General features: G+C 35.9%; 7 protein-coding genes, 1 long non-coding RNA gene and 1 pseudogene across 12 annotated transcripts; 4 read left to right on the top strand and 5 right to left on the bottom strand.

Annotated features, from left to right (window-relative positions):
* The first annotated feature begins 34,770 nt into the window (after positions 1-34,770).
* Positions 34,771-43,819, top strand: LOC132643630 (homeobox-DDT domain protein RLT1). 4 transcript variants are annotated; one of them, XR_009583685.1, is made up of 9 exons: positions 34,771-35,141; positions 37,208-37,315; positions 37,445-38,092; positions 40,742-40,812; positions 42,236-42,691; positions 42,771-42,866; positions 42,954-43,051; positions 43,134-43,297; positions 43,497-43,819. XR_009583685.1 is itself a non-coding variant. In XM_060360105.1 (8 exons), the coding sequence occupies exons 1-8, from the start codon at positions 35,132-35,134 to the stop codon at positions 43,518-43,520; spliced, it is 1,506 nt and encodes a 501-aa protein (XP_060216088.1). In that variant the 5' UTR covers positions 34,772-35,131; the 3' UTR covers positions 43,521-43,819. The 4 variants fall into 4 exon arrangements, 2 of the variants coding, with proteins under 2 accessions (XP_060216088.1, XP_060216087.1); XR_009583686.1 differs by having other exon boundaries at positions 34,773-35,141; positions 40,760-40,812; XM_060360105.1 differs by lacking the exon at positions 43,134-43,297 and having other exon boundaries at positions 34,772-35,141; positions 43,502-43,819.
* Positions 43,820-43,839: 20 nt separating this feature from the next.
* Positions 43,840-43,953, bottom strand: LOC132600910 (U6 spliceosomal RNA; annotated as a pseudogene).
* A 773-nt stretch (positions 43,954-44,726) lies between these two features.
* LOC132643951 (secreted RxLR effector protein 161-like) lies at positions 44,727-45,405 on the bottom strand. The gene is made up of 2 exons (XM_060360486.1): positions 45,213-45,405; positions 44,727-45,019 (listed from the first exon to the last, which is right to left on the bottom strand). The coding sequence occupies exons 1-2, from the start codon at positions 45,403-45,405 to the stop codon at positions 44,727-44,729; spliced, it is 486 nt and encodes a 161-aa protein (XP_060216469.1).
* A 3,174-nt stretch (positions 45,406-48,579) lies between these two features.
* Positions 48,580-49,639, bottom strand: LOC132643950 (uncharacterized). The gene is made up of 2 exons (XM_060360485.1): positions 49,364-49,639; positions 48,580-48,936 (listed from the first exon to the last, which is right to left on the bottom strand). Exons 1-2 carry the CDS (start codon positions 49,637-49,639, stop codon positions 48,580-48,582), a joined length of 633 nt encoding a protein of 210 aa, XP_060216468.1.
* A 10,420-nt stretch (positions 49,640-60,059) lies between these two features.
* On the top strand, positions 60,060-74,562 carry LOC132643629 (PH, RCC1 and FYVE domains-containing protein 1-like). 2 transcript variants are annotated; one of them, XM_060360103.1, is made up of 10 exons: positions 60,060-60,311; positions 60,948-61,009; positions 62,584-62,670; positions 63,931-64,020; positions 64,808-64,888; positions 65,035-65,226; positions 65,364-67,496; positions 71,524-71,670; positions 72,775-73,160; positions 74,033-74,562. In XM_060360103.1, the coding sequence occupies exons 2-10, from the start codon at positions 60,956-60,958 to the stop codon at positions 74,163-74,165; spliced, it is 3,303 nt and encodes a 1,100-aa protein (XP_060216086.1). In that variant the 5' UTR covers positions 60,060-60,311; positions 60,948-60,955; the 3' UTR covers positions 74,166-74,562. The 2 variants fall into 2 exon arrangements, with proteins under 2 accessions (XP_060216086.1, XP_060216085.1); XM_060360102.1 differs by having other exon boundaries at positions 60,061-60,311; positions 60,720-61,009.
* A 1,368-nt stretch (positions 74,563-75,930) lies between these two features.
* Positions 75,931-79,439, bottom strand: LOC132643628 (uncharacterized). Its single transcript, XM_060360101.1, has 3 exons — positions 79,248-79,439; positions 77,672-77,709; positions 75,931-76,186 (listed from the first exon to the last, which is right to left on the bottom strand). The coding sequence occupies exons 1-3, from the start codon at positions 79,318-79,320 to the stop codon at positions 76,073-76,075; spliced, it is 225 nt and encodes a 74-aa protein (XP_060216084.1). The 5' UTR covers positions 79,321-79,439; the 3' UTR covers positions 75,931-76,072.
* Positions 79,440-88,757: 9,318 nt separating this feature from the next.
* LOC132643948 (uncharacterized) lies at positions 88,758-91,266 on the top strand. The gene is made up of 4 exons (XM_060360484.1): positions 88,758-89,543; positions 89,613-90,041; positions 90,123-90,259; positions 90,357-91,266. The coding sequence occupies exons 1-4, from the start codon at positions 88,758-88,760 to the stop codon at positions 91,264-91,266; spliced, it is 2,262 nt and encodes a 753-aa protein (XP_060216467.1).
* A 19,015-nt stretch (positions 91,267-110,281) lies between these two features.
* Positions 110,282-125,499, top strand: LOC132643627 (DDT domain-containing protein PTM). The gene is made up of 9 exons (XM_060360099.1): positions 110,282-111,869; positions 111,970-112,581; positions 115,820-116,867; positions 119,953-120,235; positions 120,348-120,472; positions 120,787-121,247; positions 122,258-122,286; positions 123,337-123,966; positions 124,586-125,499. Exons 1-9 carry the CDS (start codon positions 110,536-110,538, stop codon positions 125,077-125,079), a joined length of 5,016 nt encoding a protein of 1,671 aa, XP_060216082.1. The 5' UTR covers positions 110,282-110,535; the 3' UTR covers positions 125,080-125,499.
* A 10,278-nt stretch (positions 125,500-135,777) lies between these two features.
* On the bottom strand, positions 135,778-138,374 carry LOC132599646 (uncharacterized). Its single transcript, XR_009566914.1, has 3 exons — positions 138,192-138,374; positions 137,311-137,382; positions 135,778-136,327 (listed from the first exon to the last, which is right to left on the bottom strand). It is a non-coding gene; the product is annotated as an uncharacterized LOC132599646 (long non-coding RNA).
* Between the last annotated feature and the right edge of the window lie 5,805 nt (positions 138,375-144,179).

The following is a 144,179-nucleotide window of genomic DNA, read 5'->3' as shown; positions in this document are numbered from 1 at the left end:
GTAGAGCATACATTTGGATTTAAAGACAATCTATGAGAATCGCATCGTATTCGTAGCATGAACTTCGTAAAAATATCGCATGATAGACTTTATAATCTCTAGACTTAGGCTCATCATTACCATTATCGTTTCTATAACATATCTCTTACCTTTATCTCATATGAAGTCCTCTATGAACATAGACTCGTAACTTTTCGGAACATTGGTCGTGGGACATGCATTAGAGCTTATAGACAATCTATAACAATGTCGGGGTGACATAAGGTCGAGAACCCCCTATTCCATTATGGAGCATTCATAAGCATTCTGCCTCACCTTGAAGGAATTAGCATATATAAGGTGAGTGTATTTAATGATAAACATCAATGGATCATAATATAGATCATTAGTCTTGTAGAACCATAATATTATAGGCCTTAGAATCTTTAGACTTAGACTCATCATCATCATTATCGCATTCGTAAAATACCTCTTATTTTATCCCATATGGCTATTCATGAACATAGGCTCTTAGTTTTCCGGACGGTAGGACAGTCATGGAGAGGTAAGAAAATAATATTATAGGAATCATATAGGGATCATTAGCTTCGTAGGTATATCATATCATGGGCTTTATGACTTCTAGACTTAGATTCATCATCTGTATTGTCATGTTCGTAACGTATCTCTTTTCTTTATCTTGTATGAAGTCCGTTATACTCGTAGACTCGTCATTCCCGTTATGTAGGAAAATCATGGAAAGATAGGAAAATTCATGTCATATGAGTCATGCCTTAGAAAAAAAGGACCAGCCCTACATACCTCTTTCATTTAACAATTCCATCGCTTGATTGTTCTCCTTCAATGCTCACGTTTCTACCTTCAAGAGAATTCGCATTCACATTAGCTAATCGATTACATGAACGTGCTTACTAAAGCTAGAGAAAATTGGGCAGCATTTCCTTTGTTTATACAACTTTTCCCATATTGTATATCAACTCCCAAACATTTATAATAACGTTCACAATATCGTAACCAACAATCTTCATTCATCTACATTACCCTCGTTTCACAATTCCACCTCAATTCATCCATAATCATGGTCATAGTATACTAGTACGTTTTCTTGCATAAAATACCTATCCCGTGTCCTCAATATCATTTATAACATACTTATAATCACAACGTATCAAAATTCATAACTCATTCCAAACTACTACGCAAAATCTCATTATTCTCATGTTTATGACCCATTTCCTATATCCTTTTACAATCCAAGTGTTTCAACTTTCAAATACCTTAAACAACATGTAAATACCATAAAACTTACCTTATATGGTGTAGGAATAAACCTTGAGTGCAAACACTTCACTTGAGCAAAACCCTAGTTTCACCTTCACTTGGATTCCTTGTCTTGGATGAACTTTAATGAGTTTCTTACATTTGATTCACTTGGTTTGATGTAATTGATCACAAATACCCCTTGAATTCTTGTTGGAGAAGTGTAGAGAGATGTTTTATAGAGATGGGGTGTGAAGGGAAAATGAAATAAAATGAAACTTGAACCCTTATTAAATACACAAATCTATCCCGACTCATTTATACGGACACACATACGGTCCGTACAATTTATACAGTCCGTATGTGTGACCGTATAATGGTTCCAGTGGAATCTCTTCTCTAGACAGGTTATACGTCCATACCTACGGTCCGTATCTTTTTTACGGTCCGTATAATGGACCGTACAATCCACAGTTTTCCGAAAATCATTTTCGTCGACTCGTTTGATCTGCAATCCTTATGGAACCTTCTTGACACTTGTTTATCACTTCATTAACAATCTAGGGGACGTTATAACTTTTCTCCAAAGCATCATTAAGTCATCGTTAATTCGTTATTCGTAAATCCTTTCCGAGACATCTCGTATGTCTTGCCTCCTCTTGGCAACTTTCTTCTCTTACTTCGAATGTCTTTGAAATCTCATTTAGAATTATCGAATGTTATTTCTTACTCATCAAAACGTCGCATACGTCGTACCCTTCGTTAGTCTATTCACTGTGTATGAACAGAAAATTTTTCGAGGTGTAACAATAACCTTCAAGTTTCAACAACTGATAGATAGAACTATCAATTTTGAAAGTAGCATTTTCAGTCCTAGGAGGGACCACAGCAGAAGCATAATCAGCTTCATTGATGAATTCCGCAAATATATTCTCATCTTCATCCTCTTCTGGTGCAGGTGGGTTCACTTGAAGTACACCTTGGTTTCCTTGATTTCGATTCTGTCTTCCTGCCATGTTCAGCTGGTTCACCACAACAGCAAACAAGATGTGATGCAATAGAAAAAGTTTTAAAGAAGAGTACGCAACAATCAGTAATTTCAAAACCGTATTCCCTGGCAACGGCGCCAAAATTTGATACGCTCAAATTACACCTATGAGTGGCATAAAGCGATCGTTGTCAAATATAATAACCCAAACAAGGTTGGGGTCGAATCCCACAGGGAATATGGAGATAAAAGGGTACTAATTGTATGTGATACTAGTCTTTAAAGGCTTTAATCCTATTCCGAATAGTTTGAAATATTTGTTGTGTAATGTAATTGAATACTTTGACTTGAATTGTACTTAATGCGAGAGAGAGACTAAGGTTGTGTTCACCACTTTGATTAGATATTATGCTTCAGGTTTCAATGTGATATACTTCTAATGGTTGTTCTAAGAGTATGCACTTGATCTCTTAAGGACTTCCTAATGTTTCCCAACAGTTAGGCCGTACTTCCTCTTTATAATTTTTCCAAATGTAAAAGAGTTGAACTCGAAGAGCGACCAATAATGTCAATTAGACTTGTTCTTATGCCTAAGTTAGTCTATTAAACGAGGGTTAACGCCCCGAGTCATTGTTATTCAATCTTACCAATACTAACTCTCTTTCCCAAGAAAAGTTAGTATAATGGCTTAGGCTAATGCTTGCAATCATTACCCAATGCTAACGCACAAAGATAGAATAAATACCAACAACCATTATGCATGTATCAATAGTATAAACCCATTCACATAATACCCATCATGGGGTCCACAACCTTAGAATTAAAATTAGCTACTCATCATTTTAAATGGGTTGCTAACTTGCACTACTTCACATATTTTTTTGACTAATAAGTCAAACCTCCAATTTTCTTAGTTAAGAGAACTAAAGTGTAATAGAAATTTCTATCCATTCTTAACTTATCAATACATACAATGTCATTTTCGTGTATAATACAATTTAAATGAGACATAATTTCAGGAATGTGAACACTCATATGGTACATTATCACACGACTATTTCTACGTTGTCTCCTTATAGACTGACCATAAATAGCCATGAAAAGAAAAATAAACACAACAAGAAATTATAAACACAACAAGAAATTGTTGGCACAATTTCTTCTCAAGGATGAAAACGCATTTAATATCGGACAGTAGTTGATGATTCATAAGAAAACTTAATTTTGCCATAATAAAAATAAAAAAAATCAATTAGATAAAGAAATCTATGATCACATATTTATAATTTTCAATCACATAAAGAGAAACTAATGAACCCAAAGAATATTTGGGAAGAGGATAACCTAAGATTTCATCATCACAATAAAGAGAGGAAGGCTAATAAATCTCAAAGGATAATCCACAACTATGATTTTCAAATATTGCAGTTCTTTCGCATATAGCTAGTACTGTTTCATATATTTCAGCTCTTTCGCGCATGCTTCCAGCGGTACATGTTGTGTTTGAAAGGCCGTAATGTTTATCGCGGGACTATTTGTGGTTGTCCAGCATACCGAACGATCCTTCTTAGTCTTTCAAGGTGTTAGAGCCAATTTGGCCTAGCGGTTAAAAATTGCTTATTTTGAGTTGAGAAGTTTTTTTTATGCTTTTAAAAAGTACTTTTGATGAGAAACAGTTTGTGTTTAGCTAATTCGTTTGAAAAGTGCTTTTAACTGCTTTTAATAAGCAAATTGTGTTTGGCCAATCTTCTTAAAAAAGTGCTTTTGAGTGTCAAATTATGAAAAAGGATAAGTATCAATAAACATTTACTATCAAGATTATTTTATAGAGAGAAATTATTTTAAATATCTATTATGAAAGACTTTAATTAAGTTTTTACTTTTAACTAATTAAAATTTAAAAGTACATATTAAATTTTTTAATTAATATAATACATAAATAAATTTTCAAAATATTAAATATTGATATAATATCAACATGATGATTTTAATCTACTAAAAAGCTACAACCAAAATAAAATTCAAAATCATTCCACAAATTAAAATTCAACTTAAAAATAAGTAGAATTCTTCATACATCACGAAGATTCTTAGTGATTTAATCCCTAATGGATTAATTAGAGATATACATGGTAAATATATATTTATTATAGGGATATTTTTGTCTGGAAGAAAATTAATTTCTGCTTCTCCCCAACCGTAGACAAATTGCTTATGCTTCTACTTAAAAGCAGTTTTACTAATTGTCCAAACATCTCAAGTATCCAAGAAAAAGTTTTTTTCTCTAAAAAAAAAAAGCGCTTTTGGTTCAAAGCCGCTAAGCCAAACAGGCTCTTATCCTTTGTTGAAAGATGTAGCTCTGATACCAATTATTAGTTTGTTGTGACCTATGCACTTAAAAACTAATGTTCTTTCAATAGCTACGTAAGAAGGTAAAGTGCGAAATAGTAAATCAACACAAGTATCTTCACGTGGGTTTAGTGGTATGAGTATTAACTTTCATTGTATGAATAGTAAATCAACACAAGTACTTTAAAAAATTAGCATTGAGACCTCCTGAACTTAGAAAAATGAACTTGTATGAGTATTAAATTTTATTTTGATTTTGATTTATAATTCTATTTTTATAGGATCCTCTCAATTTCACTTAGGTCTTTTATAAGTGTTGTTGCATGGTTAATTATTTTTTGCCACCATTTTCAAGATAGCACGATGTTGAAAATTAAGATTAAAAAAAAAAAACAGTGACAAATTGTAATATTTAATTCAAGGTATTATAAATATTATGATTGGGAGATAAAAATAGTCTTAGTCCATTTTTTTTTAAATTGATTGATGTCATTGAGAACTCATCTTGAATTAGAAAGAGTTTGATTTTGATCTGTCACTTGTAAATTTTAATCTTGATCGTAATAGTAATATTGTTTTGATTGTTTAGTTGCCTGATTTTGAATGCTTACATTTTCTTCTACGTAACCACTTCAACTGTTGTCATGAATTATATCTTGGATGTAACAAAAATAATTAAGTTGAATTCCGACTCTTTGAATTTTGATTTGTATCGTTTCTCAGAACTTAAATTGGAATGCTTCAATATGTGAAGAAATATGTGAAGTTTGTGTTTTTCATAACTCGTCTTTTGCAAATTCTGATATTCATTGACCTTATAGGTGATCCTTATTTATAGTTGTGTAGAAAACTTATAAAAAAAAATATATGTTTCATTTGATTGGTTCACTTGAATCACCACGTTATTGACAAAATAACATTTGATTTACTTAAATATATCGCTCGTATACTTAATAGATTTTGACTATGTTTTTTTTCTTTTCTTTTGAATCATCAGCTCGTAGGAATTTATTAAAAGTTAGCCTTTAAGTAATTTAACTATGTGATTTTCTTAAATGTTTACATAGAATAATTAATCAATTTAAATTATCACACAGTATCAGTTTCATTTGACGACATTATCACAATTAAAACTTATGTGATCGACACCCAACACTCTATCCGATCCGAACAAAATAATTCAAATAAGAATCCCTACTTATATGTCTAAATCATGAATGTGGAACCCTTTAAATAATTCAATCATTTCAATATTGAAAATCAAGCATGAACACAACTTTTAAATCAATGACTTTTCATTTTAAACAATAGCTATAAAATCAAAAGAACTATTGTCTATGTAATCACTATGACAAGAATGAAAATGGTCAATCACAGCCTCCTATGACTCAAAAGAAATGAAAATAGTCAATCGTAGCTTCACAAGAAGTAAGTGGACAAAAGTATCCGACTGGAAGAGGCGAGGACTGTCCAAACAGCGTGTGGTCAACATAAATTTCGAGAATCAGAAGTTGAATGGCCAAAAGACCTAAGCTCTCATGCCTACTATGTATCATACAACTATTTTCCAAGAAGTGAACAAGATTTAAAGAAAATATGGGATTTGCAAACATTGATATGAGAAGTGAAGCATTTATATCGATTCATAATTTAAATATTTGGGGAACAAGTTTGTGGCTAGGATAGGGATATAACTAGTCACTGTGTTTAATTACTTGGTGTAAATTCAGTGCCTTCGTAATACAATAATTCCATAGAAATATAGGATTAATTCATTCTGAATAGGCGAGTAGTAATTCGGGAGATTACTAAGAGTAATTATAATCTGATTAATTAGCAACCATAGGTAATTCGGATTAAGGAAAAATAATTCGAGAGCACAACAGGATTGGTGAATGGTCTACAACCTTGAACATTCATCTCAACTGAATTTGAATTTATAACAACCATTTTCCTTGCTACAATCTCAGTCCATCATTTTATTTATTCCAAACGTAGATAATAACAAAATTTCAATTTGGTGAACTTGATTAGATAACAAGTTCTAGTTTAATTTAGAGAATAGTTAATCACAAGTCTGTGTGGGTTTGATACTTTGAGTCATCACTTTATTACTCGACGACCACACTACTTGTGTGTGCGTTTGGGAGAAACACCTAACTTTAGACCTGTGGGCTGAAAGCTTTCAAACTTCAACCCTTCTCCATTAAAGTTAGATTGTCAAAGCCTAACTTCATATCCGAAAGTTTGAAGTTCACACTTTACACTTAACGTTTGAAGTTAGACTTTGACAATTCCAACTTAAGACACGAAGAACTAAAATTGTTCAAGTCTGCAAATTTCAATCAATCATACAAACTTGAATTGTCGCTACTTTGCGTGTGCATTGAGCAACACATAACTTTAGACCTGTGGGCTGAAAGCTTTCAAACTTCAACCCTTCTAGATTAAAGTTAGATTGCCCAATCCTAACTTCACATCCGAAAGTTGAAGTTCACACTTCAGACTTAAGGTTTGAAGTTAGACTTTAACAATTCCAACTTAAGACACGAAGGACTAAAATTGTTCAAAACTGCAAATTTCAGTTTCAATCTTACTAACTTGAATTTGGTTAAAAAACGACAAAACATCAAATAATTCGTATTTTTTGACTTTTCTTTAAACAACAGTCCCCCAAACACCTATTTGTACACTTGCCCCTAGAAAAATAAGTTAAGTCAATGTAGTTAAAAATATTGATCAAGTTGAGCTTTGACAAAAGAAAATAGTCAAAAAAATTAGGACAAATGGATCCTGAACACATTACTCACTATGTTTCAATTTGTTTGTCTTAGTTTGACTGGACAGAGAGTTTAAGAAATTAAAAAAAAAAAAAAAAGACTTTTGAATTTTGTGGCTTTAAATTAAAGATATGTGTAATGTACCAAACTGCCCTTTAATCATGTGGTCTTGAAGATGCAATGTTGGTTGAAATTAAAGAATTATTAGATCAAGAAAGATATAAAAAATTTAAAACAAGTTAAAAATAAAATTAAACAAACAAATTAAAATATAAAGAATAAAATTAGTCTCCAAAAATAACATTTTCAAGACTACTAATTGCCTTTATTATCTTGCTATTTTCTGTCTATTTTCTTACAATTCTGCATAGGACATCTTTCTTTTTGTTACACCTTGGAAAATTTTCCGTTAACGTACAGTGAATAGGCTAGTGAAGGGCACGACGTATACGATGTTGTGATAAGAAAGAAATAGCATTTGATGATCCTAATCGAGATTCAAAGACATTTGACGCAAGGGAAGAAAGTTGTCAAGGGAAGCCAAGGATATGTTGCGTGTCGGGTAAGAATTATGAGTGAAGAGTTAATGATGGCGTAATGATGTCTTGGAAAAGAGTGATAGTGTCCCTTATATTGGTATTGAGGTGCTAAACAAGTTTCAAGAAGTTTCCATAAGGATTTGAGAACAAACGAGTCGATGAGAACGAGTTTCGGAGAGCTGGGCATTATACGGCCAAACATATTGGCCGTATAAATCATACGGACCGTATGTCCAGCCGTATGTCTTGCCCAGAATGAGGGTCTTCACTGGACTAGATCTACGGCCAGACATACGGTCAGTATAAATTATACGGACCGTATGTTGGTCCGTAGAATCTGGTCGGGACAGATTTTAAGTTGATATAAGGACCTCTCTCTCTCATTAATTCATTTCATTTCCACTCTCCACACTTCAAGAACCCTCTATAATTCTCTCCACTCTCCATCCACAAGAAAAAAGGAGAAATCTATGATCAACCTTATCAAACCCACAAAATCAAGTGTATGAAACCTATTAAAGTTCATCTAAGCCAAGAAATCCCAAGGGAAGTGAGCTAGGGTTTTGGTGCAAGAAGAGAATTTCCACTCAAGGATTAATCTTCCATTATCTAAGGTGAGTTTTATGATCATTCCATATTGTTTAAGGTGTTGAAAAGTTAAAACACTTGGATTGTAGAAGGATATAGGAAATGGGTCATGAATGTGTGAATAGTGTCATTGTTGAGTAGTAGTTTGGGGTGAATTATGAATATTGGTATGTTGTGATTGTAAGTATGTTGTGAACGACATTTAGAACATGGAATAATTATTATATGCGAGAAAATGCAATAATGAACTATGACCATGATTATGGAGAAATTAGAGTGAAATTACGAAATGTGGGTAATGTAGATGAATGATGATTGTTGCTTGTGATATTGTGAATATTGTTATCGATGTTTGGAAGTTGACATGGAATATGGGGAAAGTCATATAAACAAAGGAAATGCTTCCCAATTTTCTATAGCTTTAGTAAGCACGTTTAAGTAATCGATTAGCTAATGTTAATGTGAATTCTCTTGAAGGTAAAAACGTGGGCATTGAAGGAGAACAAGCAAGCGATAGATTAGTTAAACGAAAAAGGTATGTGAGGCTAGTCCTTTATTTCTAAGGCATGAATCCTATGGCATGATTTTTCCTTCTTCTCCATGAATCCTCTACATCCCGGAAAGCTAAGAGTCTATGTTCATGAATAGCACATGAGATAAGAGATACATTACGAGCCCAATAATGATGATGATGAGCTTAAGTCTAAAGATTCTAAAGTTCATGATATGATGTTCCTATAAAGTTAATGATGTTGTTTATTGTATACACTCACCTTATATACTACTTCCTTCAAGGTGAGGCAGAATGCTTATAAATGCTCCATAATGGAATCGGGGGTTCACGACCTTATGTCACCTCGATAAAGTATAGCTATCTTTGAGTTTCTATGCATGCATTATGATGAGTACATGTTGACGATATTACACCGCGCCTATATGGCTGGGCAGACACCGCTAAGGCGGGTAGCGTATACACCATGTCTAGATGGCATGGGCAGACACCACTAGTGGGCGGCATAAGATGGTACCCCGGACGCGGAAGGCCTGGACGCGGGCTAATGATTATCACACCGTACCTATATGGTCGGGCAGCGTGTACATTTATGCATACATGATATGATGATGATTATGAAGTAAGCCAGCATGCATTATTTCTTTTATAATTGACAGTCAGATACAGTTGCTCCTTATTTGATGCTTCTTTTATCTCATTGACGTACTATTATTACTTATGCCTCTCATACTCAGTATAATGTTCGTACTGACGTCCGTTTTCTTTGGACGTTGTGTTCATGCCCACAGGTAGACAGGGAGGTGATCTTGATCCAGACTCGTAGGAGCCATTAGCTGACTTGAGAGCACTCCATTATTCCTGAGGTGCCTTGATTATTCTTTTGTGTATATAAGTATATTTTGGGCACAACGGGGTCCTGTCCCGTCCCTATGTCTAGCATTCTAGTAGAGGCTCGTAGATACGCAGGTGTGGGCAGTATGGTCTCACGATGTTACTACTGTATATATATTATCATTTTGATAGCCGAAAGACTTATGTTTATAAAAGTATTTATGTTCTCAAATGAAAAATGATTTGAGTATGATTTGAGTATGATGAGTAATAGAATGAGTGGTGCTCGGTGGTTAGCCCCAGGTATCCGTCATGGCCCCTAGTTGGGTCGTGACAAAAGTGGTATCAGAGCAGTTCAGTCCTAGGAAGTATCTACGAGCCGTGTCTAGTAGAGTCTTGTTTATGGTGTGTTGCGCGCCACATCAATAAAAAAGATGCTACAGGGCATTTAGGGAAAATGACCATCTTTCATCTTAAGAGATCGTGCGATAGAGTTGTATTATAAGATTTTTTCCTCCCTAATAGTGTGCTATAATTTCAGAAATGCCGCCTGTCATACCCCATTTTAACCGCGTTAAATTAGAAGTACGACATATTGGAGATTCCTGCTTTTGTTTATTTTAAGGAGTCGCCACCTAATTAATTTAACGGTGAATTAGGACACCCAAAGTTTATTAAAGTTATGTTTAAAGTTAGCTCTGTTTAAGGTCTGCGATACTTAAGATTCTAGGTAAGGGTTCAATTAGTCTAAAGGGAAGGTATTAGGCATCCTTTAAGACCCATTAACAATGGTTAACCGACCGGACTTAAAATTTAATTAGGCTAAGTGTAAATGTGACGTTAAATGTTTAAGAAAATATCTTATAAGTATTCCTAAAGTTATTTAACGTAAAACTTGTAGAAAATAATAGTTGCATAAAGAGTTTAGTTCTAAAAGAAACAGGATGTGTAATGTTTATATGTTTTGGAGAAAATGACTAACAAATTTAAAAGAGTTATTTAATAAAGTTTTATAGAAAGACTATTAGTTCAACGTATATTGTGCGAAGGTTGTTTTAAACAAATATGTATTTCAAGTGTTGGATAGGAACTGAAGTGAAAAAGTTACCCGTTGAAACTAATTTTGCTTTTTATTTCTTGATATAAGCTAACGTTAGTGTAAAATTTGTAACATTTTAAACTTCTAAAATAGTAAGCATAAATTATGATTCCCTTAGCCAAAAGATGTAGTCATGCTATTTTGAAAATCAATTACTCAAATAAATGTTATAGATACTATAAATAGTTTTAAAAATAGAAGTGAATGTAATTTGTGGAATTAACTACCCATTACTAAACTAAAACCCTTAATGTTACTAAAGTTTATCTCAATTAACAAGCATAAATGTTAGTCATACAATACATGTTAAATGCGCACAGAAATAAAAATAGAGGGATAGATATAATGTAAATGGGCTTGGCCCATTTGGATTGCTGAGATCCGTTTGCAGTTGGGCTTTGGCCTAGTAACAGTTTTTATGTGTTGCTGTTGTTGTCACACCTATTGGGCTTCGGCCCAGATTTTTTATTTCCTTGTTTGGCTGCGAATTGGTTGCTACTAGAGAGGAAGATTTATTGGGCTTTGGCCCAACATCGAATGCGGAGGAGGATGACGAGTCGCTTGGACTCGTATGCGAGATGTCATGCATAAAATAAAAGAGAAGGATTAATGTATATCCCAATAAATAAAATAGGACATATGTAATGCAAATTCAAGACGGGCCAATGGCATTCAACTATATGATTAGTATATTAATGTCTTCTAAATAAACAACAAGAAAAGAAGCAACTATGATAGATGTAGCATAAAGCAGGCACATAGAATTCTGAACACTTGTGGTGAAAATGAAAAGGGATGGTATTCGGTCTAAAACAGAAGCTAACTGAACTGAGGATAGGTAAAACAAAGATAAAATGGGCAGTAGACTGCCATCACATTTTTTTAGACACAAAGAAGGCAAACCATGATTGCAGGAACTCAAACCCGATTTAAACTGAATCTGCCAAGCCTTAAAACTCGTACCGAATTTAAACAGATCATGCGACCCATGACATTCTAGTTGAAATGCCGAAAGGAATAGGTGGTATCAGTGAACGATGGGTTAAATCCCGAACGACGAGAATCGACAAAAAAAAAAGAATGTTTAATGTCTGTTTTCATGATTCATCAGCATATCAGAAGTAAAACATGTTCATACGAGCATCTGCATGATCTTATCTAAACAGAAACATTTCGTTACAAACCAACAGCAACAGAAAACAGTAAAGACATGAAGGTTTGGGATTTTAAATAACAAACGAAAGAACTTGGATAATCAAGGATTTAAACTAATGTTCAGTTTATATTCGATGGACCTAAAGCAGCATATTTTATTTTTGTTTGCAAACAGAATCATTAAACCGATTTTAAAATTGGCAGATTCATAGAAAGAACAAGCATTTGAGGGAGACAGATTTGCACAGGGAAAATCCCATTTCAAAACAAAAGAATACCATACACATGCTCAACACTTATACATTAGTATAGTTTCGAGAGTGATCAAAGTAAACTGGAATACAGAAGAGTATTATGTCAAAGTTCAGATGTATTCTTATATATCAAGTATAGATAACATAAACACCTTAAGAGGAAAAGGAATGAGGAGGACCATGGTGCCAATAACTATTTCTCAATCGACACTTAAACTACATTGACGTTTTCAGTATTCCGACTTGTATCAATCATTTAACGAGCTGCTCAAAACTGGGCCCATGTTATACCAACAGCTATATCGAATTAGTGTACAAACGACAGTTTTGTTTTCCTGATTAGCTATTTCAATACCCTAATCTATTCTAATTCAAACAACCCAGCAAATAAGCATTGAGATTGAGGGTGGTCAAAAGGTCTGGAAAATAAAAGGGAAACAATAACTACTAAAACATATACTTCTAAACAGCTGCACCACACAGAACCCCCACTAACTGAGAACCAAACTTAATCCAGAGAAAATCTGAACCAGTCACTGGAGACAAGCATTGTCATAATCGCGACCAAAAAACTAAATTAAACACAGAGATGGCAGTTCATATTAGGCTATACGACAACTAGGCTAAACGAACTGACTATGATACTACGACAACAGGACATACATATTACACCAAACATTGATAACTAAACTATACTAAACCGATAATTAAACTAGGCAGAAGGTAAATATTACTCTAGAACATGACAACCAAATTCGACAGGCAACAGAAAAGCAGATGTAGCAAAACCAAAAAAAAAATAGAGGAATGTAAAATCGCAAAGATGGAAGAGAATGGAGGATTGCTAACCTAAAGCTAACTCATAATTTAACCAAAATATGCAAACGAGTTTTAAGTCTATATATGACTAATCCTCCAAACGCATATAAAGCTAAATGACCACAACATCAAATAAGACAAGATTAACTTAAAACCAGATTAATATATCGACCTATAGATGTTGTTAACCACCTAACCGAGATCAAACTGATCAAACAGGAACATGCACAATGCTATTCAACTATTGAACAGAAATTAAACCGAATTAAGACACGAACATATAAACATTATTCATTACTAAACCAAAATTAGACTAACTAAAACATGAACATGCTCGATACTACAAGTCATAAACTGGGATTCAACCAAAGCGAAACAAACACGCGAACATATTCGAAACTTCAGAATTGAAAGAAAAAGAACGTACTGACCTTTTGTAGGTGCAGTGAAGTGGGTGTCGACGGTCACGAATCTACTCGAACTCGAAGAACCCGATTAAAGTGACAAAGTTTCCAACCAACAAATAGAGTAATCGTTGGCTGTTCTTTTTAGAGTCAGGCTATATTTGATGATTAAACTTGTGTTTTGTAGAGAATTTTTGGTTCCAGATCCTTTTCTTTTTTTATTATTGGTTTCTTGCTAAATCAAGTCCTCTTTTTTCTAAACAATGTCCAGTCCCCCCTTTCAATTGAGTAATTCTTCATTATTTATAGAGTTGAGAGTGAAGAGGAGCGTATGAGAGAGAGGGAGCGGGGAACAGGCGTGGTGGAAGTGTCAGGGAAAGATGGCAGAGGCGTGGGTGTGGGGAGAACGTGAGGAGAGAGACGAAGGCGTGGGGGGACAAGGAGATGTGGAAGTGCAGAGGGAGAACGTGGGCGTGGGAGAATGGAGATGACGATGAAGGAAGGAGAAAGGGAGGCGGGTGAGATGGAGGAGAAATTAGGGGAAAGGGAGAGGGAAAAGAGAGAGAGGACAGAGGGGGCGGAGAAAGAAAAGAAAAGAAAGAGAAAGAGGAAGGGGTTAGGTTTAGGGGGAAATTGGACCGGATCGGGTAAAAATTGTTGGGCTGGACCGGGTAGATTTAGGTAATGGGCTGGTAGGGAAATAATGTGGGCTGATTATTTGAGTAGGAGAATAACATTGTATTTGTATTTTAAGCCATTAATTTGGCTGAAGATTGTTAGTCCTTCCTCCTCTATTTAATTATTTTTGAGCTTCTAATTTAATAACTGGTAAAATATATATTATGTAAAGACAATAAATAATTAGTATGTAGAAAAATAAATATTTTACAAAGTGTTGTCTTGTAATTAATTTAACGAGTCCAAACCCTAAAAAAATGAAATAATGACGAATCATTTCAAATTTGTGGTAAAGTAATACTTGTAATGTTGAAATTAAAAGTAGTGATATTAATAGTAGTAGCAATAAAATATTATGAAAAAATAAAGAATTTAGATTATTAGTAAATTCAGAAACCCGAGTAAATTAAATAAAAGAGGGACAAAATTGGGTGTCAACACCGCCAAAGGGAAAAGCTACAGCTGCCCAGAAGGGCAAGACTACGATGAAAATACGGGTGGAAAGAGAGCCGCCGATGAATGTAGAAGAGGGTGAATCGCATAATGAGGCCCCATCTAATACTTCCTCCACCCCGCCCAATGTAGAAGAACAAGGAGGAGCTTCAGCTCCAGTTCCTCCACCGGTCGCTTCGGGTCAACAAGTGACCGAAGCCATTCATCTATTGACACAGTTAGTTGCCGCCCAGGCACAGCAGCAGAATGTGAGTTCAAGTGATTAGGCAGCTAGTACCAGAGCCCGTGATTTTATGAGTTTGAATCCTCCAGAGATTTTCGGGTCAAAGCCGGATGAAGACCCGCAAAGTTTTATTGATGAGATGCTGAGAACATTGAGGATTATTCATGCCTCCGAAACTGAATCTGTGGAGTTGTCATCTTATAGACTCTGAGATGTGGCGGTATTGTGGTACAATAATTGGCTAGCATCAAGAAAAGAAAATGCGCCTCCTCCCGTGTGGTAAGAATTTGTAGATGCTTTCATCCGCAACTATTTGCCACCCGAGGTCCGCCGAGCTAGAGCGGATAGGTTCTTAAATCTAAAGCAAGGAAATATGAGTGCCCGGGAATATAGCCTTCAATTTAATTCATTGGCTAGATATGTCCCGACTATGGTGGCCGATATGGGAGATAGGGCACATAGGTTTGTGAGTGGCTTGGGGCCACATTTGTTCAAGGATTGTTTGACGGCTTCGTTGCAAGATGGGATGGATATTTCCTGAATACAAGCCCATGCCCAGAATTTAGAAGGACAAAAACCTCCGCAGAGGGGTGATCGTGATATCGATAGAAGGCAAAGCAAAAAGGCCAGATTTATGGGGGCAGGAAGTGATTATAGAGGGGGATCAAGGCAGACACATTCTAGACACTCAGGCCAGTCGGTGACTAGTGCACCTCCTCGATTTACGGGTAGGAGATTCGATCGCTCCTTTCGTTCAGGACGGGGTCAGAGTTTGAGGGCCTCAAATTCTCAGTTTGGGGGAGATTATAACCAGAGGAGACCCCCAGTACCGTGATGCAGCCAGTGCGGTAGATTGCATTCCGGACAGTGTCGCCAGGGTTCAGATGCTTGCTATACCTGCGGCCAGGTTGGGCATATAATGCGAGATTGCCCGTCGATGAGTGGTAGAGTTGGGGTTCAGCCCACAGTATCAGCGGGTGGTTTTCTCTTCAGTGCGCCCGGTAGGACAGACTCCTCAGATTCCAGCAGGTCGAGGTAGAGGCAGAGAGGGAGCATCTACTTCAGGTGCCACTCTGCCTCGTGTGTATGCCTTAGCCGGACGACAGGATCTTGAGTCATCCCCCGATGTGGTTACAAGTACATTATCTGTATTTTCCTATGATGTGTATGCATTGATAGATCCAGGTTATACCTTGTCTTATATTACTTCGTATGTTGCTGGTTGTATTGGGGTGAAACCTGAGCCAATTAAACCTTTTGAGGTATCTACTCCGGTTGGTGATCCCGTGATAGCTAGACAAGTGTATAAAAATTGTGTACTTGTGATATGCAATCGCCAGACCAAAGCTGACTTAATTGAGCTGGAAATGTTAGATTTCGATGTGATTATGGGTATGGATTGGTTGGCCTCATGTTATGCTAATGTTGATTGTCGGATGAAAATAGTTCGATTCCAATTTCCGGGAGAGCCCGTGCCTGAATGGAAGGGTAATACAGCATCTCCAAAAGGTAGGTTAATTTCCTACCTTAAGGCAAGAAAGATAATATCTAAGGGATATATTTATCACTTAGTCTGGGTTCATGATACCGAAGCAAAGTCGCCAACTTTCCACTCCATTCCGGTAGTGAATGAATTTCCGGACATATTTCCAGATGAGCTTCCAGGCCTTCCTCCAGAAAGAGAGATTGATTTCGCTATCGATGTGTTGTCAGACACCAAGCCTATTTCCATTCCTCCTTATCGAATGGCTCCGGCAGGATTGAAAGAGCTAAAGGCACAGTTGAAAGATTTGCTCGAGAAGGGGTTTATTAGACCCAGTTCATCACCGTGGGGAGCATCAGTCTTGTTCGTGAAAAAGAAAGATGGTTCCCTATGAATGTGCATCGATTATAGGCAGTTGAATAAGGTGACGATAAAGAACAAATATCCTCTCCCAAGGATTGATGATTTGTTTGATCAACTACAAGGTGCCAAGTGGTTTTCCAAAATAAACTTGAGGTCAGGGTATCACCAAGTGAGAGTTAAAGAAGAAGATATTCCCAAAACAGCTTTTAGAACGAGATATGGCCATTATGAATTCCGGGTGATGTCGTTTGGGTTGACTAATACTCCGGCAGTGTTCATGAATTTGATGAATAATGTATTCAGGCCACTCTTGTATCTATTCGTGATAGTATTCATTAATGATATTCTGATATATTCTCGTACAGAATCAGAACATGCAGATCATTTATGTATTGTTCTTGGAATTCTTTGAACTCGAGAATTGTATGCAAAGTTTTCAAAGTGCGAGCTTTGGCTGAATTCTGTGACATTTCTGGGTCATGTTATATCAGATGATGGTATTCGAGTCGACACTCAGAAAATTGAAGCTGTGAAGACTTGGCCAAGGCCTACGACGCCTACGGAAGTCCGTAGTTTTCTGGGATTGGAAGGGTACTATAGAAGATTCGTAGAGGGATTTTCCTCTATTTCAGCCCCATTGACGAAGCTAACCCAGAAGTTAGTTAAATTTCAGTGGAATAATGCTTGTGAACGCAGCTTCCAAGAGTTGAAGGATAGATTAACCTCAGCTCCAGTCTTAACACTTCCAGAAGGACCAGATGGTTATGTTGTGTACTGTGATGCTTCCGGTGTTGGGTTAGAATGTGTGTTAATGCAGCACGATAGAGTCATTGCTTATGCTTCAAGACAGCTACGGAAACATGAAAAGAACTACCCAACTCATGATCTCGAATTGGCTGCAGTCATTCATGCATTAAAAATGTGGAGATATTACTTGTATGGAGTGCATGTCAATATTTATACAGATCACAAGAGTCTTCAATACATTTTCAAGCAGAAGGAGTTAAATCTGCGGCAGAGGTGGTGGTTAGAGTTATTGAAAGATTATGATGTGAGCATTTTATACCACCCTGGAAAAGCAAATGTAGTAGCTGATGTCGCCGATCAATGGGCAACCTATGCGAAGTTCCTCCGGAAAATAAAGAATTGATTCATGAGCTCCACCAACTAGCTAATCTTAGAGTGTGTGTAATTGATTCAGGTGGTGCAGGAATCGATATTTATGATCCCACAATTTCGTCCCTGAATATGGAAGTGAAAGAGCATCACTATGAAGATCCTCATTTGTGCCACTGCAGAGACACACCTCATGAAAAAGAGAAGTCCCCATTTGAAATTTCCATGGATGGAATTCTTAGATACCAGGGCAGGCTATGTGTTCTGAATGTTGCAGAATTGCGCCGCCGGATTCTAGAAGAAGCTCATTACTCTCGGTATTCTATCCACCCAGGTGCAACAAAGATGTATCATGATCTCAAGTTGATATATTGGTGGGATGGCATGAAGAGAGACATGGCAGAATTTGTAGCTAAATGTCCAAATTGCCAGCAAGTGAAAAATCGAACATCAAAAGCCAGGAGGATTATTGCAAGCAATGGAAATCCCTACTTGGAAGTGGGAAGTGATCAACATGGATTTTATCATGGGGTTACCTCGTTCTCGAGGTAGGTATGATTCTATATGGGTGATTGTGGACAAATTAACGAAAGCAGCTCATTTTCTTCCAGTCAGAGCCACATACTCAACAGAAGACTATGCAAGGTTGTATCTCAAAGAAATTGTACGACTCCATGGTATATCGATATCCATTATCACAGATAGAGGAGTGTAATTTACAGTTAAGTTCTGGAAGTCTTTTCAAGAAGGTCTAGGTACTCAAGTGAAGCTTAGCACATCATTTCATCCGCAGACTGATGGTCAAGACGAACGTACTATTCAGACTTTGGAAGATATGCTACGGGCATGTGTACTAGATTTCGGTGGTAGTTGGGATGATCACTTACCTCTGATTGAGTTCGCATATAACAATAGCTATCATTCCAGTATCTAATTGGCTCCGTACGAAGCTTTATATGGAAGGAAGAGTAGATCCCCAATTGGATGGTTTGAAACAGGAGAAGTACAGCTAATAGGCCCTGAGTTGGTTCAGCAAGCGGTAGAAAAAGTCAAAGTGATCCGAGACCGATTACTGACAGCCCAAAGTCGCCAAAAATCTTATGCAGACAACCGCCGACGAGATTTAGAATTTCAAATTGATGACTGGGTATTTTTTAAAGTGTCGCCAATGAAAGGGGTGATGAGATTTGGCAAGAAAGGGAAGTTAAGTCCTCGATACATTGGACCCTATAAAATTATCCGCAAGGTGGGTCATGTAGCATACGAATTGGACTTGCCTTCAGAGCTTGAATCAGTCCATCCATTTTTTCATGTCTCAATGCTCCGCAAGTGTGTCGGAGATCCTACGAGGATTGTCCCAACAGATGATGTTCAAGTGACAAAAAAGCTAGCATATGAAGAAGTGCCCATTGCCATATTAGACAGGCAAGTACGGAGACTTCGAAATAGGGAAGTAGCTTCAGTCAAAGTCTTGTGGCAAAATAACAACCGAGAAGAAATGACTTGGGAGGCGGAAGAGAAAATGAAATCAACATACCCGCACTTATTCAAACCCCCAGAAGATATCCAAGATGAAACACCAAGATTATGAGGTATGTATGCTTTCTTCTCATGCTTTTGGTCGAGTGTGGCCAATTTATAGTGCTATTGTGTTGTGGCCCTGAGAGGAAATATTATTATGGGTTGTTGTGATAGGATGGTAGTGCCATATTACAGGGGCAACTCTGGCGAAATTTTCGTAGAATTCCCGAGTGTTTAACATTCGAGGACAAATGTTCCAAAAGGGAGGAAGAATGTTACACCTTGGAAAATTTTTCGTTAACGTACAGTGAATAGGCTAGTGAAGGGCACGACGTATACGAAGTTGTGATAAGAAATAAATAGCATTTGATGATCCTAATCGAGATTCAAAGACATTTGACGTAAGGGAACAAAGTTGTCAAGGAAAGCAAAGGATATGTTGCGTGTCGGGTAAGAATTATGAGTGAAGAGTTAATGATGGCGTAATGATGTCTTGGAGAAGAGTGATAGTGTCCCTTATATTGGTATTGAGGTGCTAAACAAGTTTCAAGAAGTTTCCATAAGGATTTGAGAACAAACGAGTCGATGAGAACGAGTTTCGGAGAGCTGGCATTATACGGCCAAACATATTGGCCGTATAACACATACAGACCGTATGTCCAGCCGTATGTCTTGCCCAGAATGAGGTTCTTCACTGGACTATATCTACGGCCAGACATACGGTCAGTATAAATTATACGGACCGTATGTTGGTCCGTAGAATCTGGTCAGGACAGATTTTAAGTTGATATAAGGACCTCTCTCTCTCATTAATTCATTTCATTTCCAGTCTCCACACTTCAAGAACCCTCTATAATTCTCTCCACTCTCCATCCACAAGAAAAAAAGAGAAATCTATGATCAACCTTATCAAACCCACAAAATCAAGTGTATGAAACCTATCAAAGTTCATCTAAGCCAAGAAATCCCAAGGGAAGTGAGCTAGGGTTTTGGTGCAAGAAGAGAATTTCCACTCAAGGATTAATCTTCCATTATTTAAGTAATCGATTAGCTAATGTTAATGTGAATTCTCTTGAAGGTAAAAACGTGGGCATTGAAGGAGAACAAGCAAGCGATAGATTAGTTAAACGAAAAAGGTATGTGAGGCTAGTCCTTTCTTTCTAAGGCATGAATCCTATGGCATGATTTTTCCTTCTTCTCCATGAATCCTCTACATCCCGGAAAGCTAAGAGTCTATGTTCATGAATAGCACATGATATAAGAGATACATTACGAGCCCAATAATGATGATGGTGAGCTTAAGTCTAAAGATTTTAAAGTTCATGATATGATGTTCCTATAAAGTTAATGATGTTGTTTATTGTATACACTCACCCTATATACTACTTCCTTCAAGGTGAGGCAGAATGCTTATAAATGTTCCATAATGGAATCGGGGGTTCACGACCTTATGTCACCTCGATAAAGTATAGCTATCTTTGAGTTTCTATGCATGCATTATGATGAGTACATGTTGATGATATTACACCGCGCCTATATGGCCGGGCAGACACCGCTAAGGCGGGCAGCGTATACACCATGTCTAGATGGCATGGGCAGACACCACTAGTGGGCGGCATGAGATGGTACCCCGGACGCGGAAGGCCTGGACGCGGGCTAATGATTATCACACCGTACCTATATGGTCGGGCAGCGTGTACATTTATGCATACATGATATGATGATGATTATGAAGTAAGTCAGCATGCATTATTTCTTTTATAATTGACAATCAGATACAGTTGCTCCTTATTTGATGCTTCTTTTATCTCATTGACGTACTATTATTACTTATGCCTCTCATACTCAGTATAATGTTCGTACTGACGTCCGTTTTATTTGGACGTTGTGTTCATGCCCACAGGTAGACAGGGAGGTGATCTTGATCCAGACTCGTAGGAACCATTAGCTGACTTGAGAGCACTCCATTATTCCGGAGGTGCCTTGATTATTCTTTTGTGTATATATGTATATTTTGGGCACGACGGGGTCCTGTCCCGTCCCTATGTCTAGCATTCTAGTAGAGGCTCGTAGATACGCAGGTGTGGGTAGTATGGTCTCACGATGTTACTACTGTATATATATTATCATTTTGATAGCCGAAAGACTTATGTTTATAAAAGTATTTATGTTCTCAAATGAAAAATGATTTTCGTATGATTTGAGTATGATGAGTAATAGAATGAGTGGTGCTCGGTGGTTAGCCCCAGGTACCCGTCATGGCCCCTAGTCGAGTCGTGCCACTTTTGAGCCGAGATTTTATTGGAAACAGTCTCTCTATGCCATGAAGGTAGACATGTCCCACAAAGGTAGAGATAAGAGGTGTGTTTGGTATGACAGAAAATGTTTTCCTATTTTCTCTTGTTTGGTTGCATTAAATATCTTGAAAAATATTTTCCTCAGAATAGGAGAAAATGCTTTCCTTAAAAATTTGAGGGAAAACATTTTTCAGATTCAATAAAACCACACTAACGCATCCCACCTCCACCTCTACCACCTACCCCCTATCCCACCTTAACCACCCACACCACCTCCCACCCGCCCCTACGCCCCGAGTATTCTATTTCATATATATTTTACTTTTATAAAAAACATATAAAAATGGAAGAAAAAATATTAAACCTCCCCCTCCCCAACCCTCACCTGAATTTTCTATTTCATATATTTTATTTTTATTTTATAAATTTGGGAAATTTGTTCTTATCCCCCGCCGTACCCCCACTACTCCCTCCGAATTTTCTATTTCATATATTTTATTTTTATAAAAAATATAAGAAAATGGATAAAAAAATCTTCTCCTCCCCCCCCCCCCCCCCCCTCCAATTGTAATTATATTTTATTTTACTTTTATAAAAAATAAAAAACTAAGTATCTTGGGTCCATTATCTAAGGAAATTGGGAGATTGACAATGATGTCACATACCGTATTGGGGCAGGATGGATGAAATAGAGGCTCACTTCTGGAGTCTTGTGTTATAAGAAGCTGCCTACCAAAACTTAAAGGTAAGTGCTACAAAGTGGTGGTTAGACCAACTATGTTTTATAGGGCGGAATGTTGACCAGTCAAGAAATCTCATGTTCGGAAGATGAAGGTTGCAGAAATTAGGATGTTGCAGTGGATATGTGGGCATACTATGAAGGATAGGGTTAGAAATGAAGTTATTTGTGATAAGGTGAGAGTGGCTTCGGTGGAGGACAAGATGCGGGAAGCGAGGTTGAGATTGTTCGGGCTTGTGTAGAGAAGAGGCTCCGCAACCCCAATGCGGAGGTGTGAGAGGCTGGCTATGGATGGTTTCAAGCGAGGTAGAGGTAGGCCGAAGAAATATTGTGGAGAATTGATTAGACAGGACATGGTGCAGTTGCAGCTGATCGAGCACATGACTTTAGATAAGAGGTTGTGGAGGACACGACTTAGGGTAGAAGGTCAGTAGGTAGTAGAGTGTAGTCTCACAAATCTTTCCATACTAGTAGGCATAACATTATCCTTGTAGCTTATTATCTTTCGATTTCTGTTACTATATGTTTTCTCTTATACTTCAATTATCGTATTAATTTGGTTTACTTAACAGTTTGTTTTTTACATAATGTTTCGTTGTGCTTTCTATTGTATTTTGGGATGACCTCTTTACCTCTGTTAATTTTTATTTGACCTTTTTTTAAATGTCTTTTCTTGAATCGAGGGTCTATCAAAAACAACCTCTCTACCTCCCAAAATAGATCTTGGGGAGGTCTCTACCCTTCCCAGACCCCACTTGTGAAAATATATTGGGTATGTTGTTGTTTTTGTTTTATAAAATTTTTATAAAAAATGGAAATTATTTCTTACTCCTACCCCGTAACTGCCTTCCTTCAACACCTTCCACCCCAGCTACCTCACCATCAGAAGTTGCACTCCAAATTCAAATCTCATAGTGTTTTTTGTTGAATATGTGTAAATGCTCTTAAAATGACATTTTTCAACTTGCGTATCAAACACAAGAAAATAAGTAGGAAAATCACTTATTTGCCGAAAAAATATAGTTTCGGAAAATATTTTTTGTCATACCAAAACACCCAAGATTTAGATACATACTCCTCTCCCAAACCCACTAGTGAGATTACATTGGGTATTTAGGATATATATAGAGTAGTAACAAAGTGAGTATTAAATTGAGAAAATTAATTGAAAATTTTAGAGAGAGAGAGAGGTGACTTTTAATTATAGGTGACAAATAAGTTTTAAAATTGAGTTGGAGTAACTCTAGTTTTTTTAATTGAGTAGGGGTGATAAACTTTGGATTAGTGATTAGGGAGTTTTGACTCACCCCAAAGTTATATTTTTAACACTTTGACCCCAAGCTTTGTTTTTTACACTTTGCCTCCAAGTTTTATTTTTAACACTTTGACCCAACCCATATAAACCCTACAGAGCCAAAAAAAAACGCGCCAAATTTTCTGTTTGCCTGCGCCGTTTCCACCATTTTTGGCTCTTCTTTTTTTCTTCGTTTCTTCTTCTTCTTGCTGCTTCTTCTTGCTTCTTCTTCTTATTCTGCTGCTCGTTTCTTCTTCTTCTTCTTCTTCTTCTTCTTCTTTGTCTTGACTGTATTTTGCTCAAGAAAGAAACAAACAAAACCACCTGATTTTGCAATTGTTTTACTGGATTTAATTCGTGTAGCACTGGGAATTACTTCATAACTCATTCCATTGTTCTACTTTCTTCTTCTTTTTCTTCTTCTTCTTCTTCGTCCGCCATTGTTGCTCAAGAAAGAAAAAAACGTGATCACCCGATTTTGCAATTTTTTGACTGGATTTTGTTGGTGTAGCACTGGAAATTACTTCATAAGTGTTTTCCGCTCATTTGGTAAGTACAGCAATGCTGTTTTATTTTAATTTTTCACCTCGGTATAAATCTATTGATTTTCCAACAACTTACAGTAGCTGTTGTAGTTGTTGCAACATATAATGTGGTTGTTGCAACTTCTAAAACAAATTATGAAGTTGTTGTAATTGTTAAATAAATAACCTGCAACAACTGAGTGAGTTGTTGCAACAGGTATTCCACTTGTTGCAACAACTCAACGATCTGTTGGAGTCATCTTCAGTTTTTGTCTGAAACAGAACCCAAACAACTGAAGCCGCTTCTAACAGATTATTGACTTGCTGCAACAAGTTGTATAGTTGTTGCACCAGGTGTTCCACTTGTTGCAATAACTCAACTATCTACTGGAGTCAGCTTCAAATTTTGTCTGAAACGTAACCCAAAAAACTGAAGCTGCTTCCAACAGATTATTGACTTGCTGCAACAAGTTGTATAGTTGTTGCAACAGGTGTTCCACTTGTTGCAACAACTCAACTATCTGTTGGAGTCAGCTTCAGTTTTTGTCTGAAACAGAACCCAAAAAACTGAAGCAACTTCCAACAAATTATTGACTTGCTGCAACAAGTGTACTACTTATTGCAACAAGTAATACAGTTGTTGCAACAACTCGATAATCTGTTGGGCATCTTCAACAGTCTGAAACATTACCCCAAAAAAACTGAAGCTGACTCCAACAGATTAGTGACTTGTTGCAACAATTTTATTACCTGTTGCAACAAGTAGTCCACTTGTTCCAACAAGTCAATAATGTGTTGGAACAACTGCTGCAGCTGTTTCATTTTGTTATAGATTGGTATGTACTCTCATGACCAATTTTTTGTTAAACAAAATATCTTCAGGTACCTCGAACACCACTAATGGGGGACTCAATAACAATAGGGTTTGATTGCCATGGTGAATGAATCGAGAAGAGCAATCGATATATTTGGCGATGGAAGGGTAGTGACACGTTAGAGACGATAGAGATGACTGTCCAAAGAGATGTTATGTTCGATGATTTTGTGAACCTAATCATCACCTATTGCGAATTAACTTGTGAACCAAAAGATCTTGCCATCACTTACATGCACAGCTCTTTTGAAAATCAGAGGGTCTTGCCATTTAAGATAACTGATCAAGTTTGTTTGTGTGCTTATTTGAATGATGTAGCTAGGCCTATTTTAAGGGTATACGTTGTTGGAAGCCCAGTAGAGAACCACAATTTATCTCAAGACCAACAAGATGTGTTAAATGATGAATTAGATGGGGTGGATGTGGATATCCCAGATAATGGAAGTGGGGCTGACCCGATTCTTATACCCGAAGTTGCGAGCAATACAGTGGGCACTACACAATCAATACAGTCTAGCCATATTCAAGATGATGAAACGGGTTTTTATAAAGGAATGTCATTCAAGAACAAGGAACAACTAGCCACTTAGTTGAAACTTGCTTGCTTGAAGAAAGATTTTAGAATCAAGAAGGTGATTAATTCGCGTACTGTGTATTGCTTCAATTGTGTACATCCGGAGTGCAAGTGGTGGCTGAGGGCTGTGAAGCTTTTTAAGTTCTGACAGATTTTGTATCAGAACCTACATAAAGCATCACACATGTGGTTCTGAGCACATTACGAGCAATAATCCACACGCTACTGCGAAAGTCATTGGTGAATACTTCAAAGATAAGTTTCCTTACGGTAAAGGCCCATCTACAAAATATATGAGTCAATCAATCCGTACAGATTTGGGTTGTAAGGTAAGTTATTGGAAGGTCTGGAAGGGCATGGAGATTGCAAAGGCTTTGACAAGGGGGACACATGAGCACGGGTAGGCAGTGCTTGATGCGTACTGTTATATGCTTCGTTCTGAAAATCCAGGAAGTAAGACGGCATTGAAGGTTGATGAAAATGGGAAGTTCAAGTACTTTTTTGTAGCCTATAATGCTTGGATGCTTGGTTTTGTGCAAATGAAAAAATCCATAGCTGTCGATGGGACATTCTTGAGGAGCAAGTACGAAGGAGTGTTGTTGTCAGCAGTCGCACAAGATGCGGAGAATCATATTTTTCCAGTGGCATTTTGTGTAGTGGGCAAGGAATGTGATGCTTCGTACAAATATTTTTTTGAACAAATGAGAAGCTATATAGAGGATACCCCTGAGTTGTGCATAATTTTTTATAGACATCTAAGTATCAAAAAGGCGGTTTCAATTGACTTCCCTACATGTCATTATGGTTTTTGCATGAGGCACATAGGGGGAAATCTGAGAACCACCTTTTACAATGGGGCGGTCGTATCTCAATTTTATAAAGCAGCAAAAGCGTTGATGTCTCAATGACCATTTCAATCAAATCAGAGATTTGGTTCCTGGGGCCGCCGAACATCTTGAACGTGCTGGATTCCACAGATGGAGCAGGGCATTCTGCCCCGGAAATAGGTATTTGCACATTTCTATTTCCAACAAGTAACGTATCTACTGCAACTAATAGGTAACTTGTTGCGGCATATATTGTACTTGTTGTGATTTTTGACACAGCTGAGCCTCAGCCACATGTTCCAACACTAATATGTTTGTTTTGTCAGGTATAATTTTATGATGACAAACGCTGCTGAGTCGGTGAACTCAATGTTCAATGTTGAAAGAGAATTTCCCATTACTGCTCTATTTGATTCCATAAACAGGAGGTTTACTGAGAAATTTCATGAGAGGCGTATGGAGTTCATCGATTCACCAACCATCTTTGTTCCCTTAATGGAAAAAAAAATCAAAAGTTGTCAACTTGGGTAATAAGTTATTGGCCCATCAAATTTCCAACTACAAGTTCAGCGTCATCGGCCACGGTTCAGTTGCAACAGTTGATCTGCAAAGAAGATCTTGTACTTGTAGAGTTTTTGACCTGGACAAAATACCTTGCCCACATGCTATGGCAGCGCTTCGAGTCCAATATGGTGAAGTCTTTGGAAGGCGGATTTATGACTACTCATCTCCATATTACAGGGTGGAGAATTACATAATTGCATACTATGAGGAATGAATCCTGTGCCTTCTGAAGAATATTGGGAAGTTCCTATGGAGATTTTAGAGAGAGAAATACCTTCATCCACATGTTGATCCGAGCAAACCGGGAAGAAGACGGACAAAGAGGAGGCGTGGAATCGGGGAATCACTTGCAACGAGGAAAAATAAATGCTCCATATGCAAAACAGCTGGCCATAAAAAAACTACATGCCCAAACCTAATTGTTCCCTAGTTGTTAAATTTGCAATGTCTTGTAATAATAATTACTATTGTTTGTGTTTGTGAAATTGGATTTTATGACATTTTTATGTTGTTTCTGTTAGTAAAATTGGTTTAAATGATATGTTGATCTTGCTCAAATCACCAATGTATTTTATGTGGTTTTGTAATTTCTGAACAGTTTCCACCAAGTAAAAATTCTGTTGCAGCAGCTGTGTAACTTGTTGGGATTTTGCCAACCAGTAATCGGACTTGTTGCAGCAACTAACTTAACTTGGTTTTCCAACAAGTGACATGACTTGTTACAGTAAGTTCCTATAGTGTTTTGAGTTTTTACAACAAATGGAATGAGTTGTTGCAGAAAGTCCTTAACTTGTTTCATCCAACAAATGGAATGAGTTGTTTCATCCAACAAGTGATATGACTTGTTCAACAGCTATGTTACCTGCTGCAACAGATTATGTACTTGTTGCAACAGATTATGCAACTGTTGCAACAGATTATGCAATTGCTGCAACAGATTATGTACTTGTTGCAGCAGTTACAATGTTGCAGCAGATTATGTAATTGCTGCAACAGATCATGAAATTGCTGCAACAACTAGGATATAAGTCACATATGTTTAGTTATTAACAGAGGGAACCAATGATATTTAGTGTTAAACAAAGGGATTCAATGATATTTAGTGATCAATATATTTATCTACTAACATCCTTAATGGATTAGACGGTAATTTCTTTGATTTGATGGGAAATTCTAAGCGTATACTTCCCAAATCGAGCGATCGTTGGTGTAATTTGATGAGAACTACTTGATTCACCCATATTTAGGTGTAGCAACGAAAACCAATGATATTTATTGTTTACTAAATGTTCCTAACCAATTTGATGGTATTCTGAGTCAGGACATATGATCAACTAAGCGTATACTTCCCAAATCGAGCGATCGTTGGTGTAATTTGATGAGAACTACTTGATTCACCCATATTTAGGTGTAAACAACGAAAACCAATGATATTTATTGTTTACTAAATGTTCCTAACCAATTTGATAGTATTCTGAGTCAGGACATATGATCAACTAAGCGTATACTTCCCAAATCGAGCGATCGTTGGTGTAATTTGATGAGAACTACTTGATTCACCCAAATTTAGGTGTAAACAACGAAAACCAATGATATTTATTGTTTACTAAATTTGAAGCTTTTAAACAGGTTACTAATCCGTTACTACAGATAATGCACTTGTTGCAACAACTAACCCATCTGTTGCAACAGATTACAAACTTGTTGCAACAGATGGGTTAGTTGTTGCAATTTCTCAACAATTGAAAGATTTGTTGCAACAACTGACTCATCTGTTGCAACAGATCACAAACTTGTTGCAACGGCTTATCAACTTATTGCAACTTCTAAAATAGCAATTAGATTTATCGCAACAACTAACCCATATGTTGCAACAACTGAACCATCTGTTGCAACAAATTTACATCTTGTTGCAAGAACTGACTCATCTGTTGCTACAGATTACAAACTTGTTGCAACAGATGGGTTAGTCGTTGCAACTTCTTCAATAGCAGTTAGATTTGTCACAACAACTGACCCATATGTTGCAACAACTGAACCATCTATTGCAACATATTAAAAACTTGTTGCAACAGATGGGTCAGTTGTTGCAACTTCTTCAACAACTGTTAGATTTTGTGACTTGTTTAAAACTACTGAAACCACTGAACATAATGTATTGAAACAACTTAAATAATGAACACCTAATATATACTTAACAAAATGTCTTAGAAAAGTACTGAACAACTAATATATACTTAAATTACATAATGTCATTAAAAAAAACTCCTAATATATACTTAAATTATTCAACAGGCCACATTTTGGCTCCAAAAAACGCAAAATCAATGAACTGTTTATCAACCCATCTTAGGGCTCCAACACCTTTTCAATGACACCTAATGCCCATCTCCATTGCATCCTCCCTACAGAGTTGTCGCTGATTAGACTTTCGGGTTTTGTCACAGTTGTGCCGGTAAGCAAAGCCTCCATAAAAGCAATTGACCACGAACCACATGCCCTACTAGTGACATTGCGGGGGAGATTCTGGAGCCTATTAAATTCCCACGATTCATTGAGTAACTTTGCAGGCAAGTGTGCGAACATTCCACTCTGTTGCAATAACTTGGGCCATAATTCCATTATCGGCTCCATGAAACAAAAGAAATCAGATTCTTCGTAGATAGGAACGTTGCAGTCATACACATTTACCACTCCCTCTTCAATCATGAACTCGAGAGTGACAAAATGTGTGACATTAATATTCATCACTGTTAAAACCCTCTTTGCACCAGCCCACGAGCAGCCTCCCGGGTAGGGTCTGACACCCCTACAATAATCGACCATATCATCATCCCACTTGAATTCAGCAAGTCTAACCTTCAGAGGCACGACATTTGGAACTGTACTCTCTTTTGTCAATTCTGCGTACCTCTTGGACATGTTGTTGTAAAAATTAAGGTCCAGGATTATGTCAGGGAAATTAATTTGCCTCATACGCATTAGTAGCAGGACTTGTAGTAAAACAGTTAGTTACTTGGTGCAACAGATTCAACAGATTATCTACTTGTTGCAACAGCTAGTTAACTTGGTGCAGCAGATTCAACAAAATAAAAGAACTGTTGCAACAGTTAGTTAACTTGTTGCAACAGATTATCTACTTGTTGCAACAACATACTGAATTAGATAGATATATACAAGTGTTGAAACTTACCCAATCCTCCCACCAAACTTACATGCTTGTCAAAGCCTTGAAGTCTGCTGCTCCAAATTCATGCATTGAGTACATGGTTCTCTCACTCTTTTTGGACTTGATTGCAGTCTCAACCTTTTTCTTTCTTTGGGCATGTACAGGCTTGAAAATGTCCACCTTCTTTAGCACTTTTGGCCCAACATCAAGAAGAGGAGTCTCAATTGACTTACTGGGAGTAGCAACAGATCTTCTTGATCTAATTGATGCAAGTGCCTTAGCAATTGCTTTGCCCCTCCTCCGAACATGAACAGGAGTATAAGGTGAGGAAAGATTTTTTGATGGATTGATACCCCTCTTGGATATCAACCTCTACATAGAAGTGTTTGTGGCTTCTTGGGCCTGCACCAATTCCTCCACCTTTCTAATCAAATTATCCATTTTGTCCTTGCAAGTGGTGCACTCACAAGCACATGAAGGCACCTTAGAAGTACCGGCACCAACATCAGCAAATCTTCTACCACTCAATCCACCACCACTAAAATTACCACCAAATTCTGAAAAATCACTCAATCTAGGAACTGGAGTAAATCCACCAATATTAGCATCATCATCTCTTAATTTTTTCCCAGCAATACTTGCTGGGACATCATCACCAACACCACCACCAACAACAACAACATCAACAGGCTGAACACCACCACCAATAGCATCAGCACCACCAACAGCGTCAACAGCAACATCACCACCATGACCACCACCACCAGCTACAACATCATCAACCCTAGTGATGGTTGTCACTCCAGCCAATTCCCCTTTGAACCCATCAATCAATTTATCAGGCACAGATTCTATGGGCACAAAGGTGACAAGGCATGGCATCTCCAACTCTCTTATTGTTGGGACAAGCCATGGGTTCACAACCTACAACAAGAAAGTAGATATATCATAATGGTGCTAAATCATAAAAAGCAAAACCTATTTAAAATAAGTTATCAGGTGTTGCAAAAGGTTACACATCTGTTGGACAATGTCCAACAGATAGGTAACTTGTTACAGCAGGTATCTCATCTGTTGGAAATTTTCCAACAGATGGGTAACTTGTTGCAGCAGGTTGCTCATCTATTGGATATTGTACAACAGATTAGTAATTTGTTGCAATAGATTATTGTACTTGTTGTAAAAACTTACTGTAACAGATTCAGAAGTTATCAAATTAGCAAATAAAGTGATATGTTGCAACAGTTGTGGTACTTGTTGGAAATTTTCCAACAGATTTTCAACTTGTTGCAGCAGGTTTATCATCTGTTGGACATTTTCCAACAGATGGGTAACTTGTTGCAGCAAGTTACTCATCTGTTGTAAAAAAACTAGTTGCATGTTATAACAGATTCATCTGTTGGGTAACTTGTTGCAACAGGTTAATTATCTGTTGGACAACATAACTTGTTGCAACAGATGCATGTGTTGTTGCAGCAGATTATAAAGGTTGTTGCAACACCTAGTCATCTGTTGTGTTCTAATGCTTACAACTTCCTTAAGGGGGTTGAAAAGGTCAACACTCAATTTTGTGTTGTTCCTGGCAGTGAGCCATCTAAGAATTCTTGGATAGGTAACTTCTTCAGAGTATTCCTTGACTTGATGCCTGAGGTGAGGAATGGCTTTAAATGCCCAAGCCTAGAAAAAAAGATGCCATCAAAAATCAAAATAGTGATTGAAATTAAAAAAAAAAAAGTAAAACATTGAAGAAAATTTACCATGAAAGCCCAAGGGAAGCCATATAGGTTTTGTGTCTTCCCCGTTGGCTTCAAATCCTTCATCAAATATTCAACAGTCAAGCTAAAGCTTTGAAAACCTCAGGCATAGTTGTTGAAGGCATCATAGTCCTCAGCAAGTTTAATCAATCCAAGCGGTATGTTGTAGTTTACATCTCTTGCCCAAAGAATACTGTGCACGAACCAAACTAAGCACAGTGCCTCCTTGTGCTTTTTTGAGAAAGTTTTGGACTCCAAATCTTGCAATAATTTCTTTTGAATGTAGCTCTTTCCCACTAAGTTTACCAAAGAGACATCATTCTTAGCTTTGGAACCCTTTGCTTTCTTGGCTGCCTTGGGCGTCCCAGCTAGCTTGGTTAATACAACAGTAGGAAGAGGCTCACAAGGATAACATCTCAATCCGGTAACTATGGCAAACTCCTTCATGCCAAAGCAAACCGGCATGCCACAGTAATTGATCCAAATCTCATCCTTTCTATCACAAATAATCTTACGCTTCAAAAGCTCAGAAACCATTGTCATTTGAAATCGGGCACCGTTATCTTCAGGCAAATCTAAATAGAGCCCAAAGCAGCTAGCCCTAAAGAAATTCTCCAACCCCTGCTGCCGGAGAATGCCCCTGAATGTGTCAAAGCCCTTGCCCATGGTTGATCTAACCACAAAATCACCGGACAAATCCTTATTTCCATTCAGCGGCATCGTCACGCCGTACTTTTCAATGCTGAAACTTTTGAAGACCTCCTCAATCGAAGGTCTATTGGGATCTGTGGTAATACTAGAAGACTCAACAAGATTGGCATCCACATTATGTTTCCTTTTTCTTCTTAACTCGGCCAAGGTCTGATCTGTTGATTCTTCTTCTTCTTCATTACCATTTTCAGTTTCTGCATCTTCTTCACCTCCTTCATCCTCTTCAGCTCCTTCATCCCCTTCATCTCCTTCTTCTTCATTACCATTTTCAGTTTCTGCATCTTCTTCACCTCCTTCATCCTCTTCAGCTCCTTCATCCCCTTCATCTCCTTCTTCATCATCTCCTTCTTCTTCATCTCCTTCTTCTTCATCTCCTTCAGTATTTTCTTCATTTTCTTCATCTCCTTCAGCAGATTTTTCATCATCTTTTTCACTTTCTTCTCTAGTTTCTTCACTTTGTTCATTTTTATCACTTTCTTCTTCATGCCCAACAAAGGTTTCGTGGGTTTCCTCTCTTTCTGAAGCCCCAGTTTCACTAACTCTTTCCTCATTTGTTGATTGACAAATAGCAGTCACAAGTTTATCTAATGGTGTTTGCACTTTAACTCTGTTACTACTTTCTCCCTCAATTGGTTTCTCTCATTTTCTTTTAACTGGAGCCATTTTATCTACACACAGGAGATAGAAAAACAGTTTTAATTGGTTAGTGCAACATTCAAAGTAAAAAGGGAAAAGGAATATGTTGCAACAAGTAATCAGTTGTTGCAACAGATTAAGAATATGTTGCAACAAAATACGAAGTTGTTGCAACAACTTATTACTTGTTGCAGCAGAATCTTAATCTGTTGGAAATAGAAAAACAGTAGCAACAGCTTAGCAACTGTTTTGATTTTTTACAACAGCTTGTTAATATGCTACAACAACTGCTTCAGTTGTTGCAAAAACCTCACCAATTGTTTTGATTTTATCCAGCAGCTGTTGCATAAAATCAAAACTTTTCCTAAACCATAGCATGACAGCAACAACAACAGCAAAAACATCTAAATTTAACTACAAAACATCTATATTTCACTACAAACACACAACCATCACAAATCTCACTCACAACTTAAACAAAATACACCAAATAGGATTTTTTTTAACCATGCAACCTCAGCAGATGTTTGCAACTGCCAAACAAGTGTTGAATTTGCTGCAACAGCAACAACAACAATAGCAAAAACATCTATATTTCACTACAAACACACAATCATCACAAATCTTACTCACAACTTAAACAAAATACACCAAACCATGCAACCTCAGCAGATGTTTGCAACTGTCAAACAAGTGCTGAATTTGCTGCAACAGGTAACCTCAGTTGTTGGAAAACGTCAACAAAATTGCAAGTCTTTTTTTTTTACGAAACAACAAGGAGAAGAAGAACAAAAACAGCACCAAAAACCATAATTTCACAACCACAACCACTATTTACAAACTCACAAACCCCAACAAGTGCAACAAATACACGAAACTACAACAAAACAAACAACATTCAAGAAAAACCCATGCTCTTCTTCATCTTCTCTAACCAAAATCATCATTTTCACACTCTGATTTCAAAACCCTAACTTTTGAACCAAGCGAAAAAAAAAGTTTACTTGAGAATGAATAGAGAAGCAACAGCATTGGAGAGAGAGAGAGAAATGAGCAGCAATGGAGAGAGAGGAACGAGCAACAACAATGGTGGTCGCCGGTTTTTGCAGCAGCAACAGAGAGAGACAGAGACGAACTGGGAACTGTTTTTTTTTTTTTGAAATAAAATGAACAAGTAGTTAGGGTCGCGGGGGGAACTGGGTTGGAAAGAGTTTTTGTATAATGTGTGTGGGTTGGAAGAAGTTTTTGTATAATGTGTATAGACTTTTGTGTATTTTGTAAAAGATTATAAGTTTTAAAAATTATAATTCAGTCTCAATTTTATTTTTAAGATAAGTTTAACCTTGGCTGGTCAAACTTGTCACCATTTCTAATTATGAGACTTTTTTGTCACCAAAAGTTAAATCTTCCGAGAGAGAGAGAGAGAGAGAGAGAAGAGGAACGTGTAATAATGAAGAAAAGAACTCAACCGAACAAGCAAAGCAAAGCAAAACCATGACTTCTTCCAAAATTCTCTTTTTTGCACAACAATTTTCTTACCCTTTTGATAATAATGGCTTCTCTAATCCAGATATGTGTCAAATTACAATTTTTTTAAACCCTTTTTTCCCTTTGGTATATATACATCTTATTTTCCAATTTCTTCTGCAATAAAATGATGGTTCAATTCTTGAATTTTTTGCCTGGTATGCCACCAAGATTGAATTTTTAAGGAGATTGGGAAAACCCCAGAAAGGTTTTGTTGAGGAAAAATGATGGAAGGTATCAAAATTAAACCTTTTTTTTTTTTACAGATCAAGAATCAGATATAATTCTGTGTGTTTTACCATTTTTTTGGATTTTTCAATTGCTGGTGTTCCTTGGGTTTTAGAGATTTTTGGTTTTTGTGTGCTGTTTTAAGTTGAGTTATGGGTAAATTCAGTTTCAGTTTATGCATTGTTGTGAGTTTAAAGATTCTGCTTTTACAGCTTTCAAGTATGTGATATGAGCTTTAGATGTTATCTCTGTGATTAGTTGTTTTTCTTAATGGCACATTTTTTGTAGATTAATTAAGCCTTGATGTCCTCTTTAGTTGTGTGTGGTAGAAAAAATGATAGAAGGTATCAAAATTATACCTTTTTTCTGTTACAGATCAAAAATCAGATGTAATTCTGTGTGTTTTATCACTCTGTTGGATTTTTTAATTGTGGGTATTTCTTGGGGTTTAGAAATTCTTGGTTTTATGTGCTGTTTTAAGTTGAGCTCTATGGGTAGTTTCAGTTTCTGCATTTCTGTGATAATGAGCTTTAGATGTTATCTTTGTGTTATTGGTTGTTGGGGGGGGGGGGGGGGGGGGGGTTTGCACATTTCTTGCAGAGTAATGAGGCCTTGATGTGCTCTTTTGTTGTGTGTGGTAGAGAATGTTAAAAGCTGCTAGTTTGATGGTGTGTAAATAATGTAAATCATGCTTCATAACATAAGAAAATAAAAAATTAATGATAATGTTATAAGCGGAATGGATATAGAGGATTCACATAACCAAACTCTAACTGATTTGGGATTGTTGATTGATGATTGACTGCTAATGGTTCCAAAGTATCAGGTGGATTGGGCAATTTGCAAGATTGAATGTTCCTTTATACTTGAAGATTTATGTGTAATGTAGGTGTTTTGTGGTTTTGTGTGTAGTTTGTTTTTTTTTTGGGGGGGGGGGGGGGGGGGGGGGATGGATTTGAGAGTCTTGCTGATACAGTCAAAGCCTCTGTATAATAGCATCATTTGTTCAAACTTATTTTGGCTACTATAGAGAAATGCTGTTATAGAAAACATATAACATAACATAACATGAAAGACCGGTTCCACAGAGAACATGGCTGCTATAGTGAATGTTATTATAGAGAGGTCTGGCTGTATATGGATTACTTTATTTGTAACATGATATTGGCAATGTCTTGACAAGGGAAGTGTTAATTGGTTATGATGATAGGGAATGGATTGAATTTGGAGATAACTAAGATTATCTATACAAATGATTAATGTGATGTTCCACTACAATGGTGCATGCATAGCAGGATGGCATTCTGAGGACTATAAGTGGTTGAAACTTGAGATACTGATGATCGAGATTGCATTTTTTCTTTCGTTCTATGCTAGGCGCATGACTAAGGTCACTGTGTATCAGATATGTAACATATTTGCATTGGGAAATGCCCTTTTTCCTTTCATTTTCCATCAGAGCTGGAATTCAAATTGCTACTTTAGCCTCTAAATATGCAATACATAAAAGGAAGATCTTGATGAGGGTTTACAGTCAGTGCAACTATGAAATCTATGTTATTCCTTTTTCTCTAATTCTTTAATCCTGTGTTCTTTGGTTAATTTTTATGTTGCTTCTAAATGAAATGAGTTCCCTGAGTTGGGGAGGGGTGACCAAGTAAAGCTTCTTTTTGTACATGGAGGATCGGATTTCAACAGGTCTCATTTGTTCTTCATAGGATGTATCACCAGTACAGTCAGATGCGTAGAGCTGTCTGCAACAGCTGGCAGTTGTAGCGATGATTTAATGATATTCTGTGTGGGAACTATGCTGTACCTTCATGTTAAGATGATCTTTTGAAGAAGAAATATGGCCATTTGGAATTACTTATCCTAAAAAACAGAGAAAAAGAAAGGAGAATGTATGACCAGAGTCAACTCAGATCTGGTTTTTGAAGTGTTCCATTGTCACTGAATTGTTACACACGATCCCCTTCCAAAGTCCCCTTCTCTAGTTTATTTTGGGAACAGTTGATAGTCCTTATTCCAGCTTGGATAATAGTTAAATTGTTGACGCTGTTAATCTTTTGCAGATTTATGTGAAGTGCATTCTGAAGATGATAAAGGTCACCCTGAGAAAAACAGGAAAAGAATAATCAAGACACGTGCTCAGGTCGAAGCACTGGAGAAACTTTATGAACGTAATTGATCATACTCACTATATATATATATATATATATATATATTTTATTTTTTATTTTTGCAATGAACCACAACATCATGCCTGTTGTTTCAGACTTAGCAGTAAGAGAAAGTTTATAATTTTTCAGAACACAAATATCCTACCGACGAGCTGAAAGCTGATCTGGCAGAGTCATCGGGGTTATCAGAAAAACAAATTTCTGGGTGGTTTTGTCACAGGAGGCTGAAGGACAAGAGGCTGGCAAAGGGGGAAATATATTCCAATGGAAGACAAGATCGTTCAAGTGGTGTTATTCAGGATCATGGCAGCGGATTTAGGCAGGATTCTTGTGGTAGCACCAAGCAAGCGGATGATAGGAAATTTGATCATCGGGAAGTTGAGAGTAGAAGGCTAACTGGCCCAGAACTCTCAACTGCAGATGTGACATATGAGGTTGGAACTCATTTTAGACAAAAGTCTAATCGCATGGACGATGAATCTTCAAAGAGCAGCTCTTCATTACGGAATGAACGTTTTTCGCAAAATGCAGAACCATACGATATAGCAACTTCAAGATACATATCGCAGAATTTACCCACTGATTTTAAGGGAGTAAAACCAAAGAATGGCCCGTCTGGGTATTTAAAAGTAAAGGGTCAGGTAGAGAATGCTGCAATTACTGCTGTGAAGAGGCAATTGGGTAGGCACTACCGACTGGATGGTCCACCACTTGGTGTTGAATTCGATCCACTTCCTCCTGGTTCTTTTGAATCATCAGTGCCAAATCCTGTCAATGGTGAGGTCAAATGCTTTTTTTTTTCTTTAATCCAAGTTTTATGTGCCTGTTTGGAATTACTATTTTCGCTTCAGCTCATGTGTCTTTGTCTTTCAGGAAGATACTTTTTTCTGCTTCGCCATGCTTAGTTCGTATTCAGCCTAGCTGCTTAGTTTTGATTTGTTTCGTGCTATACACGACAAAAACCCTCTGTCTTATCAAAGTTTTATCTCAGAAAAACATGATATTGATAGCTTCTTTTTTTCTTTTGATAAGATATTGTTTTATTAAAGCAAGTACCAAGGAGGTACTGCAAAAGTACAACAAAAGGATTACATTCTCACGCAAAGCTTTCAGCTCATAGATTTTATGTATAAACGAGCTGAGAAACGTCCCCCACAATCTGTTCCTTACACCAAAACTATAATTTTGTAAGCACATATATTTTACAAAAGATATACATTGTCTCCCAAAGCATCTTCCATGACCATTCCACTTCCCAATTATCACGCTTTCCAGAAGCATGCCGTAGCAGCTCTTGACAGAAAAGGTTCCATTCTTTTCTGTATTCCATCTTAGAGAATCTTTCTTGCTGCCATCCAAAGTATAAGATTCCAATGGATTTAGTAGCTGGCTGACATCCCAGTCATTCAAATGCCTTCTAAAATTTAGCTGCCATCCGTTTCTTGCAAAACAATCATAATCAGACAGTTTTTGTTACTTGTTAAGTTGTACGAAGTAGGGAACTGATCTGTGAGCCTCCCATTCTCCATCCGTTGATATTTCCAGAATTTTATTCTCCGTCTACCGCCTATTTCCACATTAACATACTGTTGAAATTCCTCTCACATCCTGCTGATATTTCTCCAATTAGCTTCTCAGCAAGAATAAATAACAGGATTTGGACTCCGACAATCCATCTTACTATACTTGGTATTGATAACTTCTTTCCACAGTTCTTCCTTTTCATGTTGTATCTCCATAGCCATTTAAACATAAGACTCTCATTATGTAATCTCAAATTTTTTTTACCCATGCCACCTCTCTTTTTACCCTGCATTATGTCTTTCCACTTCACCGGATGAAATTTCCTCCTTTATTAGATACCTTCCTATAAGAAATTGCTTCTCAACCTGTTTTTTAATCAAGTAATAACCTTTTATTAATAATGGGCAAAAAAGTACCCTTATACAAGGAGGATACCAAAAAGTAGAAAACCACACAAAATATATGGTTTTTTACGAACGACATCCAATCTTCTAGTGGAGCAACATCCCACACTCTGCTTCTTTTTCCCCGTCTTCCAAAGTCCAGCTAAACAATTCTTCTCTGTCTGTGCCTGTAATCATCTATTGTATACCGGACAAATATAATATTCCTCACCACAAGCGAGATGCTATGCTTCTGAACCTGTTAATTCTCTTTCTATATTGACTGAAATAGGCACAAGAATCATGAGGTAGCAGGTATACCCTCTTACACACTATTGACAAGAGTCAATCTTCCTTGGAAGAACAGGTACTGGTCATACAGGGGGATAAGTTTTTCTCACATTTGTCAATTACGACTTGCCACATAGATTGGTCATTATTTCTGGCACCTAGGGGATAGAAACATGATTGTGTTGTCTGCTACATTTTGTAAGATAACTTTATTATAGAAACATGATTATGTGGCCAGCTACGTTTTACTCATAGTTCTTAACTTCTTATTATAACATCAATGTAAAATGCACCCAAGGGTGTTGCTAAGTGGCCGGTGAAGTTAGATTGAAGACCAGATTAGGGTTTGAATCCCAGTAAAGGCAAAATCGTTAGGTGATTTATTTCCCTGTGCCTAACCTGTGGTATATAGAGTTATCTGGTAACTGTACTAGGAAAAGGATGATGGTCCCCGTGAACTTGTTAGTGCTGACAAGTTGGGTCTGTCATCAAAAAGTTGGGCCGGACACCACAAAAAAGATCTAACTGAGAGTAGGACATTTAAATTCTTCTAAGTTTTTCATACCTTGCATATTATTGCAGTTATGCAAGGTATCTACTCTTTAAATTCAATAGATATAGTTATGATTACCCATAATGGAGTGTGCTAGTCTCTGAGATGCAATTTGTGAAGTTTTTTCATGTTTTTCTTGATTTAAGACGTTTCTATTGTACCCCTCTTTGTTTTGCTTCAGCTTTTGTTGTGTCGTGCATATTTGTCCATCCAGAATTACTAGCTTCTTGCTCTGACACTCATATATTGGCAATAAGTATAATTGATTATCAAAAAAATATTGGCAGCAACTGTTGAACTCGTGTTCTTCCCATCTGAGGGGATTAAAATAGGAACATTTCATTATTTGATCAACTATGCTAAGCACTTTATTATATACACAGAAGTTTGCTTTTTAAATTATTCATAGGCATTAGTCTGTGGTATGTGACATTGACGTTGTAGCCAACCTTGATTATGTATTTATAATAAGAGTTACGAGGGATTTTCATGCTGAATGTGAAGCTCTTATTAGTATGTCCAGTATCATCTCAATTCTGGGTTATATATCTGCTAGTTTATATTTGTTGGTGTTACATTTCTTGTTTATACGTTTGAAAAATGGATTCTCAAAGTGTAACTTAGTTCCTGATTCAAAGTGTTGCTCTCTGGTACTGTCATATGAATGCTTCTCAGACCCTTATTACTCTACAGAACCTGTTCCAGCTTGCTCACCAGATATGTCCAACGTCTACATGCGGTCAAATGTAAGTGGATCTTTCTGCATTCCTCTTTATCGGTTCGATTTACGAATCTCAAAACCATCAACATTCTGCATATTGGACATTTGCACAAGAATGCTTAAATTGTACTGTCAACTAGATCAAAACTAGAATTTAGACGATATTTTTAACCCTTTACTACCGGCAGTCAAGGCGAAGGGACTAAGGAAGTGCTATGTTTAGAACTCTGCTTTAGCAAAGCCGCACAATTTGTATATATTAGTGTTAACTGCGCTGCAAACTGCCCTTTTGATTACTGATATGGAGGCCAAAGTTACTGAATTGGTTTTTATCTCACAAAAGCTTGTTCAAACTCAACAATACATCTTTGGTGAATTAGAGTTCATTATGGTTGGATTATTGGACCAAATTTTCTAACTTTAGCTAATGAAATTTTCCACCAAGTGTTGTCCAATGTAGAGGAGCTAACTGTCTCTTGTATGTATTTGCATCTCTGGTTGCTTCTTTAGATAATACTCCTCATTTTCCTTTATTTCATTGGGAACTTTCTAGAATTATCTTCCTTTAGTCCATGAAGAGAAACTTATTTCAAAACTATAAAATACCAGATTGGATCTTTCTTTTCATGGAACTATTCTAAATCCACAGGGGATTACTATGTTCAGATAAAGATGGTTATAACAGCGGAACATTTACCTGATCAAAAAGAAAAGATGGTTATAACAGTGGACTTATCAAATTAAGGATCGTTATAGCAGCGGAACTTTTAGCAAAGAAATGGGAGTTCCTGATGGCTGTTTCATTGTGTCGTTTTACTTTAAATATTGTAGTATTGCTTTTTCTGATAAAAATTGTATAATACACTTCTATAAAGAGATAACCCGACTAATCACTCTGTTATAATAATGATGCTTTTTCGAGTGACTTACCCGTACTATGTCTAAAGTACCAAATTTAGTTCTTTATAGTAAGTGGAATTGCTGTCCTTGAAAAAGATTAGTAATGTAGTTCAAACTTAAGCAAAGTAAAGTAAGGTGAGTTCTGTTGATTTACTTTTGAAACAGCTCTCTGTTACGAGAATCACACTTTTGAGGTTCGAAAGGGATGTTTGCACTAATCAAGATAATTCCTATAGAATGGTGTTTTGTGAATACACCAGTTATTTCATTCATCACATTAGTGCCTTTCTTGGAATTGGAGATCAAAAAATGAGTCTGGAGTAAAATCTGTCCTTGGAGATAAAAATTAGTCCTGTATATGTACTTTGTTTCATTTTTTAATGTGTTTTATCTACAAGGACCCAGTTAAGGATGGACTTCTTTACTTGCTTTTTGGGGCCGCTCATGTTATAAAGTTACCATATATAGATCTTACTGTCTAAACCAAAGCACTTGTGATATCTCGTTTCTTGAATTATACATATTTTTCTTTTGCATTGCCTCATCAGGGATTCGGATCCAATTCCAAGTCCAACTCTCATGATTCTGATCTGGGTGATTTGAGCTTCAAAAGAAAACCCAATTCCGCTCATCCTGAATATCGCTTCAACGCAAGGCCTATGCAGACGTCCTCTGAGCATAATGAATATCCTGAGTGGAACTCATCATTAGACATGTATGAAGGTTCTGCAAGAAAAATGGCAGTTGACAGCAGAGACAGCCGTAAGTTTATGGCCAAACATGGACGTGGAGACATGAGAACTAGTACTGGTTCAAGCGATGGTCTTCAAAGTCCCTTTGTTGGAAAAGTCAATGTGGCGCAAGTGACACCTCGGTTCAGTAGCCGCAATGAAGCGAGCCTTAAGGTGTTAGAGAAGGAATATTTTGATCGCAAGCCTTCTGATTTTAAGGGAAGCGACTATCATAATTTTGGAGCGAGAGAGCTCCCCCAAATAGTTGAAAAGGTATAGTACCACTTTGCTTTATACGTTGTTGTTTTACGGTCCAGCAAAATCCTGATACATTTCTTGAAATGATATATAGGACCACATCAGTGGAAAGAGGCCAGCAGTTAATGAAAATTGTAATCTAGTTCCTGTGAAGGTGAAGGTTCAGATTCCCCGACACAATGAGACAAGAGTAAGCTTTATGGTTTTTGTTAATACATGCAACTTCCTTTTGGTTTAGACATGGTTATGAATTCTATAAACCCAACTTTATTTAAAGGTTGTTAAACGAGCAATGAATGAAGTTCCCGACCATCAAGAGTACTTGAGGAGAGCATCCGTGATGGGAATACCACTGCAGACAAATCATCATATAAGGTTTGGCCAACTTAAAGAACTTGATTTTAGACAACCTAGTATTTGTTATTCTGTCTATGTATTTAACATGTTTGTTTAATAGGATTTTTGGAATATGGCTCCACTTTGAGATGATCATGGGACTTGATGTCATGACTATTGAGAATCATATTTACCCCTTGAATGATTAATCTTAGAACTGATGTACGACCTTCATTTGTTAATTTTGCTCCATCTCTAGAAGGTTGATCATAAAACAGAGCGCAGGTTAATATTTTCTGGTACCATGTGCAATATTTCCTTGGTAGTTTCTAGGTTGTGCTGTTATCTGAGTCTTTCTACCTGCTATGACAAATTAAAAAAGCAATGTGTTCTGAGGTTGTCCTCGTCATATTAAAGCTGAGTTATTATAGAATTTTGAACAATTCTTTACGGTTAGCGATGAGTCTGTTTGTGTTTTCTATAGGACAGCTGCAGAGATACCACCTAGCTTTAGTGAAGATGAAGAAACGGAAGACACCAGTTCGTTCGAGGGTTAAAAGATTTGCTTTTGACTGAAGGAAAGTAACAGGTCCATTAGTTTTAGGAATATTTGTTGGATTTATGTGTCGATACAACTCCTTTGGATATGTACAGTTCAAGATAACTTAAATCCAATCGTCTTTACTCCCAGCATGTGAGGAGATCTTTCGGTGTTTGTATAGTTCAAAATATTTGTATCCCATTTTGTAGCTGGATGCTGAAATAGGAATACTGTTTTTGAGTAATATATGCTGTCATTTAGCTTAAGTAAGGTACTTCCATTATACAAAGGAGGGGACCTTTTCTCAATTTTGTGAATGTCATCCCTGCGCAGGGACTATGCTTATCTACTTTGTATCGTTCCAGTTTTAGTGGAAGAGGAGAGTTTTGAGTGTATTCTCTTCAAAGAATCTAAATCATATGAATATGATTGTGCAAGTTTAATTTGTATTGTAAATACGGTCATAGAGACGTGAGAAGTCTTGTTTAGGTGATTTCTTCACATTTGCTCAACCCTGGTGGACAGATTACCTGCACGTGTTGGTGGGAGGTAGCAGGTACCTAGTGAAATAGTTGAGGTGCATGGAAGTTGGTCCGAACACAACAATGTGGTATAAGTCGGGATATATTCTTTTCCCAATTAACGATGATGAAAATTAAAACTTCTACTTATATATATATATATATATATATATATATATATATATATATGTATGTAAAATGAGGGCTAATAAGACAATATAAAATAAGATATTGATAAGATAAGAGATATAGAGAGGAGGGAAATAACTTTTTTTCTTATTTCAAGTGTATTGTACATAATCTGAGAACACTTACTATTTATAGGATGTTATAATCATCCTAAGAGTTACAAATATTAAGTGCACACTTTAAGAAGTACATGAATCAAATTGGTTCATAGAATGAGAGGGACATCCATACAATGTATATTTCATAACGCTCCCCCTTCGATGTCCATAGTTAATGTGCCTCATTAAAACTTTACTAGGAAAACCTAGCGAAAAAAATCTTTAGTGAAGGAAAAAGAGTACACACATCTTGTAATACGTAGTGTTGCCTCATTAAAAATCTTACCAGGAAAACCCAATTGGGACAAAACTTTGGTTAAGGGAAAAAAAGTACAGCACGTATTTTGCTCCCCCTCATGAAAACTTCACTTGATATCTCGGAGACGATGCATTCCAATCTTGTATCTCAGCTTCACAAAGGTTGATGTTGGTAATACCTTAGTGAACATATCTACAAGATTATCACTCGAACAGGCCTGTTGAACATCTATCTCACCATTCTGTTGAAGATCATGTGTGAAAAAGAATTTTGGTGAAATGTGCTTTGTTCTGTCTCCTTTGATGTATCCTCCCTTTAATTGAGCTATGCAAGCAGTATTATCTTCATACAGTATTACAGTGTCGTTGGAATCTTTGTTTTCAAAGAAAGACAACATAACTGTAAAATATGTTGAGTCATTGATCTCAACCATACACACTCTCGGCTTGCTTCATGAATGGCTACTGTCTCAGCATGATTGAAGATGTAGTAGCTAGAGTTTGTTTTGTTGAACGCCATGATATAGTTGTATCCCCAAAAGTGAATAAATAGCTTGTTTGAGAACGGGCTTTATGTGGATCAGATAAATAACCTGCATCTGCATAACCAATCATTTGTGAATTGAATTCATAAGAATAAAAAAATCTCATATCAATTGTTCCTCGGAGGTACCTGAAAATATCCTTAACACCATTCCAGTGTCTTTTTGTTGGAGAGGAACTGAATCTTGCAAATAAGCTTACTACAAAAGCTATATTTGGTCGGGTATTATTGGAGAGATACATTTGTGCTCCAATTCCACTAAGATATGGAGTTTCATCACCAATGAGTTCTTCATCATTTTATTGAGGCCGGAATGGATCTTTATTTATATCAAGTGATCTTACAACCATCGAGGTGCTTAATGGATGTGCTATATTCATGTAAAACCGCTTTAGTATCTTTTCAGTGTATGTAGACTGATGGGCAAACATTCCATTCTTTAAATGCTCCATCTGCAAGCCAAGACAAAATTTTGTCAAGTTCTGTGATTTCAAACTCGTTCTTCAAATATTCTATTGCCTTTGAAAGTTCTCTGGGAGTTCCAATGATATTCAAATCATCAACATAGACAGCTATTATAACGAATTCAGTTTCAGACCTTCTTACAAAAACACAATGGCAAATAGGATCATTTTTGTACCCTTCTTACTCTATAAGACGAATGTACCACATTCATCCTGATTGTTTCAATCCGTATAAAGATTTTTGAAGCTTTATTGAACAAGTTTCTCGATAACTCTTGTATGCTTCAGGCAATTTGAATCCTTCAGGAATCTTCATAAAAATTTTATTGTCTAGTGCCATATAAGTAGGCTGTGACAACATCCATTTGGCGCATATCAAGTTTTTCATGCACTACTAGACTTATAAAATATCTGAGAGTGATTGCATCCAATATAGTAGAATATGTCTCCACATAATCTATGTCAAGCCTTTGCGAAAACCCTTGTGCCACAAATTGTGTTTTATATCTGACGATTTCACTTTTTTCATTTCGTTTTTGCATAAATACTCATTTGTACCCCCACTGGCTTGACATCCTCAGGTGTTCGGACTATTGGTCTGAAAACTTCACGTTTTTCAAGTGAAGCTAATTTTTCTTGGATTGCTATTTTCCATTTTGGCTAGTCGTTCCTTTGTCTACATTCATCAACAGACTTCAGTTCAAGATCTTCATCTTGTTGCATTACTTCAATAGCAACATTATTTCGGTTCCACCTTTTCCCGTGGAGACATAACTTATTGAGATCTCTTCATTATCATCTTTTTCATGTACCTGGGTCTGATCTGATGAGGTTTTATTAGTTATTTTTCCTTGAGAAACTTCATGAGCAATATCTTTCATATGGTCAACTTGATCATTTTTTCGTTTCCTTTTTCGAGAATTTTTATTTTTCGAACCGGCAGGTCTACCACGCTTCATGTGTGGTTTGGACTCGTTTGCGCTATTGGATTGTCCCGGTGGGACATCAACTCAACATGGAGCATTTGCAACCGGAATATGTGATTTAGTAACCCTTGCAAGGTCAGTAAATGGATCTGGCAATTGATTTGCAATATTTTTACAAATAAATGATCTTTTGAACCTCTTGATTGCATTGCTTTGTACGAGGATCCAAATGAGACAGTGATAATGCATTCCAATCTATCTTTTTTTCTTGCTGCTTATTTTCTCCTCCTAATATTTGGAAAACTGATTCATCAAAGTGGCAATCAGCAAATCTGGTTGTAAACAAATCTCCCGTCATGGGCTCCAGATATTTAATAATAGAAGGAGATTCATAACCAACATTTATTCCCAATCTTTTTTGGGGACCCATCTTTGTGCGTTTAGGTGGTGCAATTGGAACATATACTGCACAATCGAAAATTCTAAGATGGGAAATATTTGGCTCCTGACCTAAAGTCAATTGTAATAGGGAGGTTTTATGATAACTTGTTGGCCTCATGCATACAAGTGCAGCTGCATGCAAAATGACATGTCCCCATACTAAAAGGGGTGGTTTGGTTTTCATAAGCAACGGTCTAGCTATCCACTATAGGCGCTTGATGAATGATTCTGCTAGACCATTCTAAGTATGAACATGAGCAACATAATGCTCAACCGTTATCCCAGTTGCCATACAATAATCATAAAAAGCCTGAAATGTAAACTCACCGGCATTGTCGAGAAGAATTGTCTTAATTGCATAATTTGAAAATTGTGCTCTTAATCTTATTAATTGAGCCAACAATCTCGCAAATGCCATATTGTGAGTTGATAATAAGCACATATGTGACCACCTCATAGATGCATCTATCAAAATCATATAGTACCTGAATGGTCCATATGGAAGGTGAATGAACCCACATGTATCACCCTGTATACGTTCCACAAATGCAAGGGATTCAATCTCAACTTTTGTTGTTGATGGTCTAATAATCAATTTCCCTTGGAAAGATGCAGCACAGGAGAATTCCTTAAATTGAAGAATCTTCTGGTTCTTCAGTGTATGCCCTTGTGAATTCTCAATTATTTTGTACATCATATTAGAACCGGGATGGCCCAACGGATCATGCCAAATAATAAAATCATTAGGACCCGTAAACTCCTTGTGTACTATGGCATGTGATTCAAATATACTAACATTGGTGTAGTATTAGCTAGAGGAAAATACGGGTAATTTTTCATGTATATACTTCCTTCCCGCTTTTATTGTAGTAATATAAAGGTATTCAACCTTTCCTTCATTGGTGGTCTCAACATGATAAACATTTTGGCGAATATCCTTGAAACTCAACAGGTTCCTTTGAGACCTACTATAATATAATGCATCATTGATAGCCAATGCGGTTCCTCCAAATAGCAATAAGGTCGCTCTTCCAGGGCCTTCAATTAATTTTGTACTACAAGATATTGTTATAACATTGACTTCTTTCATAATTAAATAAGAGAAATATCTCTCATCTTTTAATATGGTGTGCATTGTAGCACTATCCATAAGGCATATATCTTCCTTATTATTCATGCAACCAACTGAAGACTGGGGATTATCCATATTCTTTATAAAACAAAATTTGTTTATTAGAAATCTTGAAAATTTATAATGACATAATAATTCTTTCCAAATCATACTAGAAATATACGAAATAACAGAATAATATGCTTTACGAAAAATATAAATAGTTGAAAACAACATTTATTATGGTTCATTCCCCAGTAACAAGTCTTCAGTCATGATCCTCAAAGAAGTCGCCAGCTTCTAAATGAGTTGTACCCGGAAGACCTTCATAATCATCATTTTATTAACAAAGTTTGTCTCGACTTTATCATAATTATTCATACGGTCCGCCTCAATATCATTTTGAAAGGTTAAAGAGCCTCCATTTACTTTTCCTTCCTTTTGATGGAGGATTGATAAATCTTGACAAAATGTTTAGGCGTACGATAATTTTGTGCCCAATGCCCCTTCATGCCACATTGATAGCAAATATAGCTTTTTCCCTTTGAAATTTTGAGAACCCTTATTATTCTCTTGTTTATAATGACCATCACCATGAGTATTATTATTTCTTCCTTTGTCACGCCAACGTTTATTTATACGATCCCGATTATTATTTAGTCTTCTTTCAGACTTTTGATCTTTCACTATCACATTCGCTTCTGGGAATGAAGCAGATCCAGTGGGATGGGCTTCATGATTTTTCATTAAAAGGGCATTATGTTCCTCAGCCACCAGAAGGCATGACATCAACTCAGAATATTTATGAAAGCCTTTCTCACGGTATTGTTGCTATAACACAATATTTGAGGCATGGAAAGTAGTAAGTGTCTTTTCCAACCTATCCTCATCATTTATCTTTTCTCCACATAATTTTAGTTGGGAAGTGATCCTGAATGCTGTAGAATTATACTCCCTCCGTCCCAATTTATGTGCTATAGTTTGACTGGACACAGAGTTTAAGAAATAAAGAAAGACTTTTGAATCTTGTGGTCTGAAATAAGGCAAAGATATTTGTGTGGTTATAGATCATCTCGTTAAGCATAAATTGTAAAATTTAAAGTTAAATTGTTGCCAAATAAAGAAATGTATCATTCTTTTTGGGATAGACTAAAAAGGAAAGTATATCACATAAATTGGGACAGAGAGAGTAATCAACTACCGTCTTAAAATCTTGAAACCATAAGTGCATCCACTCATAACGAGTTCTTGACAATACCGTGGCCTTTAGATGGCCATACCTTCCCTTCAAACTAGTCCATAATTCAAATGGACTTTTCAAGGTTAAATATTCACATTTTAACCCTTCATCAAGATGATGGCGAAGGAAAATCATAGCTTTCGCTTTATCTTGACTTGATGCTTCATTTCCTTCGACTATAGTATCACCAAGACCTTTAGCGGTAAGGTGAATCTCAGCATCAAGTACCCATGACAAATAGCTCTTTCCAGAGATGTCAAGTGTCACAAATTCAAGCTTTGATAAATTCGACATAGTGAAAAATTGAAATATTGAAAGTCGTTTGGTGAAAGCACCTCAGAGATCATTAGAGCTTTGGAGAGTAAGCAAAATGACTCCGATATGAGCAATTCGTGTTGATAACGTATTGTAAAATGAGAGCTAATAAGACAATATAAAACAATATATTGATAAGATAAGAGATATAGAGAGGAGGGAAATAACTTTTCTTCTAATTTCAAGCGTATTTTACATATATTTATAGAATGTTGTAATCATCCTAAGAGTTACAAACATTAAGTGCATACTTTAATAAGTACATGAATCAAATTGGCTCATAGAATGAGAGGGACATCCATACAATGTATATTTCATAACATAAGTGTAACTTTTTTGGATGTGTCCATGATAATTGAATAATATTTTTGTTATAGGTCCAGCATATTTGTATAATCCATGACACAAGTTGATGTGCAACTTTTAAAAAGAGTTTATGAAGGTTTATCAATTAGTTTCTAATGAGATTGGCATCTAAATTTGCGATTGTGCGAACGTACAAGTATTTAACAAACATTTACTACCTAGTGTTACCGGGAACATTACTTTATTTTTAATTCTGACTTTACAAATTATAAAGAATACATCAGTTTATCCAAATTGTGTTCTTAATTTATTATTCATCAAGCAGTTCTTTTTTCTAGTCTTTCCTTTTGTCACAAATCTGAGTAATCTTTACTTTATTAGCCTAAAGGTTGCTTTAGCAATCTTTACTCGTCTTTCAAGGTTAGTGATTAGCCTTCTTTCTTAGGTCAAGGGAGCAAGAAAACAGTGAAAAAAACCTAGCGGGACATGACACAAAAATTTGAAAAAGGAAAAAAAACTACTATCATATTAAATCAATCCTGACCTATAAAATGAACAACGAGCTTATACGACTTCTTAGCTTACCCTCTTTGTTTCTTAAAAATGCAAGCGTGAGGCGAGCCAAATATAGAATAATCGTCTTTGAAGGTATAGGTTTGGATATAACTAGAATTTCATGTTTATAAAACTCCAAATATGAAAATGTATGTTAAAAATAAGTAGGAAGAGTGAAAATACTAGAGTACCTTGATACTCCTGGTGGCTTTTTTTTTTTTTTTTTTCATTTGAGCTTTTATTCCTCTACTTTTATGGGAGACAATTAATTATGTATGATGTTAAAGAGAAAGATGTCCTAATTGTACTTTCATCACAACCAAATTTATTTTATGAGCAGATTGTGAGTCATACATTGCTGACTTTGGGTTGAACAAGATACAAGTTCCAAATTTAAAATTTAACGTATGTTGAACTAGCTACCCTAAATTATTAAGCTGATTAGCTCAAATACTCTTTAATTGATAGCCCTTATAAAAAATAATATGGATTATAAGAATTATATATAGTAAAAACTGAAAGGAAATTAAATAAGCAATCGACTCGATCGATTAAAACTAAAAAGATAGAAAAATGACGTTGTCAGAAAGTTGCTATAGCTAGCAACTTGCATTGCCTGTATTGGCACTGAATTCAAAAAGTTCATTGTTGTTAATCATTTTGACAGATGCCATCTAGTAAGGTTAAAAGTGACCAGCTTTAATTAAAATACTACTCTAATTTTAAGTCTTCAATCAGGTTTATGATCTCAAATTATTTTTAATTCGGTGGATGACCCTTTAATTAGATTAAAGAATATAAAAATATCAACTTTTTTGTTGTTAATTTCTTTTCCTTTGTTAATAATCAACCTTCTTGATCGTTTATCAACTCATGGTCGCTAATCAATCTCCTTCTTTAATGATGGAGATTATATTCAACTCTCTTTTTGATCGTTTATCAACACATGGTTGCTAATCAATCTTTTTATTAGTTGATGGAGGTCATTTTCTTAACTTCAAATTTACGAGATGAAAATTATAATTTGTGAGTGTCGTGAAGAGTTTCCATTTTCAAGTTTCTCAAGCAAGACTTAAAGACTTGTAAGTAAATAGGGATCCACAACAAATACATTGATAATTTTGGATGAATCTTGCAATAATTCAAAGACAAAAAAGATATGATTATCTTAATAAATGAATTTCTCTTCACCCGGCTTAAAGCAACAATTAGTACTTTTTAATAGTGTAAAAAATAAAAAGTAGTTAACACTTTAAAATAGATTAAAATATAAAAAGTGTAAGAAGATACATCCAAATTATATAATATTCTGATATATTACACATGCATGCTAATAATATGTGGACGCAATATTCTTTCAAATCACTAAGTTACGTTTTAGTTATAGAAATACATACTAGTCAAATCGTCAAAAGAAAATGCAATGCTTTGAGCATATTTTAGAATTTAGATAATCAAAAACATACGACGGAGTATACGTCTTGGGCGAACAATCTCAGGTACAAAGTATGCATGATGTCGTCGAGGCTTTAGTCTTCAAAGACTTTAACCGTTCTCCTTATGAATGTTCGAGGTGCTTAAAATTATCTTATCTGAGTTTTGAAGCGAGTTTTGAACTACTTAAAATGAACAGCAAGTAAAGTTAGCCAACATTATATATTGCAAGAGATCATGTTCTTCATTATCATAGAACATTTGACGTATGTCAAATCTGTAACCTTTGAGTGCCAAACAATCAAAATTCTAGGTATTATGCCAGAAACTTTGAACTACTACTAACAAGTTAATCGACCAAATTGGTGGCTCATTTTTTTTATTTTTTTTCCATTTTGTTAGCTATGTTAGACATTAGATATCACTCAATAATCAAGCATCTCCACATGACAAAAACTTTCCTTTGTGGGAAAAAAGTGTGTAACTTATATTTGAAAGTGGATAATACTTTGCTTGAAGATCTTTTCAATTGCATGTGGCAAAGGTTGTTGACTTTATAATTGACAAGCACATTACCCAAACATAATTTGCAAAAAGGAACTAGGGGACCATTTTAATTTGCATAATTCTCCCTTGTGGATCCTTTCTTTCCTTTTTCTTTTTTTTATTCTAAAAAAAAAGTGCATGAACTTGTGGTGATAGTTATCGTCAATGGGTTGGAAAGACAAGTGTCTTGTCAAGGGTATTTTTGGTTAAATTGCAATTTGTTTTAGGAAGGTTAGTCTTTTATTTTTCTTCTTTTGGTCAACATGTTTATATATTGCAAAAAAGTTTCAATAATGTGTTGGATGAATTGTAATGTGTTGGGTATAATTCTATTTGAAGATAGGATTGTCCGTAAATGTTATGCTAATAAATTTTTCAATTGTTAATTTGAAACAGATAAAATGTTTATTTTTTAGTGTAGTCTAATTTATTTTAAGTTTAATCTCATTCGCCTCACGTAACACTACTAATTTTAATAAGTCAATTAGCGTTATTGTTTGTTTATTTGAGAAATATCGTACATTTTTTTATATAACATTAACTATGTATCTCATTGTTCTTTCGAAATATTAATTTCTGATTACACATTTTAAATTTGAAGAAACACCCACTGAGTAATGTAAATCGCATTTCTATTAATTTATATTATATGGAGAATCATCTATTATTATAAATTTTAGGTATAGTTTGATATTCAAACAAAACTTTAGGGCACATAATTGTTTTTCACCTCCTTTAGTTAACCTAGCGTAGCTTAAAAAATATTAAAATAAGATTTAATTCATGTCAACTGACATCATAAAGAGTTTTTGGACTATAAGTGTATTATTATAATTTGTTGTAGCGTGTAATTTGCCTTATTTATCAGTTACTAATCATGTTTTATGAATATAAATAACTAAAGACAGAGTCAAAATTTTAGTTTATGAATTTTGATCTACAATCCACTTCGTTTACTGGATTCTGCAAATATTATCAATATATATTAAATAAATTTTTAACACAAATACAAAATTTGACCCATGAATTATTAACTACAGTGATAGCTTTGCCCCTGTGAATAGTTATATATAATTATTGGTAATTTGATAATGTAATTGGTAATGTATAAAAGTTACTCTTCCCAATAAAGTGTGAACCCTCATGGAAGTCTTTGTAATTAACCCAAAACATTCATGAACCATAGCTGACAAATGTCCGTTATTTTTTATTATAAAAATGCTGAACATTTTCTGTTTGAGATGGTCTATTAGAATTTTTAAATGTTTGAAACGGCTAATAATATAATAATCTTTTTAACCGTCAAGGTGGCAGGTGTAATCTATGGCTAATTTTGAACTAACCCATGATTAGTAATAAAAAAAAAATAACGAAGTAAATTAGAAATAATGATCAACAGAATCATATTGTGATGATTTTATTGTATTTCTTTTAAGTAATGTCTTAAGAAATATCTTTTTTGAGTGTAGTATTAGCAAGCAATTCTGGCATAATGTTTCCCAACACAATACTACAAATATTGTCACTACTACCACCTTCAGTAGTATTTCCTCTTTGATCAATAACTGGAAGAGACTCAAGAAACATGATTTTGACCATTTGATCAGCACCTTTTTAGTTTGGGGTATTTGGTCAAATAGAAAAAGCAACCTTTTCAATAACAAGCACGACCAACCTTATTTCAGACATCTTTACAGCAAAGCTATTAAATTCTCCTCAATATGCACCCCCATCTCCATGGCCAGAACCAGAACTAGAGTATACATTAAATGGAATCCTCCAGCGCAAAATCATTACAAACTCAACACTGACGGCTCATGCTTTGGGAACCCAAGTTGCGAGGAATTTTTTTTGTGTGAGGGGGGGGGGGGTGATAAGGGATTGCCATGGACAATGGGTGCTAGGGTACATGGAGGGCCTACCTCATACTACTAATAATCTTGCTGAATTAACCAGTCTTATCAGGGACTTAAACTAGTTGTGGAGCATAATTTAAAATCAATTGAAATCAGCACTGATTCGACAGAGGTAATAACTATGATAAATAACAGACACCTGCCTTATAACAATATTATCTCTAAATGCAAGTCATTAATCAGGACGCTGGGCCATCCAGTACTAAAGCATGAATACCGGGAGCTGAATAAGGTGGCAGACCGGCTGGCAAAAGAAGAAGGAAGGCAATAACTTGTTGAGGAACCCAGACTATACCCAAATCCCCCTTCCCCATTTTTTTAATACTTATCTTGCTGATGTAATGAGCGCTGTTTTTGATAGACTCGTTCCTTTTTGTAATGTTCCATTAATGGGTGTTAACCCAAGACAAGCAACAAGCAATGCTGCCCTAACTAGTTTATAAGTAGCATATATATATATATATATATATATATATATATATATATATATATATATTATGAAAGAAGTACCCCATTAACCGAAAAAAAAAAGTCTTAATTTAATTTGCTTCATTACAAAAACGTGACAATACTACTACTTCGCTTAGTCCATTCAATTTAATTTGCTTCATTTTCTTCAACTATTTAAATATAGATTGAAGCGTATTTGACTGTACCCTATTGATTATGAAATAAGAGATAGGACATTGGAATTTAATTACTTGATCTATGAAATCATATTTTGATGATTTATAGGAGAATCAGAATTTCTTTTCAACTTCGAAATTGGGAATGGAATTTTTCAACTGGACAGAATTCGATTCCCATGACCAAGTGCTTGGAATGGAGGAAATGAAAGGGAAAAAAAAAAGAGAAAACGTACGAAATATGAAATTAAGCGTGAAAATGGGGAAAAGAATTGGTGGACTTATGACATGTTACTTTTTTTTTTTAAATTGTTTTTATTACATAGGGGTAGGGGAAGGGGAAATGGGGAGGAGATTACAATGTGGGATGCGAACCATCACCAATAAGGTGAAAGTTTAGATAGCCAACCAACTGAGCTACTAGATCCCTACGACACTGTTACTTCTACTTTGTAACTCAAGCCATTTTTCTTTACTATAAAAACATTTTTGAAATATCCTTTTTAAATGATACTCCTATAATTTGTATTTTTTAATATAAAAATATTTAAATTAATGTCCGACTACCCACGAAAAAATCATTCTTCTTTCTTTTCTAGACTTTAAATGTAAGGGTGTTAAGTGGGTGATTAGTTGACCCCTAATCAGATTCAGAGTTGAGGTTGAACTGCTCGGAAATCGCTAAAGGGGTAAGGGGTGAGGACCCAAACATGAGTTGGGTTATGCATTGAGTCGCAAGATTGGCCCACCAAAGGGACCACTCTAGGCCCCTGATGGGACCAGCTTGGGATCAAATTATTTTAAAAATAACAATTATTTTTTTCTTTCTTTTTAATGTCCTGAAAGGCTGAAGAAAATGTAATTTACATCTCTTCTTCTTTTTTTTACTTGCCTTTTTACTTTTCTAAACATAAAAATACACAATTTGTATTGAAACTAGAGAAAAAAAATAAAGAAAGAGAAATTGTGAAAGTTTTTCTTTATTTTGTTTGGCTGAGAGAAAAATAAAATAGGAGAGATATCTAGGTAAAGGAGGATTTTTTTTTTTTTTAAAGGCCAAAACCTTTAACCAAAGGCGTCTTCACAAAAAAACATGTAAACATTGATCAAGGACTAGCCTATACAAAATCCTTCACTATACATAGATGGTGTATTTAAAAATAAGAATAGTAACTGAATCATGGGTTATAAAAAAGGAAATTTTATACTGTGTAGATAACATATAAGAAGTATTTACATGCAGTAATTATATATTAAATTAATTACCTACTATAGCTAGTTATAAAGACACACTGGTACAAATGCTTAGCAACTGAGCTAGGGTTCTAGAACTATCGGAGCATCCAGCGTGGAGTCTTCTCCAAGTCATGAGAGTCTTCTCTTCCTCCTCCACCGCCACTGTCGACAGCACTCATTTTAGGCGATTTTTCTCTTTTATTCTATCCTGTGTGGTTTCAAACAACAATCGCCATTAATGGAAACTTCAAGTTCGTATTTGAGTTCGCCGCTAAGCTCATCAAATCTGAAACAGAAGAACCATCGGATCTGAGTGTATCTTTGTAACATCTAGTGCATTAAACTAGGCTACATTCATGATTCGGGACTTAGAAATCAAGACGGAGTATGTTAGGATGGCAAATTCCCTCTGAATCGATGATTGTACGAGCTGCGAGAATTGTACGGGTCGTACAATAGTGGGCGTACATCTAGGGGAATTGGAAGAGAGCACTGAGAGTTTACAACCCAAGTGCAGGCAGCAAAGTACGGGCTGTACTTTGAAGTACGGGGCTTACCTTGAGCCCGTACTTCTCTCATCGAAATTGATTGATGACTGGAAATTTGACCCAATGTACGAGCCGTACATCACCAGCGTCGGCCAGAACCTATAAATACGAGGGTTCAGTTCTATTTTTCACTTTTCACATTCTCTTAAGCCCTAGGACGAAGTCTTCTCCTCCATCCATTGAAATTCACCAAGGTAATTTATTCGAAGCCATTCCAAGTTAATTCTAACGTGTATCCGTGATTCTTAAGCAAGAATTCATCTTTCTTAACTTAGGGTTTTCAAGAGAACCCAATTAAAGGAATTCAAGATTAAGCTTTGGGATTCTTCTTCAAAGTTCAGATTTTTATTACAAGTTGGAGCGTTACTAGGTATGTAGGGTTCTATCTACGTGTGGGAATGTCTTTGTTCTTCCCCACGCCATGTTCTTCCATGACTATACAAGTTACACCAAAAACTAAGGTTCTAGCCATGTTCATGATAACCCTAAGTTCATGAACCATGATTAACCATAATTGAATGATATATATTTGTTATTGTTTTCTTAATACTCCATTTTGGTTATTGAGAATCTATCGGTAATCTATGAAAAAAAACCATGCTTTGAATTCCATGGGTTCTTAAATACAAGTTATGAACTACCATGCTTATTTCCATGAAAAGCCTACATGTCTGTATGTTTTCATACAAGTATATTATGTAATTATCTATTCATGTCATATTATACTTACAATTCATGTTTACAAATCATGTTTATGAAAAAACATGGGCTCAGATGCCACCTATATTCATGTTCATGTTTTTTGGAGTTATACAGATTACCGAAAAGGCTCAAATAGCCTGAAACTACATTAGCCAACGTAGGATAAGTATCGCTCCACCCAGTTAGGGCGATTCCTTCATGTTTTATTGATTGGATCCTTAATGCCATGTTTATATCTTATACCCCTGGCAATGTATGAGAGCTCTGCTGGTCGGGTCGGGTATCAGACTCCACGTACTCATATAGTGATTCATGTTGTCGGTTATATTTATTCTCTCCCTACTTAAAATATTTTACTTATGTTATATATATATGTGTGTGTGTGTGTGTATTCATGTTCATGACCAGGTTTTAGCTTCAGTTTCAATTTTTAGCTCTTATTATGTTAGTTCATGTGCCATGTTTATCTCCTTCAGTAGCTTTACATACCAGTACATTCAATGTGCTGACGTCTCTTTTCTATTGCCCGGGACCCTGCGTTTCATGATGCGGGTACGGACTTATAGGACGACGGATCTGCTCAGTAGGACCATCTACACATCAGCTTTTGGTGAGCCCATTCTTCGGGGCTTAGTCATTATTTACTTTCATGATTAGTTATACAGTTAAGATACGCTAGGGGCCTTGTCCCAACAAGTATGTTTTACAGTCCAAACTCATGTTAGAGGTTTCATAGACTAGTCAATTATGTTATGTCAGATACTCAGAGTCGTTAGCCATCTTTGGCTCGTTATTTATGACAATCCGCATTTATGTCTTAAATCAGTATTTTCATTATTATTATGAAATCTCATGTTTGTTAAGGATCATCATGGTTTAAGTTATACTGCTCTCATGTTTATGCCCCATGTTGATTCAGCAAGCCATGTGGTTCGCTGGTCACGTGTAGTCAGGCACCGAGTGCCATCTTACGCCCAGACCATGGTTCGGACCATGACAATCTTAAACAAGAGAAATGGAAGCGTCCAAATAGAAGACACAAAAAGATCGCCCGAGTTGCTCCGTCTGACAAAGCAGCGACGATAGAGGTTGATAGCTATGGATCGACCCTCTCTTCCTCCTCGTCATCTTTGCTGCTTTCTAGCCAGAATCCATGGCTTTCTCATATCTGAGTGTATTTTATTTATGTATTTCGAAGGAGATTTGAGCGTATTCTTCATTTTGAGTGTAAATACAGTATATTTTTTGTATTTTCACCTGTATTTATGTATTTCAAAGGAGATTTTTGTGTATTTTTGCCTATATTTTTTGAATTTTTATTGTTTGAATACATCCGAATTGAATACAATATAAAAGTAGCTATGAATGAATACAACCGAATATCCCTATATTTTTTGGATTTTTGTTATTTGAATACAACTGAATTGAATACAGCTGAATTGAATACCGTCGAACTGAATACAACGGAATGCACCCTATGGTGAGAAATTAGTAACTACGAGCCGTAATTAGTTAACTATAGCTACGGCTTGTTAGAAGCGTCCAAGCTATAGCTGTTTATGTAAGTTTCTCTAAAAAGAAATACGTCTCCCAACCTACTAACCTACGTGATGAAGCTTTTTTACTTTTTTAAAGGTTAAAACTAGCATTACAAAAAATTATACCTTTTGTTATTGAAATCTTGTGCAAAAAATTAATAAACATAATCTCTAACAATATGATCTACTACTCAAATAATTAACGTTCATAGATAATTATTAACTAAACCTGGAAACTTAATAGTGAACCTTTTGGAAGGATGTTGTTAGACTTTTTTGGAAGCTTTAATGACTTACCTGTTCCACCAATTTTTGTAATATTTGCTTTTGAATGATTTATTTTTGTAATTTATTTATTTTAGCACATGTTATTCTATTATTTAAAAAGTCAAAAAGATCAATTTTTAACCCCAAATTTTAATAGTAGAAGCAAAAGTTTAAGTTTATAATTATTGATTAATATCATTTCACTTTTCCCCCTTCCTTCTGCCGGTGTTAAATCACACATGAGAGGTAAATAATTGTTAGTTTCATAATTGCCCTTTTATTTACCATGTCGAACTACATTGAAGAATACAAAATTAAGCTTATTTTCTAATAATTTTGCCTATTTATATTTTTCATTTGTGCTTCCTTTTCTTCATTTTAGATATAGGACGTACCATAAGTTTACTTACCATAAAAGAATAAAATAATAAATGTTCCTCTTCCCTTAAGACCTTGAGTTCAAATTTTGAGAATCAAATTTTTTTCTTGGGGAAACGCTCTACATTTTTCTAATGAATTTTTTTTGACTAAACTTCGAATAAGTCTAGCTAGGAGACTTGAGATACTACATGTCAAAAGCACTAGAAAGAAAAAAAGAAAAGAAAAAAATTTACTATGACAAAGCAGCTGATTAAAGCATGCAGAGAAGGCGTTAAATGAACAACTGTGAAAAAAATTATTACGGATAAATCTTTCCGAAATCCTCCTCATGCTTTTTCATCAAGATTTCCTCTTCAGAAACACTCGCCTCATCTATTTTCCCCTCCTAATATTCATGCAAGGTCCTCTTTTCCACCCAATATATATAGGCAACACAAGCTACAAAACTATAAATTGCGAAATGAAAAACAATCAATGAAAAATGGGTTAAGGTCTTGCAAAGTACAATATGGTCCTTTTCTCTACCTCACCTCCACCCCCACGCAACAAATTATTTTTTTAACTGAATCTTTAATTTCCAAGCCAACATAAAAAAGGTAAAAAATTACTAATATTATTTTTTAATTCTGCATAGTCCACCTTAGTCCCTCTTCTCTCTTTCATCAATAGCACTTTTGTGGTGTGTTGTGTTTTGTTTCTGCAAATTTATAAAAAGTTTCAGATCAAACATTAGATTCTATTGCTTCACTTTAATCAGTTGAAATCTCTTCCTATACCAATCTTTATCTCAATTTTACCTGAAAGCCTCCGAAAATCATTGAAATCAGTGTTTTTTTCTTTTTTGTAATTTTTTAACTATAAAGTCTCATTTTCAGTCATTTTCCAAGTTTCAGCTACCTGGGGTGGGTTTATTTTTCTATATTTTTAAGACCCACTTCAGTTCTTGATTATTCACTTCACACCCTAAAAAAAAAACGTTTCATTTTTTTTTTTTTTTTGAGCAGTTGCAAAAATAGCCAATTGGTGCAACTTCTGGGGCTATCAAGGATCATTTCAACCAGTAATTTTTCAGTCCATTTGGTGAATTTTAGGAATAATTTGTGTTGAGGTGATTGGAATTGTAATTTTTGTAAATGAATGGGAGGTGTTGGAGTTGAAAATGGTGTTCTTGAAAATTGGGGTTTAGAGATTTCAGGGCTAGTTTTGGTAATATTTTTTTTTGATGTGAATAGCTTATAGAATGAATTCAGATGTTAATCGTGCTGGTGGACAAGTGGAAAGGGATATTGAGCAGGTAAATTCATATAGTAGTAAATTTGCAGTTTTAATCCTTACTTGCAAATTGAAGTTTGTTGAGTATTATTACTTTTGTTCGGTACTACCCCCTCCGTCCCAATTTATGTGAAAGGTCTTTGACTGAGCACGGAGTTTAAAAATGAAAGAAAAGTTTTCTGAAACTTGTAGTCTAAAACAAGACATAGATATGACTTGCAGATTGAAGTTTGTTGAGTACCATTACTTTCACCATCCCATTTTAACTGTCGCTTTAGCTTAGAAAGTGATATAAGTAATTTTGCAGTTTTAGCCCTTACTTCTAGATTGAAGTTTGTTGAGTATTACTTCCTCCGTCTCATTTTAACTGTCGCTTTAGCTCAGAGATTATCCCAAAATAATTGTCGCTTTAGGAATTCAAGACTAAAGTTGGCAATGGTTTTCCAACTATACCCTTAACATTAAAGAAGGGAGTAGTTCTTTTTTTAATACTGCTCAATTCTCAAAAAGCATCCAATAAATAGGGGTAAATTAGTAAACTTGTACTTTTAATCCTTATTTGCGGATTGAAGTTTGTTGGTATTATTGTTTTGTTCCATACTAGTATATTCTTTTTGTTACTATAAGCTGAGTGCAAATAGTTTTGGGGATTAAGGTATAGTTGATTGAATTGAATTTAGGGTGTGTTCGATACGAAGGAAAATGTTTTCCCTGAAAATAAGTGGGTTTCTTACTTATTTTCTTATGTTCGGTAAGTAAGCAAAAAATATTATCCTAAAAGGATTTGTATATGATTTAGACAAATACTATGGGAGGTGGTAAAGTTGTTGTCATGTGACCAGGAGGACCCTGCTAGTTTTGGATAGTAGCGTATATGATTTGTATTTGGTTATGATAAGCTGACCCTACTAGTTTTGGATAGTAGCGTAGTTTGATAGTATTTCGTTATTGATAAGCTCTGGAAACTTGGACAATGCCTTATTATTTTTAATATATATGACTACTTTTTTTTTTTTGGGACTTATGAGAATACGATAATAATTTTCCCTGTCTCCGCCTTTTTGCTTTTGTTTTGTAGTGTTAAAAGTATTTTTTGGCATTCTGTGGTGAGAATTCGTAATCAGTTTTGTCTTTATGGGGTGTAATGCCAATGAGTGATAAAAGAAAGCCTGTCTAATTGAGACAAAAATTCTGTAATGCTCATTTGATACATAGAATAGGAACGGTAATTAAGGTAATAATACTAGGATGTCAATTCAGACGAGTGATAAAAGAAAGCCTGTTTAATTGGGATAATAATTATGTAATGCTCATTTGATACATAGAATAAGGATGACACTTTAGGTAATAATACTAGGATAGCATTCTTGACAAAACAGTAAGCCCTAAAATTGCTAGAAAAGTAATTTAAAGGGTTGATTTTGGATAGCAAGAGCAATCAAGTCGAATTTTGTATTTTCAGCATCCACCTAAGTAGAACTACTTCTGAAAATCGGGTTAGTATTGCTTGTTCCATTGTTTATTTATTAGGTTTGAAAACTGTCGACCTCTTTTAGCTTCTTTTCAGCTTGTAATTACTTCTATGATTTACATCAGGCCATAACTGCTCTAAAGAAGGGTGCATACTTGCTCAAGTATGGGAGAAGGGGGAAGCCGAAGTTTTGCCCCTTTCGGTTGTCAAATGTAAGTGTCAGTTCATATTTCTTTAGCCTATGGAATTTACTTTGTAATTGTATTATTACCCTGATTTTTCTATATATCGTCTAAGAATATTCTTGTAAGATTTCTCTATCATTTGTACTTATCGAAACAAAAAGACAAAAGATTTGTCTCTTATTTGTTGAGTGTAGCAATGAGGGTTGAGATACTATTTACTTTTTCCTTTTTTTTTCCAGTGAGGAATTTAATTCCTATAAAACATTAATAGTTATACGTTTCTTGTTGTAATTTCCGTCTACAATCTCCAGATGATTTACAGTTGCTGAAGTTTGGGGTATCTTCAGCTTTATGTCTTACTGTATAGGTTACCCAAAATGTGTGTTGAAGCCTATCTATCTGAGAAACCCTTTAGGTTCTGACCAAGTTACCTAATAATCAGTTTACAAATGCTTACCATATCAGTTCCTTTGCCTTTCCTTTCCATCATTTAAATGTAGAAATACTAGATGGCACAAGGAGAATATGCATTATCAAGCATGAAAGTATGCATCAGGTGGTTCAGGCTCCTTAATCTTTCTGCTAATATGAAAGCAATACGTGATATCTGAATTGCTTTACACCAAAGAGAAGTAAAAATAGCACTCTATCCTATGCAGGATAATATTTAAAAGTCAAGTTACTAGCGAAATGCAGCGAAAGTTGGTAATCAGATTGTCTTTCCAGGTCCTACCCTTTCATGTTATCCAACAACCAAAACTTAGAAATCATTAATTTATGCTGAAATAAAATATATAATTTCCATAAACATATGCACCTAAAGTAGTTCTTTATTCAGGTATGCTGGTTTCTCACAACAGAAAGAGAACCAACCATTTTGAGAACTGTCCTTACTGTTTACCGCAGCGTGTAGGTCAACATCATCAAATGCATTTATTCTTTGTTTCCTTCTTCCAAGTTGTCCCATAGTTAAGGTTTAACGCTTGATTTTGGCCATTTCTTTGTCTGTCATTGCTGATGACTTTGATTGTAACATTAACCGTGTTTTCATAAGAGAGAGAGAGTTCGTGCTACATAGATTGTTTATCTTTACCTTCTTTATTAGAAGTTGGATTTACTGTTGTATTACAATTAACCGAATTTGATTCCCTATGTTAAGTTAGTTTGAAGTCTGGACTTTACCTATCAAGAAAGTTAGCGTGAAGTCTGGACTACTTTGTGTCCTTTGAAATGTTGCGCTAATTGAGAATTAGGCAGTCTAAAAGCTTATTCTTATTCTGGTTGCAGGATGAGTCTGCTTTAATATGGTTTTCAGGTAAAGAGGAGAAACACCTGAAGCTAAGTCATGTGTCAAGAATAATATCTGGGCAGCGCACTGTAAGTTATCCCCTTGGTGAAAAGCCTATGTCTGTCTTGCAACTTTTTTCATTTGGTATCTCTATCTTACGAATGAATCCATCTGCTTATCTTTTTGAGTGGTATCGGTACAGGGGTGTGAGAACATTTCAGCATTCAGATCTCACCCGTGTTAATAGGAAAAAAAAAATGTGGTTCATTTCTCAGATTGGTATTGGCATCTTTTCTTGGGCCTTAATACGTTTTTATTTCGGCAAATAAACCTTAGGTTTTTCTTTTATCCTGGTGCAAGAATTCTTGTTCTCTTTCCATTAGTGATCCCAAAGAAAAGAAGGTAGTAGTTCCTATTTAGGCTTGTACATGACAGGCATAGCTTTAAGCGAGAGGCCCGGGGGGTAAGGACTTGAGTGGTGATATCTGATAAAGTCACTGAGAACCTATGTATTGTTCGTGAATAGTTATGAACTTGCTTTAGTTTTGTGCTAGACACGCTAGTCTCAGCAAATATTTTTATATCTTCTGTTCAATGTGGTAATGTAATAGTAATTTTTATAAACACTAAACTTAAAGATTAGATGGTGGAGAATGAATAGGACCAAGGTCCAAACACCGCTAAAGGATGGTTGCCCCCAAGCCTTAATTCATTTGATTAATTGTGCTGTTAATTGTGCTGTATGAGTCTGCCAGTCTTCGTCTTTCTTGCCTTCTCCCCACACATACACACAGTATAACTAACAAGCATAACAAGGCAAAAATCTTGTTAGTAGGTTTTCACTGATCTGAATAATTGCTGCTGTTCTATTTCCAGCCAATTTTTCAAAGGTACCCACGACCTGAGAAGGAGTATCAGTCATTTTCACTTATATACAATGATAGATCGCTGGATTTGGTAAGAGTTTCATTAGTAACAGCTGTATCTTTCCTTTAAAGAAAAAAAATTATTGTGATCTCTTGCTCTGTATTATTCCATTTTTGTCAGAAGTTGGTTCATGCACCAAACTCTTCTCACCTTTGCTTTTTGTTCTCTCTTCTTAGATATGTAAAGATAAAGATGAAGCGGAGGTTTGGTTTAGTGGTTTAAAGGCCTTAATATCTCGTGGGCACCAGAGGAAATGGAGAACAGAATCAAGGAGCGATGGAATTTCTTCCGGTGCTACTAGTCCTAGAACTTATACACGAAGAAGCTCTCCTCTGCATTCTCCTTTTAGTAGTGATAGCTTGCACAAGGTACTATAGCATCCACATTTCATGCATATGCAGATTAAATATCTCCTTTAATTTATTCATGTTGATAGAGTAAAAGTATTTTGGTTTCATTTATCTCCTCTGGGATATTGAATGATGAGATCCTATGTGTACTTTAGGATGGTGGTGATCAGCTTCGCCTTCATAGTCCATATGAAAGTCCTCCGAAAAATGGTCTAGATAAGGGATTTTCTGATGTAATTATGTATGCTGTACCTCCCAAGGGTTTTTTCCCTTCAGATTCTGCTAGCGCTTCTGTTAATTCCTTGTCTTCTGGAGGTTCAGATAGTGTGCATGGTCAGATGAAGGGAATAGGGATGGATAATTTTAGAGTAAGCCTTTCAAGTGCAGTTAGCTCATCAAGTCAAGGTTCTGGTCATGATGATGGTGATGCCCTGGGAGATGTTTTTATCTGGGGGGAAGGCACTGGGGATGGTGTCCTAGGTGGTGGACCTCATCGAGTTAGCAGTTCTTTTGGTGCCAAATTAGATTCTTTGTTTCCCAAAGCTTTAGAATCTGCGGTGGTATTGGATGTTCAAAATATAGCTTGTGGTGGCCGACATGCAGCACTAGTGACAAAGCAAGGCGAGATTTTCTCTTGGGGTGAGGAATCGGGAGGTAGACTTGGGCATGGTATTGATTCTGATGTTCTGCATCCAAAGCTTATAGATTCACTCAGCCATACAAACATTGAGCTTGTTGCATGTGGTGAAAATCATACTTGTGCCGTAACACTCTCTGGAGACTTGTACACATGGGGTGACGGTGATTTTGGTCTTCTTGGGCATGGAAATGAAGTTAGTCATTGGGTCCCCAAAAGAGTAAATGGACCCTTAGAGGGCATACACGTCTCATATATCTCATGTGGGCCCTGGCATACTGCGGTGGTGACCTCTGCTGGTCAATTATTTACTTTTGGCGATGGTACTTTTGGTGTTCTTGGTCATGGAGACAGAAAATGTGTCTCTAAACCTAGGGAAGTGGAGTCTTTAAAGGGGCTTCGAACTGTACGAGCAGCTTGTGGGGTTTGGCATACTGCAGCGGTTGTTGAAGTCATGGTGGGAAGCTCAAGTTCAAGTAATTGTTCATCAGGAAAACTTTTTACTTGGGGAGATGGTGATAAAGGTAGACTTGGGCATGGTGACAGGGAGTCAAAACTTGTCCCTACCTGTGTTGCAGCTCTTGTCGAACCAAACTTTTGCCAGGTTTCATGTGGACACAGCTTGACAGTTGCATTGACGACTTCTGGTCATGTATATACAATGGGGAGTCCTGTCTATGGCCAATTAGGTCATCACCAAGCTGATGGGAAGTTACCCCGTCGTGTTGAAGGCAGGTTGGCAAAGAGCTTTGTGGAGGAGATTGCTTGTGGAGCATATCATGTTGCTGTCTTGACTTCCCGAACTGAAGTTTACACATGGGGAAAGGGGGCAAATGGAAGATTGGGTCATGGGGATACTGACGACAGAAATTCTCCAACTTTAGTGGAAGCTTTAAAAGACAAGCAAGTCAAAAGTATTGCTTGTGGTACTAATTTCACTGCTGCTATTTGCCTTCATAAATGGGTGTCAGGGGTTGACCAATCCATGTGTTCAGGCTGTCGTCTTCCTTTTAACTTTAAAAGGAAACGCCACAACTGTTATAACTGTGGGCTTGTCTTTTGTCATTCATGTAGCAGCAAAAAATCAATGAGGGCATCAATGGCACCAAATCCCAATAAACCCTATCGTGTCTGTGACAACTGCTTCAGTAAATTGAAAAAAGCTATGGAAACCGATGCTTCTTCCCAGTCTTATATGAGTCGACGAGGAAGCATGAATCAGTCAGTAACTGATATGACAGACAAGGATACTAAGTTGGATACAAGGTCTCGAGCTCAACTTGCTAGATTTTCTTCAATGGAATCCTTCAAACAAGTAGAAAACCGTTTTTCCAAACAGAAGAAAAAACTTGAATTCAACAGCAGTCGTGTTTCACCTATTCCAAATGGTACCTCTCAGTGGGGAGCTCTCAACATTTCCAAGTCTCTTAATCCAGTATTTGGCTCCTCCAAGAAATTCTTTTCAGCTTCAGTTCCTGGATCAAGAATTGTTTCTCGAGCAACATCACCAATATCTAGACGGGCCAGTCCACCTCGTTCTACTACACCAACACCAACATTGGGTGGACTCACGTCTCCAAAGATTGTTTTGGACGATGCTAAAAGGACAAACGATGGCCTTAGCCAAGAGGTTATCAAATTAAGAGCACAGGTATGTCAATTGTCTAAGGAGCAGTCATCTACTTCTGATGCGTTTTCCTCTCTTTGCTCCACATCATATGCTTTTTGCTGATGGGAATTAAAAAACAAATATTTGAGTTCTCCACGAATCTAAGTGTTTCTGGACACTTTCAGTAATGTGAAGTGTCAAACATTGGACTGGGGGCAAGAAATCCTCTAGAAATTCTAGGAACACCATATTAATAGCATCCATTGTGCTTGAGAAACTTGTCAAATAATGTTTTAGTACTTGTGGTCAAGGGTAAATGTTTATGTATAATCTTTTCATATGATGGTGAAAACTTCATCCAAGTTCATAAGTATTACTTTCAAGGGATTACACGTGATAGTATGATTAAATGGAGCAGATCAGAGAACTTATTGAGGTAACATCGGAGAGTTATCTGTAATATGTCTTCTTGTACTGAGTTTTTAACAATTTTTTGAGTCTCCAGGTCACTGATGTTTTCTATAGGTACTATCTTGTGGAATGATACCCTTGTTGCTGCTTTGTACTATTGAACATGACATGCTAAAAACATAACCTAAACGAGAGTATTACTTGCAAGAGTGCATGACTGAAAGTTGGAATCCTTTACTCCTATTATGACTCTACTAGTCTGCTTCATTGTAGATTATGGAGGATTACCTTTTAGAAGTCTTACACCTGCATAGAAATAGTATCTACATTTGAACCTGAAACTGAAGAGTTAAGTCACTGTCAAGGCTTGTGGTCTCTGTGAAAACATAGAACTAAGATTATCCATAGGCATCGAGCATCCTATCATTTTCCAAAAAATGCCTATGAGGGCATCTCTGCAGCATCCTTGCCAACACCAGTTTTCTGGTTCTTTTATGTCAAGTGTCCACATATATTTGCGCAGATTAACTTGACCATAAGGAGTACAATTGTCATAGAAAATACGTTTTAGGACTTGTGATTGTAGTCAGTGGGGAAAAAAGGAGAAAGAAAAACGTACTTCATATCCTTGTATTTTTTTTTTTTTTGGAATAACTGTGGTGTCCGGGCCAGCTTGCGCGCTCCTCGACTTCATATCCTTTGTGTCCTTTGTATTTGGCATGTAGCTTTATTTGGTCAATGCAAATTGTGGTGAAGATGGTTGAATTCTGTTCTTATAGCTATACACAGTTAGTATAGAGCCAATTAGTTACTAGCTTGTATGGAAATGTGTCTCTCATTCAGTTACTTATTTTAAAGAAAATGTCTCTTGTCCAAATAATAACTAAACTAGAAAAGCACTTGTTATCAAAAATGAAAAAATTGAACTAAAAAAAGAAACAAAAGAGAGCGTCTCTCGTTCCTGTATGTATTAAAATGTATTAAAACAAAAAGAAGTTAAATAAAGAAAACTTTTAACCTACCTTTATCAAAAAAAAAAGAAAAGAAGTTAAATAAAGAAAACTTGTCTCTCTCCTATTCTGAAATGGAAAGAGGTGCAATATCTTGTATCAAGATCTTAAGTGATTTCCCAAATTTATCCTACTCGTCTTTATTTTCGTGCATTGCACGTTTATCCCATATGATAATTAGTACTAATTATTATAAGGATTTAGAAAAACAGGGAAATGTGTATTTTAAAATGTTTCTCGTTTCTAATGTGAACTTGGTAAATTAGGAAATAAAAACTTGAAAACTTTGAAATAAATTTACTGCTTTTGTTATGTCACCATCAAGGAAATAGTGGAGTTTTTATTTATTAAAAAGTTACTGCATTATTTTTCTTTCTTTTTTACTTTTTAAGTTTGTTGAAGGATCTGTTTTCCAATGGAAGTTTAGCTTGCTTTGGAAGGAAAATGCTTGCATTAATTTTGATTTAAAATTTTACCTTATTTTTAGGTTAATTCAATTTAAGTTTCTTCATTTCACTTTATTTATTTATTTTACTTTCTCGAAGAAAGAACGAGAATCAGATCTCCACAGAGAGCATATGTGGGGTCTTTGGCTCAACATCATGTAACCATGAAACTAATTTCATTTTTTTATTTTTAATTTGGACGAAGAACAAGAAAAGGACTCCAGAAAAAAAAAGAAATTTTAGGGTCTCTAGGCCAACACCATGTAAAAATGTAGTTAATTTGGCATTAGAACTAAATTAAACCTTCAAAAACTTGTCCTAAGCATGATAAAAGGTGTGTGATGTCTAAATAATAAATTTGGCACTAGAACTAAATTAGATCTTTTTCTTTTTGAAATGGAAGAACTAAATTAGACCTTCGAAAGGCTTGTGCTAAGAATGATAATAGCTTAAAGCAAGTGCTTTAGGCCCCAAAATTTTAGGGCCCCAATTTTTCCTAATTAATTTATCTATGACTTTTTTAAAAGAGTATTGTCATGATTCAAAATTTGGTACTTTATGACACAGCTAATTTCTTGTACGAAAGTTGTATAATATTTGGGAGTGGTACGACGTATATATTCACTATTTTTTCTTCTAATAAGTGATGGAAAGTTTTAAAAGATAGTGTACCTAGTCTAACTCTTAAATCATTGATACAAATACCTCAGGAAAATTGTATCGGAAGTATTTAAAAAAGTCTAAGGCCTCTTAGTGAAGTTTAGCTTTAGGCCCCCAATCTTGTTGAGCCGCCCATGTGGGCGCATGATGTCTAAAGAATGAAATTTTTGTTTTACTTATTACTAAAAAAAAGTCAAATAATGAATTTAAGGTAATAATGAAATTATGAATGCATTCTATGTACAAGTTTATCCAACATGGAATGCAGTACAAAGGGTAAAAAGGTCTATCAACATTTTGTGTAAAGCTTCATGTTTTATAATAGTATAGATAGATAAATACTGCCTTGACAAAAGAGACCTTGGTTTCTTTTCTGCCTTTCCGCTTTCTTCTTTATCTTTTTATGGGTTCTGGGGGAGGGTTAGAAGGGGCAAGAAGGGAATAATTGAGTCATGGACAGGTCAAGGCTTATCCCCATATTAAATGCAATTGGTTACAGTAGAAATGTAAGCCTGCTGGAAAGATGCGATTAAAGTCCATCAATGATCTATTTCTCTTCTGATTGAGTTTAGTCTCTCAGTCAAATGCCCTTTTCTGTAGAACTATGTATTTTGATGAGGTCCTCCAGTTCTGTGTACATCTTGTATGTGGAAATTTACAGTCGAATAAATATCAACCAATCAACTACGTCTCAATCCAGATCAAGTGGAATCGGCTAGTGAATCTTCTATATCCATTTTGTTCAATTCGGATCTATTACATTCCAACACCGTACAATCTGTCTTTTAGGCAAATTAGTGGTGTCTGTTCTAGCACACTTTTATCCTGACATACATATTAATTTAAATACCTACTAGTTGGTATCACTAATATGGATCCTGTATCTCCAATTTATTACGCTTAGAACTAAAAATGCTTTTGGGAGAACCTTCCTCTGAATGGTTTTTGGTCTAATTTTATCCCTTATGTCACTTTCAATCATCAAAATCAAATTATCACACCTAAAAGACCGGTACATAAGGAAGTTAACATAGGACATGACTAAACCGTCTCTGGGGACTTTCATTTCCATTGTGTTTTCAATTGTGCTACTAAACCTTCTCTGGGGATTTTCATTTCCATTGTGTTTTCAATTGTGCTACTTACCCCCTCGATCGGATAGGGTCCTTTGTAATCTTGTCCATAATCATCGTAATATCTTGCATTTCTACAACATTCATCCATGGATATGTTGGGCTTTAAGCCTCAATATTTACTCCTTTATAATTCCCTTGTCTTTCAACCATCCTATAAAATTTAATGTTCATCTTGTTAGTCATCTTTTATCCATAGAATTTTCAAAATCACTTTCCATTTCAGGTGCCTTTTTTAGTGTTGGGCTACATCTTAATTTATAATGCCATTCTCATGGAAGACTGAGTCTAGCATCTAAACTGTCTGTATTTACGCATCATGATTTTGTTGAAATTGAATCATCTGAATCAAATGAATGTACTATTAATTTCATTAAAAAAGCACTGTGTTGAACGATCTTCATCATAGGTGGAAAATCTCATGTGCAAGGCTCAACTTCAAGATATAGAACTGGAAAGAACTACGAAGCAGCTAAAGGAGGCAATAGCCATTGCTGGAGAAGAGACTGCCAAATGCAAAGCAGCAAAAGAAGTGATCAAGTCACTTACTGCTCAGGTAACCTGCTTTAAAAATTTTGGTCAAAACAGTTGCTCACATTTACTATGAAATACATGTCCGTCTTCGGAATGAGTTTCTCAGAGCAAATTGTTTCGATTTTGACTTAGTGAAATGCTCCTTGTCAAAAAACTTAGTGAAATGCCACGTCTATTACAAATATGAATGTATTCTACTAAACTTTTAAAAGTGGATTAGAAAAATAAAGCTTTAATTTACTGTAACAAATTATAACTGCTTAATATATTATGTTTTCTTTCAAGTAGGATACATATATGTATAGGTCTAGGATTTTTATACAGTCGTCTTATATATAAATAAGTTAATTTTGGTACAATTAAGTATGTCGTTCTCATTGCTCAGAATATTTCTCTGTTTTGGTCGATATGAGAGTTTGTGTTTTCTTTTTATGCAGTCATTTGATATATAAACAGATTAATTTCCATCCAACTAAGTCTGTGGTTCTCATTATTCAGAATATTTCTCTGTTTTGGTCGATATGAGAGTTTGTATTTTCTTTTGTCATTGCGTTATCAGTTGTGCTAAAAAAACCTAATAATGCATATTTTTCTTTTTGTGTCTTGTGTTATAACTGTTTGTTCATCTTGGAGCATTCCAGCTAATAATTGTCAGAAAAAGGAGTTCGCTTGTCCCAAACAGAGAGGAAAAAACAGATGTCTACAATTAAATGAACATTTTCTGCAGTATATCTTAAATTTGCGAGTGTGTTTTGGACCATGAAATATGTGTAGCACTTAGGCCTTAGCCCACTTTTCGCCACAATTCTTGGACTCTTCTTCCATGATGGCATCTTCTTGATTTCCCATTGAAGCCCATCAACCTTGGCTTGCAACTCCTTAGTCCTTAGTTTGAGACCTTGATGATGGTCTTCTTAGGGCTTCTATAGCTTCATCCTTGCCCATGGAGCTATCACTGGTGGTCAGGTTATGTGCCATCGTTCGCGAGTATCCTTTAAGTGCAATATTTTTGTTGCCCTTTTTTGATGAAGATAGAGATGATTTCTTGAACTCATATTTTCTGCTGACCTGCCTTTCATTAGCTTCTGTTGCTGATAGTCTGTTTTGTTGTCTTTATCTTTCATAGCTGAAGGAAATGGCTGAGAGGTTGCCAGTAGGTGCTTCCCGGAGCATCAAATCTCCTACATCTTTATCCTCGGGTTCCAATATTACCGCCAGTGACATACCAAATGGCTGTATTGACCGAGTTCATAGTCAACTAACTTTCCAAGATGTGGAGTCAAATGTATCTAACAGTCAACTGCTTCCCAATGGATCAAGCAATGCCAGTAATCGCAATGCTGTTCAAAACAGACAAGCGTTTCCAGAACCAACGACAAGAAATGGGGCCAGAACAAAAGAAGGTGATTCTCGTAATGAGAATGAATGGGTCGAACAAGATGAACCAGGTGTATATATTACACTTACCTCCTTACCTGGAGGTGTCAAAGATCTTAAACGTGTTCGCTTCAGGTATGTTAACTGTGGCTTTAGGTCATTACATTTGATGGAATTTTATCCTCTGCATTATTCTTGTTGAAGTAAATGATCTCCCCCTAATTATCTATTTTTGCCGGCAATTACTTGTCAATTTCTGTGAGCACATTTTAATGATTATGATTAGGCTATCTCTCTGTTATAGTGATCCATCCCTCTTTAAGAATCATTTGGGTAGGAATGTCTCCTATCCTTGGACTGGTTCCTAATTTTTCTAAAAATTATTTATAGTTTGATGCAGAAGATCTAATTTTAGTTTGTTTACAAGATCCTTCATGTATTCAGTTCTTCTGCACGAGGCTGTCAACTATATGCTTCTATGTTGGTTGTCTGTGGATCTCCCATTTCTGTTACTCGACATTATCAAAACTGTCTTAAAATTTAGATATCATAAATACAGTTGTATGGTCAATGAGGATTTGTATAGCCAACTCCAACTAGCTTGGGACTGAGGCGGTTGTTGTTGTACAATGGATGTATTTCTGTAGAGATTTGTATACCCATGTAGGAATAAGTTTTGAGATCTTAGAGACGTTCTAGTTCCAGATGATCCCTATTTTTCCTTAAAAGACGAATCATTTAGCATTGGAGCGGTATTAGTCTGAACAGAGTAGAATGCATACAGATAACAGATTCATATTAGCCGACCCACAATGTTTTGGATTGAGGCATAGTTGATTGATTGAGATTTCATTTCTAGAATCTTGCCCAAAGAAAAACCTTTTTTTTTTGTGCATGTTGAAATAATCGATGGGTGATTACAATGACATTCTGTGTTTGAATGCTTTAAGTTGCATATAGTCACTTTTCCACTGGGAATCAAAAGACTGATGTGTGTTAAAATGCAGTCGAAAACGGTTTAGCGAGAAACAAGCTGAACAGTGGTGGCAAGAGAATCGTGCAAGAGTTTATGAGCAGTATAACGTGCGCATGGGGGACAAGTCAAGTGTTGGCACTGTAAGCGAGGACTTGCCACATTGAAACATGCTAATAGATTTGTAAGTGATTTTTCTTTTCTTGACCTCTTCTTTTTCTTCCCTGCCGGAAATCTGCTGTATGGGGAAGATCATATTCATCACTTAGTTTGGCTTCTCAAATTTGTGGGGTGGTAGCAGGGTTTGCCATAAAAAGAACTAGGAGTAGAGGTTTGCTTTGTAAGTTTTCGTTAGCTTTTTCTTTTTCTTTTTATGGCTTGACCTGTTCTTTTACATTTATCTTTTTTTCCATTTCCCCCCTCCATAATGGTGTTTGTGGGGAATTGAGGGTGAGAGATGTAAAGTTTTAGTAGGCTGCTTGCTCTATATTGGGAGTAGCTTCCTTGTAAATTTCCAAAGTAAATGCATCTTCAGATATCAAATCGCTACCGTTTCTACATTCAGTTTCTGCTGCAAGTGACTACGCCAGTACAATTACTTAAATACTTGTTTGTCTTTCTTTCTCTCAACTAGTTGAGGCATGCAATCTTTAATTTTTCTTTTTTCCTTCATAACCGGAATATCCTCCAGGACCATTTGGCTCACGGTTCGAAGCTCAGTGGACCATAGCCCGCCTCTCTGCCCTGCTTCACTTAAATACCAAGTGTTTTATTCATAGTAGGTTCAAACTCATAACGTGCACCTAACCTATACATCAAGCAGTTCTATGGCGATGATTATTGTTTGTCCAAAAGTAACTACTATTAAGTGGTAACTCATGTAATGTAAGGTGTTCGCAAGTGACGGGTGACTGATTTTATTAACAAAAGCAAACAAAGGAAAAACTGAAAGTTCCAGAGAGAAAGAAGCATGCCATCAATTCTTTCGTGTTAGAGAAAATTGTACACTATACAGGCTGCTTGTTTAACAATTTAAATGTAAATTTGAGTTTGCCCTCTTGATTTTACGGTTAAGTCGACCTAAAAATGACAGGACAATTGAGGATGAACTTAGAACCCAGAAACTCGGATAAATAGTCTTATTTAAGTTGATCAACGTGAAGCGGTGAACGATGTAATTCTAAGCGAAAGTTCAAAAGTCTTAACTTTAAGTTGCTCTCTAAACATACGTGGATGATCATTTAAAACGAAAACCACAGTGAAAAAAAGTTGGTCACTAATCAGGAAACAAAAACAACAACAAAAGAAAGGGGGGAAAAACGTGCCCCTCTTCTCTATTTAACCTTAGCTGCATATGTAAGAGAAAAACGTAGTACAAAGAACAACCCTTTAACTGACGGATGAAGTGGACATTATTTTGGAATTCTTTTTGTGAATCTTAAATCTACACGTTAGTGGTTACTTCTCAATTGCAAGGGTTAAAAAAAAAGTAAGGACCTGAATTTCTATAGACCTCTATTTTGAATTTTTTTTATTTTTACTACGCTGGCTTTAAAGACTTCCCTGCTTTATCCTTTCAACTATAATTTGTATATATCACTGATCGATTTCAGCTGAATAGCATAATAAAATGTAATCACATATCCAAATCCTCCGTCTGTTCATTTAACTAGTTAGAAGTTAAAACTCAAGCACTTACATGTTCCCCGCCGAAGAACAAAATATACAATTGAACGTTCCATTAAAACCTGTCTAAAGTTCAAAATCAGGCTTTCAATAAAATCATGGATTTATCATTCGAAAATGCTACAAAGTTTTTGTTTCTCCTTCCCTTGGTTTTCTTTTTTTATGTTTATTGTTACATGATGGGGAAACGGAAATGAGGGTACCACCATAGCCTACTAACTGAGCCATAAACTTGCAGCTGAAAGGTTAGAGAAAAACTCAATATTGAATCACCAATTCAAACATCACCACTTTACTTAAATATATTGGAATTGCACAAGCATGTAATTCTGATGACAATAATTCAATTCCACGCTAAAAAAGTTCAACTCAGCTAGCAAAGATATGCTTAGTAAGACTTTCCACAGTGTATCAAGCTTCCAGCACCCAAGAAGAGACCAAAAATGGCTGCACTTCCCAATGTAGTTTGTCCAATGTATCTGATTTTCAGAAGGCCAGGCACCTGCAATTTCCATTTAGTTCATTTTGTAATTAGGCCGATATATTCAAGCAAACTACATTGGTAACAAGTCCATAATTGTTAATCTATAACACTAGTGTTCGGGACTTCGGGTAAACTTGCGCGCACCTCGACATTCCATTGGGACCTGCTACCTCCCACCAGCTCAGGTAACAAGGTAACTCTATCCACCAAGGCAAGACTTATGTAGATGGAAGAAATCACTTAACTTTTTTTGCTACTAGGATTTGCACCCTAGTCTCTTAAATTTTCACCCACAATAATAGTCTATATATTACACAACAAATGAGAATGCCTGCCCATTCGTCTACTGCACCTCCCCCTCCCCTTCCCAAAAGAGAGGGAAAGTGAAAGAATAGCAAAAGCAAGCATTTATCAAGCATCACTACACTGAGGGAGTTTTTTCTTTAGACCAAGATGGATCATAAAAGGAAAGGAAAAAGTCAGTGCATAAACAGGACTCTCAATGCCCTCAATTTTTTTTTTATATAACTTACACATGTGAAATTTCCATCACAGGCCTCTCTCTCATTTACCAGAATTTTTCTGATCTTTCAATAACATGTAAAATATTTCCAACTTTTCAGGAAGGAACTAACATCACAGGAAATTATCATAGACCCCAATGAGACAAAAATTACAAGTCTGTATGTATGCTTTGCTTGTCAACATTTTCAGCCTCTAAATAGTAAACTCTAGAAGAGCTATCTCCGTCATCATCTACTTAAATTTATTATTCAAACTGGCTAACGCGTTGGTAAATGGAGATGAGCTTTGGATTAAAAAGGCAAGGCAACTAGAACTTTGCATAAAAACTTGACAGTTTTGTTGGAAAGATTAAACAGAAGAGACCGGCTTTTTCTTGAGAAAACGTAAAACACTAGCATCAACGAAACAACTCGTCCATGTCAACATCTTGCACTGCATTGAAAGTAGGGAAGCAAGCTACAACTCTTGGATAATTCTTAATATGTGTCGCTGAGTTAATAGGCGTCATAGCAAAAAAAGTTCAAGGTAGGTTGCTCAATAAAACGGGACCTAATGTTATATAGATCATAACAGAAGCTAACTTTTTGACAGAGACGGGAATCCCAAAGGCGAACTGCCCATAAATGGACCAAAAAAAGCCATTGGTGGACTGCCCATTTTGGGGGCGGACTCTAAATATCTAGGTAACCAGTCAACCAAAATTGAATTTAAGATCCACAATCTGGAGATCTCGGAACCGTTCAGAGAGTCAAGACCTTTACACTAGATCATTCCCAGGTCAAAATGTGCTGCTAAACAATATCATGCACTGAGATCAGATAACAAAGGGCAGGCTAGCTAACTACTGCCCGCAAGATACATATAGCTATTCTCTATACTGCTATAAATTCAACAATGAAAGAACAAAGGCAACAATAGTAACTTGTTTTCAACAGATCAAGAAACTAGAGAGAGAGAGAGAGAGAGAGAGAACTTTACCTTGAACCTAACAGCCTCATAAGTCCCATATACAGCACCTACAAATAAATACATGCATCAGATGCACAGCCAATTTACTAAATACATTGAGAACATTCAATCTAGATACTAATGTCAGATCTTATTGTTTTTCAGATTGCAATCATCGTTGTCAGATAGTATTAATATCATTTCCAACTGAGACAAATGTGCTGAGAGTGAAGATATGACTAAGTAGTTAACGAGGTATCTTTCACTGATGGCATCACTAAGTCAAGATGGATCTTCAGACATGAACCTAAAGAAGGTAAGAACAAACTCCAAGCTTTAAAAATTCAAACTTCCCTATCACAGGATTACCAATCAGCCAAAAGAAAGAGATTTAGATAATTAAAGAAAATCAAAACAGCACTGTCACATCTTCGCAACTGTATGCTGTAAACTCAGTCAAAAGAGACTGGGCTACCTAGGAGCTTGGAATTTGGATACTACTAAAAGCAAAGGCTTAAAACATGGAATTACTTCAACATCTGTCAAAGCTGATGACCTTTGTCAGCACTAATAGAGACTTCAAAAATATTCTACTAGACTTGTACATAACCGCCGTAGAGGTAAAATAATACATTTGTTGTGTTGCTGCCATAACATTGATCCAGATCATCAAAAGAATTAGAGCTTATTTTTCAACTATTTTCATGCTTGAGTCAAAAAATTCATAAAGCATCGACCCAGTCCAACAAAAAAACCCAGTTAATTAAGAATTAGAGCTTATCTTCCCACCATTTTTCAGCTGAAGCCAAAGAAAATGGAGGTTATTTATCAAAAGGGTCTCTATTACAAAGCTCACCAATAACCGAAAAGTTTTTATCTTTCCACTTGAAGAGCCTAACTAAAGAGTTTTAGTTCATTCTTTGCCCATAAAAGAAAAGAAAAAAGAAATATCTAACAGATAACAAATCTAAAGAGTTTTAGTTCATTCTTTGCCCATAAAAGAAAAGAAAAAACAAATATCTAACAGATAACAAATTATAGACATAACCCATGAAACAAGTCTCTTAACAAGAACAATTTTTAGGAATATATTAGAACCAACAGCAAGCTTGAACAAATAAAAACAACAGAAAATAATTGGGTAGTAGGGTTTAAACAAGAAGGAAAAAGGGTCTCTACTACAAACAGTTACCAAGCTCACCAATAACTGAAAAAAAAAAATGATCTTTCCACATGAAGAGCCTAACTTACAGGGTTTTCATTCATTCTTTTGCCCATAAAAGAAAAAGAAAAAGAAAAAGGATATATATTAAACATTCTAATAAATTGTAGACATAACCCATCAAACAGGTCTGGTATAAAAAAGAACAAATTTTTGGGTACATATAGAAAATGATTGGGTAGTAGGGTTTAAGCAAGAAGGGGTATTAGTAGGATAGCAAGAAATAGTAACTACAACAAAATAATCGAGGTACAAGACACAACAGATAGTAACAGAAATCAAAAAAACAAGAAACTACAAGATAAACAAGTAAGCTTGATTTAAAAAAAGAAGAAAATCAAGAACCAACAGAAAAATGATTGGGTATTTAGGGTTTTTTTTTACCAACAGCGCCACCAACAGCGCCGCCAACAGCAACACCAGCAGTAACTCTTGCTAGACAACTATCTCTTCCCATTTTTTGTCTTCTCAAATGGGCAATGAATATAAGTCTCGTTTTGTAAGAGCCGCAACAAATGATGTTCCAATTTGGTGACTCGTTGCCACGATATATGTAAAACTTTATTGCTAGTGCCTTGGTACACAATTCTCAATTAACTTTACATTTATATTTATAGTTATTACATAAATACTATACCAAATTTATTTATATAATAAAATAATAGGAAAATTTCAGAAATATACAAATTGGTCACTTACATTGCAAAAAAATAGCTCAAAACTTACATTACGAAAAATAGCCCAAAATATACAAACATATACAGACATATACAAACATATATAGATACTTATACCAACATATACAGACACTTATACCAACATATATCAATATATCAAACAAATATACAAAGGCAGAGAGAGAGAGAGTGAGAGAGAGAAAAGTTTGGGTTATTTTTTGTAAGAATTTAAAAAATGGGTCAATTTTGGTAGCATTGTTGCCCCAATGAACATACGGTATAATTTTCTCTAAAATAATTGTTCGACTAAGTGGATTGAATAGGGGCGGATCACATAGTGAAATGATACTGCAGAAGAGCTTTTATAGGTTAATAACCCTGGCAAGGAGGTTGTCCAACTCAGAACAGATCCAAAAAACAGCCCTAACGCCACCTCGGCTTAGCGGGCACACAAACAAGACCATCAGCCTGAATTTGAACAGTCCGCCTGGGTTATTCTCTGCCTGACCTCAATACCATTTTTAGTGAATCCTAATTAATTAAAGCATTTTCACCATAATACCTAGTAGTCTAGTGTGATATAGTTCAACACAAAGTGCTTAGTCTATCATTTAGGCTAAATAGGAATACTTAAATTAAGATTTAAAACAAAATAAAATAAAAGAAAAATTACCTAATAACTGAAAGTTGGGCTCATCAAAAATGAAGATATAGTAAACTGCAAACTTTTTATTATATGGGGAATAATTTTACAGAGAGAGAAGGTGGTGTCTGAAAACCTGCCTTGTTACGACCCCATCTTACGGGCCGTGCAGGCACCTACCATATTAATAACTAGTAGGCGAACCCTTACCAACCAACCCAACATTCAGCCAGTTTATAAATACAAATTCTTAAGGATCATAATATTTAAAAATAAATGCTCATACGGACTCTGTTAATTTTATAGTAAAATTGAAAACTCTCCGGGATCTAGTCTAGACAGGTACACGAGCTCCTATCACACAAGAATAGACAAAAATAAATGACTCAGCCTCTGCCTGGAATGAGATGAGCGATACTGTAGGAGGATGCCTAGTAATCCACACGAAGAAACTTCAACTTAAACTTGCCACACACCTACACCCAAAAAGGATGTAGCAAAAGTAGTATCAGTACACCACACGTACTGGTAAGCATCATAGGTCGACTAAGATTAGTTCACGCAACACAATATAAAGTCAATAAGATAAGCAGATAAGTCAACAACCCTCTAGAATCCCAACACAGATTATCACACCGTCTCCCAACACAGATTATCACACCGTCACGAACTTACCTTTCTGCTCCCAGCTATTCACTTCTCTTATCCCCATAGAAATTCCGATTGTCTAACTAATCACTAAAGTCCCAATCCACATTCCCTTAAGCCAATTAATTAAGTCTCATCTCCTCATTTACACTAACATCTAATTCCTAACTTTTAGCCGCAGAGCTTTTCTATCCAGTTCACTTACTAAGATATGATGCACATATGGAACAAGCTTACCACTTAGAAATTCGTTCTTACACTTACCTTCACAATAATCACCACCTCACACAACCTAAAAAAATTTATAAGAGATGCACAATGTAATATAACAGACTGACAGCACACAAACATAAGGACATAGCAGTATGAAATGTAATGCAATGCAAATGCGATACAAGGGCCCAATCACGTTGTACATACATGCTAACTGATGCCATTGCTCAGTAGTCATGACCTGCAGAGGACCCATGGTGTCCATGTAGCACTCGTTCCGGATACTTATCGGACCCGAGCCATAAATCCTCCGCTCCGGAAAGAACCTCAAACGCGGATCCACATCATATAAATATACTCACCTTTACATTATTGCCAATAATTGACTGTCAAATAGTACCTCATTCAACCCAACTCGGCCATACGACCGGATAATATAACTGGCACGTACTCAGACTTTCTGCTCCATGTATTACCTCATAACCACATGCAATGTATGCAATGATGCCAATGAATGAAAACACTGTCATGAATCATGCCTTTGATGGGCGTAGCACTATTATGTCTTCCTTCAGTCATCCCAATACAATCCTCTTTGTTAACAAGAATAACAATCATATGAATATTTCAATATACTTGGAAATAAAGAAGGAATCAGATATACCTAGGAAATACATATTCTGAAACAATAAAATACCCCTTTTAACCATGACAAATAATCACTTTCAATCCCGTAACCTATAGTACTCAACGATAGTAGCACTTAACACTCAATTTAGATACTCGTTGTTACCCTGGTTACTATTTACACATAACTTTAATTAAATTTCGAATATATCCATCCAAACTCCGTGTCCGAAGACCTAATCATACAATCTCCTGTCAACTCTAAATGTATTTATGATTCACTAATCAAAGTCTAACTCAAGTAAACCATAACCTACCTCGATGACGAACAACTATTTGAATTTCCATGACTTACTCACCTTCCTAGCCCTTATCCGAATCCATGAGAGATGATAGTTGTGGGGAAGGATGTGGAGAATGATGGGAAAAGCCTCTTCTCTTGGTGCCAAGGGTTTTTCTTCTTGTGGAAACCTAATAGCAGCCTTGGAGGGTCTTTTATTAAAAAGGATGGTGAAATATAAACTGAGTATCAAAAACGCGTCTACTGGCCCGCCACGTTCGCTGCAGCAAATGTAGTCTCGCTATAGCGGGACCACTACGGCGGTCCCTTGGCCGCTATAGCGGTCCATTTTCTACCCCAGGCCCACGACTTTTAACTCTTTCCGAAACTGATTTTTCCCACTATTAATCCTTAAAACACCCCATGGGGCTTACTAGTTAAGACCATAGACCTAGATTGGGCATGGGTTCACAAAGTATTAAATAACGACCGGGCGGGTCGTTACATGCCTTCTTCCTAATATTCTAATCCTTTTATAACATATCAATACAATAAACCGACAAGACCAAAATAATAAAAATGGCTGACAAGATAAAAAAGCAAAAGGCAATACCTTTTAAAAAACGTGGCTAACTAAAGAAAAGAAAACTATAATAATTGATACAAAACAAAAAAAAAATTATTAAATTTTATGCTTTTATAAAAGCAAAAGTCTTCATCCACTTTATCGTGGGGTCTATGCATCACTTCGTCTTCGCTTTTCCTCTGTCTTTTACGGAGGTGGAAGATTCTTCCGGCTGGCTCTTGAATATTTCAAAATATTCATTAATACATTTTGTATTATCAAAGCTCTGAGATTCTCCTGCTAAACAAGTTTGGTCTTTATCATCATTATTTGCGGTATTACCAATTGATGCCATAGATATGTCTGAAGGCACCTCTATGTCTAGATTTTGCACTAAATCTTTCTTAACTTCTTCCATAAGAAGCTATCATCTCTGCTCTGGATCTAATACCTTTTTTTCATCCGGATTCTTCTGGCTATGTGCTTGAAGGGACTATGAATTTTCTTCTGTTGTCTGAAATCGATTGAATCTTTATAACTGGCTATAGTAGCAGCAATCTGATCAACCAATTCTTGGTCAGGGATATTACCATCAGCTGTTTTTTGAATTAATTTTTTTCAGAATTTTGTATAAAATGTTCTATGGAGACAAGGAAGGTTTTGTGGGGTATAACCCACTTCTACAGAGCATTTCATGATCCATGAAATTGAAAATTATGAAGAAATACATATTAGCCATTCCGTCAAAAAATGTATTGTTAGTTTCCAAGTCTATTAACTTGGGAGAGACTTCAACCCATTCTGTATATAAACTCTTAAAGGATTTGGATAATATTTTGACTGATGGACTATAATTAATCCACCATTGACAAAACCAATTTGGTTAGCCCTATTTATAAACATTGGCATATATCTTTATAAACCAAGAATGTTTCTTATTAGCATTCTCATATAAAAGTGCTTTATGAAAGCTTTCAACATAATCTCAATAATTAAATTTAACTAGGACCTTTTGCTTAGTATGGATATAATCCCTTTCCTTGAGTGTGCTCAATCCCCATTAAGCTGGAGAAAAAATCTTTTTTATTATAATTTTTGAAACGTTATAAACTTTTCTGCTATTAGCAGGATCAAAATATTGAAATTCTCCCATTCTTGTGAAAGAGAGGATGATCTCATAAAGCATTTTATACTTATGAGTAGAAATAGCGTATGACGTTGTGTCAAAATACCTCTGCATTATTTGTCAAGGTTCATCCTTCCATTGAAGGCCATCATTTTCAAGGAGAAGTATTACCTCTCTGCTTTTCATATGAATCTGTCCTAATGATCATCCTCAGTAAGGGCACTAGAATATGAAAGGGAGTATTATCATCCTTCTTTTTGGATTTGATGAAATCCAGGAATTGTTGATACATAGGGTCTTTTTTATTAATATTAATATTAGAAGATCCTGCAATATTGTCGGCTATAAGCCTTTGGCTACCCATTTGGGCAAGAATAGTTCCTCTGCCTGTTCTTTTGGTTTTTCCTCTTCCTCCTCGTCCTCTATAAGAGTTGGGGTTATACTGCAGCCTCATCCTGCAGATAATGTAAATTAGAGTTATGAACTCAAATATTCTCTTCTAAGAAAATCAGGGAGACTATTATCTGACCCCTTTTTATATTGACTTTCAAAATCAAACGACAGTAATAAAGCTTGCCATCTTACAAACATTTGTTTAGAAACATCATGTTTACAATCTTTATAAAATATAAATTTAGCTGCTTGGCAGTCAGTTTTATTAAAAACTATTGATTATATAAATTACCTTGAAATTTTAGTACACATTTAACTATTGCAAGGATTTCCTTAGCAACAGTTGCATAGTTTTTCTAGGCTATTATTCAACTTGCCAGAGTAAAATTGGACCAGATATTCCTGTTTTTCTTTCGGGAAATATTGTTTTAATATTCCTCCAAAGTCAATATCAGAGGCATCTGTTTCAATAATTTTTTGCCAATTAGGATTGGATAAAGTAAGGCAAGGAAGGTTATTAACTTTTTCCTTGATTTTCCAAACTGCCTAGGTATGACCATCAGTCCATGCTTTCGGAATCTTATTCAATCCATCATATAAAATAAATGTATCTTTTGCTAAATCTTTATAAAATGGTGAAATATAATTCAAGCTTCCAAGAAATCTTTGAAGCTGAGTTTTATCAGTAATAATATCAGGAAATTTTGAAGCAAATTCAATACTTCTATGGATAGGAATATTTTTTCTTTTTCAATATTGTGACCAAAAAAATCTGACTTTTGTTTGAATAGGAGACATTTTTGGTTTGGATATAACCAACCCATTTTGAATACTGACTTTCTTGAATATATCAAGATGTTTAAAATGCATTTCTATAGTTTTTGAAAATACTAAGATATCATCAATATCGACAATGATAAAATTGCTATAAATCATTCATAATATTTTGAAACTCTGAAGGGACGTTTTTTAATCCAAATGGCATAACATTCCATTCGAATCGCCCTATAGGGACATTGAAAGCAGTTTTGTATTTATCTGCTTCGGCAATTTGAATTTGCCAATAACCTGATTTTAAATTAAATTTTGAAATATAATAGCATTATCGAGTCTATCCAATAATTTTTTTTGTTTGGAATAGGATATCCAATCCATTTCAAAACTCTATTAAGGGGTTTATAATTTATAACCAATCTAGGAACTCCTAGTTCCTGTTCAGCATGTTTATTAACATAAAAAGCAGTGCACGGCCATGGAGACTTAGAAGACCTTATGAGACCTCTTTGTAAAAGGGAAGAAATTTCCTTTTTACATAATTCTAAATATTCAGAATTCATTTGGCATGGTCTTGTCTTTGTAGGAATATTTCCTTCATTTAAATTATCTTCGTATGGAAGAGTAACCACATGCTTCTTCCTATTCCAAAAAGCATTGGGATGTTCACTACAAGTTTGTAATGAAAACTGGTTTTTTATAAAATCAATTTTTTGTTGTAATTTAGGATTTTGTAAAATTTTCTCAACATTCATACTATAAATTTCTTGTTTGAGAAAATTAACTTGTTGATGTTTAGTCATCAACTTGTCTTTGATTTCATTTAAAATTCTTGAAAACGATTCAGTTATAAACTGAAATTTAACCTCTTTTCCTTCAAAGGTTCCTATAATACCTTTCTTATCCCATCTTAGAATGGGAAATATTTTTTGAAAAAATGGTGTGCCTAATATTATTTGGTTTGAAATATTTTTTACCGATACAAAAATTTATGGTATACAAACCTTTTCTTGGCAAATATAAGTGTTTGGTAATTTAAAAGAAATTTCCATTTTCTGCCCATTAGCAGATCTAAGACTATGACTAGGAGAGAAGACCTCACAACTAGTGCAGCCAACTCTAGAGAAACCCTAACCCTAACAAAACCCTAATATTTTCCATCCTTTTTTCTGGCCACCACGGCTACTGGGCAGCCTCCACCGGAGGTTGTCCAGTCATCAACAACACCACCCAATACTATATAACAACCCATGCAGCTTTTACAACCACAAACCTACGCAGCAACCTTAAAACCTATACAACCAGTTCAAAACTTTCCACCATTACCACAAAAGAAAATTACGTACTTGCATGGAGAACCAAGATTCTTGTGGGATGAAGAAGAAATAGAATAGATGATAAAATAAGAAAATCTCCAATATGCCATTGTTGGAAAGTTTTCATATGGTTGGCCTGATATTAAAGAGCTGCGTAAACTTATACCAAAGCAGTGTGAATTGAAGGGAGAGTGTCCTATAGGTCTGCTACGCAATAGGTATATGTTGCTTCGTCCAACCCTAGTTGAAGACTATCTGAATCTACTATCGAAACCTGCCTTTTATATCAATCATCAAAATTGGTGGTATCCGATGAGAACCCTTAAGTGGGATCCTTGGTTTGATCCTGATGCTCAAACAGGCATTGCTATTGCATGGATATCTTCCCTTATTTGCCTCCGAACTTCTTTGTCAAAGAAGTTGTTTTTACTTTAGCTTCAGCAGTAGGGAAGCCTTTACAAGTGGATATGGCAACAAAGAGTCAAACCAGGCCTAGTTGTGCAAGAGTTAAAGTAGAAGTGGACTTATTGAAAGATTTACCTCAAAGGGTAAATATTGGAATGAGGAAGAAGATCACTGGTGAGATTATTGATAAATGGATTGAGATTAATTATGATCACCTACCAAAATATTGTAAAACATGTAAGTTACAAGGACATAATAAAGTTGAATGTTTCAAGCTTCATCCTGAATTGTATCCAATAGATGAGGAAAGCAGAGGTGGAGGATGATAGTAACAAGAAAGGAAGTACTAACAAGAAAAATGAGACTGATAATATTGATGGTTCTATGGAGAAGAATGATCACAAACTGGGACAACATACTGGAGAGGTCTCAAAGAAGGTAAAGGAGAAGAAGAACACAAAAGAGGATAGAAATCAGAAGGAACAGCTCCCAAGAAGAAAAAGATATAAAGGAGGGGATAACAAACCAGTTCAGGGATGGAAAGAAATAGCCGATAATAGAGATAATGAGGTGAAGGCTAACAATAATGGGATTAAATTAGGTGTTGCTACTAACAATATGTTTGGTGCTTTGGCTGCTAATGATGGTGAGGAACATGATGCTCTTAACACTGAGGAGATTGTTAAGACAACAACATCAAATGGGAAAGAGACAGCAAAGCCATGGGTAAAGGCATCTTTTGGGAAGCAAATTCAAAAAAGTCAAGAAAGAGGTGAGCTTAGTTTGGGCAAGGTTTGTCCTGATAATCAAGTGACAGGACAAGAGACATTACTTGATTGTGAAGTCAAGGCCACTGATACTCAATAGGTTGGTCCAGAAAAACAAGTGGATAGTTCAGAATTATTGAAATGGTAGGATCCTTTGGGTGGAAAAACTGGTAATGAAGAAGATATGGAAAGCTGCATAGAACACTCTAGTTCTGTATCCATAAATATGATTCCATATAAGCCTTTAGCAGTGGAGGAAGCATCTTTTGATCAGGTTGAAGTGGATAGTGAGGGAGAGGATGTTGATAAAGGAGAGGATCCTAATACTTTAGATCCACGAAATTCTACACTACAACTGCTGCATACTGAAAAGGTAGAATCTGATGAGGGAGTCAATGATGAGCAAAGAGCCACAATGGAGGATGAGTCATTGGATCCTAATATAGAGCATATTTCAAGAGATGGAGATTTATCTCCTTGGTAGATTAGTAGCTTAAAAAGTGGTAAGAGACAAAGCAAAATGTTGTGCCACTTCAAGTTACTACAAGGAGTAATAAAAACAAGCCTCTCAGTTCTCAATGATAGACAAACTATTATTTTGGAATATTAGATCAGTAAACACTCAGAACTCTTTTCAGAGGTTGACTGATTTACATAGGAGGCATCACTATGCAGTTATAGCAATTATGGAACCTTTCCAAGAGCCTGAGGTGATTTAGGAATACAGGAGAAGGTTAGGTATACAAAATGCAATGGTTAATGTGTCACAAAAGATCTGGTTATTCTGGACTGAGGAATGGAAAGCACAAGTTATAGTTGATTCAGTACAACATGTTACTCTTAAGCTATTTCATATAAATATGCAGTATGAAGCATATGTTACTGCTGTGTATGCTAAATGCAATGGTGCAGAGAGGCAGGAATTATGAGACTCAATTGACATGTGGCTCTTAATGTTCATGTACCCTGGATAGTTGGGGGTGACTTGAATGTTATTCTCAAACCTGAGGAAAAGTTGGGAGGCCTTCCAGTTCATCACTCAGAAACCGCTGAATTTGCTCATTTTGTTAATAATTGTGGTTTTTTGGAGATGAAATTCTCTGGGAGCAAATACACTTGGTGGAATGGCAGAAAGAAGGAGGATTGCATATTCAAGAGACTTGATAGAGTTCTGGGCAATCAGGAGTTCATGGACTTATTCCCATCAGTTGAAGTTGTTCATAAAATTAGACATGGTTCTGATCATGTTCCTCTCCATGTAGTATGTGATTCTCAAACTGAAGTGGCAGTTAAGCCTTTTAAATTCCTGAATTTTTGAACTTCTCATCCAAAGTTCATGGAAATGGTGGAAAACAACTGGTGTTTGGATTTTGTAGCTAATCCTTTCATTGAGTTGCAGGCTAAAATGAAAAAGGTGAAGCAGGCCTTGGCAGTATGGAGTAGGGAAACAAAAATATGGCATGAGGTGGTTCAAGGATGGAGACAGAAATACCAAGTTTTTTCATAATTATGTAAAAGGAAAAAGGAGGAAGTTGGCAGTTCAGACTATACAGAATAGTCAAGGGGACTGGTTACACACAAATGCTGATATTGGACAGGAAGTTATTTCTTTCTATCAACACCAATTCAGACAAGAAGCAACATCAAGTGATTATGATATGCTTAAGAAGATTCCTAAGGTGATCACTAATGCACAAAATGAGGACCTGACTGCTTTACCTAGTGATGAAGAAGTCAAGAATGCAGTGTTTGGATTAAATGGGGATAGTACTGGTGGTCCAGATGTTTTTTTAGGCCATTTCTTTCAAACATGTTGGAGTAGCATAGGTAGAGATGTAACTAATATGGTAAGGGCCTTCTTCTGTGGTCAAGAACTGCCAAGATGCATCACTCACACAAATCTTGTGTTGATTCAAAAAAAGGAGAATATAAACACCTTTGCTGATCTGAGACCTATCAGTCTAAGCAGTTTTGCTAATAAAATCATCTCTACAGTTTTGCATAAAAGAATTGTTCCATTGTTGCCTGCTATAATATCAACCACTCAAACTGGTTTTGTTAAAGGTAGGAGCATTGTGGAGAGTGTACTATTGGCCCAAGAGATCATCAAGGATATTAATAAGAGAAACAAACTACACAATGTGGTGGTAAAGCTTGACATGGCAAAAGCTTATGATAGAGTTTCATGGATATACTTAACTAAAGTTCTTAGACAGTTTGGTTTCTCTGAAATTATCATAGCTATGGTTTGGAGATTGGTATCAAACAACTGGTACTCAGTATTGATTAATGGGTAATCTCATGGCTTTTTTAAGTCATCAAGAGGTTTGAAGCAAGGTGATCCACTCTCCCCAACACTGTTCATAATAGCTACTGAGGTTTTGGCCATAAATTTGAATGACTTGTATGATGATCCAGCATTCAAGGGCTATGGTATGCCAAAGTGGAGTCCTCAGATAAATCATCTATCATATGCAGATGACACAGTCTTATTTTACTCAGCAAATCCTGTGTCTTTGAGAAAGATGATGAAGGTGCTAAGAAACTATGAGAAAGTGTCAGGTCAGCTGGTAAACAATGAGAAGAGCTCTTTCTACTTGCATGAGAAGGTCACAGCAGGTGTTGTTGGTAGAGTAAAAAGGAAGACTGGGATGGGGAAAAGAACTTTTCCATTTACATACTTGGGATGTCCAGTCTTCTATGGAAGAAGAAAAATTGTGTATTATGAAGGTTTAATAAAAAAGGTGATGAATAGAGTAATGTCTTGGCAAAACAGGCTACTGTCATTTGGTGGAAGATATATTTTGATTGCTCATGTTCTGTAGACTATGCCAGTTTATCTGTTATCTGTTATGAATCCATTAAAAGGGGTGATAGAGCAGCTGCACAAGATTTTTGCCAAATTCTTTTGGAATAATACTACCGGAATTAAAGGAAAACACTGGGTTGCATGGGAGAAGATGTGTTTACCAAAGGGGGGGGGGGGGGGGAGGTCTTGCATTCAGATCTCTACATGATATCTAAAAAGCTCTTTTTGCAAAACTCTGGTGGAACTTTAGAACATCAGTGTCATTATGGGGTTCTTTCATGGCTAACAAGTACTGCAAAAAACTTCATCCTGTTATTGCACAAGCCAGGGATGCATCTCATGCATGGAAGAAAATAGTAACTGTAAGGGAAGACATTGAACACAATATAAAGTGGCAGATCAAGGCAGGTACATCTACTTTCTGGTTTGATAACTGGACAAGACAAGGGGCATTGTTTTTTGTGGATAATGAGCACAACTTGGAAGATGAGTTTGAAGTTAAGGAATATATTCTGAATAGTGAATGGGATCAACAGAAATTAACCTCAGTTTTGTCAAGTGAAACAGTGGAATACATAGTGGAAAATATCAGTCCTGCTTTGGTGGAGGTTGATAATGATAAGGCCTGGTGGATGGGGGAAAATAGTGGTCAATTCTTTATTAAGAGTGCATGGGAAGAGGTAAGGCAAAAACAAGAAACTAGATCAGTGTATAAATTCATATGGTTAAAGGGCATGCCAATAAAGATCAGTTTCTTCTTGTGGAGACCGTGGAAAGGGAGGATTGCTACTGATGATAATCTTAAGAGGATGCATATAAGTCTTGTATCAAGATGCTGGTGTTGTGAGGATCATAAGCCAGAGACCATGTCTCATTTATTTCTAACATCTCCAACAGCTTTTAAGCTTTGGAAACAGTTTGCTTCTTGTGCAGGTTTAAATATAGAAGGGTTTCACCTGCAACAAGTCATTACACTTTGGTGGACAGCTCCTGCATCACACAAGTTGCATACCATCTTTCAAGCCATTCCTGCTATCCTAGTATGGGAAATATGGAAAAGGAGAAATTCTATTAAGCATGGCAGAAATACTACATACATCAAAATGGTGTATCAAGTTCAGCAGACTATATACCAGCTGGTTCAAGTGAAATATCCATAGATGAGGAGGCTTCCACCAGACAGGCCTTCTATAGTGAAGATGCACACACAATATAAGTCAAGGCTTCATGTTCATAAGGTGGTATGGGAATTGCCACAACATGGCTTCAAATGCAATACTGATGGAGCTTCTCAAGGGAATCCAGGACTCAGTGCATATGCATTTTGCATCAGAGATGATAGAGGGGATCTTGTGTATGCACAGGCCAAGAAACTAGGCACAACTACCAACATGGAAGCTGAGAGAGCAGCAATATAAGAGGCTATTCATTATTGTTACTCTAACAATTTGCAGCATGTTCAGGTTGAAACTGATTCACTGGCATTGAAGAACTTTATTCAGGATGTATGGAAAATACCTTGGCAGTTAGTAGAGAGGGTAGAGTTGATGCAGCACAGAATGAGGCACCTGAACATAGACATCAAGCATGTTTTCAGAGAAGGCAATCAATTAGCAGATTTCTTGGCAAACATTGCTCTTCAACATGATGAGTTGCTAGAGTTTCATAGCTTTCAGGAGCTACCAGCCATGGGAAGGAAGATTATAAACATGGACAAGTCACAAATTCCATCATTGAGGATCAAAACAAGGAAGATTCAGCATGCTTAGAAGGATATATAGCTATAAGAGTTGTTTGCTTTATCATAGTGTAAAACCATCTTGTGTGAGTTACTCATCAAGATGGTTCAAGTTTTATTTTCTAGTTTTTGATGTAGAAGACTCTTTTGATTAATGAAAAACTAGAAGGCATGCCTTCTGGAAATTTAATACTAATAAAAAAAACTATAAGTAGTTTTATGAAAATATTTGGAGGGAATTAATCCTTCCTGAATGCAGTTTAAATCAGCTCTGCTATCAACTAGAGTAGTAAATTCCTTTTTAAAATTATAATCAATTAAAAGAGTAATTTTTATAAAAAAAAACTTTTGAGAATTAATTATGTCAAGTGTTTGAAGAAATTCTTTATTCTCCTTATTACTTGTACCTTCCATGGTAGTATCCTCGATGGCTGAGGTTTCTATGAGTTGTTTCCCTTTATCCTCAATTCTAGAAATTCTTTCATCTAGAATAATATTATGCTTTTTGAGATTTGAAATCTCCTTTTTCAGATTATCAATCTCTTTTACCAAATCCTGGGCGGTAGTCGGAGTACTATAATAGTTCTCATTTGTCCAAGAAGCCTTTTAACTTCAAACATGGTATATGGACCTGATGTTTTCTGGATTTGTTTTTCGCCTTGAATTTTAGGCGCTTCCTGAATTTGAATAATGATTTGAGATCTGATCTCCGGATCTTTAATCATTTTTAAATAATTCGCTCAGGTTATTATCATCTAAGACATTGATATTCAAATCCTTGAACTAAGAGAAGACATTATAAAATTCATCTTCTTCCTTGTTGAGACATTATAAAATTCATCTTCTTCCTTGTTGCCTTTACTAGTACAAGGTTGTCCTATTTGACAAAGAGCACATTCCTCATCAGAATCTGAGGAAATATAACTTTCATTGTCAAGAACTCTGAGATCTTCATTTGAAGTAGAATCCTTCGATATGTCTGAATCAAACCTGAATCTTCTGGTTCTAAATTCAATAATAATTTGGACAATGTATCCTTTAATTCTTCATCAATGTTGAGGCTTTTAATTGTTTTCTTAACTTTGCAATCTTTATAATAATGACCTGTTCTACCACATTTCCAACAAGATTTAGGATTTTTGGATTTAATAAAATCCTTCCTTTTCTTGAATTCTTTTTTGCTTTTTTGCTTTCTTTTCCAAGCTTTTCTCTTTCCATGCTTGGAAGTCTTTCTTCTTCTTTTTATGCCTATGAGGCACTTTGGTTTGTGGAATATCCATACCAAATTGTCCATAAAATTCTCCTAATTGTTGTCTTTCATTTAGACGATGTCTCTTAATCTGCTGATTTAATTTAATCTCATTGCATAAGGATACACTTTCTTGAATACGAGTACCTATTAACTTGCCATAAGTGTACTCATCATAATTGATGCTGGTTTCTACTTTTCTAAGAGCTTTCTTAACTCTTTCTACAAAAAGGCTAGGTAGTTCGTCTATAAATTTGGACTTCCAATGAGTGTTATTGTAGTCAGGTAATTCCATGACCCTACTAAGGAATACGTCCTTATACCATCTGAATCAGGTAAGGGTTTTACACCTCAAATTCTTAAGCATGGTCCTAATATTTTCACTATTATCAGATCATCTTCCCAAGAAATGCTCTATTATACTAATAACCAAAGAATTGACAACATTTTGAATTGGAATAATTCCGTCTATACTCTGTTCCTGCTTGATAGCATTTAAAATCATATCACGATGGTCTGGAGTTAAATAATTATCCCACCATCCTTTAAATTAGCCAGTAAAACCAGCAATAATCATTTCAGCAATAGAACTATCATTATTTTTATTGGCCTTGCAAATTGTGTTGTACACCAGCATTCTATGTACAAGGGTATATATTTGTCTTTCGGTATAACCATTAATATTCCATTCATAAATCTCTTTTCCACTATAACTGTTAGTAATAATATGCTCATGTTCTTCGAGCAATACATCCTGAGGAGGAGGACGAGGATAGTAAAACCTCCTTTGAGAAGGCTTACGGGCATAAGCTTCCGATATTTTGTTAATTTTTTCCGACACCTTCTGCTTATAATCATGATTATAAAGGCCAAAATCACTTCCTTCTGCTATTAATGGACTAATTTGCAAACCTCTAAATTTATCATGAAGCAATTGCTCCAACTCTGAAAAAGCTTTTAATTTAAAGTCTTTTATATCAGGATGAGGCTGCACACTAGGAGTGGCAATGGTTTCCTGCTTTTCTTTAAAGCTAGAAGAATAATGTAATATTCCGATTTCGGAAAATAATTTTTCAATTCTATCATGTAATAAAATAATTTGTTTGCCCAATATGTTCATGTATATACTGGCATAATTCTGTTGCTTCAGCATAATATTAATATGCTTAGCTGTGACTTGTAAAATGTCATTTTCAAATAATTTTGAAAAAGCTGCAAAATGAAGAACCTTATCGTCCTTTTCAAGTTGAAAATATTGTTGTGGAGGAAAAATAGTATTAATATTTTCTCCATTAGTCAATCGATATTCTCTTTCTAAAACAAAAATATAATTTCCGACATATTTGGCCATAAACCAAGGAACAAAAGATATAATCTTGTTAACTTGTGAAATATCTTTATAAGATTCTTCTTGAAAAAATGTTTTTTCTTCGGTGTCAAAATTTTCAAAAAACCATTTTCTAAATGGTTCCCATCTGGGTTTGAAAACAATTTCACAGGTCTGTTTTCTTGCGGGTGATCCCCGACTAAAATTTATTTTTTGGTCTTGATCCATTAAATACCATTTGGAAAATTCTTTTCTGACTCGGTTAATTTCGGGTCTTGAATACCAGTGCTAATATCATCCTTGTCAACTCTAATGCTACTAATTCTATTTGTACAAATTTTGATAGGTGCAAATGATATTTTCGGAAGGAAGATTGCAAAAAAAAGTCTGTAAAAATGAAATTATTAGCTTATAGAGGAGACCAAGACTCACAAGCTGTAACTGGAGTGACAGATCGGAGGAAAAAGAATGAGAAAGAAATCTGGATTAGAGAAAGTCTCTTTCAGATTACACAGAAGAAGTCTAAATAATAACCTTCAGAACTACGTGGTAAATTAAATTAAACACTTACTCTTGTTTTTTGGAAGGATAAAGGGTCAGACACATTCATCATGATGCCACCACATGTCACGACCATTTGACATAAGTCGTGCGGTCACTTACCTTTTCCACCTCGATAATCGAACCCTCGAACCAACGATAAATAAAGGCATGAATAAATAATCCAAGCAAGCGGAAAGAATAAATACGTAAGTCTCACATAAATATATATAGCAATATAGTGGGAAGAAGGAAATGTCCCCAGGGTCTAGTCTAAGTCATACAAGAGCATCTAATGAAAATATATAAGTCTGGAATAATAATACATAAATCCGTCTATGTCTCAGAAGAGCAAAGCAAGACATAAAGTAGGAAGAGTCTTCAAGGCAGCGAACGTCCGTGGTCACCTTGGAAACTCGCAACAATGCTGAAGGAGACGATCAGCCACGAGAGATGGAAGTAGACCCAACCTGATACTCTGCATTCATAAAGGAATGCAGCAAGTGCAGGTCAGTACAAAACAACGGTATTGGTAGGCATCATCGGCCGACTAAGCATAGCTAACATAATTCAGACAATAAAGCAGATAGGAAAATAAACCAACAAGTATAAATCCACACAATCGAAGTCAAGTATACGTCATCGCCTAGGTGAAGCATCTAATCGCAATTGCACCAAGTCTCAATATATCAACCGAATCCAACATCACAAGTACATCATCAAATCATCTCAAAGTAAGTCGTGAATACAATGCAATGCAATACCATGCAAATGTTGTGTACATATGTACTCCGGACGAAAATATCGATATCTCGGTAGCACAACCCAAGGTGACTCGCGAAGTCTCGCGAAGTCTAACTGCTACCCGTCCCGGATCTTTGTCCAATAGACAAACGGGACCCAGGATCTTTGCCCATAGGGGGTTCTGACTGGCACCACCCTGGGGGACCCGCGGATTCCATGCACTCACTCAATCCACGATTCCGGGACGAACATCGGATATCGAACTCTCACGTCACTCAAGTAAAAATCGAGCCCAGCTCATCACAGTGTTTCATCAAGTATCATCAGTATCTCAACAGTATATCATGAAGAATAAGAGTGCGTGAAATGCATATATCATCATCAATTATCATGCTGAATATCACAAGTACCAAAAATGGGTACGCCTACAATATATCTGAATCATAAGTACCAACAATGGATACGCCAACAATATATCAGAGTCACAAGTACCAACAATGGGTACGCCAACAATATCATAATCAAGATGGAACAACAAATTCCAATATCTACTATCAACACGTGGCATCAAGCCAACACAATAGAACAATCAAATCACAACACAACGGGGTGGCTAGTCGCAAACACACAACAGGGCCCAACCTAAGACAATATCCATCCCAACTTCATACCAGAGGTTTACATGCTGTCTCCGATCATATAATCTAAATGTATGCTTCGCTACACGAAGTCTCACCAAGGGTAAGCCATAACCTACCTGGATGGCCGAACCGCAAACACCAACAACTCACTCCTTTGCCTTGCCTTTCCGCTGAGCCTCAGAACCCCCGATATCTCACTTTCACTTTCCCAACCCAAGTCCTAAAATGCATCCGAGTGCATTGGGAACTGATCCAGATATACACATAAGATCTAAAAGACCATCCGGACCTCTCGGAATTGACGAGTTCCCGAAAAAGATCCGTTTACCCAAAAGTCAACTTCGGGTCAACTTGTTTTCGCTTAAAGCTCATATTTCACAAAAAGTCGCCCAAATCAAGTCTAAACACCTCGGGAAGCATGTCAACGGTCCTCTCGGGTCAAAAGTGAGCTAACCAAGCTCAAAAAAGGGACGGAAATGCCGAAAAGACTATAACGACCAAACAGGTCGTTACACCAAATTAGATTGAATTAACAATAAAAACCTAAATGATGGAAGTGATATGATGACTCACTCTTATTATATAGTATGTAACAAAATATAAAAATATTTACTTCTAAATATTTACTTCTAACTTGAAATATGAACCAATTAGAGATAAAAGAAGAAGAATTATGCATGAAGATTTATACATGAAATTCGATAAAGTACAAAAAGAATTGATAGCATCTAAGCCATTTAAACAAGAATAAAATTTTAAAGAAAATAGGACTCTATGCATAGGGTGTAGCACCTTCTAGAATTAGGTTTGATTTGACTTTTCAATATTATGGAAGATCTTAAAACCAGGGCAGTTTCAACATGTGTGCTTATTGGGCTTTAACATTTCAAGCAAGAGTATTTTCGTCATTCTAGGTAGCTGTGTACATGTGTAAAAACCCTCAATATAGGTTACACGTGACTTTACTTCATCCTCCCAGTACATACATTCTTCAGAGTTTTCTCTCTCTCTCTCTCTCTCTCTCTATATATATATATATATATATATATATATATATATTCTTTGTGACGGTATGCTCTCTTCTGTTCATCATTTCAGTCTTCTCCACCGCTTCAAGGATTTTCCGGTTAGTGTTATTCCTTATGTTTACCCAAATCTTCTTCAATACTTCATCCTTTATTATTCTGTCACAACCCAATTCGTGAATCGTGATGGCACCTACAGTGTCCCCCCAGGTAGGCGAACCATTTCCAAATCATTTTAGTCATTTATAAGAATTATGCGGAAATAAACAATTATTTAGCTAACAGATTCAAATTATACAAATGATAAGTGTGGAAGTAATAATAACCCCAAAATTTGGTCTGGAGTAGTACAAGAGCCACTATCACATAGATACAAGTCTAATAGGAAGTACAAATCTCAAATATCAATATTGTCTCAGAAATACAAAGTAGACAGTTAAATACAAAGAAGAGTCTCCGGGTTGTGGATCTAGCCCAAAAGCTCACCTTGGAATCTCTGTCAAGTAGACTCGGATCACTCTCGAGGACGGGAACTGGAACTAGTAACAAACTCTACACTCAAAGAAGAGTACAACAAGAGTAGCATCAGTACAAACAACAAGTACTGGTAGGTATCATAGGCCGACAACAATTAGCTCACCTATATGAAGAAACAAATCAACAAGAGGGCAAATAAGCAATCAAGCATACTCACAAATCAGATTATGATAATAATAACAAACTTCCACCCATATATACGTCATACAGAAACTCACTTTGCAAGTCATAAGCCTAGGTGAAGCTTCTAAACCACAAGTCTGTCGAATCTCAATAATCTCAAATTGATAATCACAAATCCAAGTTTTGAACCCAGGCACAGTCACTAATCTACAATCTGGTCCAGTCCATAATCAGATCTATGCCACAACGATGGTTACAAACAAACCATACCAAATCAGAAATAAAGAGCCATATGATGATGTAGGATAAAATGTAATGATGTGCAATGTAATGCAAAGCACTAGTCAAATACCTAAAAACTGTACACACATGCTAAAGGCATTAATCGCACAATAGTCATGATCCTTAATTACATAGGTTTCTAATCACATTAGACCGTTCAATTTCATCAAATTAACCAAAACCACCAATTTTGGCAAAACCCTAGGTTTGACGAATTGATTCTTGAAATTAGGAGCGATTCAATTCTAGAATGTGTTAATATGCAATTCTAGATGATATAGACAGTAATTTAAGCAATAATAACCAATTTATAAAAATGGTTTCATGATTAATACCCTAGGTCTCATAACCCATCATTCCAAGGCCATAATCTCCCATGGAACCTTAAAGATGAAGGTAAATAAGCAAGATTATAGGTTAGAACATACCCCAACAGATGATTTCTCCAAAATCCTTCAAGAATCACCTCTACTAGCTCTTAGAATAAGGTTTTTGGGTGCTTTGGACAAATGATTCGGACTTAGGGTATTAAAATAAGGAACTGATCCCATCGATTCGCCAGAGAGGTCATAAGGATTGCCACGGCGGTCCCGCCCTAGCGGTCAGGCCATCCGCCATGGCGAAACTCCACTTAAACACGGACCCTCGCCATAGCGGGTAAGACTCCGTCGTGGTGGGCCCGCTATGGCGGTACTGGGCTCGCCATGGTGAGAACACCAGCAATCAGATTTTTTGGTTTTTCACAATTCGATCCCAAAATCGCGACATCAATCGGAGGCCTCTCGGACACAAACCAGATATGCACACACAGTTAAAAATACGCTAAGAACACACCCGTGGCCTTGGAATTCTCAACGGAAGTCTAATTCACCAAGTCAACTCCCAAATGGATAAAATCAAGTTTCCAACCAAGTACCCCAAACAGGACCAAATGCATCGAGAACTGAGCCATCCACCCCACCAAGTCATAATCGACCATCCGGACCTCTCGAAATCGATAGATTTTTTAAAAAGGTCTGTTTACCCAAAACTCAACTGTTGGCCAAACGTTTTTCACTTTAAGGCTCTATTTCACATAAGTCATCATAAAACTCGCCTGACTACCTCGGGAACTGTACCACCAATCCCAGGAGTCAAAATTGTACTAACAGGGCTCAGGAAAGGGTCAACGAGGATAAATTGGTCAAAACTGCAATAACGACCAAACGGGTCGTTACATCAGATACCAATTAAACAATCGTTCATCCTCGAACGAAGGAAGGGAGTACAAAGCTGACGGTAACCAAGGAACCTGTACTATAACCACCCGGAAGCCTCTACGGCAAGAAGTACACCAAAAACATTGTCCGTTCACCTTATCAGTCTAACTTCCTTAATTTAGCTCAAAGATCCAATTTTCCATATTTTCCATACTTGAATTTCTTTCACAACTGATCCCCGAATATTAGAACTGTTTCTGCTGGAATTCTTTTATTCGATATAGCCATATCTCTGAACGTGACCAATAGGTCCCATAACATCTCTCAAAATAACACGAACCTTTAGATATAGACACAATCATAGCCCACTCTAAACCAGTAAAATACTCTGATTCCTCTAACCTTTCTTTCACCCTTCTAAAGTTGTTCTTTGTACCACGATTTCTTAGAAACACCCGAATACAAACCCGAAACCATGACTTACTCTAGCCAGAAAAGAATACTTGCTTTATCAGAGAAACTTAAGCAATTCCATCAAACTAATCTTTCTCATAGCTGACTTCGCTAGTTCCAAGTCTTCTTAAATCTTTAAATCACCATACTGGAAGCACACCCACTGAATACCTCGCTGAGCCAAGTCCTTAGGAAACCATCTGATCACTCTAAAAACCTCTTGCAACCATAATACCTCCTCGAATCATTACTAAGCCCGACGTAAACCATTATAACTATCCGAATAATTGACCCTAGTAAAATATCATCAAGTCTACTCGCAAACCCCAATAAAGCTCGATAAACCTGTCATACCTCAAATCTGAATTGTGACCCATCAAATCCATGAAGGTGATTTGCTAGGAAACCCATAAGTCCTTCTAGAAAATATATACATAGTCCATCAAGCTTAATTCGAACAATTCTGACACTGAACGAATTCACAACCCTTGAACCACCAATAGTCACTCGAACTGACTCCAAACTTTGCAAAAACAATCACAGTCCTATCAGCTATCTGGGGCGACTAATTCTAATTCTTTAATATTCTGAAAATGCTCACTCAAGCTATCCGATTAGTAATACACATAACATAACACACTACCTCGAATACGATCTCATCTCGAAAATACAACTCTAACCTTCACATTATAGGGATTTCCAGAATTCCTCTCCTTTAAACCACACTAACTTATTCACTGAAGAGTGTTACAAAATTATCCAACTGTGTACCACACAATCCACTTCCATAAGCCTTAACATGCCAGTTACCTGAAATTTACTTCTCACTAGCCGCTGATCACGAAATCTCACGAAACTATGTCATATCACTTAGTCCATTTCTGTAGACTCCCTTCTTTAAGCGTACTCACGATCACACCTCGTCTGAAAAATATAAGACAACATCTCCACAACCTATACTGACCCAAGTAATCCCTAAGATGTACCTTATTCTTACCAATTCTTGATTAATTATACTTTTTTCTGACTCTTCAATTCCCCAATTCTAATCAAATCACAATCATCATCACCGTCTGACCATTTCTCGAACCCACTCAATAGAATACCGCATAATCATAAGTCTTGCACCCTAGCCGAGTCAATCCTGGAGATAGTAGCATGTCACACACTCTATACCCTAGAGTTCCCTTAACTCACTAAACTCTAAAAGTGAAAACTTTCTAAATCCAGCATATCACTACACAGTCCTACTACTGTTCTGACGTATATCCACCAAGGTGCCTTTGCTCAAATTTCCTTAACTCAAATTCCGAAATGTTCTCTACAACTTGAATTAATTCAAACCTCATCACCGGTTTACCATTTCAATGCCTTTAAACGCTACTCGCCCACTAAGAATCATCTCTTGCCTTACTTGTCAAACCGGAACACCTCTAACCATTCGAGTGATTATCCCTTTCATTCGATCAACTCAACCGAGTGGTGATACCAGTAGTAGTAGGAACTAGCCGAACTTACACAATAGGTACAAGGCTCTTAACCCTAATTCAATATCATATACAACACCCGATAGTTCCTTAAGTACTAAAAATTCGCACTTGACCAACACTAAAGTCGTTCTTATTAGTCAACCACAGGCTTCCATTGGCCCACGACATAACCCAAAATTACCAACTCGACACTGAACCCTTATGTCTATTGTCATGCCCTAACTAGGGGAACATACAGACACCTACCATTTCCCACCTCGGTAGGCGAATTTGTCCCTTAATCAACAACCAATATCAATACAGTAAAATAAACACCAATAATAATATAATAGATCAAGTATAAATAGAAAATACTACAAGTACGAAAATACATCAGTCCAAAAATCAGGTCTGAATGGTACAAGAGCTACCAATAATACAAGTCTGGAATAGTCAACATGTCTCCAAATAGAAATATTGTCTCGAAACTAGAGAATACAAGTAAGTAGAAGAATCTCTGGGCTGCAGAATCCATCAAGCAGTCTCACTCTAGAAACTCTGACAAGAAGCCTCGGGATCAGCCTCGAGGGATAGACGACTCTCCAACAGCGTACTCTGCACTCATAGAAAGAGTATATCAAGGTAGTATCAGTACAAGATCACAGTACTGAGTAGGTATCATAGGCCGACAACAGCTAGAAAATCATATATAAAAGAAAGAGATTGAAAAAGTAGGCATGCTCACAATCAGATAAAACTCAACACAGTCCAAATATCGAATCCAGTACCAATAACCAAGTATAGTATATCACCTCAAGTCCACTATAAGTCTGAAACACTAACTCAAGAACCACTATCAAGTACACGTATCATCAAAGATCAACCAACAAGTCCAATACAATGTCGTAAGTAAATATGAGATAAATGCAATGCAAATGCAATGATACACACACGCTTCTAGTTTCTATAATAAACAAATGTTTTAAATTAAGAGAAAATGAAATAATATAAAACAAGACATATGGACAAGAGATGTAGAAATGAGAGAGAACTTTTCTTCTATCAAGTTGTATTCAAGTGTGTATTATAATACATAAGGTAGAACACGTTTTATAGGATGAAAAAGCATCCATGAGTTACAAATGTTAAGCCTAATATTAATTAGGTACATATTTAAGAAAACCACTTATTGAATAGACATCCACGAAATGCAGTGGATTTATAACACTCCCTCTTGGATGTTCATAGATGGTGTCCCTCGTTAAAACCTTACTAGGAAAAACCCAGTGGGAAAAAAAAATTATTGAAGGAAAAAGTTTACACACATTTTGTAACACGCTTTGAGTGCTGCCTCATAAAAAAACTTTAGGAGGATAACCCAATTGCGACAAAACCTTGGTTAAGGGAAAAATAGTGTAGCGCATATTTTGTCCCCCCTGATAAAAACATCATTTGATATCTCGAAGACGACACATTTCAATCTTATGGATCAAAATTCTTAAAAGTTGGTGTTAACAATGTCTTTAGTGAACAGATCTGCCAAATTATCACTTGAACAGATTTGTTGAACATCCATCTCACCATTGTGTTGAAGAGCATGCGTGAAAAAGAACTTTAGTGAAATGTACTTTGTTCTATCTCGTTGATGTATCATACTTTTAATTGAGCTATGCAAGTAATAATATCTTCATAAAATATTGTAGGAATCTTCATTTTCAAAGAAAGACCACATAATTACAAAATGTGTTAGAGTCATTGATTTCAACCATACATATTCTCAACTAGCTTCGTAAATGATTATTGTTTGTGCAGTGATTTGAAGATGTAGCAGCTATAGTCTTCTATGTTTAACGCCATGATATCTGTTTTGGGTCAGCAAATGCCTCTGCAATTGATTTGTAATATTTTGCAAATAATTGATCTTTTGAACCTCTTGTTCACACTGATTTGTGTGAGGACCCGAATGAGATAGTGACGATGCATTCCAATCTATGTCCTTTTCCCATTGCTTATTTTTTCCCCCGAATATTGAGAAAATTTCTTTCAGGACCCATCTTTGCGCATTTATGTGGAGCAATTGAAACATATATCGTGCAATAAAAAAAAATTCAGATAGAAAATATTTGACTCCTGACCAAAAGCTGATTGTGATGAGGCTTTATGATTACTTGTTAGTTTTATGCACAGAAGCGCATCTACGTGCAAAATGCCATATCCACACACTGAAAGGTGAAGTTTGATCTTCATAAGTAACGGTCTAGTGATCCACTATAGACACTTGATGAATGATGCTCTAGACCATTTGCATTATCGAGATGAGTTATTTTAATTGCATAATCTGAAATTGTGCTCTTAATCTTATTTATATTGCGAGTTGATAACAAGCACATATGTGATCACCTGGTTGATGCATATATCAAAACCGTATAACACTTGAATGGTCCACATGGAGGGTGAATGAGCCAACACATATCACCATGTATACATTTTAGAAATGTAAGGGATTCGATCCCATCTTTTGTTGTTGACGATCTAATAATCAATTTCCCTTGGAACATGCAACCGCAACACAATGTAAGGGTTTATTTTCTGCATTTAGTTTCCCATTAAATTCTAAATATTTACTTTTTCATTAAACTTTGAATATTTAACCCGTTAAACTTTCAAATACATTATTATATTATATTTTCCATAATAAATGAAAATATAAATTATTATATAACCTTAATAGATACCGGAGCACCAAGAAATCATATAAAAGGAAGTTTGATAAAAATCACTGGTATCAGATCGTGAATAACAATCAAGCGTGATGGTAGTGAATGAACATTTTTAAATAAAATTCTAAAATGAATAGACAAATAACAGTACGAGAATATAAAAGATTTAATCCCGTATCTAACATCATTAGAATAAGAGTTCGTCTATGATTTCAAAAAAGTATATACTTTAGGATAAAAGAGAAATGAGAAATATTTGTTTCCTTATAATAGAACTAAAAAGTGATATAAGAAATCTTCATCAATAACAGATGACTTATATTAGGATTAAGAGAACTACTTCCTTAAGAAGTTGTAGATATAATCATTAGAAAGACAGCTAGGAATATGATATGAGATATAAGAGACGGACTCTAGATAGACCAGAAATAGTAGTAGATTTTCTATCCGAAAATAGACTATCAAATCAAGGAAGTAATGTTGGAGAATTTTCGTCGTATGAAAGCAATGTTCCAACTAACTCTTAAAGAATTCAATTATCGGCTTACAATATATATATATATATAAAGAAAAGGAAAAAGAAAGAATTTCAGTAAAAAAAGAGATTAAGCGTCATATAAAAAAATTAGATTATTTTTATGATACAATAAAATCTAGACGAGTTTGAAAAAGATTCAAAACAAGCTAGTAATATCGCACAATCCAAAAAAGTTAATAAGCCAAATTCGAGATAGACATTCGAATAAGAGTCTAAAGATGACAACAAGAATAATCATCCTACTGAAAAGAGTGCTTGTTCTTATTCAGAATCTTTAAAAAGATCAAGTCCTTCGGATATCAAAAAGTCTGCAGAAAAAGAGAAAAAAATTAATAGATTAAAAGGATTTCAAGAAGAATATAAGGCTATTTTAGAAATCATTTATCACGGAACTTTGAAAAATTAGTTTCAATAGAAAGCATGAAATCGGAGCATTCGCACAGATTATTCAAATATAGATTCATTGGCATAATTTTTTTAAGAAGAATTTAGTTGCAATTCAATTAAACCCAAATCTTATAAAGAATGTAGGCCAGACATTTATTAGGGGATGTAAACCACAAAGTATTATATTTATGAAAATAATCTGCACCAGATTATCATAATGGGCAAATCTCTAAAAAATCATATTCACTCGCCTTTTTACACACATGCTTCATCTGACAAAAATGGTGTGTATTAGCTAACTTTGAAAAGATTTGAATGTGTAAATGGTTGTCGTGACGGATGAGTGTGTCGCCGAGATTTTGCTCTCAAGATCCAGCATAAACTATGTATTCATGATCAAATCCTTTATTATTCTTTTTGAATCAAATTTTCGTAGCTCGCTCATGGCCATACAGTCGACTTTGTTTCATTTCAATCTAGTATACTTGTAAATTGTACTACATAGGATGAAGTAGCAAAACTTATACTATAATAAATTATAATATGAATATATAACAGAAAGCTATATATAAATTTGAAAATAACTATTGTTTTTGAAAAAAAAAAAATAACTACTCCTATTTGAGAAGAAATAGGGAAAGAAGCAGAACATCTCTTTCTTAAATATCGAAGAAGTACACGCATAAGTAATAATTTCGATTTATTGGCGTGACTGATCGCACTTTTATGATTAAATAAATATATGATATTTTTAAAATTTTAATAATATTTTAATGATTGAATGTCCGCTCACTCTATGAATACTAAAAGATATGCAATCATCAAACAATAACCTAGCTTTATGTGCCACATTCATAATTTATTTATATGTATAATTTGAAAGATTATATGTAAGAACTATATTTTCTGTATCTTTTTGAGTCAAGTTTTGTTCAAGAAAGGAGCAGTCTTGACACTTAGACCGCATGTGAAGGAATAAAGATCCTTCTGATCTCACCCGTGTTAATAAAAATAATCACCTAAGCTAATTAATTTTTTAGCGCTTTTGGAAGAAAAAAGAAAAATCTAACTTGTGATTTTTGAAATTTTTCATGATTCCAATTTTTAAAAAATATTAAAATTCTTTCTGAATATTTTGTAGTCCTACATAACAAAATAGTCCAGCTATCAAATATCCCAAGCGAAATTCTTAAAGAAAAAAATGCTTTGATATTACTAGGTAGGAATGTGAATGTTGAAACTGTTATTTTTTTTTAACTTTTGTTTATAGGCGACCTTCCTTGCGATCGTACCCTATGTTAGCATCACATGCAATTTGTTGGATATTATTTACATGTATTTTGGTACATAATATCCACTCATAGATGTTGTATGATTGCCAAATGATACACTTAATCATTGATACTAGCGATCTTGTTCTTGTCACCAGCAAATGTTTTCCTCAGAGGCACATTCAAATTACCATTGACATCAATTTCAAAACAGGCATTGATTTGTGGCGCTCCTCTTAGTGCCGGTGGAATATCCTTATGCTCAAATTTACCAAGAAGATTGTTGTCCTTGGACTATCTCCTTCATGTGAATCAAGACTGTAATCACATTACCAGCAGTCCCAATATAAAAACGGAGAGGAGTGATATCGAGACCTTCTCCAATTAAGTTTACAGCTTGAACTGCAGCTCTATATGCCACAAGCAGCAAATCTTGAACCTTTTGATCGCCTTCTGCACTCATAATTGCAGCTTGAGGTACAACTCCATATGCCACAATAAGGAAAAAGGAATATCTATGAAAAGCAAAAGAAAAACATAAGTAAACCGAGATTAGCAAATCGCTATCTCAAACACTCTCTCTTTTTTCCAATATATTAGATTGAATTTATACTACGTACATCAATCCAAGTTTGAAGTTGAAAATTCTTAAACAGTGATATGATAAATTCAAAACCGAGAATCTAAAAGTATTTCCTCAAGGTCATATCCATTAGAACTTTGAAATCATGTAAAAGATTAATTGCTTACAAAGGCATGATAAATTTTAACTAAACAATAAAATCCTCCTGATGCAAGGATCCACTCCATGAACACATTGGCCCTTGCCAGTCCAATCTCAAAATATGAAGGGATCAATGAAAGTTTGAGATATTTGGCTAAAAAACAAAAAGGAAATCAACTGATTATTCCGAAATGAAATATCTATATATATACACAACATAAACTGAATCTTACAACTTGAGAATATCCTAAGCAATTCTATTCGAAAGTATTATTTCTTCTCAATGAAAAAAACTATAGATTCTAGTCTAACTAACGTTTGTCTTGTCGTAACTTAATAAGATGAATCTTCAAGATTTATTACTACCAAGAATCTAAGAAGACGGATAAAGACAATTTCTTTTTGCTATATTCATGGTAACCTCATAGTTCAATAAGTGGGAATAGATTGCAGATCAACTTCACGACAAATCCACTTCTAAGATCAAGAATCATCAAAGATTTCAAAGGAGACGAAGAAGCTCGAAATTAAAGCCAGAAAACGTAGAACAGACAGAGAAGAAAATGAAGAGGAATTGACCTAGAAGATTTTGAAGGAAAAAGGAAAAACATAGAAAGTCTGGCACTAACTTTGCATGTGGCAACTTAGAAGTTAAAAGTATTGAAAAATTTAATATGTAACCAGCTGTTAAAAAGGATCTACGCAAATTAGCTCATCAAAAGATAGTAAACGGAAGAACTAACTTAATATTACAACAACTAAAATTGACTCTAACAACATCCAGAATGAAAAAGATGAGCTGGACTTTCTACTATTAATCTTAGCAGATTTACCCAAGTGGAACATCAAAAAAAAGAACAACTGAGTGTTTAACCATACATATAACTAATGTGGTCTATGAAGAACGAAAGTCACGCTGCATCTAGAGTAATATCGTCATCAACATGAAGCTGTAGCCAACTTGAAAAATTACTGATCAATTCTTTCAATGGAAAATCCATATTAAATGTAAACAAGCCAAACCATAAGCAAGTGCAAAATGTGATAAAACTGAATTGTACATTTAGGAATTTTTGTTCTCCTCAATAAGTCGATATGTCCATGTTCGTCCGGAAAATTGCTTTATCTTATCAAAAGTTGTAGAGATATAACTTATCAAAACTTACATGTCCTTTTCATTGTTTAAACTTCTCCTAATTTTATTATCCTACACTGCAGGTAACTTTGAATCTATTTTCCTATTGTCTATCACATCAACTTCAAATGTAGATATAGCTCTTAAGGAAATGTAAGAAAATCAAATGACGTATCAAGATAAGAGTTTTTTTTTTTTAGAAAGACTTCACAAGTTTTGAGAGACATCTTCACACAAAACTTTAAATAAAAGTACAAAAGTAACACTCCATGAATGTAGAAAGTAATAGCCAGAGAGAGAAAGTCTAATTCAGTAAATAGTTACCTTAAAATTCTCGGGTTTATGCCTTCCACTTGATTTGTTGACTTCTTTGGAAGTAGTTTTTATTAAAAAAAACCTGTCACATAAGTTCAAGAAGTATATACTTAAAATCAATGGATCATTATATTCTTTGAAAGTTCGAACATGAGTTTTATCAAAAGTGATGTGCAACGGAAAAGGAAAGCATACCTCTAAACTTGAAAGTGAATAGCATGCAGTATAGGAAATTATCATAAACACACAAAGATGCTTTTACATTCCAATAAACATGTTGTCATAGATCGGTTAGAAAAGATGTTGACAATGGTTTAGACAAAACAAACAGGAGAAGGGAGGAAAAAAACAACAATTACCGCAAAGTGAAAGAGAACAACATTTCCAGGAAAACATTCATAATACTTGATGGATTGCCTCAATTTCCGAGGTAAAATGGTTACTCTGCAAACAAAAGAAAACATTAAGCGCCAATATTGAGGCTTCCATGTAGGAGCATTTTTCTCTTAACCGACTGTATATCTAGCATGAAGCAAGAAGAGAAGAAGACGATGAAAAAGTTGAGAGAAAACATCGTAGGTTTGTGAAGACAGACGGATTAGCGACGGATTATCAGAATTTTTTTCCTGCCAGTTATGGGTTATTTAATGACAAATTAGCACGAAGTTCATAGTTTATTCCTTGTTTTTCACAACAAAGACAGATTAGCGTCTGATAGCTACTGAATATTTAACAACAAATCAGTGACGCATAAATACATAAAACAGTAAGAGTACTTTGATTTCCAAAAAGTATTAAGTCTATTCCTCAATTGTCGTAAGATACCAAACAATCTCAAAGTAGCTACAGGGAGCTTCTCCAATTCCAAAAACATTAACAACCCTTTTAATTCCAGAAACTGAGCTTCAGCAGCCTCAAGTTCCCGCTATCATCAAAATTGCCTATACATATCTATTGTTAACTAAGTATAAAATTCAAAATAGCCAACTTCCTACACAATTTGCTCCTCATGTTTCCTCTATGGTGTACATCCTATCTCATCCTCAATTATGTGTTTCTGCTGAAAAGGTCTTGTTGTTCCTTTCTTGCCAAATCTGGTGAACTGCACGTGCCATAGTCATCCTGTATGCTTCACATTTCCCTTTGTCACGGAGATTAACCCACTCCACTTCCCATCTCCAATCTAGAACTTGCCTAGTAATTCCTTGCCAATACAATAATCTCTCCCGAAGTTACGCCCTCTATCACTGCTGACTGTGAATTGTTAACAACTAATGATTTTTTACTTTACTAAACCGGTTCAGTCCCTGAGGAGATAGAAATATTTCATACATTCTTTATATGCACCCTATTTACATTACGACAGTTCTAACTAATTAAAGAACATGCACAATAAAAAGAAGATGATTAAAGTAAATATACAATGAGCCCGTTTGGATTGGCTTATAAGTTGCTTATAAGCTGTTTTCAGTTTTTTTGAGTGTTTGACTGGCCAGCTTAAAGTCATTTTGTGCTTAAAATAAGCTCAAAAAAATAATTGGGCCTATTTGACTTAGCTTATCTAAAACAGCTTATAAGCTAAAAATAGTTTATAAACCAAAAAAAATAAGTTAGACTATCTAATTTTTTTTTTTAATTTATAAGCTGTTTGCGGGTTATATAGGCGTAAGCGCATCCAAAGAGGCTCAATGTCTTTTTTCTTGTTGGGTTTATAGTCCATTATTTATTCATGGACATCTTTTTTCTCCCACCCACGACCCAACCACTCACGTGCTTTTTTGAGAGAGAGAGAGAGAGTCTGCCATAAACAGAAAACCCAAATTCCACATGCTTTCAAACCCCTCTCCTCTCTCTCTTTGCATTTTCTAGAGAGAGAAACATAACCCATTTTCTCTCTCTAAAACACACACGCAAAGCCCACATTCCTAGAGAGAGAAAGAAGAACCCCATATACCTCCCTTTTCTGTCAAGATCGATTTATACTCGTAAAACCCTAGAAATTTGGGGGTAAAATGGGTGATGAGTATATAGGGAAAAGAGTCAACAAAGAAGTCAAAGGTATTGGTACAGTCAAATCCTACAATCCTGGAACTGGGTTTTTTGAGATCCTTTACGATGTCGGTGATTCCGAGGTTCTTCATTTGTCTCAACTCATTCCCTTATTAAATCAAGAACAACAACCTGTTTCTACTTCTGCACCAGTTGGTAGAAAACCCAAGAAACGACGTCGTATTTCCAAGAATTCAGGTAATAATAATGCTGATAACTGTACTAGTAGTCAGTTGAATTTGCATAATAATGGGTTGAATTTGGATTTGAATTGTGACGTGCCGGTTAATTTAAATGATGATGATGGGGTTGTTGATTTGAATAAAGGGTTGAATTTGGATTTGAATGAAGGGGTTGACTTGAATGAAGGGGTGGATTTGAACATTGAGGAAAATATGGGTGTAAATGAGGAAAAGTTGGAAACTTTGGAGGAGAATATGGGTGTAAATGAAGAAAAGTTGGGAACTTTGGGGGGAAGATTGAATGGGGGTAATGTGATTGATTTGAATGTGGATGTAGGTAATGTTTTGGAGGAAGTAAGGATAAAGAACTGTTTTGACTTGAATTTAGGGCTAGATGAAGATGAGACGTCCAAGAAAATGACTTGGGAGAAAGAGGGTAGTCGAGATACTGACCGAATTGATGGTACAGATGAAGAGAAGGTCAATCTAGAGACGTGTTTGACTGCAAATGAGTTGGTAAATGGCACTCTGCAGGAAGTTGAGGTGAAGTGGTGTACACCCGATAAGGGTAGTGGTGGATTGGAAGTGCAAAATGGTGTTTTGGGGAGCTCGATCAAAGGGAAAAGGGGTAGGAAGAAGAGAAAGGTCTTGGATGGTGGTAAAGAGACGGTGTTGAGACGAAGTGCCCGTAGAGCGAGAATAGATCTCGTTTCTGCTGAAGATCATGTTTCTTGTGCATTAGTGTCGAGTGATCCGCTGTTGTCTCCTGCAGTTAGTGTGGTTTCAGAGGAGAAGATTATAGTATCAGGTCATGAAGAGTCTGATGAAAAACATGACGTTCTTCCTCCAAAGATGGATTTTCCTCCCTCTTCGAGTAGTTTAGATTTAGATGGTATTCCTGTTCTTGATGTTTTCTCTGTCTATTCATTTTTGAGATCGTTTAGTACTTCATTGTTCTTGAGCCCCTTTGAGTTGGAAGACTTCGTGGCATGCGTAAAAGCAAATTCTCCTACTTTATTGTTTGACTCCATTCATTTCTCTCTCTTGCAAATACTGAGGAAGCATTTGCAGTCTCTTTCAGATGAAAGTTCTGAATCTGCATCTAGTTGCCTTAGGTAAAGTTTTGAACTCTCATTAAGTTGTGTATATGTTGTGTTTTGCTTGAATTCCTTTGATACTCAAATTTATGTGTGCATTTACAAATTGTGGAAGTAGGTCTCTTAACTGGGATTTGCTGGACCTAATCACATGGCCTGTCTTTATGGTTGAATATCTACTACTACATGGATCTGAACTGAAGCCAAGTTTCGATCTCTGTCACTTTAAACTATTTGAGAGGGATTACTACAAGCAACCAGCTTCTTTGAAGATTGAAATGCTTAGGTGTCTTTGTGATGATGTTATTGAAGTAGAGGCCATACAATCAGAGCTTAACAGAAGAACTGCGGCAGCAGAAAACACGGATTTTGATCGGAATTCGAAGTATGGCAGTTCCAAGAAGAGGAGGGCTTCCATGGATGTTGCTGCTGGTTCACGCTTGAGTGAGGAAGCAGGCGATGAATCAACAGACTGGAATAGTGATGAATGCCGCCTCTGCAAAATGGATGGTAGCTTAATATGCTGTGATGGCTGCCCTGCTGCATTTCATTCCAAGTGTGTTGGTGTTGCTAGTAGTCACTTGCCTGAGGGTGATTGGTATTGCCCTGAATGTGTGATTGACAAAAAGAAGCCCTGGTTGAATTTGGCAAAAGCAATTCGAGGGGCAGAGTTGTTGGCAACTGATCTGTACGGCCGGCTATACTATAGTTGCTGTGATTACCTTTTGGTGTAAGTTCCATCACCCTGGCCTAAAGTTAGTAAGTGATTGTACCTTCTCTGACAGTCTGGTTGCTTCTTGAAGCTTAATCATTCTGTTTATGTTTTAACATTCATCTTTCAACGCAACTCTTTGTACTGTTTGGGACAGTTTGCATTAGATATTCGGTATCAGTATATGGTCTAGGTTGCTATTGACACTAACATTTTCCATTTGATGTGGTGATCTGTAAAATGTAAAAATTCATATGCAAAGTAGTATTGGAATGTTTGGGCCGAATGGTGTCAAATAATTACAAGGGATTCGTCATTATAAAGAAAACAATAATTACAAGGGATTCGTATAGCCAACTCCAACATTATTTAGGACTAAGTTGTGGTAGTTTGCCATTCATGTTGTGATTCTTGAATATGTCTGATGTTATGACAAGTTTGTTACCATCTTCGTCTTCCTTCATGCTTGAGGGTTTTATTCTTCGTATTATATAAAATCACCATTTTGTCTTAAAAAAGCTGAAAACAGGAGTAACACTGACCAATAAAACTATTCCTTCCATTTAGTAATATAATGTTGTGCGGATACAGGTTGCTGCAGATTACTATTTTTTTTTTTTTTTTTTAATTCGAATGTATTTATTGAAATATAAAGGAGTGAATGAATATGGTGGATGTCTTTTACATAAAACACAACTAGTTTACCTTCTCAAAAAAATAAAAAAAATAAAAATAAAGCACAACTAGTTTCTATGGAGAGGAATTCCACTTCTCCCCAACCTTGACTGGATCAAATCTAGCTCACCATGGGTCTCTGTCTCTCCGGTAAGAATGATGAACCCATCTCCGACATCCTAGATTAGTCCGATTACACCAATTAACACAAGCCTAGTGTATCACAAAGAGAAAAGCGGATCAAACTCTATGATAGACATGTCGTGCAGCGTATTAATGACTGTGAGGAATTACAAGGAAGTTAGATGCATGACTGACTACCTAGTGCTTGAAGGAGAATGAAGTTATAAGCTGGCTAATGGAAGTTTTTATATGATCAAGAGACAGGTGAAAGTTGAAATCTCTCTCTGGAGATGTGCGTTATTGGTCTCTTTGACTGCCAAGTTGCTTTCATCACTGGAGTCAAAAAGTGGGCGGGTAGGTGGCAGAAGATAACTACTGGCCTCAAGGTCTCTAGGTTAGTAGTGTCATTGCTGATGTTACTTTGTTGGTCTCTCTGACTGCCAAGTTGCTTTTGTCACAAGAGTCATGGAGTGAGCACACTAGGTTAGCCTCAATGTCTCCAGGTCAGTAGGCGCACTGATCATGTTTGGATTTCCTGCCAAATTTGAAGCTGAATGAGTTTTGACAGAAGGGGCACTCTGGATGGTTGATTCCTTTGTGTTGTTGGATCAGTGGGTTGTAGCACTGGTTGCATAGGCATACAAAGAAGAAATAAGGTATTGTTGGTGAGCTTGGTTGGGTTCTCAATTCATAAAGTGTCAACCTCGTCAAATAGATTGGAAATTGCAGTGGTGTCTTTGTGGATGTTTGATCAGTGCGGTTCAAATGAGTCTAACTGATATGTCAAAAGTGTGACTCATAGTTAAAGATTTTGACCTTTTATGCTGTCGGCATTGGTTGCATGGGCGTGTAAAGAAAAGATGGGGTATTGTTGGTGAGCTTGGTTGGGCTCGCGTTTCATCTTTGGAGTGTCAACCTTTGGTGGCTTTGTGGATAGTGAGATTAGTTTAACTGGTATGTCACAAGTGAAGCTCATAGTTAAGGATGGGGCATAGATTTTGGCCTTGTTGTCGGCAATGACAATTTTTATTACGGAGTGCGATCTCCAAAAAGAAGACAGAGCTAGTTCCAGTTAGTCTCGGCTCCTATTCATATAAGTGATTCGAGGAAGATGAGGAGAGGAAACTGGAAAGAACTCATAAGATGCTGAGGCAAATAAAGAGGAGAAATAATGCTGGCCCAGAAGCCAGAGAAGGACAAACGAATTGCTGAAAAGCCTATGTAATTCTTGAAATTGCAGAAGACGACGGAGAAGGAGAAGCGCTTCCTTGTTAGGGTTTGGGCTTATTCCTTGAGTTCAATGCTCCCATGGACCGGGGGGAGTTGGGCCTGTTTAATGAAACCAATCCATTTGACAAAAATAAATGCTGCGACTCAAGAAGGAGAAGATGCATCATTGGTAGTAGGTGTAGTTTGTTGAGATAACATCCAGAGGATGTGAACCATCTCTTATTACACTACGATTTTTCTTGGCAAAATTTGGTCATCGATGTCTGCAGTGTTGAAAATTCAAATGGTTGCTACCTAGCATAGTCGCGTGCAGGATGTGAAGTCGGAGGCTAAGCAAGTTGGAAGCTTGAAGGAAGGAAGTTACGAACGAACGTAGCCTTTTGCAATTTTTGGTTATTATGGAGAGAAATAGGAGAATTTTTGTGAGAATTGAGAACCTGTTTAGAGTCAAAAGTTCTCTTCTGTTTCTTTTATATTTTTGGTGTAAAGTGGCTTAGGTGCCTTCACAGTTGGATGATATATGATCTAGCATGTCATTTGCGTAATAAACTTCGTATGAATAAAGTAGTACTTAATATGTAGTATAGAATCATGATTCATTATAAAAGTAAAATCCCTCGATGACATGTTATCACAATTAATATTTTTTGGCTGATAGAGGGATCAAATGGTATATATTTCAGTTGTTGGTCGCTTGGAGGATTAAAAACATGACTCTTGCTTTACAATGGGTTGTTTTTGACCATTGGAAGAAGGAAGAGAAGATGCAGGGCATGAGACGTTGCACCTTTAGCTCTTATATGGTTACATGGAAGGAGAGGAATAAAAGCGCTGTCGATGGGATAAAAAATGATTTTGTATTTGTACTATTGAGAAATAGTCTCTTGTTTTTTTTTCCTTTTTGGTGCAAGGTTCATGTTTGCATTGAAGATTGGCGGTCTTTTATAGAATGCCATCTTTCATGGGATGATATCTACTTTTTGGTATACTGCTTGTATACGGGATTCCCCACATTGATTTTAGTTTTTAAGTTTTACATAATGTTCTGAAACTATATCTTCATGTATCAACTGTGCCAAATATGACAGTTGTTTTTGGTCTGGCGCACAGATTTTTGTTTTCCTGTTAATTTTTATTCTTGACACTATATCATTTTTCCGGTTTCTTGGTATAAAATAGTACTTAACTATTTTCACTCTTACTTGAGTTTGTGCTGCTGTTCTTGCAGGTCAGATCCATGCGAAGACGATTTCTCACCTAAGTATTACCATAGAAATGATTTGGCTGTGGTTGTTGGGAAAATGAAGTCATCAGAAAATGTTTATGGAACTGTGTTAAGTGCGATTATTAAATTCCGCAGTACAAATTGCATGGCTGCAGGTGTAGAATGTGATCTTGAAACCCAGCTAAAAACTACACCCTCGGATTTTCCGGTAGTGATTTTGTCGCAACATGAAGAGAAGGTAAATGAAGGAAAGCAAGCAGAAAAGCTTTCATCATTTTCTGATGATGTAGGATGTGACAAATCAGAGACAGTCGACCCATCAATGAAGATGGGAAATATACAGCCAGGGTCTGAAGGATCAGCTGAAATATCTCAGGTTGTTGCAGACAATCAAAATTACAAGGAGGATGGAATTTTTGAAGATTCTAATCTTGCAGAAAAAATTATGGAGACGAGAAGACCTCTTAAAGAAAGAGAGGGCAGTGAATCTGTGGACTTGGGGCTGTCAACAACGAGCAGTAAAGATATCATGTCAGAGGAGCAGTGTGCGGAAAGTTATGTTAACTGTTATAGCTTTGCTCGAATCGCATTATCAGTTGATGAAGAGTTAACAAAGAAATCACCTGGTAAATCTGGTGAAGATGCTACAAAAACAGTGGAGGAAATAATTTCAGCACAGCTGAAGGTCATATCTACCAAAGCTATTGAATTTTGCTGGCCCAATGTTCAGAATCTGAAGATTGATGCTAGTAAAGAAAATTGTGGGTGGTGCTTCCCTTGCAGAGTTCCGGAGTGCGAAAAGGACTGCTTGTTCGTCCAGAATAACGCAGGTCCTGCTTCAGAAAGTTTTTCTAATGATGCATTGGGTGTTCGTTCTAGGAAGAACAGGGAAAGCCATCTTGTTAATGTCCTTTGCTATATATTGAGCATTGAGGATCGTCTTCATGGGCTTCTGTTGGGTCCTTGGTTGAATCCACACCACTCCCAAAATTGGCGCAAAGGTGTTCTTAAAGCAAATGAGATTACTACACTAAGAGCTTTTTTGCTTACAGTAAGTATGATCATCCCTCTCCCTTTTATTTTCTATTTTTTGGGATAAGTTAAAAAAAAATTCATTAAAAACACAGAGTTGGTGTGTCAAAAAATATGTAGACGAGGTGCATGTGACTCCACATCCATTGTCTTCCACCTAGTTTAACTTAATATCCATACGGAATGGTGTTTTCCTCTCGTACCAAATATACAAGCTAAATAAAATAAAAAAAATCTCTTAGTGTTTTCTACATCATTCTTACTATTATCATCCTATTGCTTTTGTCATTTTCATTTGCAAAATGCCTGCTTCTTCGATTTTGAAAATGATGAGCGTCTTATTTCATGTGCTCTTTTATCCATCTAACTTGATGGAGCTTGATCTTCCCCACTGTTCTTAATGCTTCATATTGAGGAGAATATACTTGTAGGCAGTTATTTGTCACTTTGATAGCTTAAATTAGGAAGTTATATCCCTTCTCAGTCCCTAGTTTTTTGGAGGGTGGAAACGTCAGCTGGACAAGCTATTTCCAGTTACATGTACTATGTGATCTTAATGTTTCACATAGTATGGCACAGATACAGTATAAAAAAGGCTTCTTACTCTAACTGGAACACCATTCGAGCAGCTATTTTGCTGGCAATTTGGAAGGAAAGAAGCAACACATTTTTTGAGAATAAAGAAGATTCTATACGTAAAACTCGAGCACAAATGTGTATATCTGCTTAGACTTTGGTGCAACATGGTCACATTTGATATTGATAGCTCAGACATTATTGATTTTATTAGCTCATCACATAGCTTGTGATGACTTCCTATTTTGGTGGTAACTTTTCCCAGAACTCTCTTTCTGCTGGTAATCAATAAAATTTACATTTTACCTATTAGTAAAAAATAAATAATTAAGCTATCAAAGTGCCATTCAAACACGTTGGTCGCTAGGAAGCTTGCTCCCCAAAATTTTCAAAAAGGCCAGAGGGAAAGCCCAGATGGAAATTCATGGACAAGAATAAGAAGGAAATATCCGACACATAGTGAGCTAACTAACTTATTAATAGAAAAACCTTTTGATGAAAAACTTACTAATAGAAAACCACTAAATTCCATTTAATAACTACAATAAAGTGTGTTCAACAAAATCAAGTGAATAACGTTTCCATTGAACATATCTGCAGAACCATGCCTTACTGATCAGTCTGATACTGGCTAGCTAAAGAAATTCTTGTCCATATTGAAATAACATTCTTATATAGATAACTAAACTACGTGAAATTGGTCAAACTAAGCAATGTAAAACTTGGTTATTGTAGTGCATGCTTATTAGCCCCTAGGCTTTGGCGTAGTGGTACGAGGACAGTGCGAGCTGTGTGGGCTTAGGCGCACGTCATTAGTTTGAACCCTGCCACAGACAAAAGCCCGGTAGTTAAGTGGAGAAGGGTAGAGGGGCTGGTGTATTATCCATTGAATTTCAAACTGTGCGCCATTGACTCTCGGGATTTCTCGATTATAAAAAAAAAAAAAAAAAAAGAAGAAGAAGCATGCTTATTACTTATACTTGCATTTTGAAATAACATTCTTATATAGATAGCTAAACAAATAGAAGTTGGTCAAAACTAAATGTAAAACTTGGTCATAGCATGATAGCAGTGATTGCTAATTACTTATACTTAATACGATAATGGATGTTTTAATCTGCTCCTAGGATTGAGGATTGTACACTACTAAATGAAACTTGGTAGATGAAGTATCTTCTTCTCATCTCCATTTTTCTTGGGTGAGTTTCAACATATTTCCCTTCCACCCCTCAGATTATGTGTATTCACTCTAATTTTCTGAGTAGTCCGGGTTTGGCAAGATTTCATTTGCTTACTTCACATCTTACTAAAAAAGGACTGGCAGTTGTGGACTCTCAAGATGTCAAGATTACCTTTTAGCATAATATTTCTGAAACATTCTTTTTCATTTTTCATATAAAGAAAGTTATAGTGTTCTTGAGTGGCCATTGAAGCCTTTTGGTGGACTAAAGTTTTTTTTTTTTTTGGGGGGGGGGGGGGGGGGGGGGGTCACTCTCATATGCAGGTTTCTTTATTCTTGCTTAGTAGTTCTTTCACCTTATCATGTGTATTTTTATATATTTCCGTAAGCAGTTATATAGCATCAATTGTTGTGGCATGGATGAGTATGACCTCCTTAATCTACAAAGAGAGCAATCATAGCATGAGGCTCATGTTATAACCTTCAGTGCACAAAAGAATTTGGATCTCTGCATTTCTGTTCTCAGAGATGTTTATAGCTTTAACTTTTTTTTTTTTTTTTGGGTTTTTAATAATAGAAAGTGTTTATTGTTCTGGAAGTTGTGACTGATGAGATGCAGTTTTGGATGTTAAACTTCTATACAAGGCTTCATTATCATAATTTTTTTGGTGTCTTTAGAGTTTTCACATGCCTCTAATAACAGAAACTTGTTCAGATTTTACTAAATTGGATGGGTTTGGACTGAATAATGCTCTTTCTTTTGAGGTTCGTACTGTGAATCACAATTCAAAACATCCTAGTATGATTGACTAAACTGTATGCACCCCGTACGATCATGGGGAAAAATGAAGTGCCTATACAACCGTCAAAACAATTATATATGAAATGACTTTGTTTAGTACAGTCTAGTAGTTGGGTTTCCTAATAAAATATGAAGTATGCTTAGTCTAAGAACATAGTGAACATGAACCAACACAAAGATGGAGCTCTTGGCGCGATCTCAAAAGTCTTCTTGTTGGGGTGATGGCTTGGTCATAACAGTATGCTTATGTTAGGTTCAGCATCTGCTAAGAGTCTTTTAGCCTGTCCAGAGATGTGTATGTCAGTATAAATTGCAAGAATCTCTAGTGCCAGAGTACCACAAATTATTGAATGTTGGATTGAAATGGGTCTAAAGGGATGGTGAGGATTCATATATCCGACCCCGACTACCTTAGAATTGAGACACAATAGCAGTTGTAGTAGTTGTTATTGAGCGTTACTATCTGCATAGATTTCTTTACCCTTTTCTTACCTTATAAAAAAACAATTATCTGTATATATTTCTGACTGATGCTTTTGGTGCCAGTTAGAGTCAAACTTGCGGCCTCTAGCACTTACCCCTGATTGGTTTAAGCATGTTGATTCTTTAGCCAAAATGGGTTCGGGGCATCATATCATCATCAATTCACCACGTGTTAGACATGGAATTAGCAAAAAGAAGGGTAGGCATTTGGAGCCGGTGGTGAATCGATCTTCAAATGCTGGAAGTGGGTTGGGCTTGTTTTGGTGGAGGGGAGGAAGGCTATCTCGTCGATTATTCAACTGGAAGGTTTTGCCTCAATCATTGGCGCACAAAGCTGCCCGACAAGGTACATCTATTTTGTTTTCAATTGCAGCTTCGGTTTCTGGTCAAAACAGTTGAGCTTAATTACCTAGCATTATCTTTTTTTGATATAATTTACCTAGAATCATCATGTGCAGGTGGATGTAAGAAGATACCAGACATGTTATATCCGGATAATTCAGACTTTGCCAAGAGAAGTAAGTGCATAGCTTGGAGGGCTGCTGTTGAAACTTCAAGAACTGCAGAGCAACTTGCTCTCCAGGTGCGCATTCCATGCAATTCAGTTTCGGCTACTAATGTCTACCGGAGAGAAACGATCCTCCTTTTTCCTGGATCTGCTACCTTAATGTGGCACTTCAGCGGTCCAGATAATAGAGATATGGCCCTATATGAAGTAGCCAAATTGACTCCATTGGACATAGATAGCTACTACAAGCGTTAATTACTGTAGCACTTTTCCTTGTGGCTTGTGTTGAAACGAGATCTTAGTTGTCTTTGTCATTGTTGTCTAAGATGCATGCTTGAGTTTGCAGTTGTTTATTGAGATTTGGTTCATTATTTCTCTTCACTTTTCAGGTTAGAGATCTTGATGCTCACATTAGATGGAATGATATTGGAAACACCAATATCCTTGCAATGATTGACAAGGAATTCCAAAAATCTGTCAGATCATTCAAGAAAGTTATTGTACGGAAGAAAATCTCAGAAGGATCTGTAGTGAAATATCTTCTTGATTTTGGTAAAAGAAGATTCTTACCGGACATTGTTGTTCGATGTGGAACAATACCAGAAGAGGCCTCAAATGAAAGAAAGAGATATTGGCTAGAAGAATCTCACATGCCTTTGCATCTTGTGAAAGGATTCGAGGAGAAAAGAATTGCTCGCAAATCTAGCAAGATAACTGTTGGGAAGCATCGTGAGACCAAGAGAATAATGAAAAAACCTCTTAAGGAAAAAGGCTTTGCATACCTTTTCCTTAAAGCAGAGAGATCAGAGTATTATCAGTGTGGACATTGTAACAAAGATGTCCTAATAAGGTATGCTTCTACTTGATATTTGTAAAAAAGCTCCAGTCAACTAATAGTCTGCACAAAGTATCTAGCTTACATGGATGAATTAACACTTCTTTCATAATCTGAGGAGTTTTTAAAACGCTGTTTCTGCTATTTGTATAAATATTGATGAGGATTTTGTGCTGAAAAAGAAAGAGAATAGTTGGTTATGAGAAACACATATAGTGAAGTAACTTTTGAATAACATTGCGGGTTTCTGTCTATTCGCATTCAATTACTTTCCTTGTAAAAGTATTCTAGCATTCAGTCTTAGTTTCAGCACAATTTATTGTGTTTACTTTTCCTTGTTTCCTTCTCATTCTTCTTCTTTCACCATGTACTTAGTATTACCATTAAGAAAGAAATAATTGTAGCAATTTTTGCAAATACAAGACAGCATTGGTTGTTTACTTTTGATCACTTTGGGTTCTGATCTCAGGTATCTAGTCTACTGTTTACTGACAAATTTGAACAGCTTTATACCATTATCTTTAAAATAAAATTGAACAGCTTGCACATGTCTTTTGGCCTCAAGATCTTGATATCACACCAATTTAACAGCTTTAACTATTAGAGGGAAAATTTTGTACCTCCTGAACAGCTGTCCTTATTTTGAAAACATTGTTTGTATGATTTTTACTTTGTGGAAGCAAGCAAGTGTGAAACTATTGTCATCCTTGAAATAAGTCCATTTGAGCTCTTCTGTTGAGGGTCTATACAAACATGCCGCGGAATAACATTGCTCGAGTAGTTTCAGATTTCCAGTTTTCTGTATATCTAATTTTTCGAGAGTATTTTTTTTTTCGATCGTTTCCTGTGCATGGGCATGTTATTTATTGTTACTGCCCAGTTTCTAGCTGGCTTTCTTTGTTCTGGTATGAGTCCTAACTAGGTAAATCATGTATTATCTTCTGAGTAGTCAATAGAGATAAGTATTTTGGTCTTCCATTTTCACTGGATGTTTTACCTCTGAAATATTCTTTTATTATTTGCAGGGAAGCTGTGAGCTGTCAGTACTGCGAAGGTGAGTACTTGGAATTCCTCCTAATAAAACTTTCTTACTGCTCTACCCACTTGTGAACTGACAAGTGATTATTTTATAAATATGTTTTAACTCCATCAAGTAACTAACGTCACTCAATGCCATGTTAAATATTGGGGGAGTAACATGGCGTAATGATAGAAATGATCCTTAGGGACCCTATTGGTATCTGCATGTTGTACTCGATCAAAACGAGAAAGGATATATGCTTTTAATTGGTTGATTTTTTCTTGGCCCAGTGTATCGGGCTAGGTCATTGTCATATTTTAATCATGCTTCCTAGCAGCCCTGAGATTGTCTGCTATTTTGGCACTTTAGATTTTGTGTTGTTACAAATTGGAATGTTGCTATTTTAGTTTCTGTTAACTTTGACAAACTGCTTGATGTAAAAGCATAGCAAAATAACCGCTAGATGTAGTAATCATGCTCTTTTCATGATCTCGTATCTACCTTTGCATTGTATGGTGAAGACTACTATCAATAAAAAGTTTTCCATCTCTAATTACTTAAATTGTTAGTTGATTAAATAACATAATTCAATAGGTATTGGGGAACGTAAAATAATTATCATAGAATTTCCACGTGATAGCTGAAATCTCAGCCTACACATGAGGGGTGTGCTTAAGACAAGTATAGATCAGTAACAGTGTTCCTCCTCTAATAGTTAAAGCTGTTAAATTGGTAGATGAGATGATCACATAATTCGATAAGAATAAGTTGGAGGAACACAAAAATCATTGTTTGTTCGGTTTAGGAAACAAGTCGTCCCTTAAGTTAGTATCAAGGCCTCAATCCTTTTTTATTGGATGCTAAACTTATTTCTGCCTTGAGTTTCCTGTATCGTTTCCATTGTTTTTTTATGCAGTTCCATGTAGATTTTGTTTATTTGCTTACTTTTTACATCTGTTGATTGAAAAACTTCAAATTTAAACAGGTCATTAATACAGTGTACTTTCATCTTCGTGTCCACATCCCCCTGGCCTTTCGTCCACATGTTTTGCAAATGATCTGATATTTTGTCATTTTCTTCAGGTTTTTTCCATAAACGCCATGTTAGAAAGTCAACTGGAGTTGTCGCTGCTGAGTTGAAGTATACATGTCACAAGTGTGTGGATGTGAATAATGTGAGAAAGAATGTCAAGAGGGGGAGGATAGAGTTGCAAAAGAGTAAGAAAGCATCAAAAGCCTCGAGGACACTAAGCTCAAAGGTTAAATCTAGAGGCACCAAAAATGAACAGCCTGCACGATCAAAGAATAGCAAAAAGGAACCTGTTGTTGTACCCCTCAGACGTTCTGCTAGGAAGGCTAAGCTTGTAGTTGTGCAAAACAAAAAAATAGGACGCAAAAAAGGTAAACAAACAAAAGTTGGAAGGGGTAGGGGTAGACCTAAGAAAAAAGCAAAAGTTGACATATCAGAGAAAAAGAAACCAGCCGAAGTTGCTTGGCAGAGGAAGAGAATGCAGTTATACCGGATTTACTGGCTAAATGGTCTATTGCTCTCACAAAAGCCAAATGATGAAAGAGTGACACTCTTCAGGAGTAAAAAGCTTCTTGCTCTTTCTGGAGAGTTGGCTGCCACAGCTGATCAGCCAAAGTGCAGTCTTTGTGGTGAACTAGAATATACACCTACTTCAAATTACATTGCATGTGAAGTTTGTGGAGGTAGGGAGGGTTTTATTCTGTGTTTATGTCTATGATCCCTTTGATTATATTGTTGATGACTCTGTACCATGTATCTTGTGTTGGTTTTTATCTCTCATTTATCTTTAATTGTTTTCCCTGCAGCAATGCATTCATTTATTTTCTGTTGTCAATCTGGTTTAATAAATGACGTGACATTCTCTAGTATAACATTGTTGCTCTTGGGTCTGGCCTCCTCTGAGCCTGCTGTCTCAGTTTGTAATATTAAACTAAAAGTGATAAGTGATAATGTGAAAACTTATAAACAGTTGAAATGGAGTGTGGTCGTGACGAGATTTTACAGGTAGTATTGCACAAGAAAATCTATTAATAGCTGTTGCTGTTCAATCCATTTTTGTTTAATCTCCCTTTCTTTTTACGAGTTACATACTTAATTTGTGTTACAAAAGTTGCTTTAAAAAAGACATTTTAGCTTTTCTTCACGTGGGTCTTCTAATCAAGGAAACTCCTATATCTACATTGCACTTGAGGAATCCTATTACTTGGTGTTGAAGCATTTACATATTTCCCATGTTTTTCTTCTTTTCTCTGCCTCTATATCTCGTACCTTATTTTCCTGTCTAATTATTCCATCCTGCAGACTGGTACCATGGAGATGCTTTCGATCTTACAGCTGAAAGAATGACTATGCTAATTGGATTCAAGTGCCACAAATGTCGGCAAAGGACCCCTCCTTTTTGTGGTCATTTGCATACGATGGGTAGCAATGGTAAGCAGATTGTGTTGGAGAGTACTGATTGTAAATCTGCAGATGAAACATGTAACGTTGAATCTCCCTCAAGTAAGGAACCACCAGAACAGAAATCTCATTTGAATGATGAATCAGGATCTTGTTTTACTGGTGATGGTGATGAAAAGCGTCCGCAAGGGACTCTCCCTGATTCCTTCCTTGCAGAGAATGGAAGTTCGGCTATTATTAGTACAGAGCAGAGAGAAACTATTGATAGCTGTAGCAAGATGGATATTGTACCTCCAGATGAACCGGGCTTATTGAAGGAGGTGGAGGATCCGAGACCTTCGGATGAGTTGTTGGCATCCAATGACAGCTCTTTGCTGAATGAGGAAAGACATTGAGTAAAGCACAACCCTTGTGGCAGGATGTACATTTTCCAAGTTTGCGGTGATCTTACAGAAACAGGATTACCCTTCATTAACATTTGATCAACAGTGGAATGGTAAAGCAACAGCCATCCCCGTATCTTTAGTAGATAGAGCTATTGTTGACGGACCTGAATTGTCCTCTGAGGAAATTTTAGTTTCAGATCGATTTGTAGGTGTTGAGAGGAAAGATTAGGTTGGTGTTGATTGTGTTAATTATTTAACATGATTTTAGGAGGTTTTATTTTTCCTTTTTCTTAGCGTGATTATAGGAATAGGATATTGCTCTTTAGTGTAATTGGTCGTCTTTTCTTGATTAGTGAGGATTCACTTGTATAAATACCCTTCTCAGGGGATGTAAAGACAATACTGAAATACAAAGAAGTCTTTTCCTCATTCTCAAATTCTATGTAGTATCAGAGCCACCATTGCTTCGTTTTGTGGTGAGGTTTTCTTTCTTGCTACATTAGGGTTCCTTTTTTTTTCTTCTGCAAGAAGAGAACAAGTTTTCTCTCTCCTCGAAGTTGTCCGAACTAAAACTATTTCTGTTAGTGTTTTAACAATCTAATACAACATATTCCAGCTGATAATGATAACCAAACCTCAGCCATATGCTATCAAAAAAGACATCTAGTGCGGTATCACGCACCCGCAGAAGGTTTGGCCCCTGCTACGTGTAATTTTCGGGTACCAAGGCGTGAGGCTTTTTTGTTTGGGTTCGCCTGAGCCTACCCACCAAATTTCAGATTTTTTCGACTACCGGAGCTAGGGTTCCGGCGAGGCAGGCCTAACTTTCTGGTAAGACAGATATGTCCAACGATCTTATCTAGCTTTTTTCTCCACTGAAGGACTGAAGGTCTTTCTAGGTATTGGGAAAGTATATTTTTTTTTTTTTTTTGGATTTGGAGTCCCATTTAAAGCACGGGGGACATAAAAACAGTAGATAATACTCCCTCCGGATAAAAAAAAAAGTCCAATTAGCCCTTTGCACACCCCTTAAGAAAATACTAACTTCTAGATAAAAATAAGTAATTTGACTAAACTATCCTAATTAAATAAGCATTGAGATTTAATCATATAACACTTAATAGGAGCAAATTTGAAAAACAAAGTTAATTTTTTCTTGATTTGATAAGTGGACACTTTTTTTGACCCAAGAAAAAAAGGTTAAGTGGATACTTTTTGATTTGGAGGGTGTAACTTTTTTTTTTTTTAACAAATCAGTGCTATGAAATTGGACAGTGGAGGGGGTTGGCATGTACCTGCATGGTAAAGATCTTCTTTGTTGTTTATTAAATTTAGAAAATTACTTGGTTATGTTTCTGGAGAAAAAGGCAGCACATGTTACGGCTGATGCTAACTATCGTCAATGGGAATGTGATAATTTCTTGTTATGACATGACTTTTGAATACCATGTGATTGTGATAAGCAGTATCTATTGCTTGATACTGCTGAAAGGATTTAGAAATCAACTTAGCGCACTTATTTTGACAAAGGTAATGATGCCTAGATCTTTGAGATTCGAAATAAAATTATTTCATAAAGCAAGGTGAACTGATTATTATTCCTAGTTAAGTGGGTTATGACTGGAGACTGACTATTACCAGGATCTCTAAGTGAAGTTTACTGATGATGCAGTTCCCTTTCAACAATTGTCTAAAAGGAAAGGGACTATGATTTTCTGGCTAGTAATCAAGATTATGATCTAATCAGGGTTCAAGTTCTTGGCAATGTCCTTGCTCTTCTCTTCAGGATGCATACTCCTATTTTAACATGAAGATAACCGATGAGGTGTCATGCCGCGTCAGGCTTCAATTGAAGAGCCTGGGTTGTCTGTCTCTCCAGAATGCCCATACAAACTAAGACTTTATTCACACAGCGAAGAAAGGCCGAGTGGAAGGGGGCAGCCAGCTGGCTGCTTCTTTGCCATGCGCTTTGCTTCGCTTTATTTTCTAGAAGAAAGAGACCAAATGAGAGTGACAGGCAAGGGCAAACGCGATCACTTGTGATAAAGACTACTTGCACTGTGATTATTATGAAAAGTCAAGACATACAAAAAAGACATGTTGGAAACCACATATCAGACTAGCAAGAGGTCTTTTGGGGGGGGGGGGGGGGTGTAGGTCCATCAACGAGTCTGGCTAATATTGCAAAAAATGCGGAGACATGTTTTCAAATAAAATTCAGCATCTTTACAGACTCCTGACCAAAATTGACTCATCTTCTATTGGCACATCTAGTTATGTGCACCCAAATACTGTTTTTTACTGCTCACTTTAATTTTTGAATTATTGTTTCGAGTGCAAATAGACACATGATGAGCTCATCTAAAGCTTACAAAATTATTCTTCTAGTCCCAAAGAGAATTATGTCAGAATAGCCAAAGACTCTCTAACCCTCGTCTATGAATTATGTCCAGTTATCTGTACAACTAATATTACGTTATCATCCATTGTTCATATGCCTGAGTTCTAAGTAACCTGTTATCAGTTAGCTCCATCACGAAAGAACTAAGCTGTAGTATCGAGTTCTTTGATCATTGTGTTTTCAAGAATCTCCAAACAAAAAAGAGGATTCACAATAATAAATTGCATGATGACTTACACATGTTTGATGGGACTCGGTGTTATACCCCATTTAAACGGATTAAATTAGAATACAACATATTAGAGATTCCTAAATTGCTTATTTTAAGGAGTCGCCACCTAATTGATTTTAAGGTGAATTAGGACACCTAATTTATTAACTAAGGTAAAGCCTAACTAAACCTCTGTTAATGGTCTGCTCAATTAGCGTGATTCTAGGTAAGGGTTCTAGATTATCCTAAAGGGAAGGAGTTAGGCATCCTCTAGGATCCGTTAACTACGGTTATCCGGGCAAACTTAGGTTAATTAATTAAGGCTAAATATAGTGTTTAAATTTTAAAATGACTTACAAATATTGCTAAAGTTTTAAAGGAAAATAATGTTAGCTAAGATTTACAGAAAATATAATAATTTGTACAAAAGAAGACTTTAAACGCTATTTTAAAAATAAGCCTTATAAATGTTGCTTAGACTTTAAATGAAAGCAATAATAAAGCTATTTAAGATAATACTTGTAGAAAATATAATAACTCGCATAAAAGGAGATTTTAAATGCTATTCAAAATAAAGCTTAAAAATGTTGCTAAGACATTATATGAAAATATAGTAAATGCTATTCAAATTAAGACTTGTAGGAAATATAATAATTTGCCTATAAATAATAGCTTTTAAGAAGAGATTTAGCAATTTTGAACTTCAGATAAAAAATTATTTATATGAATATGGCGATATAGAAAAGTCTAGACTTATCTTTTTAATATGATGAAAAGAGCATGAGTTTTCTTTCTCTCTTTCTTTAATTTTATTTAACTATGCTTGGCTAAAAATATGTATAATCGGATCAGTCTAAAAAAATGCTTATAAAATATACTTGGATTAATATTTACATATTAGTGATGTTTTGAAAATTTTTAAGATAGTAAAATAAAACATAATTCCCTTAACTCCAAGTATACAACCATGTTATTTTGAAAATCAATTATTCTAATGAAGACAAATACTATAAGTAAAATAAAGAGGATGAAACTTATGGAATTAATCATTAATTTTCTTTACATTAACTACCCGTTATTAAAGCTAAAACCCACTAATGTCACTAAGGTTCATCTAAATTAGCGAAACAAAGTATTAGTCATACAAGTTAAATGCAAAAAGATAAAATAGAGGAGCAAGTAAGTTAAATGGGTTCAGCCCATTTTCAAGATTGCCATGATCATGTTGCTATTGGGCTTCGGCCCGGTAATGTTCATTGTAGGGCTGCGGCCTGTTGCTGTTGTATGGGCTTAGCCCAGAATATTTTTTATTCCGCTGCGGGTATGGGCTGGACTCAAGAAAGGTCGCGCTGGGCTTTTCGCCCAACATCGAAGGCGGAGGAAAACGAGTCCCTTGGACTCGTGCGCGATGGTCATGCACAAAAAAAAAAAAAAAGGAGGAGATTAGACATCTATTGATATGATTAAATAATCTCAAATGGGTAAAATAATTCAGTAACACAAACCAACAAACACTTAAACATGTAACTAAGCTCTAGATTGCCTGAACACGTTACTAGAGGATTCTGGATTAGTTACTGTTTTAAGAGAGACTACATTTGAAAGGAGTAAGGAATGATTCAAAACGTTGCTAGCTATCAAACATAATATCGAACTAATCGTCGAATACAGTAAGCAGATGAACACATTATCTACACAGCCTATGACAACCTTTAAGAAGCCAAACTATGCACAGAACCACACATAACTGATGACAAACATCTTTGACATCCCATGGCTTGTAACTAAGTAAGAGTTTATGATGAAACTACCTTAACCAAATACCATGCACCTTAAACTTATTTGAAAAATCAGAAGGAGAACAGGGAGAGGACAAGCATGAAAAGTGAAAGAAATGCCAAATGAATTCATGTTTCATATTGAGCTAGATGGTAAAGCATTCTGGTTCTTCTAGCATATAAACATGATAACATACATATTTTAATTCAATCATTTGGAATGCAACTAATATATTTATCATCCAAGCACATCACATAATTTGTTAGTTTTAACAGGGTATGGATAAATTTCAGATATTAGAACTGGCCTTAAAGTCCTTTAAAAACCTTCAAAACATATTCTGGAGGTTATAATACCAAATTAGCACAGCCAAGTGATACCGGCCTTATATCGGGAAACAGGACACCACATATCAACAACATGACTCGTTTTCATATAAATAGAAAAGGACAAACTAGTTCCCTTAATTCAAATCAGCTTTAGCTAATCTATACCAAGTAAAAAATACACAGAACTGAGAATAGGGTCATGTTTCACCTAATAAATCTAAATTAAGGTAAGGGGGCAGAAATGAACCACACATTATCTTGCAAAATGAAATCTAATGAAAAAAAAACAGAGAAGAAAAGCAGAATCTAAAGAGCATGAGGATTACCTAATCTAGATCTAACAGCCATGAAACTAGCAACTAAACAAACTACATTGAAACAATAGTGAGTAAGAAGAAGAAATATCACAACAGGCATGTAGTATCCGAAACTGCAAATGGTTTAGAAATATCATGACAGGCATGTAATGGATAGAAATTCTTTACATATTTCAACCAACTTATAACTTATCAATAAATCATGGACTAAATCACATTAGAGTTGCCTCATATGCTAACAACTTGACTAGATTTGGATTACAATAATGGCAACAGGAGACAGACCAATGCTTAACTTAAACTATCATACACTTAGTCAAAGTAGTAAACTGCCTAAACCAAATTGAAATTATTGAACCTATAAGCAATCAACAATGTCCAATCAGTCCCATACTTAAATCATTCGTCCAATTGTCCAAACATGAAACCAAAACAAGTTCTAAAAAAATAGGATTAAGCATGAATATACTTAAACTAAAACAGGCATGCTAGAAGTATAAGACAAATTAAACACTAATCAGAAGCATTCGACACGTCTTAAACTGAACTAAAACAGAACGAAGGTAAACTAACAACAAACAACCAGATGAAACAACAAACTACATCATATAAGCATTTTAAGCATACCCTAACGACAATTAAACTAAACAACAGACTAAGCACATAAACATATTACATGCAAGAACTGAAAAATAAATGAAAGGAATTAAGTTCACTGACCTTCTTCGGGTGCAGCGAACAGGGTGTGGGCTTTCGATATACCCTCGAAACAGCTGCGACCTCTGAGTTTGCGTAGACTCGGATGTGATAATAACAGGGGGGCAAACGAGAACAAAATGATTTGGTATTTAGAATGGGTATTCAGAAATATTGAGACTAAAAGAAAAACTAATATTCTCTTGGGGGTTAAGGCGGCTGAAAAAACTTCTTGTTCACTTCCGAAAACGATTATTTATAGGGTTAAAACTAGGGTTTTGCTGGGAGTTCTAAACGAAAAATTGGGCGGGATATTTTCAAATCAAACGTTCAGAATTGCAGGTATTTTGACCTACTCAAGATCAGAAAAAGGGGGACTAGACAAAAACCATAAAAAATTTGTACCCGAAAAATCAAAAAGGGACTGATAGGGAAAACGATGGATTCACGATCGAACAAAACTCATTAATGTTTTTTGGATGCAAACAGAAAAGGAAGAAGAAGAAAACAAAGCTTTAACCTCTTTCATGGTTGAATCCGGACCGGGGGGGGGGGGGGGTACAGGGCATTAATTTCCCTTCCCTATATGGCCATGAACGGCCTGGGGGGATCGAAAGGGCTCTGTAACGTTGCTGTTTTCGTCGGTCAAAGAGAGAGAGAGAGAGAGAGAGAGAGAGGGAGGAGAGAGAGAGAGAAGAGAGAGGGAGGGAGAGGCGCCGTGGAAAAGAAACCCTACTTGTTTCATTTTTGTTGAAAGATAATCGGGTCGGGTCCAGGTTAATGGACCGGGTATTGGGTTAAAATAGTGAGCTGGGAAATTTAGAGTAGGGGCTGGGTCGGTTTGGCTGATGGGCTGGTTCGAAAAATGCTTATAAGTTGATTGGGCTTGGGTTCGGTTTAGATGAATTAAAATATGGGCTGAATTCGTGAACTGGTCTGAAAAATACTACGGATTGATTGAACTCGGATTTGGGCTTCTAAATTTAAAGAAAAGGCCCATTTTAATAACTATATACTAATGTGTGCTAAAATATCACTTAATAATTATTAATGCCCAGATAAAAAAATAAAATTGTACGACGTCATAATAATCGTGCAATAATGTTTTTTGAAAGTCAACAGTAAATGAACGCTATTGTTTAATTGTATGAAATAAACGCGATGCGTGTACGTAAGCTGGTAAAAATGCTGAAATGATAACAATGCGAATTATCATGATACTGGTAATAATAAAATAAAAATGATAATAATAATAGTATTATTATTATTATTATTATTATTAATAATAATAATAATAATAATAATAATAATAATAATAATGGTAGCAGTAACAAAAAATAATAACAGCTAGTGAACGAAACGCCGGTATTAATACAAGGTTGATAATTATAGTAAAATATAAATAATTATTTTAAAGTTGTCAAAACATTAGAAGTGTGAATAAATATTTTAGGGAAGGCGGGACAAAATTGGGTGTCAACACTCGGCACTCCGATCAAACATTTTTTCAAGAAAATCAGGATGTCAACCAAGAAATAATCTAGTGACAAGGGCGATTGGGGAATACATCCTTTTTTATGTTACAAAAGTATGTTCTAGTTTGTTTTTCAAAACTGAGTTTGACTCTTTATTTCGTGATGCTTGTGAATATGCTAAGAATACTAGAAACTCTTACCCTTTGAGTGATAAAAAGGTTACTCCTTTACGATTATTAATTTTGATGTCGGGGGTCTTACTCAAATTGTTTCTTTGTTTGGAAATCGGTGTTTGTTATCTTTATTATTGCACTGGGATGACTTGGGTGTATCTGTTCTAGGTTAATAGTGATGTTTTTTCTTGCTTTCAGTCATTTCATAAGATGATTTCTGCTTAATTTGAGACTAGGATAAAAATGTCACGAGCTGATAATGACACATAATACATGGACAAAACATTTGATTCTTATCTGAATTTCACTGGGAAAATCCATCAAACTAGTTGGCCCTCTAGTGCACAAAATAAGGTTGCTGAAAGAAAAAATAGGCATTTGTTAGAAGTGGCAAGATCTCTTGTGTTTACTGTGAATCTACCAAATACCTACTGAGCGGATGCCATCCTAGTTGCTACTTATCTTATCAATCGAATGCCATTTAAAACCCTCAATTTTCAGAGTCTTTAAAGATTGAGAATAAATATATTGTTCCTCCAAAGGTGTATGGGCGTGTCTGCATTTTCCACAATAGGAGGTCTGGAAAACTTTATCCTAGAGCAATTAAGTGTGTCTTTATTGTGTTTTCTCCTACACAGAAAGGGCCAAATGATATCATCCTCCCTCTATGAGATCATTCGCAGCATGGATGTTACCTTTTGAGAGCCTGAACCCTATTTTAGTATCAAAACATTTGGGGAGAGCATTAAAGAGGAAGAGATGATTCGCCCTAGTTTCATTGTTGAAACCACCACCATTGGGGAAAGCGAAGTTGGAGAAAGAATTCAGGGGGAGATTGTTAGGTGTTTCGATATACCTGATTTGATAATTACTCAAAGAGAAGTAGAACAGAAGAATCAATTATGCAATCTATCGAAGTTGAAGCCTCTTCTATTGGTGAGTTATCTACATATCTTTGTGAGTACGATTTTCCTATTGCTTATAGAAAATGGGTTAGATTTTGTACCAAACATTCTTTATCTAATTTGTCTCCCATAACTCATTGTCTCCCTCCTATGGAGCATTTTCCTTGTCTATTTCTTCTATGCCAATTCCTCAAAATTAAAGAAGAGCTTTTGCAGATCCTAAATGAAAGCAAATTATGATTGAAGAAATGAAGGCCTTGTTAAAAAATGAGACTTGGAAACTTGTCACTTCACTATCAGATCAGAAGTTGGTTAGCTTCACTTGGGTCTACACTGTGAAACATAAAGCTGATGACTCGATTGAAAGATTCAAAGCAAGACTGGTGGCTAAGGGATTCACTCAAACTGATGGAGTTTATTATCAAGAGATGTTTTCCAATTACAAAGATGAACACTATCAAAATTCTTTTGTCATGTGCAGCTAATCTTCTTTGGTACTTACTATAGTTGGATATCAAGAATTCATTTCTTCATCATTAGAAGAAGAGGTGTGTATGGAGATCCCTCCTAGATTTGATACTGAACAAAGTTAACGAAAGGTGTGTGGACTAAAGAAAGACTTGTACGACCTGAAGCAATCTCCAAGAGCTTAGTTTGAGATTCTCTAAAATGATGATCTCTTTCAGTTACCAATAAAGCAATGCCGATCACACCATCTTCATAAAGCATTAAAGTGGTAAACTCACTCTTCTCATTGTTTACGTTGATGACATAATAATAACAAAACATGAAAAAGAGGAGATGACCCGATTAAAGAAGCTATTAGCACAAGAATTTGAGATCAAAGATCTAGGATAGTTGCAGTTTCCTAGATCAAAAAAGAGCAATCTTTATTTCTCAAAGGAGGTATATTCTAGATCTCTTAAAAGACACGGATATGATAGTTTGGAAATTGAAAACAATCACAAGTTACAAATAGGGGATGGAGGGACAGTTGATTAAGAGAGATATTAGAGGTCGGTTAGAAGACTCATTTATCTATGTCCTCTAGACCAGACATAACATATTCAATCAACTTGGTGAGTCAGTTCATGCATGATCCTCGATATCCTCATATGCAAGCTATCTTCACGTTTTACAGTATCTGAAGTCGGCTCTAGGGAAATGTTTGCTTTCCTCTAAATATGATCACCTCTGGATACTCATAGGGACAATCTATACTTGGAAAAGTAAGAAACAAAGTTTAGTTGCAAGATCAAGTGTGCAAGTAGAATATAGAGCTGTGGTCTAGGGGATTTATGAGTTTTTTTTTTTTTTGTTACAAAAGTTACTGGAAGAATTGAAATTGTCTGAAAAAAGAAAGTTTTTCCCAATACCGCAACAACAAAGTTGCAATTGGTATACTCAAAATCCTGTTCAACATGTCCGCACAAAATATATTAAAATTCATCGGCACTTCATCAAAGAGAAAGTTACTAGTGGAACGAGTTTTCTTCATGTACCGTTATAAAAACAAGTATGGAATGCACTTACAAAATGCCTTAGCGAAAGGACTTTTCATACTTTGGTTTGTAAATTGGGGGATGTGTGACATGTTTGCTCCAACTTGAGGCGGAGTGTCGAGTGTGTTAATTAATTAGCATGATTTTAAAAGACTTTATTTTTTCTTTTTCTAGCGTAATTATAGGTATAACATATGTCCTCTTATTTTAATTACTTACTAGTGCATGTAGCCCGTGCTACGTCCGGGCCCAAAACTAACATTAAAATTAAATTAATAATCACTTTTTAATTTTTCATACTCTTTGTGATATTAAGTTATTAAAAGAGTAGTTCAACATTTTTTGTGAACTTCTAAAAAACTAAATCATAATACGAAAGTATTTGAAGTTAAGGAAGAACATTTTTTATTTTATTTTAGACTTTCTTTTTATTTTTAAAAAATGCATGATATGAAAACTCTTCTCTTTTTAATTTCATTGAAAGTTTTTGAATAATTTTCAATAATCTAAATTTAAATTTACCATATGTTTGATTAATTAATGTTGGCAAGTCAACTGTTGCAAAAAGATTTTTCGGTGTTCGAGAAATTTTGATACGATTTTCAACATCAACTAAATAAATTGATAGTGGTTAAGTTACTTTATATATGCAAAATGGGCAATAAAACGATGCATCACAAAATAGCATTTTGCTGACAAAGCTAATTATCTATTTACAATTTTTCTTCTTTATTTTGCTTTATTTCATTAGGTATTTCATCATTTATTGAAATTTATCTGTCAACTAACTTTGAAACTCAAAACAAATAGGTTGGTCCTTTCTTTCTACTAGACATTCCAAGAAAAAAGAAAAAAAATACTAAGCTCCCGTTAATAAAGGAACAACCCAGTGCGCAAGGCAAACAGGGTCAGGAGAAGAGTCGCACCCAAAGAGTGTAATGTAGATAATTTGTCACGACCCAGCCCCGTGGGCCGCGACTGGTGCCCTACTTGGACACCCAAACAGACTTACATACCGGATCGACATATCAAAGACTTAATCAAACTTAACATACATTAATTTAAGCAAATACTGGAAGCAAATATCGTCTAAAGCGGTCGTCCGTACAGAAACATCATATCCAAATCCGATAGATTGGCGGAAATACACATCGCCAGATATATACACATATACAGACAAATGGGCCGTTTTGGCCATAATAGCAAACAGGACCGCATTAAGACGCAGATCATAATCACAAACGAACAAACATGACCCATGATCCACAAATATGACTACAGGCCTCTACAAACCATAACAGAAACATATGACGGGACAGGGCCCCGCCGTACCCAAATAGTCACATATATACAGAATATGCATAACAGAAGATATGTACCAAAAATATGAGCTCCGGATAAAAAAGGAGTACTCCACGTGACAAAATATGTATCCTATACCGGAGGATCACCAAAACGAACGTCTGTACCTGCGGGCATGAAACGCAGCCCCCGAAGAAAGGGGGTCAGTACGAAATATGTACTGAGTATGCAAAATATGAAATACAGAAATCCGAATCAAAACCGAAGTGAGGAGTACAGATTATGGATACAGAATGAGTATATCAAAATCTGTGCAGAAAATATATGTATATATATCATGCAAATAAAAATCATGCAGAAGGCTCAGGAACGTGGCCGCCACTCCGACGCTGGCGCCACAACACATCATACTCCAGAAGATTTCATATCTCCGTACAATCCCCGAACATATCGTATCATCGTACATATCACAACACCAGAACATACCATATGCCATATCACATCATAACGCCGTATATAGGCGGTACCCGACCCTATGGCGAGGTCTCGGGAACCGAAACACATCATACTGCCGAGTATCACATAGTGCGCAAGAACACAAAACCGGCTCGGGATCCGGCGAACGATATCATAGTAGTAGGCACGAGCGGAGTAGTGCGAAAACCATATGCATATACATAATTAAATTCCGACACTCGACGAATAAATACATATATATATATACTGATATCAGAAGGCTCAAAGTAAGTATCGAGTCCATCGGAATTAGTATACAAAAGTTACGAACTTTCGAAAAACACATCATAAGTCATTTTCTGAAAATTTAGTATCTTTCATATTGAGGAACTATCAAATAACATTATAGAGTACTTCAAACGGAGCCTTAGGATCATATGCACATATCCAAAATATACATATCCAAACTTAGGCCATATCAAAATATTTTTCGAACCACATCCGGAAACGTATCAGCTAGTGCTCCAAACATAATAGGCATGTGTCAAGTCATATAGAATAATTCATGGAAATCAAAGACATAGGTCATCCTAGTGGCTCTAGGAGTAGAATATTTCTTTAGAGCATACATATATGTCATTCGTTTATTGCATAAAGGTCATGCCAAAAAGGAAGAACGGTAAGCTTTACATACCTCGATCGCTCACTACCAAATCTTGATCCCTCGCCAAACAAATCCCGACTCAAGTCTCGGGCTCTCCAATATCTACAATAATATCATCAATTACCCAAAAATTAGCTACTAGTACTTAGAATTTTTAATTCTAATTAGTATTTATCTACCGAAATTTCGGCAGCACCTCCCCTGTAAATTCAACATCCCCGAGAATTAAACTCGGCCAAATTCATCAACAACCATACCAACAATACCAACACCCAAACCAATAACATCAAAAACCAATTTAAAACGCATTCCACATTAGTAACCTTCCTTTCCAACATAATTCATCAACATTCAATTCAATCACGAATTTTCAAGCCGATATCGATTCTTACATATCCACTATCAATTCAAGATCATTCAAGTGAAATTCAAACGCATTTCATACCATTTTACAAAGTATACAAAAAAAATCCTCCAAGACTAGAATTCATCCGAAATCTCCACCCTTCGGCACAACATTCACAACACATTTTTCATCTTCCCATTTCATCAACAACAACCACAATTTACACCTTAACAATTCCATTTCCATAATTACATAAATCTACAATAAAATCACAAAATTTCCTATAACAACTTAACAACAATTTTCATGCCAACTTAAACTAGAATTCTTCCATTTGCATAAAAAGGCCATTACAACACAATTAACATAATAAATAAAATTTGATCATTCCTCTCCATCAACACCCATTTTCGGCCACACATACACATACCCATGATACAAAATTTTCATACTCTACGTTCATTCCCACATACTACAACATATATATAAAATTCTTCCAAGCTAAAAAAAGTAGAATCCTTACCTTTTCCAAATTCTCCACTTTGTAAAAAAAGTACTTTCTTACCTCAAAATTTATACCACGTTGAAGAGGGTTCCGGGCTTAGTAGGAATTCACAAGAGATGAATTTTTGAGCCAAAGATTTGAGCCCAACATTTTTTTTTATTTTTTTTTTATAGAGGCCGAATGCCCCTCTCTTTTGCTCTAATTTTTTTGTGTTCTTGAAAGTTCTACTAAGATGAAGAATAAATGGTCCCCCTTCCTTTAATATACATGGGTTTTACTTTATGTATGGGCTTGGACCATGTAGTTGGCCGGCCACCCCATAGTTATTGGGCCCTTCTTTACTTTTTTTTTTTTTCATTTCATTTAGGCCCAAATTGTTGCGGGTCTTATTTTAAAATTCCCGAAACTAGTTTCTCGAATTTTCCATTTTGCCCTTGACCTTCCTCCATATTTTCACGTCAACATTTTTCATAAAACAACACATATATTAAATAAAAAAAATTAATTTGGCCTTATTTCTTACAAGTCAAAGTTATTTCGAATTTTTCCGAATATGCGAAAATACGGGATATAACATAATCTATCTTAATACAAGTTATGACTGCTCCAGTTAATTTTATTAACTACCCTAAAGTTATTATTTTCAATAGCAAGCTCTTCATATGTATAAGAACTCAATAAATTATTTATAAAACTGTACCTGATTAAAAAGAATTATTTACAGTAATGCTTAAACTCTAAAAATTCCGGAGTAGCGCCACAATCAATACCGATAAAATCAATAACGTTCGAGCTTAGAATAGAAGAATAAAATCTATAAACACACTTGTAAATATCTGTGTTAGTGAAACTCATTTCACAAGATGGAATCATGAAGCAGTGAATACATACAATATCTAACGTGTCGTGGTACGTAGATTTATTATGGCATAGTGCAATATGTGGCTTGATTTTATTCTTTTATTAAAGATAAATATTTCCTCTGTCTCATCTCATCTAACTTTTTTTAATTTTTTTAAAATATTTGAATTAGCTATGTTGACTTGTGTATATTTAAATCGTTTAAACAAAATTTACATATTTAAACACTATATGAAAAATACATAAATCATTCACTATTTTATTTCTTCAATAGTTGCACTCCAACATGAATCGTTATATGTTTTAAAATTATCTTTTTGTTGACAAAAAGCTTATAAAAGTGGCAACTGAAGAAATATTAATGAAATTATTTGTTTATTCATGTGGAAAATAGTGACTAGAACATCAGTACATTTTCTTATCTACCGAATTGTGTGATGGCAACTAAAAAAATATTAAGCTATTCCCTTTGTCCCAACTTATATGTCATACTTTTTTTTTTGCTTGTCAGAAAAAGAATGTTACCTTTTTATAATAAAAATAATTTAATTTTAAATTCTTTTTTTATTATTAATGAAATAATTTATAACCACATACATAATTAAAATTTATTTTAAACCACAAATTTGTAAAGTTTTTTTTCTTTCTTAAATTTTATATATCAAAAAAAAAAAAGTGCCATAAGTTGAGACGGAAAAATTAATTAAGAGGGGCAACATAAAAGAGGAAAACGTGAAATAAGGATAAAACAAAATTGTAAAGTGGACAACACATGTCCATCCTTAAATGTGCATGCAACGTCCAACAGTAGTTTATGTGAGACTCCTCTCAACTTGTGACAAGTGGAAAATGAGTCCCACTGCATTAGTTTATCAGTAGAACTTTTCAATCGCGTGACTTCTTTCTTCCCTGCAAAATTAAAACCATCTCATCCAATAGAATTTTGTCAACACGTCTGGTAATTTGCTGGCAGAACCTCCTTTTTTTATTTTATTTTGTTCTTTTCTCTATATTAGAACACACAATCTCACATTCACACTCACATACACATGCTCCTCTTGCCAAAATCCATTCATGTTCAATTAATTAAAATAAAATAAAAAACTCGTAACTATGTTAGCTCCTCTCCGTCAAATGCCAACCAAAGCCCCAACCATTATCCACCTTAGTTGATGTTTGCAAACTAAAAACTCCGAAACAATATGAAACTCCACGGATATTGCACTGTGTTTTCAAGATTATTCAAAAAGTTCGATTGAAACAATTAAAAATAAAAGAGAGTTAAAGTTGTTTGTACGTCCATATCAGGAAAAGCATGAGAAGATGATCAAGTGCCGATTATGAAATCGAAAAATTAAAGAAAATTTCATTAACTATATATAGAGTAATTTCATAATTTCTATGTATGTATAATCTTTCTCAAAAAACACTATGTATAATCTTTCTCAAAAAACACTTTCTATGTATGTATAAATCTATATATACACAATATATTTTTGTATTATTAACAAATAAAAAATCTGTAAATAAAAAGAAAAGAAATAGTTTAACTTTCTTTGTCTGTGATTCTCAAATATTGCCATAAGATACTGTAAGATATTTGATTCGTTTAAGGTTGAACTTGACTGGAGTTTTGCCGGGTGGAGGGTGGGGTTTGAGGTGGAGGAGTAGTTTCAGAGAAAGGGAAACAAGAATAGGCTTGTGGGAGAAATTTCGTCCATTTTGGGGCCCACAATTTCACTTATTAGTCCCTTATATAAGTATGACGTGTCATGTCTCACACATGATAAAATTTCTCCTCCAGATGTCCAAGTAACTCTACAAAAAATGCACGCTCCTCAAGAAAACCAATCTAGGAAATGCCAAAAATAACCCCGTGAGGACTTCAAAAAACAATCCTCATTCTCTCTTATATATAGTAGTGTGGTCGTTTTAAGAACCGATACTCTATTTTGCGTATCGTATATTCCAGAAGTTCCGTAATAATTATTTTGATTTGCTTGCAAATTTTGAAATTTAACGGATATCATTTGGTTCACTTTGGAAGAAGGTTTCGTTTTGAAAATTCCGTTATTTAATTACTCAGATTAATTGCTCACTTTGGGAAAATGTGCTCTGATTGGCAACCTGAAGTTTTCTTTGGATTTGTTATTATTTATGACCTGTAGAAATTGACGGAACTAATTTTAGAGTTCATTTGGTTGGTTTTTGACAATTAAGTCAGTTTTAGTATTTAATATGCTTATTTATGGTGAAAAGATGGTCACGGAAGAAATAAGAACCGGATCGGAAATTTGATGGCTCCATTAGCTTCATATCGATGCTTATGACTTGCAGGGATATGTGGCACGATTCTCGAGACTTTCGGGTGAGTTTTGGGTAAGGAAAAAGGAAGTTTTGGAAATCTTTAAATTAAGAATGAAAATGGTTGACCAAAGTCAACATCGAGGTAAATGAGTCTTTTTCGAAGCTTCGTCGATTCCATTAGGTTCGGAATGTGATTTATGACTTAGTCGAGTCGTCGGTTCGGGTCCCGAGAGGTTCGGGTGTGATTTAGGTGGTTGGTTGAGAAACTAGCTTTGAGATAATTTGGAGTTGACCATGGTCAACATCGGGTCAAGACGATCCTGTTTGGATGTTTTGAGAGTTCGAACAGGCCGTATGATGGATTTGGACTTGTTCACAAATTTTGGTTAGATTCCAATAAGTTTCGGATGGGTTTGGGTTGTATGGTGTTTGTTTTTTATTTCGACGTCGTTTAAAGCATAAAGGGTACCATATTGAGCAAACGACCTTTGATTTGTGTTTCGATTGAACCGTTAGATCCGTATTGTAATTTCGGAACTTTAACAAGAAGAATCATCGCATTTCTTCATATGAGGGAGATATGGCCAATTTACTAAAAAATATTGTTGTTGGTTTCGGGTATAAAAAAATGCATGGACTGTGTATAAGTTGGACAGATCTGAAATATTTTAGTATTTTGAGCATATTTTGAGTTCTAGAGCTCCATTTGAGGTGATTTTTACGGCGTTGTTCTCATATTAACAAGGGGGTACTAACCTTTATTTTGGTGTTTCTCAAGATAATTTTAGTTGGTTATCATTTTTTTTTATCCATGTTTGGATTGTAGAAGTTGGGGATTTGAGCCCTAAGGATAAGAGAATGAAAAATCTCCATTTGGGGATCGATTCACGGATGAAATTGTGTTATTTTATGGATCTAGACTATATAAGTTATGGGCAAATCAATTCTCAAATAAAATTCCAGCTTTGACTTTCGGGGTTCGGGATTGGCTTTTTGGGTGATGTTTTAGACCCGAATTATAATTATAGCAATATGGGTTTCTACAGACTCGTATACTTACATAGATTACCTATTTGAACAATTTGGGATTGTTCGGAGGCTTTGAAGAAGGGCAAGGCCGTGTGGTGATCGCTTAAGCTTCGGACTTCAAATCAGGCAAGTTGAGACCTTTCTTGACCTTATTTAAAGTGTCGTGGTTGGTTGAAAATTGACTAATAAAGAAGGAGTGATGGAGGTAACTAAGGGGGTCCTGATACTTATGAGGTGATGAGCACTTGTACCGGGTGTTGGTGCCATGATGTGGGTACTTGTGTAATTTTCATTGTATAGTCTGGTCTAAATGTCATTCTTTGGGTATTAGCTGATAGCATATATTTATTTGTGAATGCGATTGGAATCTGAGGTCCATTGTTTATTGCTTCTATGCTTATTACATGTCTTACTTGATTCTATGTTCTCATCACTCTTAAATACTCGTTCAAAAGTGAGAAAAGAGCTAAAGATTGAGTTATTATTGCTTAGCGTGATTGCTTATTGTTGTGCATGTCATATTTATGCTTTTATATGGTATGTCATGCATATTTGAGGATACATATATAAGTTCCGAGGGGAAATGGTTCCGGACAGAGTGATGCTGATGATATCAGCCAAATTTGCTAGTGACAAGTAATGTGAGCCTAGGGGTTGAGTATGATGATTTAGAAGTCTAAAGAGGCTAGAAACCCTAAGGGAAATGATTCCGGGTGGTATATAGACCTCCGAATCCCCCATGGGTCACAATTCATAATATTTGAACGTGTGCATACCGGTGGTGAAAAGACCTTGCATTGCATTGCATTTGCATAACATATCATTTCATGGATTTCTTGTTGAGTGACTTACTTGAATTGTTGATTGGATAGTATTACCCTGCTTAAAATAATTATTTGAATATTTGTGAACTTGGAGGATTCTCATACTTAGACTTGTTAGCTTATGCTTATTGTTATGTTGGACTAACCGCGGTTAAGTGTGGAAGTAGGATTCGGAAGACCAACCCTCGCCACCGTTTTAGTTTAGGGTCGGGCGACGATGCTACTGAGTACACATTGATTTTCCGTACTCACTCTACATTTGCTGCACCTTTTGTGTGCAGATTCGGTCCTAGCACTAATGTAGCTTGAGCTTCACCGATCGTTGAGGAGTCTGTCTTGGAGGATCCGGGGCGAGCTGCTGGCTGATTCGTGGCACCAGATTCTCTCTCTCTCTTTTACATTATTCTGTGTTTTCTTCTATTCAAACAGTGTATTAAGATGACATTCTAGACTTGTATTTGCTATCCTAGTAGTTCGTACTTGTGACACCTGATTTTTGGTAGTTATACTTATTCTGCATAACTATGAATATGAGACTTAGTTTATGACTCTTAAATGACATGATTTATTTCTTTCCACATAATATACTTGTTAAATATTGGTTAGATCAATTGTGGATGGTTCGCCTACCGGACGGGGGTAGGTGCCTTCACGGCTTTGAAAACTGGGTCGTGAAAAGTATTAAATTGTCTTTCCTTAATTAGTTAGGATTTACTTGTATAAATACTCCTTTCATGGGGTTTAAAGACATAATGAAATACAAAAGAAGCTTTCTTCTTTCTCAAATTCTACATGTTATCATAGCCATTACTACTTTTTGAGGCGAGTTTTTCTCCTCGCAACAGTAGGGTTCCTTTTTCAAAAAGAGGTTGAGCTTTCTCCCTTCTTAAAGTTGTCCGCAACTAAGACTTTATTTCCTTCGGTGTTTTAAGAATTTAATACCATCACAGGTTCCACTGAAGATCACAACCCAACCCAGTCGTCCGCTATCGAAAATGATGATACATCGTAATGCGCCGCCAGAAGG

This window comes from Lycium barbarum, chromosome 6 (assembly GCF_019175385.1).
Source record: "Lycium barbarum isolate Lr01 chromosome 6, ASM1917538v2, whole genome shotgun sequence".
Lineage (NCBI taxonomy): Eukaryota > Viridiplantae > Streptophyta > Magnoliopsida > Solanales > Solanaceae > Lycium > Lycium barbarum.
The sequence above is the reverse complement of the archived record's forward strand: the minus strand, read 5'-3'. Positions and strand labels throughout refer to the sequence as shown.

Excerpts from the sequence above, each read along its gene's own strand:
- LOC132643630 (XM_060360104.1), top strand. Across the intron at positions 38,093-40,741 it reads AGTGCCAAATCCTGTCAATG|ACCCTTATTACTCTACAGAA; the intron begins GTGAGGTCAAAT and ends AATGCTTCTCAG. Across the intron at positions 40,813-42,235 it reads ACGTCTACATGCGGTCAAAT|GGATTCGGATCCAATTCCAA; the intron begins GTAAGTGGATCT and ends TTGCCTCATCAG.
- LOC132643951 (XM_060360486.1), bottom strand. The coding sequence starts at position 45,405 with ATGTATCTCTCCAATAATACCCGACCAAATATAGCTTTTGTAGTAAGC. Across the intron at positions 45,020-45,212 it reads GATTGGTTATGCAGATGCAG|TTATGTTGTCTTTCTTTGAA; the intron begins GTTATTTATCTG and ends CATATTTTACAG.
- LOC132643950 (XM_060360485.1), bottom strand. The coding sequence starts at position 49,639 with ATGTCGAATTTATCAAAGCTTGAATTTGTGACACTTGACATCTCTGGA. Across the intron at positions 48,937-49,363 it reads ATGGCCATCTAAAGGCCACG|CAACAATACCGTGAGAAAGG; the intron begins GTATTGTCAAGA and ends ATTGTGTTATAG.
- LOC132643629 (XM_060360103.1), top strand. The coding sequence starts at position 60,956 with ATGAATTCAGATGTTAATCGTGCTGGTGGACAAGTGGAAAGGGATATT. Across the intron at positions 62,671-63,930 it reads GCCCCTTTCGGTTGTCAAAT|GATGAGTCTGCTTTAATATG; the intron begins GTAAGTGTCAGT and ends TTCTGGTTGCAG. Across the intron at positions 65,227-65,363 it reads GTAGTGATAGCTTGCACAAG|GATGGTGGTGATCAGCTTCG; the intron begins GTACTATAGCAT and ends TGTGTACTTTAG.
- LOC132643628 (XM_060360101.1), bottom strand. The coding sequence starts at position 79,320 with ATGGGAAGAGATAGTTGTCTAGCAAGAGTTACTGCTGGTGTTGCTGTT. Across the intron at positions 77,710-79,247 it reads CGCTGTTGGTGGCGCTGTTG|GTGCTGTATATGGGACTTAT; the intron begins GTAAAAAAAAAC and ends ATTTATTTGTAG. Across the intron at positions 76,187-77,671 it reads ATGAGGCTGTTAGGTTCAAG|GTGCCTGGCCTTCTGAAAAT; the intron begins GTAAAGTTCTCT and ends TGGAAATTGCAG.
- LOC132643948 (XM_060360484.1), top strand. The coding sequence starts at position 88,758 with ATGAGGTGGTTCAAGGATGGAGACAGAAATACCAAGTTTTTTCATAAT. Across the intron at positions 89,544-89,612 it reads CTGAAATTATCATAGCTATG|TCATCAAGAGGTTTGAAGCA; the intron begins GTTTGGAGATTG and ends GGCTTTTTTAAG. Across the intron at positions 90,260-90,356 it reads TGGGTTGCATGGGAGAAGAT|AACATCAGTGTCATTATGGG; the intron begins GTGTTTACCAAA and ends GTGGAACTTTAG.
- LOC132643627 (XM_060360099.1), top strand. The coding sequence starts at position 110,536 with ATGGGTGATGAGTATATAGGGAAAAGAGTCAACAAAGAAGTCAAAGGT. Across the intron at positions 112,582-115,819 it reads TGCTGTGATTACCTTTTGGT|GTCAGATCCATGCGAAGACG; the intron begins GTAAGTTCCATC and ends CTGTTCTTGCAG. Across the intron at positions 120,473-120,786 it reads CAGAGCAACTTGCTCTCCAG|GTTAGAGATCTTGATGCTCA; the intron begins GTGCGCATTCCA and ends TTCACTTTTCAG.